At 36.5% G+C, this 144,179-nt stretch overlaps 3 protein-coding genes and 1 non-coding gene across 4 annotated transcripts; 1 reads left to right on the top strand and 3 right to left on the bottom strand.

The window, feature by feature from the left end:
- Nucleotides 1-19,108: 19,108 nt before the first annotated feature.
- On the bottom strand, nucleotides 19,109-19,206 carry LOC131156886 (small nucleolar RNA snoR109). Its single transcript, XR_009137150.1, has one exon. It is a non-coding gene; the product is annotated as a small nucleolar RNA snoR109 (small nucleolar RNA).
- A 34,974-nt stretch (nucleotides 19,207-54,180) lies between these two features.
- On the top strand, nucleotides 54,181-67,895 carry LOC131154958 (ABC transporter E family member 2). The gene is made up of 11 exons (XM_058107815.1): nucleotides 54,181-54,509; nucleotides 54,852-54,937; nucleotides 55,060-55,157; nucleotides 55,243-55,360; nucleotides 55,445-55,534; nucleotides 60,718-61,022; nucleotides 61,386-61,581; nucleotides 61,671-61,856; nucleotides 61,963-62,232; nucleotides 66,896-67,141; nucleotides 67,323-67,895. The coding sequence occupies exons 1-11, from the start codon at nucleotides 54,407-54,409 to the stop codon at nucleotides 67,440-67,442; spliced, it is 1,818 nt and encodes a 605-aa protein (XP_057963798.1). The 5' UTR covers nucleotides 54,181-54,406; the 3' UTR covers nucleotides 67,443-67,895.
- Nucleotides 67,896-73,939: 6,044 nt separating this feature from the next.
- LOC131154957 (pentatricopeptide repeat-containing protein At4g19220, mitochondrial) lies at nucleotides 73,940-77,164 on the bottom strand. The gene has a single exon (XM_058107814.1). The coding sequence runs from the start codon at nucleotides 77,111-77,113 to the stop codon at nucleotides 74,156-74,158; it is 2,958 nt and encodes a 985-aa protein (XP_057963797.1). The 5' UTR covers nucleotides 77,114-77,164; the 3' UTR covers nucleotides 73,940-74,155.
- Nucleotides 77,165-78,781: 1,617 nt separating this feature from the next.
- Nucleotides 78,782-109,265, bottom strand: LOC131154956 (arabinosyltransferase XEG113). The gene is made up of 13 exons (XM_058107812.1): nucleotides 108,725-109,265; nucleotides 106,945-107,241; nucleotides 106,622-106,827; nucleotides 105,082-105,187; nucleotides 102,215-102,471; nucleotides 101,905-102,040; nucleotides 99,757-99,851; nucleotides 99,334-99,387; nucleotides 98,854-98,967; nucleotides 97,152-97,250; nucleotides 96,335-96,454; nucleotides 79,417-79,503; nucleotides 78,782-79,326 (listed from the first exon to the last, which is right to left on the bottom strand). The coding sequence occupies exons 1-13, from the start codon at nucleotides 108,933-108,935 to the stop codon at nucleotides 79,159-79,161; spliced, it is 1,950 nt and encodes a 649-aa protein (XP_057963795.1). The 5' UTR covers nucleotides 108,936-109,265; the 3' UTR covers nucleotides 78,782-79,158.
- Between the last annotated feature and the right edge of the window lie 34,914 nt (nucleotides 109,266-144,179).

Here is a 144,179-nt window from a genome sequence, read left to right as displayed (position 1 = left end):
AAAACTAGGGAAAAATATTTTATTTACTAGCAGGTTGTTTTAGGGCTGACCTCAGCCTTTACACTCAATCCTTACCGAGCTGGATTACCGCCTCCTCAAGCCACGCTTGGAAATACAACAGTATGTTCACAATAACGAAAATGGTATAGTGATTATGCTTTCATGTAAAGCAGATATGTACCCAATATAAACGATCACATACACCAAATGATATAATGAAGTAAGCTTAATGTGGTCTAAGATGTCTACTCTCAAATATTTATGCAAGCGTTGCAATCAGTGCGTGAGAGTGCAAACGATATGTTCTTTGTGTCAAAATAATATTTCAATCACAATGCTCAAAACAAAGATACTAACCATACTTCAGATATCTCAACAAATATTTTTTCTCAAAATATATACCTCAAGAGATATATAGATTTTGTTTGCAAAAATGATTTGATCTTTATGTTCAAAAGATAATGCTAATCAAAAATATTGCAACAAAGATCTTTAGAACATAAGCAAATATCTTTCCAAGAATTTTTCTCAAAATGAAACACAAGATATATTTGAAAATGATTTGAAAATATTTTAAGCAACCAAAATCGAATAAGAACTTCTTAAGATATTGCAATGATAGCGCAATATTCAGATGCTCAAGTGAAGTCTTCTTAGGATAGACTTATTATTAAAATCTCCTAAGAGAGCTTGAGGTCTTGCTCTCAAACAAAATAATTTCAATCAATCACAAATTTGAGAGAGCAATCCTATAAGACAAGAACACTTAATTCACACTTACAAACGAATTTTTGGCAATGTGGCAAGGTAAGTATGAGTGTAAGAAGCTTAGAAGTGAGTAAAAAAGATTTTGGAATTCAGAGAATTTTCACTAATCAAGTTTGCTAATCTTGTACTAATCATTTCAAATGAGGGGGTATATATTGACTACCCCTTGATTATAGTCGTCCAGGACACATAGGGGATTATTAACTTTGTTTTAAAACATTTTAATCCAATTAACCCTATTTAAATATTTTAACCACGATAAAAATAATATGGCAACCTAAGAGCACCGGTCGACCGAAGGTGAGGTTCGGTTGACCGAGTGTCCCAGTTCGGTCGACCAGGTAAGATTTGAACTAGAAGTTCGGTCGACCAGACACCAGGGTTCCAAGGCAATTTTTCCATTTTTGCGCGGTTCAGTTGACAGTGTGAATTTGACCTAAGTGATTCGATCGACCGGGCGGTTAGCCAAACACACATGGGAATTCAGTTGACCAGGTGGTTGGTTTAAGGTTTTAGGTGCGATCGACCGTATGGTCAAATGTTTGACCTGGAGGGAGTTTAGTTGACCGGGTGACTTGAACTAGGCAAGGTTCGGTCAACCGTGCAGTGATCAAACTATTGACCCAGTGACCGATTCGATCGACCGATAGATTTATACTTGTGAAGTACCGTCGACCGAACATGCATTTTAAGTGCATTTCGGTTCTATTTCCATATGCAATCATCCTATCCATATAAGCATATATGTTTGTGCATGTATGAGTGTCCTAGGGTCATTCTAGGTCTTTTTCGTTTTGAGCTTACCTATCATATCATGCATGTGATGCATTTGATTATTACAGGTCAGATCCTATTTACTATTATAGACCCATAATGAATATTGAATTTAAATACATCACAAATAAAGTCTTCAGGGCCTTCAACTTCTACTTCTTGTGTCATCATTTTGTTTTGCCAACTGTATACCTGCACATATCCTCAGACAAATATTAAACACAACAAGTATTTGTCATTATCAAAACAGAATGTGACCTATAAGGTCAACATTCTCCTCATTTTTTATGATAACAAATACATCATGCAAAAAATGGGTGTAGCCTTAGAAGGCTCCCCCTAACAAAGTGCATGATGTAAAAATTTAAATAATTTGTCATGTAAGTTTTCAAGTCAATCCAATTTTCAATAAGTTAACCCAATTTTTTTGCCCTCTTTTATCCATCTCCCCCTTTTGGCAACAGAAAAAAGGGCCATGAAAATTATAGCTTTAGGCAATAGGTAATAATCATTTGTATACAAGAGAAGTTTGGGAATTTTTAAAAATTTCAGCAGCATTTCATTTGAAAATAAGACATTTCCCAAAAATTCCTGTATAAAAATGACATGTTTTGAGTTTATAAGACCTAACAATTTATCCACAACTAGGCAACTCAAATAGTTCCAATATTATCAAGATATAAAACATAAGTGTAATCATCATCATGCAGTAAATATGAGAAGTATGCATTGCAAACCATAATCAATTTTCACAAAGTCTAAGCCAATAAAAGATATCAACAGTTATATTAGATGTTAGACTTTTAAAATTTATTTGAATGCTCCCCCTGAATTTATACAAACTATGAAATATCTAGGAAGCATCTCTACTATGCATGAGACCTAATTCACGTCTAATTTGTATAAACATATCTTCTGGAAGTGGTTTAGTGAAAATGTTCGCCCACTGCTCATTAGTGCATATAAACTCAAGAATCACATCCCCTTTATGCATATGATCACGAAGGAAGTGATGTCTAATTTCAATGTGTTTAGTTCGTGAATGTGAGATAGGATTTTTAAAGATGTTGATTGTGCTAGTATTATCACATTTAATCGGTACTGTATCATAGTGCAATCCAAAATCCATAAGTTGTTGTTTCATATAAAGAATTTGAGCACAACAACTTCTAGTTGCAATATATTCTGCTTCGGCTATGGATAAGGAAACTGAGTTTTATTTCTTGGAGAACCAAGAAACGAGAGATTGTCCTAAATAGTGACAAGTGCCACTGGTACTCTTTCTATCAACCTTACTACCGGCAAAGTCAGCATCAGTATAACTCACAATCTCAAAGGTAGTATGCTTAGGGTACCACAAGCTTAACTCTATAGTTCCAACTAGATACCTAAGGATTCGTTTGACCGCTATTAGATGAGATTCCTTAGGAGCAGCCTGAAACCTAGCACACATACACACACTAAACATAATATCAAACCTACTAACAATGAGATATAGAAGACTCCCAATCATGCCACGATACAATTTTATGTCAACAGGGATCCCTTGCTTATCTTTGTCAAGTTTAATGGAATAACTGATAGGGGGACCAAGAATTCTACAAACTTCCATATTAAATTTCTTTAGCAAGTCCTTGACATATTTAGATTGGCATATGAAAGTTTCATATTCTGCTTGTTTAATTTGCAGTCCTAAGAAGAAACTAAGTTCACCCATCATGCTTATTTCAAATTCACTTTGCATGTATTTGGCAAACTCATCATTAGTTGCTCCAAAAATGATATCGTCGACATAAATTTAAACAATGAGCATATCATCATTTTTGGATTTGATGAAAAGTGTAGTGTCAATCTTGCCACGGGTAAACCCATTTTCTAACAGAAAACCACTAAGTCTCTCATACCAAGCTGTAGGAGCTTGTTTCAATCCATATAAGGCCTTAGACAACTGGTAAACATGATCTAGATATTTATGATTTTCAAAACCGGGTGGTTATTCTACATATACTTCTTTATTAATATAGTCATTTAGAAAACCGCTTTTAACATCCATTTGAAACAATTTAAAATTTTTAAAAGCGGCATAAGCAAGTAGCATACGAATGGCTTCTAACCTAGCAACAGGAGCATATGTTTCATCAAAGTCTATCCCCTCTTCCTGATTATAACCTTGAGCAACAAGTCTGGCCATATTCCTAGTTATTACCCCATTCTCATCTTTCTTATTTCTATATACCCATTTAGTTCCAATAATGGTATGATTATTAGGCCTACGAACTAGGGTCCACACTCTACTTCTTTCAAATTGATTAAGTTCTTCTTGCATGGACATCACCCAAGACTCATCCTCTACGGCTTCTTTAATATTTTTAAGTTCTTCTTAGGATAAGAAAGCAGAATGACTCACTAGGTTCTTCAAGGAAGATCTTGTGGCTACACCACGGGATGGTTCACCTATGATTTGATCTATAGGATACTTCCTAATAAATTTCCAATCTCTAGGCAACTCTTGAACTTCATTTTCATTATCATTATCTTCAGATGATTTATCATTTACTTCTGAATTTTCACTAGTATTGTTTTCAATAGATAACTTGTCTAAACATTTTCTAATATCAATATCATCTTCATCATCTTTCTTAGAAAATGGATTAGATTCATCAAATACAACATGGATAGATTCAATGATAGTCAATGTTCTTTTATTGAAAATCCTATATGCTTTACTATTAAAAGCATAGCCTAAGAAAATACCTTCATCAGATTTAGAGTCAAATTTCCCTAGGTGTTCATTATCCCTAAGCACAAAGCATTTACAACCAAACACATAAAAATAGGAAATATTAGGTTTATGGTTGTTCCACAATTCATAAGGGGTTTATTAAGTGACGGTCTAATCAACACCCTATTCATGACATAACAAGCAGTATTTATAACATTGGACCAAAAATATTTAGGTAAGTTATGTTCATTCAGCATAGTTCTACCCATTTCTTGTAATGGCATATTCTTTCTTTCAACCACACCATTTTGTTGAGGGGTCCTAGGTGCATAAAAGTTATGTGATATGCCCTCTAGGTCACAATAATTTTCTGTGCCTTCATTTTTAAATTCAGTGCCTCTATCACTTCTTATATGAGTTATCTTGTAGCCTTTTTCATTTTGAACTCTCCTACAAAGCTTGGTAAACTGCTCACATGATTCATTTTTATGTGAAAGAAATAACACCTATGTGAATCTAGAAAAGTCATCAACAATGACAAAAGCATATCATTTACCACCAAGACTTTGTACAGAATTAGGACCAAACAAATCCAAGTGAAACATTTCAAGTGGTCTAGTGGTAGATATAAATTTCTTTTTCTTAAAATTTGATTTTTTTTTTGCTTACCCATTTGACATGCATCACAAATTTTATCTTTTACAAACGACATTTTAGGCAAGCATTTTACTAATTCTTTTCTCACTAGTTTTGACAATAAGTCCATGCTAGCGTGTCCTAAGCGCCTATGTCATAACCAATTAGCTTCATTTGTTGTAGAAAAACAAGTTACTTGTTGTGAAGCTAAGTTATTAAAAGTGGTAGTGTAAACATTTTCATGGCGATCTACAATAAAGAGCACTTTATGATCTATTTTACTTTCAACTATGCATTTATCATTTTCAAATGATACCTTATATCCTTTATCACACAATTGACTTATGTTCAACAAATTATGCTTCAACCCATCAACTAATAAAACATTATCAATTACAAGGGAAAGATCCTTACCAACCTTACCTATGCCGATGATGCACCCCATTGCATTGTCGCCGAACGTCACATATCCTCCATCCTTGGGAATGATTGACGCAAATTTTTCCTTGTCACCGGTCATGTGCCGTATCCAAGTACCACCTGTCCTTGGAGAAGGACAATCTTAAACATAGCTACAAAATAGACTAAGTAACTGATGATGGTCCCCAAATTTTGTTGGGTCCATGGGGGTTACTAGCTGGATCACCCTTAACTACCCATACTTTTCTAATTTTTGCATGCTTATTCCTAAGTGGAAACTAAAATTGAATATGGCCAATTTGTTTGCATTTAAAACATTTCATTCTACACTTAGGATTTTTAGGAGGGACTTGAGATTTCGATAAATGTGTGAAATGTCCCAAGTAAAGATTAGGTCGTCTAATATTTTCAATACCATTAAAACCTTGACCCTCTTTACTTAAAGAATTTCTTTAGACACCAAGTAGTTTTTCAAAATTGTATTTGCCCTCGGTGAATTTAAAAACAACTTTGGAGTTATCCTCCAATTTCCTCTCAAGTTCAGCAATAGTCACATCTTTTTCTTTCAAAATAGAAGCATAAGAGGTTTTTGCAATTCTAAACAATTTTAACCAATTTTCAAATTTCTTTTTCAAATCATCATTTTCTTTGGTCACTTTATTCAATAGTTTAGATACATGAATATATTCAAATTTTAATTCTCTAAACATAGGCATGCAGTTAGAATCACAATCATCAGATGAATAATACAAAGATAAAACGGAAGAGGACAATACCTCATCACCGTGCACCATCAAGCACAGATTAGCAACCTCTGAGCCACTGTAATCTGATTCTGAGTCACTGCTGCTTAATTTATCCCACGAAATGCCTGCTTTCATGGCTTTCTTCTTTTTCTTAGCCTCTTTTTTCAGTAGTGGGCAATTCGACTTGATGTGCCCAACTTTGTTGCAATTGTAACATGTGGGAGCATTTGATTTTTCTTTTATTTTGCTAGACTCTCCTTTCTCAGATGCAGACTCCCTATATCTTTTGTATGGTTTTCTATTCTTCCTGAAGAATCTGCTAAATTTTCTAGTTAGCATGGCCATATCATCATTAGTGTTAAGTAAGCTGCATTCACTAGATGTGTTAGTGGAGGTTTTAAATGCAGTCACTTTCTTCACCCTATTATGTTCATTAACTCTCTCATTTATGGCTAATTCATAGGTGATCAGGGAACCTATCAATTCATCTAGAGTCATGCCCTTAAGGTCTCTACCCTCAGAAATGGTCGTAGCCTTGGCTTCCTAAACAGGAGGTAAGCCTCTAAGGATCTTCCTAATCATCTCATATGTGGGATAGGTTTTACCTAATGCATGCAGTGAGTTTATAATGTGTGTGAATCTAGTGTACATGCTCTGAATAGACTCACATACATTCATCCTAAAGGCCTCATATTCACTAGTCGGCATATATTTTGACCTTATAGGTCACGCCCGGTTTTGATAATGACAAATACTCATGTATTTAATTCATATCTAGTTCATGTGCAGGTCTATATTAGTAGATACATTGATGGCACGAGAAAACCTAAAGTGGGAAGATCCAATTCATACTGTACTTTATTTCATGTTGTATTTAATTCATATGCAAAAGGTCTATAATAGTAAATAGGTCTTTGGTTTATAATAAACTCACACACATCACGTGCATGATAATACGTAAGCTCAAACCAACCATAATGAAAAATGACCTTAGAATGACCTTAGAGTTTACCCTTCGGTCGACCAACGCCGGATTCTTTCGGTGTCTTTTAATTGGACAAAAATGACCCTAGGACACACACCATTGCAACTATGATTGTTAGGCTCTTGAATAGGGTTTGTGTGTTTCAAAGATAGGACCGAAATGCACACATTGTGCACTTTCGGTCGACTAGCCAAGGCAGTTCATTCTGCCCCGATCGACCGAAACAAGTTTGGGTCAACAGTTGACCAAGGTCCTGGTCGACCGAACCAGTGTAGTTCAAAACTCTTGGTCGACTGAAACACCCTAAGGTCAACAATTTGACCATCTAGTTGACCGAGCCAAATTTGTATTGCAACTACCTGATCGACCGAGGGTCCTCGGGAGAAATCCCAACTGTCTGGTCGACTGAACCATTCAGTTCAAAATGACCTAGTCGATCGAACCTCGGTAAAGTGGAAAATTGCCCACTTTCGGTCAACCGAGTCTTTAGTTCAAAAACCTCTTAGTTGACTGAACCATATGAATTCTAGTTGACCAAAACGGTTCTGGTCGACCAGACCTCTCGGGTTGCCCTGATTTTTACTGCGGTTAAATAGTTTTTAAACAGGGTTAAAATATTTGAAATGTCATTAAACTTTTCTAATAATTTCTAATAGGTCCCCAACGGTCAAAAATCATGAGGTGTCCATATATACCCCTTCATTTGGGAAAATTAGCAAATTGATTAGCCAACTAAAACCCAAAATTCTCTCTCAAGAAAAATATATCCTACTGCTCATACTTTTTCTAAAACCACTCAAACTTACATTCTTCACTTCTCCATATCTTTTGTAAGTATATTGAGTGTTGATATTTAGAGATTTGCTATCTCCTTTATTGAGTGTTTGAATCGATTTTTTACGAGAGCATAACCTAAGTATTCTTAGGAGGCTTTGCCAATAAGCCTACCCTAAGAAGACTTGTGTTGAACTTCCGAGTATTGCATTCTTATTGCAATATCTTAGGAAGTTTGTATTTGTTTTTGGCTTGCAAAAATATTTTCAAACTTACTCAAATATCTTGTGGAATCTGTATTGATATATTTGTGAAAAGTTATTTGTGTTTGTTGCATTAATCTTTGTGGCAATATTTGTTCAAGTATATATCATTTACTGAATACAAAGATTGCATAACTTTTGCAAACCAAGCATATACACTATATTCGTGATTGAGACATCCTATTGATTGACATACTTGAAGCTAGCTTGATATTCTGTGTGAACACGTTTGATTGATATTTTGAGATACGTAGATTGTTATTGACACTCTCACGTACTCACTACACTGATAGAAAACACATTTGAGAGTTGAACTATTTAGACCACACTGAGCTTACATATTAAATCATTGTGGTGTATGCGATTGAACGCATTTGGTTACATATCTGCTTTACTTGAAAGCACTTTTATCTGTACCATTTAATTGTAATATCTGAGTGATTCCAGGTGTGACCTGAGGGGGCGGTAATCCAGCCCGGTAAGGATTGTTGTAAAGGTTGAGGTCAGCCCTGTGCAAATTGACCTGGTTTGTATAGGTGCCGCTCCACTCGTTTAAGTGAGCAAGTTATTGTGGTAATCCTTGTGCTAGTTAGCCAAGGCGGGGATGTAGGCAGTTGGCCAAACCTCGATAACATATTTGCATATCACCCTCTTTTTACTGCTTTCTGGTGCTTGTGTGATTGATTAAACTGCTTTATTTACTTTCTGATATACATTTACTTTACTTACACTAGATTGACCATAGGGTTGTGAATATACTGGTGTTAGGAGATTGACCTAGGGATTAAATTCTAAAAATACCAATTCATCCTCCCTCTTGGGATCACGGTAAAGCTAACAATATCTATCCTACTGTCTTTCACATCCCTAGTACCCTCATATGTGACTTCTAACTTATCCCAGATTTTCTTTACAGTAGCACATGTCATTATTCTATTAAATTCATTCACATAAAGACTACAATACAAAATGTTCATAGCAGTGGCATTCAAATTAACAGCTTTCATATCATCATTATCATATTCTTCCTCAGTTTTAGGAATTCTAGTTGTACCCTCTACTTTCATAGGAACATAATTTCCCTTAGAGATGATCCTCCACACCTTCCAATTTGTATTTTGAAGGTAGATGTGCATCCTCTATTTCTAGAAAGTGCAATTAACACCACTGAAAATTAGAGGTCGTGTGGAAAATGGTCCCTTAGGGAAAGGGGTCACGGAGCTATGAGTCATATAAGATCTTTTGCAAAATAACTATTAGTCTATGCTACGTGGCTCTGATACCAATTGTTAGCTTTACCGTGATCCCAAGAAAGGGGGTGAATTGGTATTTTTAAAATTAATGTCCTAGGTCAATATCCTAACAGCAGTATATTCACAACCCTAAGGTCAATCTAGTGCAAGTAAAGTAAATCAATTATAATATGTACCAAAAATTAAATAATGCAATTTAATTAACTACGCCTACACCAGAAAGCAGCAAAGAGAAGTGACATGCAGAAGTGTTTTCGAGGTTTGGCAAATTGCCTACGTCCCCACCTTGGCTAACAAGCACAAGGATTACCACTATAATGCTCACTTAAATGGGTGGAGCAGCACCTAAACAACCAGGTCAATTAGCACAGAGCTGACCTCAACCTTTAGACTCAAACCTTACTGGACTGGATTACCGCCCCTTAGGCCACGCCTGTAAATACAACAGTATGTTCACAATAATGAAACTGGTACAGTGATTATGCTTTCATGTAAAGCAGATATGTACCCAATATAAACAATCACATACACCACCAAATGATATCATAAAGTAAGCTCAATGTGGTCTAAGATGTCTACTCTCTGCTATGCAAAGATCCCAAAGCTTGCTAGTCTATCCCAACAAAGATTTATAATATGAAATTAGTGGGATAAAACTAAGCCAAAATCCCCAAAAAATAATATCAATAATCACACAAGGAAATGGAAGTTTTAGCCCAATCTAACAATCACAAGCGCACTATATACGCTCTCACAATCTCATAATGTATCAAGGGAATGGAAATTTGAGAGTATTTGGACAATAAAAGTATTTGCAAAAGAGAGGATTCTCGGCTAATGATTTTGCTAATTGATTACTAATCCTCACAAATGAGCCTATATTTATAGGCAAGGTAAAAATTATAACCGTTTGGGACTTGTTGGGTATTCTTAGAAAAGTTTCAAAGTGTTTAGGAAGTATTAACCCTCATTAACCCGTATTTACCTCAGTTAAAATATTTTTAACCCGGCAGGGTTCGGGTGGCTGAACCGAGGTTCGGTTGCCCGAATAGAGACACATTTTTAAAAATCCTTAAAAATGGTTCGGTCGTCCAAGTTTTGGTACGATAGCCTAAACAAAAGTCAGTAGCATTTTTTTCATAGGTTCAGGTGCCTAGTCATAGGTTCGGTAGCCCAAAGTTGGATATTCAACCGCCTAGGTCATTTTTGAACTTAATCACTCGGTAGCCCGAGTTGGTGAGGAGTCCCTTTCAAAGGGTTTAGGCGCCAGTGGAAGGTATGCATAAAATGGTTCGGTCACCCTAGAGCTTACGTCATCTGTTAACTTCTCAACAATTTGGGGGCCTGAGAATTTTTGAACTCCTGGGGTTCGGTCACCCGAGCTCTCTCAAACTCTCTAATAATAATCAATTAAGTGCATTTTTAACACTCCTGAATTCTGTAAGATATATGTGCATGAGTGTTGGGACCTAGAGTCATACTAGGGTCTTACTGAGCTTACCATATATCTCATATGCATGACATGCAGATAATTATTACAAACCATATCCCTAGTTACTATTACAGACCCATATTACATAAATTGAATTTACAATATGAAATAGAATCTTCAAGGTCTTCATGTTTTGCTTCAAGTGTCATTCCTTGAGATGCTCATCTAAGCCTGCACATACACTTGAAAACCATCAAATACCTAAGTATTTGGCATTATCAAAACCGAGTGTGACCTATAAGGTCAACAGCTAGTACTTCCTCAACCAATATACATGAACATACTACTTGCTACATGTGCAAGAATAAAGGACATGTGATGTTTAGCTGCCCACTCAAAAAGAAATATGTTAAAGTTCAAAATGAATGGAAAGTAAACAATGGAACTAGAAATAATTCAAAGAAAGTAAAGAAAATTTGGGTTCCAAAAAGTAACACCATGAATCCTTCATTGTAGGTGTGCTTTAGGATAACACCATCAAGGCAAAAGTGGTACTTGGATAGCAGGTGTTCAAGACACATGACCGAAGATAGGACCAAGTTCACCACACTAAAACAAAAAGATGGGGGATACGTGACCTTCGGTGACAATTCCAAAGGTAAAATTGTTGGCATTGGTAAAATAGGTAAAGAACCCTCTTTTACAATTGATGATGTGTTGTTGGTAGAAGGTTTAAAACATAATCTTTTGAGTATTAGTCAATTAAGTGACAAAGGTTTTAAAATAATTTTAAAAAAAAGACAAATGCATTATTCAAAATCCTAAGAATGATGAAACCTTATTCACAACTCATAGGGTAAATAACGTATATTGTATAAATCCTGATAACCTAGTTAATCAAAATGTGACATGTTGGGCTGCCATGAATGAAACTAGTTGGCTTTGGCATAGGAAACTATGACATACAAGCATGGACCTATTATCTAAACTATCCAAGAAAAAATTAGTAAAAGAATTACCAAATACAAAATTTATAAAAGATAAGATTTGTGGTGCATGCCAAAAAGGAAAACAAATCAAGACAAGTTTCAAAAAGAAGTACATATCAACTAGTAAACCCTTAGAACTCTTGCACTTAAACTTATTTGGTCCTACTAGAACACAAAGCTTAGGATGCAAATAATATGCCTTTATGATTGTAGATGATTATTCAAGATATACTTGGGTATTGTTCTTAGAAAATAATGATGAAGCTTGTAACATGTTAAAAACTCTATGCAAGAAACTACAAAATAAAAAACGCTATAACATAACTAACTTTAGGAGTGATCAAGGTAGAGAGTTCAAAAACAAAGATGTTGATAAATTTTTTGATGATCATGGTATAAACCATAACTTCTTAGCACCTAAGATTCCACAACAAAATGAAGTTGTTGAGAGGAAAAATAGAACTCTTCAAGAAATGGCAAGAACCATGTTAAATGAAAATAATTTACCTAAGTACTTTTGGACTGAAGCTGTAAATACAACTTGTTATGTTATAAATAGGGTGTCGATTAGATTAACTCTAGATAAAACACCTTATGAACTATGGAAAGGTAGCAGACCCAACATAACTTACTTCCATGTATTTTGATGTAAATGATTTGTTCTCAATAATAAAGATGATTTAGGTAAATTTGATGCAAAATCAGATGAATGCATTTTCTTAGGATATTCTACAAACAATAAAGACTATAGAGTTTATAATAAAAGAACACTTACTATCGTTGAATCCATGCATATAACTTTTGATGAATCAAATCACTCTACAAAAGAAATTAAGAATGATGAAAGAGAAGATATCTCACAAAAAGAAGAAAATCTTGAAATAAAAGAAGAAAATAATGATGAAACTTCAAATGAAAACCCCACAAAAAACTAAGAACTACCAAAAGAGTGGAAATATGTTAAAAGTCATCCAAAAGATCAAATTCTTGGAGAACCATCAAAAGGAGTAACCACTAGAGCATCATTAAAAAATATATGCAGCCACTATGCATTTTTATCTCAAGATGAACCCACGAACATTGAAGAAGCCTTAAATAACGATTCTTGGATTATGGTTATGCAAGAAGAACTAAATTAGTTTGAAAGAAGTCAAGTATGGCAACTAGTACCTAAACCCAAAGAACATTGAATCATAGGAACCAAATGGGTCTATAAAAATAAGAAAGATGAAAATGGGGTAGTTGTTAGAAACAAAGTTAGGCTAGTAGCACAAGTTTATAATCAAGAAGAAGGTATTGACTATGATGAAACCTTTGCCCTCGTAGTAAGAATGGAAGCAATAAGGATGCTCCTAACCTATGCAGCCCATAAGGATTTTAAACTATATCAAATGGATGTAAAAAGTGTGTTCTTAAATGGATATATAAATGAAGAAGTTTATGTTAAACAACCTCCAAGTTTTGATGACACGAAAATCCCAATCATGTATTCAAGTTAACAAAAACTTTGTATGGTTTGAAACAAGCTCCTAGAGCTTAGTATGAAATACTACGTAATATTTTACTCAAAAATGAATTTTCAAGAGGAAAGGTAGATAGCGCTCTATTCATAAAAATTAAAAATTAAAATATGCTAATAGTACAAATCTATGTTGATGATATCATATTTGGTGCAACACATGAAGAATTATGTAAAGAATTTGTTGCATGTATGCAAAAAGAATTTGAAATGAGTATAATGGGAGAGTTGAATTACTTCCTAGGGTTACAAATTAAACAAGTTAAGAATGGAACATTCATAAATCAAACTAAATACATTAAGGATATGTTGAAAAAGTTTGATATGGAAGAAAGCAAACCTATAAGAACCCCTATGAGCATCTCAACAAGCCTTGACAAAGATGAAAAAGGAAAACAAGTTGACTCAAAACATTACCGAGGAATGATAGGAAACCTATTATATCCGACAGCAAGTAGACCCAACATTATGTTTAGTGTGTGCATGTGTGCTAGGTTTCAATCAGCACCTAAGGAATCACATCAAATAGCAGTTAAACGAATACTCAAGTACTTGCTAGGCACACTTGATCTAGGCTTGTGGTATTCAAAGGGAACTGATTTTGAAATGATAAGTTATTCAGAAAATGTCAACATAATAAATTAAATTAACAAAATTGACCAATATAATATCTTGAAAGCCAAATAAATAAGTCGATGACCAAACCAATTCTCAAATTAAACAATTTAATGGTCCAATCACTTTGGGTCAACTAATTGATATCAACATAACAAATAATGCTATTATTCTTTTAAAATTTAAATATATATATATATATATATATAAAATAAAAATGACTAATAAATCATAAATTTCTAGTAATTATAATGCTACAAAATGTTTATTAGACATAATTTTCATCAAAATTTAATGTCTAAACACTTCATAAAACAAATAAACATAGTTCAATATTTTTAAATTCAAGTAGCCTATTAAACATAGTGTGTAAAAAAAACATAAACTAAAATTTTAAAATTCATACTTCATAAATCAAAATTATGAAGTTGAATGTTAGTTCTTCTGTGTGTGAAACATGAATGCTAAATGGATAAAAAAAAAACTCAAATTTATATTAATTTGTTGACATTTGATCAAGCCAACTCATTTATTCTTTCTAATTTTATCCAAGTTGTTATGTTAATAAATATGTGATTCAATTAGACTCAGAAAGAAAGTCGCATTTCAATCAATAAGCCGATTTTTAAACTATATTTTATTTTTAAAGATGTATTTAGTCATTTAATTTGCATGAAAATTTTATATAACAAATATTTTGGAATAATATAATTATCTAAGCTTTTTCTAAATTAAAATTTTTAAAATAATAATTTAATTATGTTTTCCTCCTTATGTCACCTAGTTGACTTCAACTAGTTAGGTCAGTTAGACTAGTTAACCCAAAAATTAGGTGTCCAATTTAGTTACAAGTTTCATTTTGAAAGCATATTCTACTTAATTGAACAATTTTTCCATTAATGTATTACATAAATGTCATTTTCTTAAGTAATCTTATCACCATTAAACTACTTTTAAAAGACTAAAGGTAAAAATTCGGTAGTACTTATGGTGACAAAATTTGTAATGACAATTTTACCTTTCATTGGCCATTTATGAAAATAAAAATTTCACATGTGTCCTAAGCCCCAAAATTTAACATCCAACCCTTCCATCTTAACCCAATTTTTGTTCAATTCTCGACTATTCAACTTTCTCCTCCTCTTTGATTCCCTAAATACCCTAATTATATTTATTATTCCATGAACTTGACTCGTCACCTTTCCAAATTGATCTTTTTCACCTCTTATGAGCCAGCTTATCTTTCCATTCCTATATAATGCTTTGCTCCCCCTCCCCCTAGTATTCCTCCTCAATCACTATTTCTTTCTTACATTTTAGATTTCTCTCTCTCTCTCTCAAGAAATCCTAAGTCTTAATGATTTACATCTCCACTATCTCAAAATGTTGTCGTCATTAGAATGGTAGCATCATCTCTCACGAACTTTATGCTTTAGAGATGTTGCGGCAATAGCCTACAATTAATATAGGATGATGCTCTGAATGCTGTGGGTATGCAAACTGGCAATATTAGTGGTGTCATGAGTGCCCAAGCAATCATCAATGGGAAAGGCATATATATTTTGGGGTATAGGAAAGTAAGATGTCAGAGTAGTCAATAATTAGTTCAATAGCTCACAAGTTGAAAAATAACTATAAAAATCTAACACACACGTAGATAAAGTGCAATGAAAGAAACAAAAGAATTAGTGCAAAGAAAAAATGATTATGTTAATATGCATTAGGCTTTGGGCTGAAGTCCACTTACTTGTACTACACTTTTATTACTTATATTGCACTTGTACTGCTTGTACTACACTCTTATTACTTGTACTGCACTCCTATTTACTTGTACAACACTTTGTGCCTCCTATATAAATAGGCACCTATGTATACTCTTAGACTCAAGAAATATAATAATACTTGTTTAGTATTTCTATCATGGTATCAGAGCCATTGCTCTAACCTTTTCTTAGTAGTCTTGTTTTCTTGGTGTTGCTCCTTCCCTATCACGCTTCTGCCACCGTTAAGGAATCACACCACAAACCACTGCATCCTTTATCGCCACCGTGCTCATCACTCCGATCAAGCTTCTACAAGTACCATCAAGATTGTCATTCACCAATCTACTCATTGGTACAAATGAGGACATCATCGGAGCTCACACACACCCGAATGCACTGCCGCCGTGTTCTGCTTCAGAGTCTACACGTCTCACACACCTCATGCACGAATCACCTATTGCCTACACACGCGCCCATGCGCCTGTTTCATCCTGCCACGTCAGTCCTAGCTGATGTCATCACGCCACATCAACTTGCCATGTCAGCCTACCACGTCATCCTACCACGTTAGCACTATTGACCGTTGACCTGACTATTGATTGTTGACTTTGATCATTGATTTTTCTTAGGTTGACTTTTTCAAGCCAAGTTCTCCTTACCTAGATTTTCACGCAGATTTCATTTTTGCAGTCTATTTTTGCATATTATGTCTCTAAATGGATAAAAGGGACTTTTTTCTTCCTCGCCCCATCAATACTACATTGCAGGGGACTAGGAATTATTTATCTTTGTCTCAAGCTATGCGCAGTTTTCTTAAGGGTGGCATGCTTTGGCAATGTTGTGCTGGTGCAATCATTATTCCTGTCAATGGGGCAGCTGAAGAAGCTACTGTATTCACTGATCGCATAGTTGAATGGGATAGTCATAACCATATGATCCTTACTTGGCTCCGGAACACTTCCCTTCCTTTCATCTCCAATCTGTTGGGTAGCTTTGATGATGCAAAATCTGCATGGGATATGTTGGCCAAACGATATTCCATTTCTCATAGATCCATGAAATATTATTTAATGGTTGAGTTGCATCAGCTCCAACAAGAACCATGGCAATCTATCAATGACTACTATGATCAACTTCGCTTCCTTTGGGACCAAATTGACTTTTCTAATCCAACTTGGGCATGCTCAAAAGATTCTCAACAATATGCTATTGTTCGAGATGAATTTCGTATCTGTGAGTTCTTGATGTCACTTGACAAAGCCTATGAGCTCATTCGAGGTCATCTTCTTAATCGCAGTCCTCCTCCCTCTCTTGTACTATCGTAAATGAGTTGGCTAGAGAAGAAGCTCGTCTTGCAACCCTTCAAGCCTAGAATAAGTTGAATGTTCTGGAAACTGCTCCATGTGCTCCCATAGAATAACCTTCGCAATCAGGGTTTGATGCCTATAGCTCTAGCAATTGTCGCAAGGAGTCCAACAAAAAGTTCTGCAACTATTGTAAGCGTCATAGCCACACTATTGAAACTTGTTACCATTGCAACAAATTTACTACAGTTGTTGCCAATTCTGAGTCTACTCCGCCAATGCCTTCCATATCAGCTGAGTCTCAATCTACTAGATCTTCTATCCACCTCTCCTCAACTGAACTACAAAACATTATAGCTCAGGCTATTCGTATGGCTAGTAATGCATTTCTTTCCACTGGTCTCTCAGTCTTTCCTGGTAAGTCTCAATCTTGGCTCTTTGATTCTGCCTGTTGCAACGACATGAAACCTCATTCATCCTTATTTTCTAAACTTGACCCTACACCACACCCTCTAAATATTCATATAACTGATGGTTCCACTTTACATGGCAATAGTCTAGGGTCTATTTCAACCTCCAACCTTTCAATTCCTAGGGTCTTCCATGTACCTGACCTATCCTATAATTTATTCTCTATGGGACAATTAGCTAAACTAGGTTATCGCCTTACCTTCAACTATTCTAAATGTATTGTGTAGGATCCAAGGATGAGGCAAAAGCTTGGGATAGGTCCTAGAGTTAGGCGTTTGTTTCTTATGGACAACCTTCATCTTCCACCTGTTGTTCATTTATTTGTTACTTCTGCAGCTGTTGTGGTTTCTTCTTTACCTTCTCTCGCACTTTGGCATTATTGTCTTGGTCATGCACCCTCTTCTCGAGAACAACAATTAGCTTCTAGGGGTCTGTTAGGTTCTATGTCCAAAGACAATTTCGATTGTACTTCATGCCAATTAGGAAAAAGACCAGCTTTACCTTTCAATAATAGTGAATCTGTCACTAATAGCATTTTTAAGTTAATTCATTCTGATGTTTGGGGACCTTCTCCTGTTACTAGTGTTGCGACATTTCCAGGAACGAGGGTGCCCCAAGGTAGGCGAAATAAAAAGTGGTTTTAATTTTCATGAAAAATGGAAGGTGGAGTCGTCACTAACCTTTTGGAGTGTCGTTAAAACACATGATTACTACCCAATTAAGGGTATAATCGGTCTGCATTACCAAAGTAGGGATTGGGAGTTCGGTTATGCGAGGGGAAGGTATGAGCACCCCCTACACACCCGTTCTTATGAACGTTACCTAATTAATCAATAACTATCCCAAATTTAATTCCAACGACCTTTTAATTTACTCCTTCTTTAATGAACAACTTGCCTTGATATACAATTGAATAAGAAAACATGACACTAAATCAAATCCTAAAAGTTAAGTGTGCTATAAATAAACATGGAAATAAATACAACCGTAACAGTCAGTATACAATGATATGGGAATAAAATAAATACTAAAAGGTTATATGCAATAACATGAAAATCAATAAAACTTTAAGAATAATATACAATATAAACAATAAAGATATGAAAAATCTAAAACCTCAAAAGTAATATAAACAATGGTAATATGAGGACAATACAATAATAAAAAAATAATAATAAATATGCAAAAGCTATGAATACAATAGTATAACAATAATAATATGATAACAACAATACAACTATAATGTAAAAACTAAATAATTAAAGCTACATGAACCCTAAAAATAATGATACATCTAGGATAAAAATTAAATAATTTAACAACAATGATTTAAATAATACAACAACATAAATACAAGACAATAATAAAACTTTAACAATAATATACAACAAAAATGAATAATATAGTGACAATAGTAATAACATAAAAGTTCCATATAACAATAATATAAATAAAAGCATTAGAAACAAAACGATTTTTAAACACAAAAAATGATGCAGGTGTGCGTGTGGTGGGTGTACTGTGAGAGTGTTCACAGATGTGCCTGCTGTGATGTTGTAAGGAAGATGGCCATTATTAATATAGCTTACAATCATGTCTTGTGCCGATGGAACGTTTAATCAGCACCAGAACATTCATAAGCGCAAATATAAGTAAAAAGAAAATGATAAATAAAAGTGTAAGAGGCTCTAGAGGCAGATTCAGTGACAAAGATCATAAGATCTCACGACAAACAACTAATTAACCTCTCGGTGTTAATTTAGCTACGACCGTTTCAGTGAGCCAAGATCAAGAGCATTGATCACCCTAATTTGTGTGTGTTTAGTGTCTATTAAAGTGTGTATGTGTGTGTAACAGTATGTGTAAAAGTGTGTGCATGAATGCGTGTAAAAGTGGGTGCATGAGTGTGTGTTAAAGTGTGTGTATGTGTTTATAAATGTGTATGTAAAAGCATGTGCATGAGTGTGTGTAAAAAGTGTGTCCATACGTGTGTAAGTGTGTGTGCGCGTGTTAACAGTGTGTGTAAGTATATGTATTAAGTGTATTCAACGGTGTTTGTAAAAGCGTGTGCAAGAGTTAGTGATTGAGTTAGTATGTGAGTTAGGGTGTGCGCAGGTGCGTCAGTTAGTGGTGTATGAGTAATGTACACAGTTGATGTCATTCCCAATGTCGAGGACCATATACGTCGGTGTGGGCGGACTTTTGATAGCAAGTCAGGTGAAGTACTCACTGCTACCCTGACGGGTGCCGGAGATGACCGGAGCTTGCAGATCCTAGAGCAAAGCTTCTGGAAAGAAGCAACAGGTGGTTCAGAAGCACACTCCACCCTCTTAACCATGCAGAATGTAAAACCAGCTTGAACCCCTTTGTTTTGCTCGTTCATTGCCTCAAACATAGGCTTAACAAACAATGAAACAACAGAACCAAGACCACTATGATCACCAGCCTTCAAGTACTGCGCCGAGAGTGCACCAATGTCGTCGTGACAAGCATCCCCGACCGTCGAGTCGGAGTCCTTGAATCGTTTCAAGATGTGGGCATGACCTTTGTGAGGTGGATCACCAGCGGCTTCATAGAGGCAGTTGAAGAGCATGGGGACACCATCAGGGGAGAGGACTTGGATGATCTTCTCGAGGTTGTCAATGGCGATCTGGTGGGTGTCTCTATAGGAGAGTTTGGAAAGGGAGGTAAGGATTCGGTGCTTGAGTTCAATCATGGTCAGGTGGGAAGGGGAGAGAGGCAGAGGAAGTCCTTGAAGGAGGTGCATTTGAAGATTGGTTTAGAGGTTTTGGGAAGAAAGAGAGGAGGAGACAGAGAGCTGACCAAGCCGGCGGAGTTAGGCAGGCAGGTGCCAAGGGAAAGAAAGGTGACGCGGCGGAGAGAGCAGACGATACCGAAGAAGGAGGAGCAAGGGTTGGGAGAAGCAAAGTCCCATGAGGAGAAGAAGTTGATTTTGGGGAGGTCGGTGAGGCTGCTCTTGGTGACGAGCAGGGCGGCGAGATCGATGGCGCTAATTTGTTTTTGCTGTTAAAGTAAGGCTGAGTGAGGTAGTAGTAGGTGGAGAAGTGGGAGGAGGAGAAGGAGCAGGTGAGGCAGAACCGCCATGGGTGATGCGAGAGAAGTGGTATTCGTTTCGGGCAGATGGGTGGAGAAGAAGGTCGATGGGATCAATGCTTGTTTGGGTGGCATTGAGGATGGAGTGGTGCATGAGGGAGGATGTTGAGGTGAACAGCTGTGACAGAAGGTGGTGATGGTTGTGACGTTGGAGCTAGGATCCGAAGATGGTGATAGCAGTGGTGATACCGCTGGCACAAAGAGAGATTGACGGAGGAGAGAGATTCAGAGAAAGAGAGAGTGAAGAGATTGAGAAAGTAAGGGAGATAGAGGTGAACAGCTCTCTGGTATTGCAGAGCGTAAGCCATAGATGAGAAGAGAGAGTGGGAGCAAAAACCTGGCGTGGAGTGAGAATCTTAGAGAGAAAGTGAGAGCCTCTGCCAGGGGCCCTGCCGTGCACACCCCCCGCTGTGCCCTTTTAAATAAAATGGAAAATACGTTAATGAAATAAAAATGGGAAGGAATCCCTAGAGGACAGTCTCCCAAACGGAGTTTTTTCCCATTTTAACTTTTTTTAAAAAATATATATTAAATAATACCTCATTCTGGGAGAATGCCTCTGACGTAATCTCGCTACTCCAAGTAGCGATATTTAACCAAATCTCGTTACTTTGAGTAGCGAGATTTACTTTTGCCTGAAGGGCTCGTGCTAACACGTGGCAAATCTCGCTACTCCAAGTAGCGAGATTTAATTAGGAGAAATAATGCTCTGCCAGCCGCCTTTCGACTCGTGGTAAATCTCTGCCAACCACCATTTGACGCGTGGTAAATCTCGCTACTCCAAGTAGCTAGATTTTATTGGGATCATTAATGCTCTGCCAATCGCCTTTTGAATTACCTCCACCCCGCTCTCGACACGTGGCAAATCTCGCTACTTGGAGTAGTGAGATTTGCTTCAGAATAATCTCGCCCGTTCTTCCTCCTTTCTTGCGCGAACAGAGTACCTGTTGCAGAGCCGAGCAGGTGACCGTTGAGGGAAGACTCCGAAGCAGGTGACCGTTGCGGGCTTCATCAAATCGAAGGTTATATAAGGAGATGGGGTAAGTTATGTTTTCCATGTTCAGTGCTTAGATTTTTACATTATTTTTATTTCATCGAAAGTTTTGATAATCCGATAGAGAGTTTGTGATTTGTGTTAAAAGATTCGTGGACAAACATTACTTTTAAGGTTTGTATTTCATTGTTTTGGTATTTAAATTTACTTTTTTGCTGATAATATTTTATTTGTATTTCATTGTTTGGGTATTTGAATTTAATTTTTTGCTGATAATATTTTATTTTTTCCATTCAAACTGTTGTTCAATATTTATTTTTTTATTTTTTGGATTGTTGTTTCATTGTAAAATGCATTATCTTTCCTGCCCTAAAAATTGTTGAAGTTTCCTCCACTCACTAAATTTGTTGAATTTCCTTCTACTCTTTTAAATATAATTGTGCAATTATAATTAGATCATATGGTTTACTTTCAAAATGGGAAATTTTGTTATTCAATTCTTGAATTTTCTTATACTGTTTTTAATATAATTTGGCACATCCACTAAAGTTGTGAACATAACATGTAAATTGTATGGTTTTAACTGATGCTTTGAGTTAATATGAGTGCACATTGTAATTATAAATTGAATTGTCATATGTATAAGATCCTAGGATCTTATACCTTATTTTCCGGGTTATTAATAATTATGTTGAAAATTTAAAAAAAAAAAATTCTGACTCTTATATTAATGCTAAAGAACTAAAAAAAAAAAATGTGATATTTTTATAATCTACAAAAGAAGAATCTGAAAATTGAGAATTATTTTCTAAACATTGAACACATTCTTAGGTTTTTCTTTTCCCTTTATTCTTTTCTTTTCTCCATTTAATTTAGGGCTATTTGAAAATTTAAAATTTGACAATATGTTTGGTTAATATTTATGAAAATTAATATAACTTAAATTTTTTAATTAAAAAAAATTTAAGTATTATTTTTAAATCAATTGATATTTTAAATATATAATTAAAAAATAAATTTACAAATAATATATAATAAAAATATTATAAAAATAAAAATACAATTTATTATAATTATTTTAATTAATTGTTGTACTATCCAAATTTATTTTATAATAAAATCTTTTTTTTACATGACAATTGAAAAATTGTGAAAAATATTATATTATTGCTTTTATAATTATATATATATATATATATATATATATATCTTAATTTGAATTCTATTTCAATTTTTTTCATAAATAGTTAAAAAATGCGTCCTTTGTCATTAATATGCTTGCTCACGGTAATCGCGGCCTCTCGGGAGAATCGATGACTGCATCTTTATTTATCATTTTTTGGGCTGTCCACCCGAGACGATCCATCCAACGAACCAAAAAACACCACAGCACAAGGAACCGAGTTTTTTCCTTATTTATCATTTTTTAAAATATAGATATTAAATAATATTTTTTTACAAAACTAATTCTTAAATTGACACGTGGAAAATCTCGCTACTCCAAGTAGCGAGATTTGTTTTTAGAAAAATAATTCTCTGGTTGACACGTGGTAAATCTCGCTACTCCAAGTAGCGAGATTTAGTTAAATATCGCTACTTAGAGTAGCGAGATTACGTCAGGGTCATTCTGGGAAATACTTCCCAGAATGAGGTATTTTTTAATATATTCTTTTAAAAAAAGGTTAAAACGGGAAAAAAACTCCTCCCAAACGGCCTCAACAAACCCACGAAAAAGCGGCAACAATCAGTGGGGGAAAAATAATAGCCACTTGAGCATCTCCCTTGCTATCCAATTTTTATCTTCCTAAAAAAGAGGCTCAAATTTAAAAAAATAAATAAATAAACTTGATTCCCAAAAATAGAAGGACCATACTCAAAATAAAAATGACTCACATAAAATAAAAGAACTCAATTAGAATTTAGAAGAACTCAATTTTAAAATTAAAATTAAAAGGACTCAATCAATTTTTTTTAAAATACTAGGACTTATTTCAAAATATCGGGACTTATTTTAAAAATAAAGAAAATCAATTTTGAAACTAAAGGAGCCAATTAAAAGTAACCGATACTTGGATTTGAAATAAAAGGACTCAATTTTGAAACTCGGGACTCAAAGACTTAATTTTGAAAAAGGACTCCCTTTTGAAATAAAATCAACACTCACTTATCAAGACTCAGGACTCGATCAGATTTTTCAAAAGGGATCCTCCAATTCCCAAGATTCAAAGTCAACTTTTACTACACCGGGTCTTCTCAAAAAAGCCGAGTTAAAATTGGAGTGTTTACAATTGGTATTGTTGGATCTTGATATATTTTTATCTTTATTGATGATTATTCTCGTTATAGTTGGATTTTTCACATGAAATCTTGTTCTGAATTACTACCAATCTATAGTAACTTTGCAAAAATGGTTGAAACAAAATTTTCCAAACGTATCAAGATTTTTTGATCTGATAATGCTCTTGAATATACTCAATATGCTTTTCAAGCCATTTTGCATTCTTATGACACTGTACATCACCTAACTTGTCCAGGTACCTCTCAGAAAAATGGTAGAGCCAAATGAAAAACTTCGTCATATTCTAGACACTGTTCGTGCTCTCCTTCTCTCTACCAAAGTTCCTGCTCCTTTTTGGGGTGAAGCTGCTCTTCATGTTGTTCATACTATCAATTGCATTTCCAATTCTGTCATCCAAAATCAAACTCCATATGAGCGTCTTTTTGGGTCACCTCCAGACTATCATTACCTTTGCTCCTTCGATTCTGCATGTTTCGTTCTTCTTCAGCTACATGAGCACAACAAACTTGAGCCTCGATCCAGATTTTGTTGTTTCCTTGGCTATGGCGAAACTCAAAAAGGGTATTAGTGTTATGATCCTGTCTCTCATCACCTTCGTGTCTCACTTAATGTTAACTTTTGGGAACACGGATCTTTTGTTGAGCTCGATCACTTTCATTTTTCTCTGTCTACCTCCTCTATGTCAGAAATCTTTCCAAATGAGTGCCTATTTCCTCTATAGTTTCTCATAATCCTCCTATAAACTTCTCTGTCCAACCACCAGATACTTTTGATCCCTTTCCCAGTTCACCCTTCAATGAACAGGTCAACGACGAGCAACCCAACCCTAAGCTTGCGTCTCTTGCTCCAGCTCCACCTGAACATCTTGTAGAAGACATTCCACCTTAATAATTCAAGTGTAATCCCAAGAGGGCGGGTGAATTGGGTTTATTTAACTTCTTTAAGATTATTTACCACTTAATCCCTATATTATATATCTCATAAATTAATTGCAGGGATTTGAACTTGATTCAAATTATTATCTCAATAAATTCGATTTTACCCAATTAATTATCAAGTGCGTGTGGGGTTATTCAATATACACACATGCGAGATAGGTAATGAAATATGTTACGGAAATTAAAAGGAGTAAGGGAAGAGAGAAGGCAAACACAATTTTTACGAGGTTCAGCCAACCCGACCTATGTCCTTGCCTTGAGCAACCCACTCAAAGAGTCTACTAAATCCCGGCTCCTTTAACAAGGACGGAGCTTCCCTTACATCTGCTGCTTACAAGAGGAGCAGCTTCCTTCTCACCCGGTTCACAACCCGAATCATGATTACAATATAGAATTTCAAATCTAAAAAATAACTCAATATTGCTTCTAACAAAGTCAGTAAGTACAATGGAAAACCTAACACATATCCATATGATAAAACTTGAAACTCAGTATGTATATAACAATGTAATCGTTATATGAATGATATACTTCACAAAATTTCCTTTTGATCATATCTCCCAAAATAATTATATAAGTGTTTTGGAGAATTTAGGGTTTTGAATAATCTTTGGTTTAAAAGAATATGACTATTCCGTTTCAAATATTGAATCTAACCAAATGAGCTCAATACAAATATGTAATCCAATTTTTCTCCAAAAATCTAGATCGATAAGTTTTATTCCAAATATCCAAAACACAATATGATCTTTGTATATGTATATGTATATATATATATATATATATATATATATATATATATATATATGATATGTGTTCTAAAGATCAAAAACCTAATATAATACTTTTTAGAAAATATCCCTCAATAATATATATAGTTATGAGCTCTAAGGATATTTAATCAAGTGGTTTCGTAATATCGAAAATATTGAGTCTTTAAATGAATACACACTTGAATAAAAAATATTTAACCATTGGCAAAACTTTTCTCAAGTAGTGATCTTTTCAAAACAATCTATATGTATATAAGTACACTCAAGATCAATCTCTCAAATAATATTCAATGATAGATTTTGAGATGAAAAACTCTTTGAGAATAAGTAGTAACAAACAAATCGATTTACCAAACCTTGTTGGCCCGGTTGAGCATTTAGAGGGGGGTGAATAGACGTTCTTCGCAGATATGAAAATTTTCTACAAACACAGAAATCTTACTAAGAGCAAGTGCATAAAATCACAGTGTAAAGATGTTAGAAATCACAATAATAGTATAAGAGAGATATGAGAGACAAAAAGCTTAACACAAAGATATTTACGTGGTTCGGCACCCTGCCTACATCCATGCCTTGAGACCAACTCAAGGATTCCCAAAATCCACTATGATCCTCCTTCGGGTGGAGAAGCCAACACACGGTTGCCCACAAAGAGTTTCAACAAGGTGCTCACCTAGAGACACCCAACAAATAGCTCACAAAGAGCCTTTCTTTACAATAAGTAGATGAGAAATAAATGTAAACTTGAATGCTCCCTTTGAGCTAAGTGTTACAATGAAATCCTTACTCAATGTCCTCTTGTCAATAGAGTAGAAGCAAAACTAATAGCAGCAAAAAGAGGGCAAGTGAGTGTATGAGCAAACCCTAGAAATGAAAGCACCAATAAATGATTTTTGAACAATATTATCTTTCTTGGTGAGGAATAGTGCTATTACTCCTATTTAAATACCAAATGAGCGAGGGGAATGCTGGAGAGCCATTGGGCATTTATGAATGTAAGACAATGGTCAAACTAACCATTCTGTAGCATTCAATGAACACTGCTGCCCGACTTTCGTTGATGAAATCTGAGATTCGTCGACGAGCTCTTCAGTTAATTCGTCGATGAAGCCCTGTGTTCGTCGACAAGTTGCTGGTTCTGAATTCAAGTACCTCTTGATATATTTTCGTTGATGAGAACCCTGTGTTCGTCGACGAGCTCTTCATAATATTCGTCGACGACGCCCTGTGTTCGTCGACAAGTTATGATTCTGAATTCAGATGCCTCTCGGTATATTTTCTTCAACGAGAACCCTGTGTTCGTCGACAAAGGTAAGTGTTGTACTCGTCGATGAAGCCCTATGTTCGTCGACGAATCCTTTCTTCTCAAGAATTGTTCTTTTAAGTTCTAAGGTCTTTGTTCATTTGGGGTTTCTTTACACACCTTTAAATATCTTTACTTGTTTTGTTGTGTGTGTGTGATATGCCCATTTCTTGCTCTTAGTTTTGAGTTTACTTCTATATACAAGATATTTACAAAATAGTCTCTCTCTCATTCTCACACTTATCCTTCAGATGACTTTTTATATTGTGTATCTTCCATGAATGCGTTGAGAGGCTGAGCTTTTGGTCATGGCATGAGTTGCTTTGACTGTTTTGGGACTTGTTGGTTCAGGTGCCATTATGTATGGCTAAACATGACTTAGAGAGAAACGTTAGTAGGCTTAAGTAAGATATTTTCCATTTAATCCTGCATAAACCATGACAATCCAGTATATCAATCATTCAAGCATGCTTGTACACAGATAGGGCATTTATATTCAAAAGATTCAATGCTTGCTAAGTTTCAATACTAAGTTTGTGTAGTGATTACAAGCAGTGATTACAAGGCTATATAATCAACTAGAAATATATTCAAAATACATCCGAATACAACTGAATAGAGACCTAAATCTATTTCTCCCCCTTTGCTATAATCAAAATTGGGGGACAGCGGAGAAAGTGCGCTACTCGCGTGGGCGACTCTGACGATCAAAGAGTGCAGCAAATGAGGTATCGAGGGAGTCAAAGTGAGCGCAGGTAGCATTTTCTTGCCAAGTAAGAGGCGCTTCTAAGGAGTCAAAATGATGTCGGTGTCAAATTTTTGATTGTGTCATGGCATTTTGATGCCCGTCCAGGCACTCCAGGATGTGGCCATACACAGTGTCCTCATGCTCGCCTTCCTTTGTTTCGGCCTCCAAGATGGCCTCAATCTCATCAACGAGAATATGACCTTGCTCGTAGGCTTTGACTCACGTGTTCGTTTCTTCGCCCTTTTCAAAGTGCATGCGACGAAGGGTCGCCTCAGTGTAGATATCTTCTGGCGCAGGACGAATGCAAGGCAGGCTGGCACGAATGAGGTCGTAGTGATCAAAGAAGGTCGTGAGAAGACGACTGTAAGGGAGGCAACCGCGCTGCCTTTTGAGACCTTCTTCCATGTTCTGAACAATAATAAAGGGAAGGAATATACCACAGCCAACCCATAGGCAGTACATGCTGAATATGTCGCCGAGGGTGACCCGATCCCTACCACCAATGCAAGGGCACAAGTTATACATGATCATATGGTGGAGGACCCGAAATTCTACAGTGAGGTCCTCGGATTTCGGGTGAGCCATTGCGAGAATGCAAGGATTACCAATAATTAGCTTGAGAGCGATGTGTGAGTCGAACCAGTTGAATCATGTCGACCAAGATGACTTAGGGAGGTCTCAAAGGTGATAGGAGGTGCAACCGAGTATCGTGGAGAATGTATCCTCTGAAAGCCGAAAAACGGTGCCTCGAACAGTGGAGTAAACAGCAATGCCGCGGATGTGAAGGAACGAAATTTGTGTAGAACGAAATGAACAAGGTCTTCATAAATGAGCTTATCAAGATTGAAGAGGGCATCCCACCCGAGGGCTTTAATCTTGGTGAGAATAGTGGGGAAATAAAGCTGGAGGAAATCTGAGGGCACGATTTTGCCATAGATGATATGTCGCTTGAGAATGTCATTTTGATAGCAGTAGGCTACTTCGGGAGAGATGAACTGGGGGTCGGGATTGGCGGGGGCTGGTGTGGGAGGACCGGAGGTAGGACGAGATGAACCTTCACCGGCTTCGGTTTGAAGGTTGCGGTGTTTTGGACGGGGAGCCATTTAGGGATGAAGGAATGGAGGGAGGGGGTATGGCCGAGGAGATGAGGGAGCGGAGAAAAATGGGAGAGCCGAGGGAGGAAGTGAACCGAGGGAATGCGAGAGAGAGAGAGAGAGAGAGAGAGAGAGAGAGATGGCGCAAGAAGGGTGGAAGGCGGGACAGAGAGCTGAGAGGAAGGAGAGGGTCAGAAGGGGCTAGGGTTTTGGCTGGTCGAACATTAAAAAATAAGTATCCCAATAGTTTTCATCAATGAGTCCCTGTGTTTATCGACGAAATAAAGGCAATTTCAACGACGAGCCCCCTGTGTTCATCGACGAAATTAAAGCAAATTGAACGACGAGACCCCTGTGTTCATCGAAAAATTTAGTGGACTTATCGGTGACGAATACCCTATGTTCGTTGATGAGAATAGGAAGAATGGGAAAAATTAAGTTTACGAGTATAGTGAGCAAGATAAAGGAGTAGGAGCTGACATGAGGATCCTATAGTATGTCTGAAGGAGTGCACATCCCTAAGGCATGTCGGATTTTGTGGAATCTTTATTCATTGAGAGGCTTAGTTAGAATGTCGGCAAGTTGGTTTTCGGTGGGAACATAAACCAACTCAATGTCTCCTTTTTGGACATGATCTCGAATGAAGTGGTGCCTAATTTCAATATGCTTGGTTCTAGAATGAAGGCACGGATTCTTTGATATGTTAATGGTACTTGTATTGTCACAATGAATTGGAGTACCTTTAACTAAAATTCGAAAGTCCTCAAGTTGTTGTTTCATGTATAGTGCTTGAGCACAGCAGCTACCGGCTGCTATACTCAGCCTCGTTGGTGGAGAGAGCTACGGAGGTTTGTTTTTTTGCAAAACCAGAACACAAGAGAGTATCCAAGGAAATGACATGTTCCACTAGTGCTTTTTCTATCGGTTTTACAACCACCATAGTCAGCATCAGAGTAGCATGTGAGGTCAAAGGGAGCATTTTTAGGAAAGAAGAGTCCTAAGTCATGAGTGCCTACTAAGTATCTAAAGATTCGTTTGACTGCATGATGATGAGATTCTATGGGACAAGCTTGAAATCTAGCGCATAGACAAACTCTAAACATTATATCAGGCCTGCTGAAAGTGAGATACAATAAGCTACCTATCATGCCACGATAGAGTTTTTGGTCAATGTTTTTCCCTTTTTCATCAGCATCAAGCTTTGTTGTGATGCTCATAGGAGTTACTTTAGATTCTCCCATTTCAAGATTGAATTTCTTTAACATGTCCCTAACGTATTTGGCCTGATTTATGAAAATTTCATGCTTCATTTGTTTAATTTGTCAACCTAGGAAGAAGGTTAGCTCACCCATCATACTCATTTCAAATGTTTCTTGCATAATTTGAGCAAAATCTTGACACAAGGTTTCATTTGTGGCGCCGAAAATGATATCATCCACATAAATTTGTATAACAAGCATATCATTTCCTTTATGTTTTAAGAAGAGGGTAGTATCGAATTTTCCTCTTGTGAGCCCATTTTCTAGAAGAAATTTGCTTAAGCGCTCATACCATGCTCTTGGTGCTTGCTTAAGTCCGTAAAGAGCTTTTGAGAGTTTGTATACGTAATCGGGATGAGTGTGACTCTCAAAGCTAGGAGGTTGCTTGACAAATACCTCTTCATTTATGTATCCATTTAAAAAGGCGCTTTTAACATCCATTTGAAATAATTTGAAGTTTTTGTAACAAGCAAAAGCAAGGAGCATCCTAATGGCTAGTCTAGCTACCGGGGCATAAGTTTCATCGTAGTCAATACCCTCTTGTTGGTTATATCCTTGGGCAACTAGTCTAACTTTATTTCTAACAATGTTTCCATCTTCATCTTTCTTATTCCTAAATACCCATTTAGTGCCAATTATTGTAGTATTTTTGGGCTTAGGAACTAAGTGTCATACTTTGTTTCTTTCAAATTGATCTAATTCTTCTTGCATGGCATTTATCCAATTTTCATCATTTTCAGCTTCTTCAATTTTGGGTTCTAGATGAGATACGAAAGCAATGTTACATCCACTCCTAAGGTGAGATCGAGTGCCGACTCCTTGAGATGGACTACCTATGATAAGATCAGTTGGATGATTTTTTACAAACTTCCAAGCTCTAGGTAGTTCATGATCTTCCTTTTCTTCTGGTTGGTTAGACTCTTGAGGAGAAGATCCTAGGTGATCAATATTTGTATCTTGACACTTTGTGTCTTGATCATTATTTAATTTGAGTTGTTCTAATTCTCTTTCGATTCTAAAGGTAGTGACTTGGTTTTCATCATCTATCTCAATAGATGTTTTGGATGCGTGAGGATTTGTTTCATCAAATACAACATGGGTTGATTCTTGAACAGTTTGAATTCTCTTATTGGATACCCTATATGCTTTTCTATTTATGGAATATCCTATGAATATTCCCTCATCGGATTTTGAATCAAACTTAGCTAAATGATCCCTATCATTTAATAAAGCACTTACATCCAAAAACCTTGAAATGTGAGATGTTAGGTTTTCTACCCTTCCATATTTCATATGGCGTTTTTCCTAACTTGGATCCAATGATGACTAGGTTACTAACATAGCATGTTGTGCTAACGGCCTCTGCCCAGAAGTATTTTGGCAAGTTATGTTTGTTGAGCATGGTCCTAGCCATTTCTTGGAGTATTCGATTTTTTCTTTCAACAACTCCGTTTTGTTGTGGAGTTTTTGGTGTGGAGAAGTTGTGTGAATAACTATTTTCATTGCAAAAGTCTTCAAGTTCTTTATTTCTAAACTCTCTCCCTCTATCACTCCTAATGTGTATAATTGACATTCCTTTTTCATTTAGGATTTTTCCACAAAAGTGAATAAATGCATTACAGGTGTCACTTTTGTTAGCAAGAAAAATTACCCATGAAAATCTAGAGAAGTCATCAACTATGACAAATGCATACAACTTTCCACTAATGCTAGCTATTTCATTAGGTCCAAATAAATCAAGATGGATTAACTCTAAGGGTCTTGAGGTAGAAATTACTTTCTTAGTTTTGAAAGAGGTCTTAACTTGTTTTCCATATTGACATGCATCACATATTTTGTCTTTCACATAATTGTCTTTTGGTAGGCCATTTACTAGTTCTTTGGAAGAAAGTTTATGAAGAAAATCCATGCTTGCATGACCTAATCTCCTATGCCATAACCAACAATTTTCATTTGTAATAGCTAAACATTTAATGTTGCAATTTGTGATATCATCAAACTCAATTGTATATATGTTGGATTCACGTTTTCCTACAAGGATGGTATTTCCATGTAAATCATTTATTAAGCATTTTGTGGATTGGAAAGTAATGTTTAAACCTTTATCACATAGTTGACTAACGCTTAACAAATTATGTTTGAGAGTATCTACTAGAACAACATTTTCAGTAGCCAAGGATGAGTTACCTATTTTACCTTTATCGATGATTCTTCCCTTGGCGTTATCTCCAAACGTGACTAGCCCTTCCTTCTTGTAGGTTAGGGAGAGGAATTTGCTTACGTCTCCCGTCATGTGCCTTAAACATCCATTATCAAGAAACCATTTGTTCTTTATGGAGTCGCTCTTGAAACATACCTGCACACAACATCAAGTGATTTGTTTTGGTACCCACATTTTCTTGGGTCCTATTGGGTTAGTGTTCTTGATCACCCATTTGTAGTTCATATTTTTTTCCTCTATTTCCCCTGAACGGGCAAGTAAATCGTACGTGACCTTTTCTCTCACAATATAAGTAGACTTTATTAATGTGTGAGGGGTTTAGTTTAGGTGCATGACTTTTCTTTGATGCAGAGCTCCTTTTGGCATAGAGGTTTGCAAATCCTATTGATTCTGAAGACGATAGGTCGTATCCTAATCTTTCTTTAAAAATTCCAAACCTTTGAGCTCCGAGTAACCTATCAAAATTTTCCTTACCATTTGTAAATTTATGTATAATATTGCTTTGATCTTCCACCTTCTTTTTCAATGAAGAGTTTTCTTTAAGAAATTCGATTAATTGACTTTTCAAGCTTTCAATTTCCTTTTGAGAGGACTCTTTGTAGTTTGTGTATTCCTTAGAAAGCTTTTCTTTTTTAAGATGAAGAGATGCATTTTCAGCTTTCAAGGTGTCACACGAGCAAATCTATTTTTGTTTGCATTTTGAATAATTTTCTTCTAGAAGTTTGAGTTTCTTTTTAGATGCTCTTAGTTCAACATAGAGTTTTCTACAATTTTCCTCTAATTCTTCATAGGAAGGGATATATTCGTCATCATAACTTACCTCACTTTGTTCGTCCGCCATAAGGCAGAAATGAGCAGCTTCTTCCTCGACTCCTTCGTCGGTTGAGGTTCCATCCAGTTCGTCCCATTCAGTTGCGTTCATTGCTTTGAACCTCTTCTTGTCTCCCTGTTGATTGTTGCCTTTGTTTTTGAAGAAAGGACAGTAAGCCATACAGTGCCCGATCTTTTTGCAATTATAGCATCTGATGCTCGATTCTCCTTTCTCCTTTTGTTTGCCATTTCGTTTGTTCATCAAAAAATTTTTGAATCTTCTCGTAAGGAGGGAAACTTCATCATCTTCATCATTTTCCTCCTCTTCAATGGTCTCTTTTTGCTTCCCGGCTTTTAGAGCAATTCCGGTGGCCTTCTTGGGTACTTCAGCTTATGCAGCAACATTTTTCTTCTTGATCTCATAAGTCATGAGAGACCCAATTAGTTCGTCAAGTGTGACCTTTGAGAGGTCCTTTGCTTCCTCAATTGCAGTGGACTTGGTGTGCCAAGATGTCGATAGTGAACGAAAGACTTTCTGCACATTATCTTCCATAGAGTACTCTCTATCGAGAGCTTTTAGTCCATTAGTAATGTGTGTGAATCGAGTAAACATAGCTGTAATTGTCTCACCTTCTTCCATTTTGAACATTTCATATTCTTTTACTAGCATATAGATTTTTGATCTTTTTACCTGGGTAGTGCCTTCATATGTTACCTAAAGCTTTTCCCACATTTCCTTGGTCGTGTTGCAACCGCATATTCGGTTGTACTCTTCATCACTTACGACGCAATATAGGAAGTTCTTGGTCTTAAAGTTGAGCTGTGCCAGCCTTGCATCTGCCTCGGGAAGTTTTCCAATGGGTATGTCTTTGTTTTTGAAGGTGTAGTCTCCTTTAGTGATGACATTCCACATACGGTAGTCGTAGGCCTAGATGAAGATCGACATTCGATCTTTCCATGTTGGGTAGTTAGTTCCACAAAATTTGGGTGGACGGTCCACGGATTGACCTTGGGCAAACATATCCGCCATGATGATCTTTTTGCCTAGGTGTTACTCTGAATTTCAGCAACTGGTGCTCTAATACCACTTATTGGCCCGAGTGAGGGTCTAGAGGGGGGGTGAATATACGTTCTTCGCGGATGTGAAAATTTTCTATAAACACAGAAATCTTACCAAGAGCAAGTGCATAAAATCACAATGTAAAGATGCTAAAAATCACAATAATAGTATAAGAGAGATATGAGAGAGGAAAAGCTTAACACAAAGATATTTATGTGGTTCAGCACCCCACCTACGTCCACACCTTGAGACCAACTCAAGGATTCCCAAAATCCACTATGATCCTCCTTCGGATGGAGAAGCCAATACACGGTTGCCCACAAAGAGTTTCAACAAGGTGCTCACTTAGAGACACCCAACAAATAGCTCACAAAGAGCCTTTCTTTACAATAAGTAGATGAGAAATAAATGTAAACTTGAATGCTCCCTTTGAGCTAAGTGTTACAATGAAATCCTTACTCAATGTCCTCTTGTCAATAGAGTAGAAGCAAAACTAATAGCAGCAAGAAGAGGGCAAGTGAGTGTATGAGCAAACCCTAAAAATGAAAGCACCAATAAATGATTTTTGAACAATATTATCTTTCTTGGTGAGGAATAAATGCTATTACTCTTATTTAAACACCAAATGGGCGAGGGGAATGCTGGAGAGCCGTTAGGCATTTATGAATGTAAGACAAGGGTCAAACTAACCGTTCTGCAGCATTTAATGAACACTGCTGCCCAACGTTTGTCGACGAAATTTGAGATTCGTCGATGAGCTCTTCAGTCAATTCGTCGACAAAGCCCTATGTTCGTCGACGAGTTGCTGGTTCTGAATTCAGGTACCTCTCAGTATATTTTTGTCGACGAAAACCTTGTGTTCGTCGACGAGCTCTTCATAATATTCGTTGACGACACCCTTTGTTCTTCGACAAGTTATGGTTCTGAATTCAGATGCCTCTCGGTATTATGAAGAGCTCGTCGACGAACACAGGGCTTACCCTGTGTTCATCAACAAAGGTAAGTGTTGTACTCGTCGACAAAGCCCTGTGTTCATCGACAAATCCTTTCTTCTCAAGAATTGTTCTTTTAAGTTCTAAGGTCTTTGTTCGTTTGGGGGTTTCTTTACACACCTTTAAATATCTTTACTTGTTTTTGTTGTGTGTGTGTGATATGCCCATTTCTTGCTCTTAGTTTTGAGTTTACTTTTATATACAAGATATTTACAAAATAGTCTCTCTCTCATTCTCACACTTATCCTTCAGATGACTTTGTATATTGTGTAGCTTCCATGAATGCGTTGAGAGGCTAAGCTTTTGGTCATGGCATGAGCTGCTTTGACTGTTTTGGGACTTGTTGGTTCAAGTGCCATTCTGTATGGCTAAACATGACTTAGAGAGAAACGTTAGTAGCCTTAAGAACTGCTAATGGGTTGTCATCAAAATACAGTAGGAATGAAAGACCCTTAACTACTTGGTCTAACAAACCTCAATACCAAGTTGAATGCACAACAATCGCTAGAATGCCTTTTGAAGATCAATGTAACCTTAACTCAGATTTAACGTATAAGCTTTAAAATCCCAAGCAAGAATTCAGCAGTGTGTTCAATGCTATCCCAAGTTGTGCTAAACATTCAATACACTCAATCTTATGCCAAAAGTTGGGGCACTAGGGTTTAGAGGTTGATTATATAGATAAACTTGGTCTTAAGATAAGTCCTAACCGTTCGATCAACTTGATTAAAAAATAACTCGCATGTTCTTTCACTAAAGATTAAATTTTTTATCTTCCTGCAGGTTCAAACGACTGAAGAGTAAGGCTCAGATGACTGAAGTTCCTTAAAGTTTTGAAAAATTGAACTGGACACAGGGTCAAATGTCTGAAGTTGGGGTTCAGACTTCTGAAGTTGCGGGTTCAGACGACTGAAGTCAAGGATCAGTCTTCTTATGTGCTTCTTCCTGTTTCTGTGTTTCTCCAATAAATTTTCAGACGACTGAACTTAATCTTCAGAAGAAATTCTTCAGACGACTGAGCTTAAACTTCAGTCTTTTGAAGTTGAATCTTCAAACGACTGAGCGTACACTTCAGTCTTCTAAAGTTGACATTTCAGACTTCTAGGCAGGAACTTTGGTCTTCTAAATAGAACACTTTATGGTTTTTTTCATTTTAGTTTCAAAAATCTATTTTGCTCTCTTTCTTTGCTCTTTTATAAAATATTTTTCAGGGTTTTAAAAATGGTCTCTAAGTCCATAAATATCTCCTAAAGATTTTCATGAGATGCATGAGTCCAAAGGTCAGTTTAAGGTATATTTTGAGCTTCGAATTAAATCATATGAAATATGTAAATACATTCAGTTCTAAATACCCATTCCCATGACGATCTTGAACTTGCCACTTGCATCTTCATTCTTCTACTCTTTTAGTTCCATGGATTGTGCCAAGATGAATATACTTTAATAGTCATGGCTTCCATGACTTTCTAGCCTTCCGTGCATGTTAAATATTGTTCATGTTCACAATTTCAATGCACAGATCAAATACCAAGTGACTTGCCATTATCATAACAGGATTGAACTCATAGAGTCAATACACCTCATCACTCAACTCGGGTAAGATCCATTCTTGCTCACTTACTTGACTATCATTGTTACACCGCCCTTGCTACACTACACGAGCCTCACACCTATCGTGAGGCCTCCACTAACCCTTTATTGACCTTATAGGTCATGCCCGGTTTTGATAATGACAAATACTCCTGTATTTAATAAATATCTAGTTCATGTGCAGATCTATATTAGCAAATACATTGATGGCACGTCAAAGCTCAAAGCTTGAAGACAAATTTATGTTCTCAATTGTAATATATATTTAGTGGTCAAATTGGTCTGTAATAGTAATTAAGATATTTGGTTTGTAATAAGCTCACACACATCACATGCATGATTTATTACGTAAGCTCAAACAAACCGTAAATGAGAAATGACCTTAGGGTTTCGGTCGACCGACACCGGACTTTTTCAATGTCTTCAAAATTGGACCCCAAATGACCCTAGGATACACACATTTGCACATATGTTTGTTAGGCACTTGAATAGGGTTTATATGTTTCGAAACGGGATCGAAATGCACACTTGGAGCACTTTCGGTCAACCAGCCTACATAGTTCATTTTGGCCTGGTCGACCAAACCAGACCTAGGTCAACAGTTGACCAAGGTCCTGGTCGACCGAACTAGGTAGTTCAAAAAGCCCCGGTCAACCGAAACTTCCCTGAGTCAACATTTTGACCATATGGTCGACCGAGCCACTTTTGTACTCCAACTACCTGGTCGACCGAGGGTCCTCGGGAGAAATCCCAACGGTCTAGTCGACCGAACCAACTAGTTCAAAATGGCCAGGTCGATCGAACCTCGGAGATTTGAAAAATTACCTTCTCCTGGTCGATCGAGACTTTAGTTCAAAATCCCCCTGGTCGACCAAACCATATGAGACCTGGTCGACCGAAACATTTCTGGTCGACCGGACCTCTCGGGTTGCACCTAAATTTTTACCGCAGTTAATATTTTTAAATATGGTTAAAATCTTTTAAACGTCATTAAACTTTTCTAACAATCCCTAATAGGTCTCCAACGGTCAAAAATTTTGGTATGTCTATATATACCCTTTCATTTGGGAAAATTAAGTATTGATTAGCAAAAACAAAAATCCAATTTCTCTCTCAAGTTAAATACTTCCTACTGCTCATACTATTTCCAAATCCACTCAAACTTACCTTCTTCACTTCTTTCATCATTTGTAAGTGTATTGAGTATGTCCATGTAGAGGTTTGCTCTCTTATTTTGTGAGTGCTTGAAATCAATTTTTACGAGAGCATAACCTAAGCATTCTTAGGAGGCTTTTCTAATAAGCCTACCCTAAGAAGGATTGTGGTGAACTTCCGAGCATTGCATTCTCATTGCAATATCTTTGGAAGTTTGTTTTTGTTTTTGGTTTGCAAAAACATTTTCAAACTTACTCAAATATCTTGTGGAATCTTTATTGAACTATTTGTGAAAAGATATTTGTGTATGTTACCTTAATCTTTGTGACAATATTTATTCAAGTATATATCATTTGCTAAACACAAAGATTATCTATTTTGCAATCCAAGCATATACATATTCATGTGATTGAGATATTCTACTGATTGATATTCTTGAGGCTTGCTTAATATTCTGTGTGAACACATTTGATTGAAACATTTTGAAATATACAGATTGTTATTGATAATCTCACGTACTCACTACAAAGATAGAAAACATATTTGAGAGTTGAAATATTTTGACCACATTGAACTTACATTTTAAATCATCTATGGTGTTTGTGATTGTGCGCATTTGGGGTACAAATCTGCTTTACGTGAAAGCACCCTTATATTCTACCTTTTGATTGTATATCTGAGAGATTCCAAGCGTGGCCTAAGGGGGCGGTAATCCAACCTGGTAAGGATTGGTGTAAAGGTTGAGGTCAGCCCTGTGCTAATTGACCTAGTTTGTATAGGTGCCGCTCCACCTGTTTAAGTGAGCAAGTTATTGTGATAATCTTTGTGCTAGTTAGCCAAGGCGGGGACGTAGGCAGTTGGCCGAACCTCGATAACATATCTGTGTGTCACCCTTCTCTTTACTGCTTTCTGGTGTTTATGTAATTGATTAAACTGCTTTATTTAATTTCTGAGACTACTTGCACTAGATTGACCATAGGATTGTGAACATACTGCTATTAGGAGGAATACCTAGGGGATAGAATTTAAAAATACTAATTCACCCCCCCCCCCTCTTGGGATCACTGTAAAGCTAACAGTTGGACTCTCTTTCAACTTTTTCAATTTGATTTGTGTGCCGAGCTGCCTTCTTTCGAGCCGACACCATGAGGGTTCGGTTGGTTCGAGCCGATTAGGCTCTCATTCAGCTCTACAGAGCTGGTTCCCGTGCCGAGCTGCTTTTTGTAGAGCCAATGACACAGGGATTCAACTAATCTAAGCCAATTCCTACTGAGCCAATGTCCAAGTGGTTCGGCTGAGATACTCTTACCGAGCTGTTCTTCACGGTAGCTTGTGCCAAGCAATTTTCTACTGAACTGTGTTCCTAGGCATTTATTACCCAGCTGTTTGTGTCAAGCTGCTTCCCATAGCATTTCTTGCCAAGATGTTTTGGTCGAACTACTCTTGGTGGCAATTCTTGCCGAGTTGTTTGTGCCGAACTGCTCTTGATGGCATTTCTTACTAAACTGTTTCGGCTGAACCGCCCTTCGTGGCATTTCTTGCCGAGTTGTTTGTGCCGAGATGCTCCCTATAGCATTTCTTGTAGAGCTGTTTCAGCCGAGATGCTCTTCGTGGCATTTTTTGCCGAGCTGTTTCTGCTGAGCTACTCTTCATGACATTTTTTGTCGAGTTGTTTGTGCCAAGATGCTCCCTATAGCATTTCTTGTCGAGCTGTTTCGGCCAAACTACTCTTCGTGGCATTTTTTGCCAAGCTGTTTCTGTCGAGCTGCTCCCCATAGCATTTTTTGCTGAGCTGGTCTTAGTGGCATTTTTGCCAAGTTGTTTCTGCCAAGCTGTTGTTAGTGGCATTTTTTGCTGAGCTGCTCTACGTGGCTTTTTTTTGGTGTAGTTTGTGGCCTCACGAGCTGTGATCCTCAGTTAGGCCCTCTCTGCCTATTTGAGTGGTGCTCATTTGTTGAGCCTTCTTTTGGCCTTATTTGCCTAATGAGCTGTGCTTATTTATTGGGCTGTTGCGTGGCCTCACGAGCTATGCTCGCTGTTGGGCCTTGTTTGCCTAATGATTTGTGCTCATTTATTGGGCTGTTGCGTGGCCTCACAAGTTGTGCTCGTCAGTCAGGCCTTGTTTTCCTAATGAGTTGTGCTCATTTATTGGGCTCCCTTCTTATCCTCTAATAGGGATCCATCACGAAGGTATTGCATCAGAGGAGCTCTCTAATCCCCTTTGCCGACTTTAGCTACCACCAGGTTGACACTGACCTCCTCGTATGACAATTTTCCGACTCACTCCAAGTAGATGGCATTCTTTTAGTCTGGTTTCGTAGTTGAGGCTAATCTTGCCAGCGCATCAGCCTTCGCGTTCTCTGCCCGTGGCACATGCTCTATATCAAAATGAGCAAATTCTTTGATGTGTTATTGGGCTTTGGCTAGGTATTTCTTCATTTTCAGATCCCTAGCCTCAAACTTTCCCTTCACCTGCTCCACCACAAATTGGGAATCACTTGCTACCTGAATTCGTGCTAACCCCAGTGCTTCTACCAAGCGCAGCTTTGCTAGCAGGGCTTCATATTCAGCATCATTGTTTGTTGTTGAGAACTCTAATTTCAGTGTGTATAGCATCTCCGAACCATCCGGTGCCGTGAGGATTAGCCCTGCTCCCCTTTTGGATGCATTAGATGACCCGTTCACATGCAATGTCCACATTTCTGATTTCTCTGCTATTTCATAGGATTGTTTGGCTGTGAAGTTAGCCCATATCTAAGCTTTGATGGTGAGCTTTGGCTGGTGTTGTATGTCGAACTCTCCTAACTCAATCGACCACCTCATCATTCTTCCTGAGCTCTTTGGCCGCTGAAGAACTTGTCTCAACGGTACGTTTGTCTGCACAATTATTTTGTGCGCCTAAAAGTAGGGTCTCAACTTTTGAGTGGCACAAATAATGGAGAAGGCTGCCTTTTCTACTATGCTGTAATTCATCTCGGCTCTACTCAGCACTTTTTTTGGTATAGTATATGGGTTTGTGTTGCCTTTCTTCTTCTTTAACTAAAACCGAGCTAACCGCATGTGGAGTTGATGCCATGTATAGGTAAAGGTCTTCTCCTGCTTTCGCCTTTGTTAGTAGTGGGGGGGGGGAGCCAAGGTACTGCTTAAGCTGATCAAAGGCTTTACTTTGCTCCTCCCCCATTCAAATCCCATTTTCTTTCTCAGCACCTTGAAAAAGGGCAGACCTTTGTCTCCCAAACAAGATACAAACCTACTGAGGAAGGCTATCCTTCCTATCAAGATTTGGATCTCCTTCTTTGTTCAAGAGGTCTTCATCTCCAACAACACCCTTATCTTATTAGGGTTGGCTTCTATCCCTCTGTGCATCACCATGAAGCCTAGGAACTTCCCTACAGAGACACCAAACACGTAGTTTGAAGGATTCAATTTCATTTGATACTTGCACAACAGTTCGAATGTTTCCTTCAGATCCTTGTAGTGCTCCCCTACTTTTATGCTCTTTACCAGCATGTCATCTACATACGCCTCCATCATTTTTCCGAGTTGGTCTTTGAATATCTTGTTCACCAAACTCTGATATGTTGCCTCCACGTTCTTCAACCCGAAGGGCATTACTCAGTAGCAATAAAGCCCTCTTTTTGTGATAAAAGATGTTTTCTCCTCATCCGCTCAGTGCATTGGGATTTGATTATATCCCGAGTATGCATCCATAAAGCTCACGAGCTCATGCCCTGACGTCAAGTCCACCAACTGATCGATTCGAGGAAGGGGAAAGCTATCTTTCGGACATGCCTTTTTCAGGTCCATGAAATCAATACACGTCTACCACTTTCCATTCGGTTTCTTTACCAGAACTACATTGCCTAACCACTTAGTTTACCTCCCTGATGAATTTGGCCTACACCAGTTTTGTCACTTCTTCATCTATCACCTTGACATGCTCCAACACAAAGCTTCTCTTCCTTTACTTTACGGGCTTATGGTTGGGGTCTACCTGCAACTTGTGCTCCATGATTGCAGGGTTGATCCCTGGCATATCTTCGGCCGACTAGGAAAACACATCTACAAATTCATTCAGTAGCTCATTTAGTTCTACTCTCAAAGTATCGAGCAAGTGACTCCCGATCTGCACACTCTTCTACTAACTACAATTTATGGGTATACATGTGAGGTCATCATCCAATGTGCTAATTTGGGGGTACCCTCCCCTGACCTCCGAATCTTCAATGGTCAAGGTATCCCTTGCTTCCATCTTACCTTTTAACGCCATTATGTAGCAATTCCAAGTTGTTGCTTGATCTCCCTTGACCATCCCTGTCCCATGCGGGGTAGGGAATTTTATTTTTAGGTGATACGTGGATGTTATGGCTCAGGCTGCATTGAGCGAGGGGCTGCTTAGTATAATGTTGTATACTAATGGTTGATCGACCACCAGGAAGTCCATTAATGAAGTGATTTGCTATGGGGTTGTCCCCATTATTACCGAGAGTGTAATTGTTCCCATGGGATGTACTATGTCTCCTCCAAATACGACCAAGGGAGTGGAGATCGATTTGAGGCGTTCCCTACCGATCTTCATTCCCTCGAGCACCGACCAAAATATTATGTTAGCTGAGCTCCTATTGTCTATCAGCACGCGCCTCACTTTGTAATTAGCCACCAGAAGGGAGACTACTAAAGCGTCATTGTGGGGTTGTTGTACTCTTTCTTCATCTTCATTATCAAAGGTGATAGCATCATGTTGTTTTTGTCTTTCACTGCTTGGTTCCCTTTTCTCTGCTAAGAGTACCTGCTTAGCATACCTCTTTCAAGAACCTCCACTATCTCTGCCACTTCCTCAAAAGATCACAACGATTTCTCCTATGATATGTTCCTCTTTTTAGTCCCTATTTGGCTTTTTCTGCTCACGAGCTTCCCCTTGACAATCCCCTTTCTTTATGAACCTCGATAGGTGGCCTTTTTTTTTTTTTTTTTTATCAAGGCTTCAATTTCATTCTTCAGTTGAATACACTCTTCTGTGTCGTGCCCATGATCCCTATGGAACTGATAGAACTTTGACATGTTCCATTTATATGAGGGCGTTTGCATAGGTTCGAGCCACAAGACGTACTCTTTCTTTCTTATGTGCATCAACACATCGGTTTGTGGTGCGTTCAGGGGTGTATAAGTGGGAACTTACTAGTGTGCCCTCTTGCTTTAGAGCTAGCATGCGGCGTGCTATTCTCTTACCACTTCACAAGTCTGGAAGATTTGCCAACCTCTCTGCTACTCTTCCTTTTCAACTCGATCTGATTTCCTCTTGTATCCATTATCTCTTCTAGGTTGACATACTTCTGTTCTCTGGCCATCAGTTCTCCCATGTTAGCTAGTAGCTTCTTCCCCAATAAGTACAAGAAATTTCCTGACTAAAAGATCGTGGTTAGAGCTGCCAAAGCCACCCCCATGTCTAGGTTGCAGGTCTCCATGGTCACGGTGAGGAAACAGTGTATGAACTTTTTTAGTGTTTCTCGTTCCCCCTGAACCATGCTCATCAGATAACCTGACGTTTTGAAGATTCTTCGATTGCTGAGGAAATGAACGGTGAACAGCTGCTCCATCTCAAAGAAGGAGCTGATTAATCCAGGCCAATGGGTTCAGTACCAATCCCTAACACTACCTTTAAGGGTGGCTGCAAATGCTCGGCACATGATTGCATCAGGTATGCCCTACAATTGCATCAACACCTTGAAGGTGTCCAAATGATCAATCGAGTCCTTCAAATCCTTGTACCTTTCAAAGGTCGGCATTTTGAACTTACCAGGCAACGACACCTCCATCACTTCTTTGGTGAACAGCGACTCTGAGGATCTTAGAGAGGCCTCCCCGTAGAAGGGGTTGGTTTGACCCTCTTTCATCATCTTCTCAATTTGATCTATCTTTTTAATCCTCTTCTCTAGCTCGGTCGATCTTTGCTCATTGACTCATATGCTGTTCGCATCTTCCACCTTCTTAGTGAGGTCAATTTTTTCCTCACTCTCCTTCAGTTTCTCTACTTTCTTAGGCGAGTTGGGGCTAACTAGTTGTTGGCGGGGGACATGCTCTTCTTGACTCTTTTGCTACAAGAGTAGGTTGAACATATCTTCCATCTTCTTCTAGGAAACTTTCATTCTCCTTTGGAAGGTGAGAAATTCTTCCCTGGTGACCCCTGAGTGTTCTACAAGTGTGGAGTGAATGGACTGGGGTGATTCTTTTCCAGCTGTAGGGCCGAAGCTTGAACCATAAGTGGTTGTCTTTATTTGAGTGTCGGAGGTCGAGAGTAAGATGAGCACCTCTCAGAAGTTAGTTCCCACAGACGGCGCCAACTATTGCAAAATAAAAATGGCGATGACCTGCAAGACTACTCTCTGAGGTGAAAGCAAAATAGACTTGGAGGACCCAAGGTGTACTCTGGGGGATCACTTCAATGCCTACACAAAGGGAATGCTTCAAAGAGGTTGAATGCAATAGTAAAGGTGAGTTAAGAATGAGATACCTTCATCTATTTGCGTCCCCTTTTTTATAGTGGCGAGGGTTGACCCTTAAGGTGATTTATCATTATAACGCAGGGGCGTGGATTGCTCCAAGGTCATAAAGCGTCAATATGTATCACTTTGGGCGTTTAAGGCGCCAGCGTGGATCTCTCCCCTCTTTATTGTGTTGGAGCTGATTACTCTCACCAAAAGGTTTGACTTGGAGAGTGATTGTTAGATGTTGGCTTTCTTTTATCAGCTGATATATTTTGGACACATCAACAACATCCAATAATCATGTTATTTTTTATAGGCTAGTGCTTGTAGTTGATGAAAGTCATCTTGATTCTATATATAGTTTAATTCAAAATCTTTAAAAAAAAAAAAAAAACTTTTAACAAGTCAAATACTATGGGCTTCAAATTTTGGAAAAAAAAAAAAAAAAGATATTATTTTCATTTGCAAATGTTGATCCTTGTAGGCAGCCAAGCAATTGATTTTATTCAATCTTGAAAGTTTCACTTAAAAAATTGTTTTCAATTTTTTTTTTGTTTCACAATTCTAAGTTATGCAAATTTATTTTTTTTTTCTACATTTTAATCTTCTACATGTTTAAGCTTATAAATAGTTGTCGATTGTGTCCAAAGCATATGGAGATTGCATGTTGCTTTAGAAGCATATTTGCCAAAAAGATTAAGTAATTGTCAATAATTCTAATTCTGTTTGGTATTCTTTTATCTGACTTCCTTTTTTTTTTTTTTAATTTGACTAAACTTGCGATATTTGTTTCTCTCACTTGTAATCTTATAAGTATTATCTTACAAAATTTTTTTAATATGATGCTCACTTGTTGCAACCATCACTAACTTCTTTTTATTAACTTTTATTGGAAAAAGGAAAATTATGAATTTTTTACATGTGTTTGAATTGATTTTGTATGCATAAATCTAACCAAAAAGCATTTTATAAAGAAGGAGATAAAATCTAAGATGTACAAATAAAATGTGGCTCCAAGTGCACTGCACGTGCCCCACACTAGTTGAATAAAAAAGACAAAATAGTCATTTTATTAAGGATAAAATTTATTTTTTAATATATACTTAACAGTGGATTAATGGTTAGTTAGTGGAAGATTCATTTTGTCAATAAATTTAAATGTCAAGGGGTTATTTGATAGTTTCTAAACTCAAAAGGTGTTGCTGAATTAACCCTAATTATAATTCCAAGTTTGAGTTAGAATGGACATAAATAGGTACATGCCTTATTTTGTAAAGACATCTCAATCAATTACATATATAATACAACGAGCCCAGAGCTAAGCATGCTCCGGTATCTTATATCCATCTCCTTACCTCTCTTTCTCTCACTATTTTCTCTCGTTACCTCTTCTAATCTAAATTCTTTTTCCTCCCTCTTTTCTCCCTACTTCTACAATTCTCACCATCCCTATCTTTGCAATTTTTTTTTTTTTATGAAGATTAGTATAATGTGTCCATCTTCACGTCCACATTTACAAATTCTTTAATTCCCACTCTACAAACTAATTATTTCAAAAAAACATACAAGTATGCAGCTAGTTATAAAATAATACATTTTTCAAATATTAGATACCAAAATATCATGTACTTTATTATTTGAATTCATTTATTTGTTCAAGTTAAAGTTTGGAATTTATTCATTTAATCTAATTTGCATTCACTATTCAATTACTTCTAAAAGGGAGAGCGCCAATTTTTGGTAGTCCTCAAGTGACAACCTTTAAAATTTCCAAGATATCCATGAGTGCTCTTTTTTTAAATATTAATTAATTCATATTGTGTACTAATAAATTTCATAATGTCATAATACCCCTATTCAATCTTTGTCATATCAAATAATTCCCATCCACACCCTAAATATTCAAATGGCATAACCATCCTTTCTGCGAGGTTCTCCTCGATTCATCTCCCTTACCCAATATTCGAATAAGAACATCATAAATTAATTTGATGGTTGTTTTTCTCCTTGGGCATTATTATTTTCATCCCCAACTCCAATGCCTTTGACATTCTAATTCCAAGAAATGATTAATGCTTCCATGTAGAACAACCATATTCACAAATCGCTCCAACTCCTAGTATACATCTACTCCATCCAACTATAAATTATTTATTAATATAAGAAAATTTGTTATTCTACAAGCTATTAAATTGCTAATTGGTTACAATCCCCTTGATTTTCCTCTCAACATTGCATGATTGGTATGAAATCTTTGATTCTTAATCTTGAAATTGAAATTTATTTATGCACTTATATATTACTATACATGTGTGTGTGTCTGTACGTGCATTTTTTTTCCAACTAATCACGTGAAACTCAACTAAGATAGATATAGAACGTATCCAAGTATAAATCCCTCATGCCGTTATCTATTTTTATTTGTTTATAACTTCTTTGGACACATTCATGAGAGAGAGAGAGAGAGAGAGAGAGAGAGAGAGAGAGAGACCTAGGCAATAAAAGATTAGTGCTAGTATGCATTGCCCTAAGTTCATATCCCCACCAACAAATTTTGTACTTTTTTTTCTTGCTACGTGGTTGTAGGAAGTTACGCATATCTATAGTTATTTTCAAATTTGTTGGGCTTATGTTTAATTTTCGTAATATGGGTGTGCTTGACATGCTTTCGAACATATATACCAAGTAAATCCTTGGGTTTTCTACTTATATTTTTAAAGTAAATTATATTTCCTGTTGGTTTAAGATTTGTCAAAGTTTACCATTTAACATTATTAAATTTTCTTATATGTCCTATTTTTGTTCGGGATACTCACTCTTTTAGAATTTTAATACATGAAAATTTTTACCTTAAGCATTATTTTATTTTATTTTAATCGAGTTATAGTTCTAGACATGGTACATTGAAATTGAAGTAGTGAGTTACTATCATTTAAATTGAAATGAGGTCATGATTGATTGTTAACAAAGTACATACATTAATTCATTGTTGTTGCATTATCAATGTATTATTCATTTCAATTGAGCTATTTGTCACATTTACCTTTGCCCATTTAAGCTAACATATATTAATGCTCATAGTCAATTGTAATTTCAATGAAAATTTTGGGAGAAAGTTCTAACTATGTTTCATCTCATTCTTTAGTCAAGTTAGTTCAATATCTTATTTATATTTTATAAATCTATCATTAATTCTAGAAAAAGGAAATTGCTTTTGTCACAACATAAAGTCTCTTTCTACGTTAATGTTAGATAAGTAGATTCTATTTTTATAATCCTTCTATTTAATGATATACTTTTTTTTTCACTTCATGGCTTTTGCATGGAAAGTAATTCACATATGATTTTTGTTGGCTTTCTTCATTAATTTCAACTTGAGTCTTGATCTTTGATCTTACAAGGTATAAAAAGTGAGTTAAATACTTTTTTTCATTAATTTTATTATATTTAAATATAAGTAATATGCTCTAGGATCTATTATGTACAGTAATAACTTATTATAGCTAATGTATGGATTAGGTTATTTCCCTTTGTCTCACGTGAAATAAGCATCAATGATCATTGATTAGAACAAGATTCTTTTTTGGAAAGGAGTAGGCAATAGTTGATTGTCAGTTTTAAATACTTAATGAGCCTAAAATGTCATGTTTCACAAAGTACTTATAAATGCTAATAATCATACTACTTCCATAATCAATAGAAGGTATTTTGATTTTTATTTAATGAAATCATGTCATCGTTATTTTATGTTGCCCTAATAGGAATCCAAGTGTTATTACATTCAATTGTTCATAAGTTATAAATTTAATATTTTTATTATATTTTATTTTATTCTACTAAAAATGTTATTTATAATTATATTAATTTATATATATATATATATATATATTATTTTCATAATATAAAGACACAGAATTTTTTTTTCGAAATTTTACATTTTTCTTTATAAGGCAGGGATAGAGATATAGATAATTTTTTTAGGTGAATTCGAGGTGCTAAGTTAGACAAATAATTCTCAGTGGATGGATTCAGGTTCTATCCCATTTGTTTCAAATCTGTTCCTTTTACATCCCTAACCGTAGGGACTTTAGAGGATGAAAACTAATTATTTTTTAACCTTGATTTAGGTAAATTTCTATTCATACTACATGTTACTGATAGTTGATACTTTTTATTGTATAAGACATTATATGTGTTAGATTTTCCCATCATCCGTTGTTCTCTAGTTGCCCTCATCCTCAATATTGCATCAATTGGGATGTGGCTTATCTGACAAAACAATACATATAAATATATGACGGATCAAGATCTTCAGCCAAAATTACAGTACATTTTACATTTGTTCTAATTTCATTGATTAGTAGAATAATAATATAATTGTATATTCATTACTTTTTTTTTTAAATGTATTTTCCTATTTATATTGATAATATTAGAGCAAACAAGAAATGAGAGGGAAATAAAGAACAAAAGAGAGCAAAATATGAATTGTTATTGATATTTTTTGACAAGCTCTATACAACCCCTATTTATACAAGTAAATCAGGAACATAAAATTGAATGTAATTAATTTACACGCTCTTGTCCATATTTAGATTATTCGCTGACTTCTCTTAAATAGGAAGTTCATGTAATATCAGTCTCCAATTTTCTTAATACTTGTTGTGATGTTAGGCAAGATTGTTGTTATGAAGTACAACCTTCCTCAATAGTCCCCCTCAAGTTGGCATGGATATTTATGACACCCAACTTGTTGAGTAAGTAATTAAATTGTGTGAATCCAAGAGTTTTGGTAAAAAGATCAACGTGTTGCTGGCTTGTATGCATAAAGACTGTTTGAATGATGTCATTCTATAGTTTTTCTTGAACTACATGACAGTCTATCTCGATATGCTTGGTTCGTTCATGGAACACTAGATTTGAGGTTATGTGTATAGCAACCTTATTATCACAGTACGGCCTGACTGGTTAAAAATGCATTACTTCAAGATCTCAGAGTAAATCTTTTTTCCAAGTAACCTCACATGTAGAGGTCATAGACCTATATTCTGCTTCAGATTAGGAGCATAAAATTGTTGTTTGTTTCTTGGTCTACCAGGAACTGGGTGATTTTTCGAGTAGGATGCAATACCTAGGGACCAATCGTCTGGTGTCCCTGTAGCATGCCCAATCCCATCACAATATGCATGGACTTGAATTTCACTAGAAGTAGACAAGAAAATCCCTTGACCTGCAGATTTCTTAAGGTACTATAGAACCTTGTATACTACATCCAAGTGTGGTATTCGTGGCTTGTCCATAACCTGACGTAGTACATGCACTGAATAGGCTAAGTCTGGTCTTGTGATGGCTAGTTAAATTAGTCTTCCAACAAGTTGCCTATATAATGAAGAACTTGAGATGAGTACGCCCTCACTCTCGTTGAGTGCAAGATTTTGATCCATGGGAAAGTTTCTAGGCTTAGTTCCAAGGAAGCATGTATCTTCTAATATCTCGAGTGCATACTTCCTTTGAGATAGAAATATTGCTTTGGCTGAACGAGCAGCTTCGATCCCTAGAATGTACTTGAGGATTCCTAAATCTTTGAGTTTGAAATGATCGCCTACGTATTTCTTGACTTTATTGACTTGTACCAAACTGTTACCTGCAACAATAATATCATCCACATAGACTAATTAAAATGGCAATGAAATTGCCCTTATGGGATCGGATGAAGAGTGAATAATCTGCCATGGATTGTTTGTATCCTGCATCAATGAGAGTGGATGAAAGTTTGGCATATCATTGCCTCAAAGCTTGTTTGAGACCATACAGAGACTTAAGGAGCTTGCAAACTCTAGTCTCCCCCTTTTGTCTAAACCCCAGAGGAAGCTGCATATATACTTCTTCATCAAGATCGCCATAGAGAAAAGCATTGTTGACATTGAGTTGATGAAGGTGTCAATTGTGAGCAGAATCAAGAGGCAAAATGGTACGAACAGTGATCATTTTAGCAATTGGAGCAAATTTCTTGGTGTAGTCAATACCTTCTTGTTGGCTATAGCCCTTGGCAACTAGTGAGCCTTGTACCATTCAATGGATCCATCAGGGTTGTATTTGATCTTTTAGACCCATTTGCAGCCAATGAGTTTCTTACCAAGAGGGAGAGAAGTAAGATGCCAGATTTTTTTGAACTCGGGGGCATTAATTTCAGCATGCATGGCAGTACACCAGTTAGGATTTGTCATGGCCTGAAAAACTAACTGGGTTCTGTGGCAAGAGAGAGGGTTGTGGTGAACGCACGATTAGAAGGAGATAAGCGAGAATAGAATAGAAAATTAGTGAGAGAATAAGGAGTACCTAATGAACGGACTTTTGCAGAGTTAGATGATTGAGCAGGCCTTGATGGCAAAGCTTGTTCCACATGAAAATCTTACGAGAGTGTCGGTGGCTGAGTAGGATGACTAGATCGTCGAGGTTGTGGAGAAGAGGGTAAAGAAGTGGATGGGGATGGAGGAGAGGTAGGGGGTGAGGAAAAAGATGGTGAAGAAGATGGATTTTCTGTGATGTGGTCAAGAGAGGGAATATGACAAGGTAAATGATGCAAAAGGGAAGAAATCTTCATGAAAGAGAACATCTTAAGACACAAAGACTTTATGTGTTGCAAGGTTATAAAATCGGTATCCCTTTTGACCATATGGATAACCAATAAAAATACACCGAGTTGCTCTTAGATTGAACTTAGATGGGTTTTGCGAGTTAGTGAAAGCAAAGCATAAGCATCCAAAAACTCACAGGTGACTGTATGCAAGTTTGACATTATGCAATCTCTTATAAGGAGACAAACCACCTAAAACATGAGAAGGGGTTCGATTAAAGAGATAAGTTGCGATAAGAATGGCATCCCCCCAAAAGTGTTTAGGCATATGGGCTTGAAAAGTTAATGCATAAGCAACATTAAGAAGGTGATGGTGTTTGCGTTCAGCTACTCCATTTTTTTGGGGAGTGTTGATTCAACTGATTTGATGTACGATGTCTTTGGGGGCATAGAATAAGGGCATGTCAAACTCATGCTCATTATCATTTCAGATTATTTTTATGGTGGTGGAGAATTGGTTTTCAACAAGGTGAATGAAGGATTGCAAGAGAGAACGGGTGTCAGATTTGTGGCACATTAAGTAAACTCAGGTACAACGGGTATAATAATCAACAATGGTGAGAAAATAGTGTGCACCAATATTGGAAGGGACACGATGGCTCCCCCAAATATAAACATGCAATAGGTCAAAAGGTTTAAAAGAAGAAATGGAACTAGATGGAAAATGTGCACGAGTTTGTTTAGCCAATAAACAAATTAAACATAATTTTGAATTGGAACTACAAATTTCTAGGAATTTATTGGAAATAAAATACAAATTTTTATTTGATAGATGACCCAAATGACGGTTTCAAAGTTGGGAAGTGGATGTGAATGTAGCCACCTAACAACAAGCATTCTTGGTGTTGGTGAATTGGTATAAGTTGTCCCACTCAGTTCCCATCCCAATCATATTCATCAAGTGTAAGTCCTAAATGAAACAAAAATTAGAAAAAATAATAATAATAGAGGGTTTCGCACAATTTATGGATAGAAATTAAGTTGAAATGAAAAGTCAGGACGCAAAGGACATTGTCTAAAATAAAATTGGAAAAAAAGTGAACTAATCCAATATGAATAACGGTGGCATGAAAGACATCCAATAATTGAATAGTACAACCATGTACTGGGAAAGATTGAGTTAGAGCAAGGGGTGAGCAAACTATATGATCGGTTGCTCCACTATCAAGAATCCATAAAAGATCATTATTGGACTTACCTAACAATGAAGATTCAACACTACCTACTTTATATGCCATGGATTGAGGGGGAACGAAGTTGTTAAGAATGACCAAAAGTTGTTGGCACTGTTCAAGGGTGAAAGGAAGGCTTATGCTTCAAACCCTAATTGGGCCTAAAGTTACGAGGTCTTAGAGGGAATCCATAGATGCAGTAGCATCAATCCATAGTATGATCCTCTTTGCCATAGTGAGTACATTTGAGAGACTTCCTAGGTGGACCAGGGTGTCCTTCCTTTCGTGGCTGATAGTTGGTGGCGGCCAGAGCAATACCTTCAATGGATGGTGGAGACAAAATGCTGCGATGGCGTTCTTCTTGAAGCACAAGGGCATAGGTACGGTTGAGAGTGAGAAGTGGATCAATCAAAAGTATCTGCCCATAGATCGTAGTGTAGGAGCCCAATAAAAAAACTTCAAGACATGATCTAGTTCTTACTATGTGAGAGTCTCTTTGCGTGCGCTGCAAGTGTAGGTAGACGTTGCTTGAACTGTGTGTAACTTGTCCCACAAACTCTTTAATTTGAAAAAATATGCACTAATTGATAAAGATCCTTGAAAAAGATTATTAATATCTTGTTGAAGCTTGTTTAAGTGAGGACCATTGACTTGGGAGTATTGATCTTTCAGATCATCCCATATGGCGTGGGCAGTTTCACAATAGATCACACTATTAGAATTCTCTTTCGAAATGGAATTAAAAAGCTAAGAAATTACTATAAACATTGCATTGTCTCCATTGTGAGTGTTTCAAAGATTCAGAACATGGTTAAGGTAGTGTGCCATCAATGAAGCATATTTTGTTCTTCACTTGGAGTGTGAGAATCATCGCATGACTCCTTCGTGAGCGGTGGAGAAACCAAATTAGTCCACGAGGGTGATTTGATAGTTGGAGGCATAAGTGATGATTAGGATTATCATATTTTTTCCACCTTGGTTTCCTTTTCAGACATGAGAGTGAACCTTTTTTTTTTTTGAAAATACGGACAAGATCAAACTAGACTAGGGTGCGATTTGAACTGGTGCGTGATCTGGACTTGTTATGTGGGTCGGATTTGGGGCGCAGGTCAGTTCTATGGCACGGGCTAGGCTCAAATGAGAGTATGTTGGCTAAAATAAAATGTGTGGCCCAAAGAGATATGGAATGGAGTGACTATATGTGTGGACTGTGCTTTAGCCTAGGAAAAATAGCCCAAAACCCACCTTCTTCAACCTTGAACAAAAAGGTAATATGCAAGTTGTGCAACCCCAACTGTTCAACAAAATGCTTTATGAAAACAGAAACCAAATTGAATTGATTAATCGAACTAAGTAAAAAAATAAAGAGCTTTAGAATAATCTCACAATCAAGAGTAGTGGAATTCTGAAAAATAAAACTCACACTCAACGTTTGATAGTAACGTTGACGTGAGAAGATATGAGAAATACAACCTTAGTTTTGTGGTATTCAAATATAGAGGAATGAAACCGAGGAGAATTATCCTCAAACAAAAGTTTTACCTCTTAAGGATCGATTTGCTCTGATACCATAGTAAAATTAGAGCTAAAAAGAAACGAGAGGGAAATAAAGAACAAAAGAGAGCAAGAAATGAATTGCTATTGATATTTTTTTAGAAACTCTATACAACCCCTATTTATATATGTAAATAAGTAACATAAAAATAAATGCAATTAATTTACATGCTTTTATCCATATTTAGATAATTCGCTGACTTCTCTTAAATAAGAAGTTCATGTAATATCAGTCCTCAATTTACTTGATACTTGTCATGACCTTTCTCAGCATATGCTTTATTCTACATATTTCTAAGTATTTTATTTATGTAATTTATATTAAGTTAACAAAGAGTGGTATGCAACATCACATGAACTATGTGAATCAAAGATTAATAAGAGAAGACAAAATCTTATTACAACACGATATTTTCTTTACTAAATGTACCCCAAAGGAATGGGCCGAAGAGGGGGAGGGGCGTTAAGCCATGCGGTTCGGCCCAAGAAATTAGTTGGGCTTCGGCAGTTCGGGTAAGCACTTGGGTCGGGGGGATGGACCCAGATTCTGAACCCGAAGAACAAACCCTAGGCAAAAGGCAACCCTGCGGAGGCTTATTCCCAGCACACGTCTCTCTCCTCTCTCTCTTTTTCCTTCTTTATTTTCGTTGTTCACTCCCTGCTGTTGTGACTGAGATCGAGATTTGCGTCTTCTTTACCCTGCAGAGGAGAGGACGGGGCTAGGGTTTCTTCAGGTAGCCTCTGTACGACGACTTCTGCTGGGAGTACAGAGAGATGGCGGATCGATTAACGCGTATAGCCATCGTCAGCCAGGACCGATGCAAGCCCAAGAAGTGCCGCCAGGAATGCAAGAAGAGTTGCCCCGTCGTCAAAACTGGTGCTCTATCTTCATCTCTGTTTGCTGTCGATATTTGTCTTTCTTCGATAATCACACACGTGTTCTATTTATTTCATTTCGTTTTTTGGATTATCGCCTATAGAATTTAATTGATTCTTTTGATCGATTTCATTGTTATAGAGAACAGACTTCGCTCAGTAAGTGCAAGTTTTGTGTAATTCAATTAAGATTTTGATGCTATCACGTATAGCAAGCATTGCAGTTAAAAACCATAATTAAATCTGTGGGTGTATACATGATGGAACCTTTTTAGGTGCTCTTTGAAAAGTAAAAAGGGGAGATTTTGGTTTCGTACTTATATGCTTTGTACTCAATATCTAGGTAAACTCTGTATTGAAGTGGCTTCTTCATCAAAGATTGCATATATTTCTGAGGAGCTGTGCATTGGATGTGGTATTTGTGTTAAGGTTTGTAAATCAAATGTTATGTTCTATCTCTTCTCCTTTCATTCTTTTCGATTTTGTTTTTCTAGTTTAGTAGCCGGTCACCGGTGTGTCGCTTTTGACCATTTTATCTGCTAACAACGCAGAAATGCCCTTTTGAAGCCATTCAGATTATCAATCTGCCTAAAGATTTGGACAAAGATACCACCCATCGCTATGGCCCTAATACCTTCAAACTGCACAGGTTAGTTTTACAACTGCAGTTCCTGAAATAATGGTTTTTCTCAGTTTGTTTCTGTAATTAAGGTGGCAAGCATTTAAATTGACAGGTTACCAGTGCCAAGGCCTGGCCAAGTGCTCGGCTTGGTTGGAACAAATGGTATTGGAAAATCAACTGCCCTCAAAGTTTTGGCTGGCAAATTGAAACCAAATTTGGGGCGTTTCAAAGTAATGTTCTTTTGTGTCATTTAACTAATCCTTCCTTCAAAGCATGTGTGCATTTCATTTACCATTTAGATGCTTCATTTGCAGAATCCCCCAGATTGGCAGGAAATATTGACATACTTTCGAGGGTCTGAGCTTCAGAATTACTTTACCCGCATATTGGAAGATAATCTGAAGGTGACATTATACTTTTTTGTCATAGAAGATGGTTATGTATAATTGGATTAATTTTTAAAGCTCTTTGGGAATTTTTTTTTTTTTTAACACTGTTTTGTAGTTAGTGGTCTAGAACACATTAACACCTAAGCTAAAAAGTAAGCGAAGAGAGCAAAATGGGTCTTGATGTCTTGGAGTATTCAAATATGTGTCTCTTTACACTATGCGTGGTTCACGTAATAGGAAGGAGGAATGAAATTAAGGTAGGAATGTGGTAACTACTTGCACTGAATGGCTGATGAAATTGAAATTTTGATTTTTTTTGCAATGTTTGGTATTGATGAATAGTGGTTGCGAAGGGATGAAAACTTCATCACTTTTTGAAAATATTCATGCTTATAGTCTTTGTAGTTTGTAGAATATGACTTTAATTTAGTCCCATTTCTTAAACAGCCAAAAAAAATTCTAATGATTATCTAATTTAGACCTTCACCACAAACCTTTGAGATGCCAATTGCCTTTTTTTGGGGGGGCGGGGGGCAGTGTGAGATTTTATTTTAGTTTCTTGCATCTTCTAATATTTTGCTTTTCATCGGCACACCTGCGTGTAAATGGATGTCATGGGGCAGAGAAGGGATGAACAAAGGGCATTGACGGCGATGATGATGCTCTGTGGCTTTTACAAGCTTTAATTCTTATATCTATTTGTCTTTGCTTAGTTGCTTAGACTTCTGTTCTTGATTTTTGTTGGCATCGATGGTGCATATGCATGGCGATATCTCAAATCTCTACAAGGATCCCTTCATGATGAAATTTGATGGGATTTATGCAGGTTGTGCAATAATCTGATACAATTTTGTTAGTGTGTTGATGTGTGTGCATCGACATGGGTAGGATAGCTGGTTGATGATCAAACTGTTGCTGGTGAGGGTGGGGGCTGTGGGGCTACGGGACATGAAGATGGTGGTGAGAGCAGCACAAGGTCTATGGTCATTGGGGTGGGGATGGGTGTATTTAGAATAAGAAAGCCTTTTGTTTTGTGGGGCATGGGCATATCTGGAACACTGTTTTAATGGTGCGTATATTGGTCTTTATGAGAATGATGCAGGAATGGAATGCTTATTTTTGTGGGTGAGAAGAGGAATCATCATCTTGTTAAACGGAGGGAATAAGCATTCTGCGCCGATTGTGTTCAACCTTCATTTACAAAAATAAAAGGATAGAATGGTAATCAATGTGTGAATTCTAGGTTCATTTTGGCCCTAATTTGGTGAACTGAATGCCATATTTAGGTGCTCCTATGTGGTGTTATACTATTATTATTAGTTCTCGTGGACTTGAGCGACTAGATGTGGAATTTAGCTTTTGCAATGAAACTTGTATATGCTCATCTTGCCTTTGCATCTCATGAATTTAGAACTTGGACCAAATTGGTCAATCTTACTCAGCTAGATCGGAAATGGACACCAATCCGGTCCAATCAAGCCCTTCAAATCAGATATGAACTGGTATTGACCCAGTTGACTTGGTTAAAACTAGCTTAAATCAAACCAAACTTGTGTCAACCATGGGCTAGGAAAGAAAGGCACTTCAAAAGGGTAAGAGTGTCAGTATTTAACACGTATCAGACACAGCCACGCCCTCAATAAGGCGGATGCATGTTCGTCATGTGTCGGAATTTTTTTAGATTTTTTATTGTTTGGACATGGAAGGATATGCTCAGACGCATTGAGAATATGTTGAGGACACGTTCTAAGACCAAAAAAAAAAAACATTGTTTGGGCCACTTTATACAAAACACAAATAAAAGAAAAAGCTGAGGCAGAGAGGACAGTATATGAGTAGGTCCTTGAGTTTTGTTGAACAATTTGATGTTTGGAATGCTAGCTCCTGTGACCCATACTCCTAGCTTTCTTACCTCCCTCCCAGCCTCTAGTTGCTAGACATTAGCCTCATTGACATCCAGCAATTGCTTCTTCAAGGGCTCGAAGCCTCTTGTCTGCTGGAGGATTGAACTCTTGAACTCAAAGCCTCTTTTCTCTTGAAGGCTTGCAATGTGAGTCCCTCCTTCTTCCTCATATCCTTACCAGTTTTCTACTAGTTTGCATAATATGATTGAACCTTAGTTTTCAAACCGAGACTGGTTTGGCCAGTTCAACCAGGTTCAACAGGCCCGTTCTGGTCAGCCTCCTGAAATTGGATCTGATATGAACTAGTGTTGACCTGGGCGACCTACTCCAAACCAAATGAAACCAGTTCGAACCAGAGTTGCAGCTGGGTCAAACCTACCTCTTGCTCTTAAAGAGAAAAATAATCTGCTGTAAAGTAAGGTCTCTGTGAGTTGAACCCAGGACCTACCGTTGGCATGTCTCAAAGCAGGTATCACCAAATATTTATATACACTAATAACAGCACCTCCACAAATCACTACAATTTTCAAATATTATTGTGTTTTTGACTAAAAAATAGAAATTATAAATAAAATTCTTATATAAAAATAAGAAAAATAGTTGCAAACAAACAAACAAACAAAACCAAGCCTTAGTCCTACTAGGTAGGGTTGGCTATATGAATCATTTTCTGCCAATTTATGTGATCATGGACAATTTCTTTTGGTATATTCAAGAATATTAAATCCTTACTATCTCTTCCCAAGTTATTTTAGGTCTACCCCTACCTTCTTCTACTACCTCCACAGTAACTAAGTCAAAAATAAATAAATAAATAGTTGAAAGTTGAAATTATTTTTAGATGGCTGTTAGGATTTATTTGCCATTTTTTCTTTAGCCTGTTTATATATGTAATTTAAAAAAAACATTTTTATAAAATATTTATATCAAATTATTGTAATTTTATTTTAATAATAATATTATAAGTACAATATTTTTATATATGCACAAAATATATATTAATATATATTTATATCATGCTGGCGTCACTAGTTTGACCATTAGGTTGACCTTCTGGTCGACTGGCCTGACCAATCTGGGGGCTGTATTGGGTTGTTTACCGTTCTGGGTTTTAAAACCATGGATTGAACTATTGAAGTGCCAACCAGTGCTGGGCAAGCACAAAATTGATGTTTGGCATGTTAGGGATGGTGTCGAGCAAGCCAACTTTTAGGCATTAGAGATCTGATTTAAGGCTGAGCCAATTGCTTGTTAAGGCATTAGAGATCTGATTGAGTTTCAGACATCAAATTGTTAGAGCCTTAAAAATGCCGAGCTACTGACTTCTGATTGAGTCCAAATTGTCAAAGGCTCTCTTTCTTCTCATTGGTCAACTGCTTGTGTGGTGTTTGAGACTTTTGAGTGTTTGATGGTTAAATGAAAAATAGATGTTCATGTTTCAGTGTTTTAAAAATCAAAGTTAAAAGGGGAACTGCTAGTTCTATTAGGAGGGTAAATGCAGAACAGTAGGAACATGCTTTTGCCACTCTGCTTATTGCTTATGAAACTTTTCCTTCAGAGTGCACTTGCAACCCCATGAATGTGCTTATTACCTCAATCTTTTTCACTTAAAAGGAAAAACATGCCTAAATATATATATATATATATATATATATATATATTTGTATTAGTTAATATCGTATCCTGGCCATGTCATATCCCTGTTTTTATAAATCACCATATCCGTACCATTTAGTATCCTTATCTCATATTGGTACAGGTTCTCTCAAGGCCGCAGGTCAACCCAACTCCTTACCACTTAGTTAACCTTAAAAAAAAAAAAAAAAAAGGAAGGGGTGAAGTGCAGTTGTGGGCATTCGAATGCACCTCCCCTAGCACACTACCGCATAGGTTGCTGCAACTCCACCAATTTTGTTGTTGTGTCATTATCCAAGAATCATAAAACAAAGAGGAAACTCAGGCCAAATTAAAAATAAAATTTCATTGAATTAAGTTATATTATCTTAATTTAAATAAAAAAAAATCACACCAAAATACCAAATATATTTCAATATTTTCTCTACTACTAATAATAGTAAGTTTTAAAATATATATATATTTTTTCTAAAGTACGAATTTTATCTAACTCACACCAAATTAAATCATAGTATTTTAATTTAAATAAAAAATTGCACCAAATATATTTTAATGCTGTTTGAATTCTGATACTAATAAGTTTAAGAATTTATTTTTGAGTACAAATTTTACCTAGAATGTGTTAGTAATTATTTATTTATTTTAAATGGCTAATAAATGATATGATCACCATTTTTGTATTATCTCATATTGGTTTATAATTAAATTATTTAATTATTTATTTATTTTAAATGGCTAATAAATGATATGATCACCGTTTTTGTATTATCTCATATTGTTTTATAATTAAATTATTATTTGTCACACACACACACACACACCAGTCCCCACTAGTTTGACTTGCCCATCTGACCGTGACCCATTGCCTTTTCTACGTTGGACACTGGTCCAGCTGTCCGGGTTTTAAAACCATGTTTCATATAACATCAAGAGAGGAACTATAGATGCTTTTATCTTGGTAAATTGTGATAGTATGATTTTCATATTGGTTGGTGAGGATATTTTTGTTATATTTGTAGTTAAATGTTTCTCCTTTACATAGCAAGCAAGGGTGCCGTTACTTGAATTTTTTAGATGGAATTACTCTCTTGTACAGGGCTCTGTTTGCTAATGCTCTTAGTGGAAGCAAACTTGCTTTAAACAACAGTGTGTGGTGAAAACAGATGTGCCTTGAAACAGAATTGTGGTCCTAAAACAGAATATGAGAAGCAGCGTAGGATGCTTTTCGTTCTGCTTGCAGGAGTAGGCTGAATTTTAAATCAGCAGGTCTTTTTTTTTTTATATATGTTTTTTTTATACTCAGCACTTCTGCAATAGTATAGCCAAGCACAAAGCTAAGCATTTTAGTTTTCATGGATATATCTCTGCAGAAATTTAAACATAGATAATCTTACCTTACCAAAAATAGCTTTAGAGTTGGTCCATGACCATGATGGATGGGAAAACTGCATCATGGGCTCTGCACAAGAGCGCAAGTCCTCCTAATAAGGAAACCAAGATTCATCAGGGGAAGCCTATCATCAATATGCTATCATTTACGAATTTCATGCACATAGTTACTGCAATATTAAGTGTGAGGATGGATTTTGTCTAGTATCCTTTTTGTTCTAAAATAATGTACATACATTGATCATATCAACAACATATTTTATTCAACAGGCAATAATCAAGCCCCAATATGTTGATCACATTCCAAAAGCAGTGCAAGGCAATGTCGGCCAAGTGCTTGACCAAAAGGATGAGAGAGACATGAAGGAAGAACTTTGTCTTGATCTGGAGCTGAATCAGGTTATAGATCGTAATGTAGGGGATTTATCAGGTGGAGAGCTGCAGAGATTTGCCATTGCTGTTGTAGCCATACAAAATGCAGAGATATATATGTTTGATGAACCTTCTAGTTATCTTGATGTGAAACAGAGGCTGAAAGCCGCCCAAGTTGTCCGTTCTTTGCTCAGACCTAATAGGTTTACTTTGTTCTTGCTTATTCTTGTACTTAGTCCCTGTTTGGAACGTTTTAAAAAATAAGTACTTATTATGAGAAGTACTTAAATAAGCAGTGTTTGGCTTACACTTAAATAAGTTATTTCAAAAATTATTTTTTCCAAACTATTTTTTTAGAAAATTAAGTATTTTTTTTTGAAAATTGTACTTATCTGAAAATGTATTTATAATAAGTAATCCCATCTTGCTTTTTCAGATAAGTACTTCCAAAAAAGCACTTTTCTATAAGTGGTTCCAAAAACAATCCCTTAGTCATAAAATATTTTATTCACTTCATTGTGGGTATTAAGATTAATGAATTGCATTGTTTGCACATTCTGTTTCAGCTATGTAATTGTGGTGGAGCACGACCTTAGTGTCCTAGATTACTTGTCGGACTTCATCTGCTGCTTATATGGGAAGCCTGGTGCATATGGAGTTGTCACCCTACCATTCTCTGTCAGAGAAGGAATTAACATATTCTTGGCTGGATTTGTCCCTACAGAAAATCTACGATTCCGGGATGATTCTCTGACATTCAAGGTAAGTGTCTTATATTTCTGTGCATAAAGTGGCTTCCTTGTGTTAGCTGCTGTTGGAATTACTATTTTTAGTTCTTTGTTGCCACCTAGGTTGCTGAGACGCCACAGGAAAGTGCTGAGGAAATTGAGACATATGCACGGTACAGATATCCAACCATGGTTAAAACTCAGGGTAATTTCAGGCTTCGTGTGGTCGAGGGTGAATTTACTGATTCTCAGATTATTGTGATGCTGGGTGAGAATGGAACTGGGAAGACAACGTTTATACGCATGCTGGTACTATTTCCTTTTAGTTCTGTTATATATGCTATTTCAGTTATTATACGGCACATGTCTATTGCCTATTGGACTGTCTGAGTTATTTTATGGGTTGAAACTGCAGGCTGGTTTATTGAAGCCCGATACTGTAGAAGATTCTGATGTGGAGATACCTGAGTTCAATGTTTCTTACAAGCCCCAGAAGATTAGTCCGAAATTTCAGTCTACAGTTAGGCACTTGTTGCATCAAAAAATACGTGATTCATATATGCATCCTCAGTTTGTCTCAGATGTGATGAAGCCTCTCTTAATTGAGCAATTAATGGATCAAGAAGTTGTGAACCTTTCTGGTGGAGAGTTGCAAAGAGTTGCACTATGCCTCTGCCTTGGAAAGGTAAATGATTCTTGTGCTGGTGTCTCTCTGCTATCTTGTTGAACATGATTGTCTACTCAATTAAACTGATTTGCATATACATGTTAACCCTGCCATGGTTGAGTTGACAGGATTTTTTTTTCCATATAATTGAGTTTTTATCCCCAAATTACTTAAATTTTTTTCCCCTTGCACTATATGGGAATAGAGGATGGAAGAGAAATTTACACTTCATAAATTTTGCCATCTCATTATTTGTGTCCAAAGATATAGAATAATCTAATAAGTAGGAGGTGATGTTCCAGATCCTGCGACTGTGTCTGAATCTGTACATCATTCGTACTGAAAATTAATGATCCATTCATGTGGCCATGGGATTTGTGTATAATGTAGTGTTAACCAAGCTCAGGAATATACAAGGCTTTATCTAGTAATAACATGAAGTGGGGCGATGGTAGGAATAGGGTCAAAACCAAAGATGCACCAATGGCAGGCCTGAAATGACATGATGCATTACAATAGTACAACTTTCAAAAAGATAGGATACCTTGTGTGTGTGTGTGTGTGTGTGTGGGGGGGGGGGGGGGGGGTTTATATACCAATTTATTAATTTTTAAAAAAGTATATATTGAAGCATCGTTGGATATTGGTTTCTTTGTTCTGTTTGTAAAATAAAATATCAAGGTAAAACATATTTAAGATTAATTATAGCCATTATTCTCTTGTACGTTTTACAAATAGATTTCAGATTTCATGTGTCAATTGGCATCATTCATAGTTCATAATTTCACACCATTTTATAAAATTGCCATACAATTTACAATATAATCACAAAAGCACCATCAACAATAAAAAAATCCAAGTACGGTGCCTATACTTGCCATTGATTTAATAGCAAATACCTGGGAACATGAAAAACATTGACCCAAGAGCAAATATTATTCCAGCAACTAAAAAAGAAAACAAAAACAAGACAATACTCATCAACAGCATATCATATTCACTAGTGCCATCTCTGGAAAGCATAGCTTCCTTATTCAGCTTCACAGTTGATAAATTGTATGATTCTCCATGAATCATTCAATTCATATTAAGACTCAAATCTACTGGAATCTAATGGATGAATCACAAGATGCTCTGAATTGTGTAGTTGGATGGATACAACTGCTTTAAAACCCAACCAAAAGCCTTTTAAGCTTTTCTCTTTTGCATGACAACATTAATGCCCTGTTTACCTAAGTTCTGTCCTGCTCAAGAGAAGAAAAGAGTCTCTTGGCCTTCTCTTTTCCTTTTTGCTTTCTCTCCCTTCTCTCTCTCTGTTTCTGTTTGTATACCTGCTCCTTAATCAATTTGATATCAGAGTGAATCACGATCATCCCTATCATATCCATCTCCATTGAAGAATCATCCCAAACCCAACAATCACAGTATCTTCATTGCTGTCAGCAGTGATTTAAATCAGAGAAATCTTATGATTTTAAAAGGCTATTGAAGCACTGACAGACACATCATCATTTTTCATCATCTTAAAACTTTCAGCTGAAACTGCACACTACACTTTTGAGCACAACTTTTCCGAGATCATCTTGCGACACCATCACCATCAGAGATATACACTTCCGAAAAGTAGCTTCCCCAAATTTCTTCTCCATTTAACAGCATGTGGCCAGATGCGCCACCTGCGAAAGAAATTCTTGCCACCAACTGCTTCATTCCCCACTTCCCCCACTTTTTGAGTTATTTAGGCACTGCTACCACCAATAGACTCACAACCCCTTGATCTATCATCAACTGTAAGTCCATTGCTGGAGGACTTGTGCTGGTGCTCCACATGTCAGCCAATTGCTGCATCTTGTGGGTGGTTTGTGAGAATTTGAGAATTGTGGAGTAAGTTAGAGAAAATTGCATAAGCTCAGACAAATTGCAAGCTTGTGCTTATAGTCTCTATTGAGGTAACAATATTCTCCTATTCATCTTGATTAATGTTTAAATGATTATGCCTAGCAAAAAAAATGTTTAAATGATTAGGAAAATTAGTCATTTGCATAATTCCAAGTTTCTTAATTCTATCTTAAAAGAAGCTGCCCTTTTTTCACATGAATTCCTTTGGTTCATTAATTGCTTGCATGGTTCACATTTGGTTCGCAGATTGCCTATTTTTAGGTATAAATTGTTATGTTAGAAGAATTTAATAGTTTGTATAAAAATAAAATGTTATTATCATAAAGCTAATGACAATCTAAAACTTTTTTATGAATCCATCAATAGGGGGAAATGTCTATTCCTTTCCTATTCCATGCTGGATGGAATAATAAGGAATAGACAAGGAACAACTATTACGACTACTACATTTCTCATTGTATTCTATCTTATTCCTAGGAATAACTATTCTGAGAACCAGTCCTTGTCATATCATGCACATTATATTCAGTAGCCAAATGTGCATTCACTGTTGTAATTTTAGTATTCATGTCATTTGTAGTCAAGTTAATCTTCCGGAGCATAATTGTACCATATTGCATTATCCTGTGGACACTAACAAAAGAATTGGAATCATTGCAACCAAACCCTGCTCCAATCAATACCAAGCTTTATCTGTTTTCTTAGAAACTATCATGTACTCTGTAAACCAGAAATTTGATCTTCTTAGTGAACAATTTGCACAAGTTGTTGGATAAACACCCTGTAGTAGGCGGCCAAGATCAGTTAGTTAGGCAGTTAGGGAACCTAATGGGGTCTCCATATTAGTAGGGTCAGCCTCAGGCATTCTTCCCACCCTTAAGTTCCTTCCAATGGTCCCCAATAGGGTGAGTCCAATCCCAAGACCACCTAACAGACCAGTTCAGCCCTTTCAGCCTAAGGTTAGCTTGGAGTCCATGTTTGAGGAGGGTAGTTTTGATGAGGTTGACAATGTGGATTACCAACCTAGCCCTGGGCATATCCCACATTCACTTAGGCATGGCCAGAGGAGGACTTGGGAGACAATACTAAGATGGTCAAGGTAGATGTGTGTACCTATGATGGCAAACTAGATCTGGTAAGGAGATGGAGGACGACTATGAATGGTATTGCATGAGTGACGAGGACAATGTTAGTATGTCAATGAAATTTGTAGGACCACCCAAGAAGTACTGACGAATTGTTTGACAAAGCAGTCAGATGAACCTCCAACTACCTAGTGGGAAGTGACGAGACAAAGATTGAAAGAGAAGTATCTCCCTTCTTGGTACAAGAACCAACTGTTTAGTGAGATCTTGAACCATGGACAAATGAGAACTGAACCATTTATATGTAAAGCAAGTTGAGGAGCTTTTGCGTAAACGTGGTATTGTTGATGGCGCACACAGTAAACACTGGGTTCCTTGGTCACTTCAAGGAGGACGAGGGTGTTAGGGGGGGAGGTTGAATTATATTCTCCTTAGTCTTTAAAAGGCAGCCTATCAAAATGCTGTTGCCTTTTAGAAGTACCTCAAGATTCCTTGAAGGTCATCGTCTCAGGTGAGTGAATCTAGTTAGTCTAAATCCTTTCCTTGATATAGGTTTATCATTCCATAATCTACCATGTAGAGAGTACTGTGAGGATGGTAAGAGTCCCATGATTTCATTTGTTTAGTGGGTATAGTTTTCCTCGAGCTAGTAGCTCATCTGTGCAGCATCATCATTGCCACAGTAGAGGTCACATAGCTGCTCTTTGTCCCCAAGGAGCCTTAGCTTTGGACATGATTTATTGTGAGGATCAGGTTGTGAATGCTGAGATGAGGTGAACTAGTAGATGATTTCGAGAATCATGTTAGCATGGTGAGGCATGAATTTTCCATTACTATTTTTCACCTTTTTATTAGATGTGGGTGTAAGACATGTAAGCTGGTTATTCATGGGGGTTAAATGTAATCTCCAAAGCTGCCCTTGGTAGATTGAACCTTAAGGTAGACTTTGAAGACCTGTCCTGCATCACTATCTCATTTGCTTAAGGGATGTGGAGTAGATTGTTTGGTTTATTTGGTGAGGACCCACCCCACCCCACCCCCGCCCCGGGTGTCTGAAGACTCTGGAAAACCTATTTGGTATTTCTATTAATAGGATTATAGATGTTTGGATGTGTGTTTTTGTTGCTGTTAGGTGAGGCATTTGGTTGAAATGGAGAACACGCTTTTTCATGAGAAAGAAATTGTCTGTATATGTGTTTGGCATCTCATTGGTTTTTCAGTGCTTCCTGTTTTTAAGGGTCAATGCTTTTGAGGACTTTCGGTTGGATTGGAAGGCTTTATTAAATTAATTGTTATTTATTTTTGCACTTCTCTTTTCAGTAAGCAGATTTCTTGTCTGCTTTTTTGTATTTTCTTTTTCATTTACAAATCTACTTCCTTTTCTATCTAGAAAAAGATACTGAATAGTGGAAAATTTGTCCACGAGGTTAAAAAAGGTTTTTGTCAGAGGCTACATCTCTGGAAAGAATTGGATGTTCCTCTGGGCGTGTTCCTCTTTGTTTTGTTGATCAGCAGTCATGGAGACTGAATTTCATATTATATTTGTTAAGTCTCATTGAAACTATGGATATTGCTTTATTTATTTATAGATTTTGTCATTTTAGCATCACATTTGTTGTTTTGACCTCCTTATGATGAAAAAATAATTACTTGTTGGAAAGATAAACATTAATGAGTTATTTGTTGGTTTTATGCAGCCTGCAGACATTTATTTGATTGATGAACCGAGTGCATATCTTGACTCAGAGCAGCGTATTGTTGCTTCAAAAGTAATAAAAAGGTTTATCCTCCATGCAAAGAAGACTGCCTTTGTGGTTGAGCATGATTTTATAATGGCAACTTATCTGGCGGATAGGGTTATTGTGTATGAAGGGAAGCCATCTGTGGACTGTACTGCAAATGCACCGCAGTCATTGTTGACTGGAATGAATCTTTTCTTATCGGTAAGCCTCAACAACCTCTGTAGAATAGTGGCGGTGAATTCCCACTCTGGTATTTTGATTACTTTCCCTTTTGCAAGCCCTGATGTGCTTCTTTTGTTCTTTGACAAACTTTGGTAACTCATGTAATTTTTTAATAAACCATAATATTTTGAACGTCACTTCCTTATTGCACTTCATGCAGCATCTGGATATCACATTTCGGCGGGATCCAACTAATTTCCGGCCAAGAATCAACAAGCTGGAGTCGACCAAGGACAGGGAGCAGAAGTCTGCTGGCTCCTATTACTACTTAGATGATTGAGATGGTTATAAGCAGGTTTTGTTTTTCACACCACCTATTGTTTCAGATATGCCCTCTCCTTTTGGCATATGCAGTTGGGGCTGGAGCTTTTTATCTTCTATTACAGTTGGTTATGCAAGATTAAAGGGCGACATATGTGTTAGCTAGGGGGGGAGGGGAGGGGAGGGCTTAGAAGAGGCATTCAGATCTCGACAAATGAGAGGCCTTTGCTTGGTGAAGGGTTCATCTTTACTGTGTTTCCTAAATTATTATGCGCTTGCAGGTTATTTGTATCATTCGAATTCACCGGTTTTGGTCATAATATGAAGTGGGTGGATTTTTAGAGTTATTTGATTGTATTTTATCTCTTTACATTAAGTGCTGTATTTTTCACTAGTGTGAAAAATACATGGCAAGGAAAAATGAATAATAATGGCAACTAATTTATTATGGCTTGTATTTTGTGGCTGGTAATACTTTTGCTGATTATAATCTTTTTGGAATTCTTGATTTAAATATGGAAAGAATATTTAGATCTTTTCTCTTTTTAAAATTTTTTTTCCCCTTTGGGCTCCTTTGATTTAAGTATTTTATTTGAAGGAAAGAAAAGAAGACGCAAGCTTCATGGAGCTTTTGATGTTGACAATCCTTCGGCAATCAGTTTGGGTTTCCGTTCAGCTACCACCCTCATTTCTAGAAGGGATAAGAATTATGGACATAAGATTTGAGTAAAATATTATAGAGAAGTTATGGGAAAAGGAGGCTGATCATCTTTTCTGGGGAGGACCACGTTAGGCGTCCTCTTCAACCAAGCTGATCGGAAATGTAAAGTAAGGTCTAGTTGAAGAAAACTTAAAATCCAGACGGTGGCGGATGCCCCCATTATTCCACTCAATGAGAGTTGCTATTCGGTCCCTAAATGTGTTAGCTGAAAGGAGTTGGCCTCGTGTTAGGTACAAATTCTCTTCCCATTTTATTATTATTTTATAATAAAATATAAAAAAATACTTTGTTTTGGAAAAATTTTCCCGTTTTCGCAGCTTGGGGCTGCGAACACTTCTCTCCTTTTTTTTTTCTTCTTCATGTGCTGCCTGTGCCTGCTTCTCTCCAAGCTTTCCTCTTCCAGTTAGAAAAGGTTTAGCTTCCCCTTTCTGCCCACCCGTCACCGTCCATGACCACCACAATGCGAAGCAAGAGGCGCTGGATTGCCCCCAGGGCTGAGCTCAGTTGGCAAGGGCGGACTCCGGGATTTCCTTTCACGAGGTGAGCCTATTCCTGGCATCCTGGGTTCGATTCTTGCAGCGGGCGCCTGAATTACTTCTCTGTGGTGGGTGGGGCTCCTGCTACAGGGCGTGGGATTAGTCACATGCCGGTGCGTGCGGACCGTAAAATGGACGCCCGTTGACGGCTGTGGATACCCGGCGTTACCCAAAAAAAGAGGCGCTGGATTTGACGGAGATCGATGGGGTTAGCGTAGAAGCCTCAATGGAGAGAAGGATTGTCAAAAGGTATAGGATTGTCGAAAGTAGTAGGTGAGAAATGGTGGGAAAGGTGATGGATGTGTGGTAAAAGCCTATAAGGTTCAAATGAGGGGATATGGAGTTTTGATAAAAAAGTAGTTTTTTTTTTTAAAAAAACAATGAAGTGTCATTTTGCGAGTTGGGCACTACCTGCATGCACATATTTTTTTCTATTCTAAAAGAATAATAAAAAAAAATAGTGTCATTTGATTTGAGGTCATGTATGTGAGCAGTCTTGCACCAATTAATTAATCATTTTCAAAAAAATTTAATTAATTAATTGATTTTTAAAAATTTTAATTTATCAAAATAGAAAAAATCACAGGTGGGGCCCAAAAATCCAAAATTTACAAATAAAAATTCAGAGAACCTAAAAATAACGAGAAAATGAAAAAAAAAATCCTAAAAAATAAGAATTTTGTTATGAAAACCATAAGGGTTTAATGAAGGGGTTTAATTTTGTTTGATTACTTTAATATATATTTAAATGCTTAAATACTAAATTTTGAATTTGATTTTCTAAATTTAATAGAATATAATATAAAATTGCACTCGATTTTACCTAAATTTATTAAAATTTAAAACAAAATTTGTGTGCCTAACTGGGACCTAACTAGTAAAAATAAGGAATGGGACATCATAAAAACAAAGACAAAAATTTCTTCCAAATACCTTGCCCAAAATTGGGAAAATGGATAAAGATTCAAAAGTATAAAAAACTGGTGAGTGTAAGTATTTTTAAAAATAATTTATTGCATTAAATTGAAAAATATGCATTATTATTACATTTAAAAATATGATAAAAAATTGCATTATATTATCACAATGTACAACGACACTTCTTTTTCCATGGAATACTATATACAACTTAACAGCGCAAGGTGTGAATTCTTAATTGCACATGTTAATTTGAAAAAATAAATAAATAGTGGCACTATAGGTAAAGTGTAAATTTTAATATTTTATTAGATTTTTATCTAACTTATAAAGTTTTATAAATATTATCGGGTAACATTTAAGCATTAAACCCTTATGGTTTTCATAAAAAGATTCTTATTTTTTATTTTTTTCATTTTTTCGTTATTTTTAGGTTCTTTGAATTTTATTTTTTTTGTAAATTTTGGATTTTTGGGCCCCACCTATGATTTCTTCTACTTTGATAAATTAAAATTTTAAAAAATTAATTAATTAATTAAATTTTTTTGAAAATGATTAATTTATTGGTGCAAGACTGCTCAAATGCATGGCCTCAATCAAGTGACATTATTTTTTTATTATTATTTTAGAATAGAAAAGAAGTATGTGCATGCAGACAGTGCCCACCTTGCAAAATGACACTTCATTGTTTTAAAATAAAAAAAAATTAATTAGGGTCAAAATGACATTGTTTTGGGGTCTAATATGCTACCTCCTTTCCTACATGCACCTCTCCCAAATTAATGAGTTTTCCACCATTTTATTTTTGAATGACATTGTTTTTGAATCTTCTAGGCTTCTACCACCATTTTATCAAGCAGCACGCGAAGAAGAAAAAGAAAAGGAGGAGAGAAGTGATCCATGCAAATCTCGCAGGACCAACCTGCGAGATTTGTTTACTGCGAGATTATTCCCAAACAAAGTATTTTTTTTATTTTATTACAAAATAATAATAAAATGAGAAAAAACTCTATTATAAAAGCTTAAAACCTTTTAGACAAAGGTGTGGTGAGGAAAATTGGGACCACGTTTGAAGAACTCGCATATACGTTTCTTGAGATAGTTGACAAGGTGTGGGGTCCTCAAGACATAGATATTAATATTTGAGAGGGACGGAAGGGGAGGGCCTCCCACCCTAATGAACAAACCTCCTCTTTGGTATAAACTGAGGTGGAAGTGTGCAATCCCCAATCTTCCCTAAAAGGTAGTGGGAAATCTTAAAAACAAGAGGGCAGAATGGATTGGACAACCAGCAAACAATAAAGGGGAATATTTCCTATGGTAAGGTTTGGGCCAAGTCTTTCGCATAGTCTAGGGTCAAGTTTATTATATCTGAGATCATACTCATGATTTATCCGAATTGCTAGTTGTGATGCTGGTTAATGTTTCGTGGATTTGGTGCCGTATCGGGAGTTCAATGTGGCTCGTCAGTGCCTGCGTCATAAAAGAAATAAAAAAAAAATAAAACCAAGCAAGAATAAAGGAAGAATAACATAGAATAAACGAGTATGAAATGAAAAACAAAAAAAAAAAATCTTACCCGTAACAAAGGATACAAACATGAGCTGCTCATGAAAAGAAATAGGAAAGAAAATGGTTTTATAAATAGGGAATGTCCAAGATTAGATGGACAAAGGGTGTTGAGGGCCACGAGAAATGATAAAGGCGTCAAACATGAAGAGGCACTTAGGGAAATTGCTCAAGAGAAGAAATTGCCTTGGTCCACAAAAGCCAAAGAGGTGACCTTGGGAAAATGCCCATGGAAGGAGGTCATCTTGGTTCACACAGCTAAGAAGGTATCCTTAGGAAAATGCCCAAAAAAAAAAAAAAAAAACACAATCAAGGGACCACCTCATTCTTTCACCCAAGGTGGAACTCCTCCCAAGGGAGAAGACCCAAGGCCAAAATAAAATAGGAGGGCACCATGGTTCCTTAATGGGGAATGGACAACAAAGACAAGGAGAGGTTCCAGGACCCAAGTTGGACCTCCTTAGCTCAATAAAGGCAAATGCTTAAAGAAAATTTAATGGAAGTACCTTGGTCTAAATGGCTGAGGAAAAGCTCCTTAGCTCCGCAGTCTAAGAATCGTCTTAAAAAATATTCAAAAGAGGAAGGCAGACAAAAATCTCTAGGACCACCTTGACGAAAATATTAAGATAGCCTGGGGAAGCGACAACAAGAAATGATTTTCTTACAAGCCAAGTTACAAAAGCTTACTCCTAAACTTGATAGTCTCCTTCCAAGCTAAGTAGGGCCGTAGGGGTCATCTGACAAGGTAAAATTTAGCCCATGTATTGCAAGGGACTTGTCGGCTGCCTAAGGAGACCTGAAGGGGCTATAACCTACATAACCCCCTCATCATGGGTGAATAATCCCCTAATGATGGACCTTTAATCTCTAAAAATAAATTTATATAAAGAAATGTGAAAGGTGGAGGTAAGACACATTTCTTGTCATTACTATTGCTCATTACATCTCCATTATCTTTGTGGCCTACTTAATTCTCTTAGACATTGGAGCTATCCCCTAGTGGCCACTGTTAAATGTCCCACCCGGGAGTATATAGTCCAAGAGGGGGGTGAATTGACTCTTTTTGCGTATTTGAGTTTTCTCTACAAAATAAAACTCTTGACAAGATTGCAAGCAAATATATCACAATGTATAAAGTAAATCAAGCACAAGACGTAAAATAAAGAGTATAGGGAAAGAAAGTTTAACACTGGTATTTTAACGTGGTTCGGCACCAAACCTACGTCCACGCCTTAGCACCAAGTCAAGGATTCCACAATCCACTAAGGATACTCTTTCACCAGCGGAGAAGCCTTATAACTCGAGAACAAATCCCTACCGTGCTCACCAAGAGCTTTCGGTTCACAAAGAACCTCACCAAACGGTTCACAAAGAACCTTTTATAAGATGATGGAATTACAAAGAAATACTCCAAAAATGAGCTAATATCAATTACAAACCAAACCTCACTCTATTCTCTCAATGAATGATTCACACAAGATTAAAGAGTAAGAGAGAATGAGCACTTGTGAATGATAAACAAAGATGCAAAGTGCCTATGTTTTGTATTCAAAGATATTTTTCACTATGAACTTGTATAAATCACCAAAACCATATTAAATAAGTCTAAGGACTTGTATTTATAGCCAAAACCACGAACTAGCCATTATTGGACTGTTGGGAGAAAATTCCAAAAGAAATTAGCTGTTTTTTAGCCGTTGGTGCATTGTTCACGAGACCAGTCGTCGACGAGTCACTGCCATTCGTCAACATGACGTGCCCTCTCATCGATGAGTCTCCTGGACAAAGAACTCGTGTTGGCTATTGGATTCTTTAGTCAACGAGTGCACTGTTTTTCTCAACCAAAAAGTCTTTTAACCACTTAAAACATTCTTGGACAAAAGTATATAAAAGATATTAAGTCTAATGAAGGTTAAAACTTGTCCAAGTGAGTTTTCCTTTGAATATAAGATTTCTTGAATAATGAAAACACATTTGAAGCTTGTTTTGATATCTTATATGCTAACTATGTCCTTTTATAAAAATATACTTAACTTTCTTTGAGGCTTTAAGACATAAAACTCGTTTTGACACAATCGGGACCAAGTATGAAAATGTTTTATAAAACCAAGATGTTGAAAACTTGTCCCTTTGAAAACATATTTTGAGTTTAGGATTCTTTTGACAAACTCTTAAATTTAACTTTGAAAACTATGAAAGTTGAGTTTGACTTAAGTGAAATCTTATAAACTCATGTGTCCCAATATGCAAGTGCAAATTGCTTAACTCTTACTCAGAAATCAAATAAATATTTAAGAAAGATTGATATTAGGGCAAAGATGAACTATATGTGTGTATGTGCGTGTACACACACACAGGGGAAACAGGTGTGTCTGAATGAAAGAATAAACATGTAAGGGATAATGATGGAAATAAGTGCATGTCCTAACATAGTACCTTTTTTATATTCGTAAGATTTCCAAAACTACAATATAAAAAAGGGGGGGTGGGGTGGTGGAGTTTGAGTGGAGAAAGGCTTGAAATGGATGATCCTTTCACATAGGATTTGGAATCATCAATTGCAAAATACCATATTAACATTTAAACCAGTACAAGTGACAGATACCATTACTTTTGTGGATCTAACTATTACATTTGTCTTTTGAACATATTTGTTTGAGAGTTGAGACCAGCTGGTTATTGTGAAGGTCTTAAAAGGTTACGGATTTTGGCCGTTGACCACCTACTAAATGGATTTATCATACAAATATAATAATGTGTAAATACCAACAATGCAAAATGAGATTCTACTTACAAAATATATAGTTAAAATCAATTGACAAAACAAACAATGATAATGTTCACAAAATAATTCATAAGATAAGAGGGTATTAACTGAAAAAATTCAAATGAAAGAAAAATATGAAACTATAATTGTATTCTGGATTCACTTTCTTCTACACCAGTAGGACAAAACATTGTCAAGAGTAATTTCTCTGAAGTTCTGACTCATCTCAAATCCACATCAATGCGACTGTAACCTGCTGGCTTCTTTAGTTGTTTATCCTGAGTTTTTTTCCTCAACTCTACTGCATCATCCCATCTCCCTGCAGCAACATACGCATTTGACAATGAAATATAATATCCAACATTGTCAGGCTCCAACCCAAAGAGAATTTTCACAACCTTAATCCCCATCTCAATATCTCCATGATAGTTGCAAGCACTTAGCAGTGCTCCCCATACACCTGGTTTGGGCTGGATCGGCATTCGCTCAATAAATTCCCAAGCTTCATGAAGCCTTCCAGATCGGCCCAGCATATCAACAATGCACACCTGATGCTCAGTGACAGGTTCCACGCCAAATACCTCCCACATACATTTGTAGTACCATAAACCTTCCTTGATGAGCCCTGAGTGGCTACAAGCTGATAAAAGACTAATGAAAGTACTTTTCGTTGGTTTAGTCCCAGAATCACACATGTCATGGAAGAGTTTAATTGCTTTGCTAGCATTACCATGTAATCCATATGCAGATATCATACAATTCCAAGCTGCAACAGATCTTTCTGGAGAATTCTGAAATATTTGTACAGCAGCGTCCAATTTTCCACAACTACTATACATATCAATAAGGGCTGCAGTGATGAAAGCATTTCTATGGAATCCAAGCCTGAACACACGGCCTTGGATTTGCTTCCCATGTCTTATAACTCCAAGCTGAGAACAAGCTGACAGAATGCCAACAATGGTTATCTCGTTAGGTTCAAAGTCGAGACAATGAAATAGCTCTAGCACTCTTCTTCCATCTTTATTCTGAGAAAAAACAGAGATCATGCAATTCCATGAACACAAAGTACGGTTCTGGCTGAAACCAAACACTGATCTTGCACTTTCAATATCCCCACATCTGCCATACATAGTAATGAGTGCATTCTGCACATGGGTGTGTGAAATTATTGAAGTTTTGAGAGCAAGCCCATGAAGAAATTTGCCTTCAAACAACAACTTGAGATTTCCACAAGCTAATACAACATTAAAAAGGGTAATAGAATCATAAATGAGATGCGACTCCAGCCTCATTAAGTTGAAAGTTTCTAAAGTTTCCCAAAAATGGCAATTCTGTGCACAGCCTGCTATTACAGTGTTCCAGGAAGCAATATCTGCAACATGTAAAATTCTCTGAAGCAAAGAGAAAGAAGCTATTACGTCTCCACAGTTAATATACATAAGCATGAGAGAATTGACCACACAAATATTATATGAAAATCCCAATTTTAACTGCCAACCATGAATTGATCTACCAAACTCCAGAGAGTCAGCTGAATTACATGAAGAAAGAATTGCCAAAACTGTTGATAAGCTGTAATGTAAGCTACAAATGAGAAGCTCTTTAAATAAATACTGAGCTTCGCCACAGCGCCCATTTTGGGAATATCCAGAAAGCATTGTATTCCATGAGATCAAGTCTCTCTCTGGGGTGGATTTGAACAAGAGTTCAGCACTATTCATGTCATAGCATTTTGAGTACATATCCATTAGGCTGTTCATCACTGACAAAGCTGGTCTCATTGCTCTCCGAATTGCAAGTCCATGAATGGTTCGTCCTTCTCTCAACAGCATTGACTCTGCACAAAGAGGAATTATTGTTATTACAGTCACTGAATCCGGTTGAACAGACGCCTTTGACTGCATTTCATGTAAAAGGTCAAATGCTTCCAACATTTTTCCACTTGAGGCAAATCCATCAATCATTGCATTCCATGAAACCACATCCCTAGTTATCATACACCTAAACACAGTCTCTGCAGCATTACAGTCTCCACAATGTGAATATAATGAAATGAGGGAGTTTGAAACCAAAACCTTCGAGCTCTCGTCAAAACCCAATTTAATCCCCCGGCTGTGAATTAGCTCACCCAAATCCATATTCCCCAAACATGCTGAAGCTGAAATAGCACAGGACAGAGTCACATCATCTGGAACTTCTCCAAGATAAGACATCTCTCTGAAGTACCACATTAACTTCTCAGGACAATTATTATAAAGGCATCCACTCATTATTGAATTCCAAGTTACAATATCTCTGCATTCCATCATTTCAAAAACACACTCAGCGGAGTTCAAGTCACTGCATTTTGCATACATGTCTACAAGTGCATTGCAAAGAAAAGAATCCCAGAACATTCCCGTCGTTAAGCTTAAACCATGAAGAATGCGACCATTTCTCGAGTCATTCATGTGGGACAAGGCTGATGCAACGAGCAACAAAGTCGTAGAATCAAACCCATTTCCCTCTCTTATCATTTTCGCAAACAAATTAACTGCTGTGCCAAAACACCGATTGTCCAGGGAGGCAGTAATCATTGCATTCCAAATGATCACATCTCCGTCAAGAATTTCATTGAACAAAGCCCATGAAGAACCAAAATCTCTGGCTCTGGAATATGCAGTTAGAAGAGAGGTGGAAACGGGCAAATGAGCAAGAACTCCAATCTTGAGGGCTAAGCAGTGGCCAATGCCGATACTTAAAAAGCTGGACCTTATAGTGTCGGATTTGATGACGCCAAGAACAGCACGCAAATGGGAGTCTTCCAACCGCCCTTCTCTCTGCGGCAATTCGTCGAACTGTTGGAGGACAGTGCAAAAACGAGAGCAAAACAGAAGGGAACGAGCACATGGTGCAGAGGGAAGCCAGTTGGCGGGTAAGAAGACATGGTTGTATTTGTTCTTGTGGTGAGCACTGAAAGAAAGAAAGCGAGGAAGCAGCAGAAGTTGAGAAACTCTGTTTGGACATATTTGGTAGGGAGAAGATGAAGGTGAAGGTGATTTTCTGAGAAAGGTATCGCTTAGGACTGGGAAGCAGCAGAAGCAGCTCGACGTCCGTTTAGCAGCTTCTGTTATTCTTGCGTCAACAGCCCAACCTAACTGCCCATGCACTCTGGCGATGTCTTTTGTTGCGAGCATACTGCATCTTCATGGTTTCAGTTTTATGATCAACTCCGAAGTCCCGACCCAAACCATGAAAAATTAATATAAATGAGGAGGTTAATATTGTACATAGACATTAAGTCATCTTTTATTTTTAAAACTCGGGTACTCCGGCCAACACGCCACTTTGGATACTATGGTGTGGCACAAACTCGGAGGGTGAAAGTCGTCTGTCCATTGATGCACCCCTAGTAATTTATCGGGATAAACTCTAAAGGGGGGCAATTACGTCCTCTTTAGTCCTACAAACTTTTGAGTTATAAAGATATTTTAAGATATTTAAAGTTAAAATTATTTTATTAATTCTATATATTTTAAGAAAAATGAAAAATTATAAATATATTTTAAATTTTTAAAATTAAGATTAGTTAGTGATGTGAAATTACGCCCTAAGATTGTGCTTGCACACTCAACAGATATGAAAAGTAAAAAAAATAAAATATAAAAATAAAAACACGAGAAAAAAAATATAAATTTACGTGATTCAACAATTTGTCTACGTTCAGTTCATAGCGTACTTGTATAACTTTCACTATCAAATGAAAAAGTGTCTTAAAAGTTTCAACCATCGACTATAAAGTGTTTATACAGCGAAATTATAATGTCTCATTAAGAGGACACATGTTATCATGTAAGAGGTTAAGTAGGCAATAAAGAAAATTTATTAAAGAATGAACAAACTTACTATGATGATTTATATAATTAAATTTTCTTTTTACAATAAAAAAGGGATATGTATTTCATTATTCGATAGAGTCCGAGCCACCAACCCACTCATGTGTCATTTTTTTTTATTTTATTGTAATTATTAATTTTCATTTATGTAAATCATATTAGCTTTTATATGTATTTATTATTATTATTATTATTATTATTATTATTATTATTATGTTTCTAGCAATTATAAATTAACTAAAACTTTACAATTTATATTGAGTGCATTATCTACTAATATGTAAGAAATGGTGAAAAAATTGAACTCTCTCTCTCTCTCTTTTCGATTAAATAAATTAATCAAACGAAACATATTGATGAATGAGGAGCGAGGGGGGAACTAGGAATGCAAATAATGTGCAGCGATGAATATGTGAAAAAATGATTCATGGAAAAATTAAATTTGTAGTTAGTGTGAAATCAAGTCAAGATTAAATAATTTTAAAAATTATGTAGAACCCTGCAGATTATAACACCCTGAACTTATTTTGAGTAATAATTTTAACTGCAGATATTTAATTATATCTATTATAAGTATAGGGACCAAAATAATAAATTTTTTTAATACTGCAGAGAGTGGCAAATAGATGAAGCATAACTATTAAAAAATATTCATAAAATGAATAATTAAATTTTAAAAATATGTACTAAATAAATTATTTAATCTAAAAAACTTTAATTATGAATATTAAAATATTTTATTAACAAGTTATCAAAATAACTGAAAACTAAAAAATTTTAATTTTCGGTTTTTTCCAAAACTTCAAACACTGAAAACCGAAACAAAAAATTGATAACGTAAACAAATATGTTTTTTCATTCTATGTTTCTTCACCGTGTAGAAATAAAAACAAAAAACAAAAAACAAAAGTAATACTAAACAGGCCCTACCCATTTATGAGTAGACCAAACAAAATCTTACCCAGCTAATTGGAGAATATCCTTTCACTCTTAAACCACAATAATTTCTGAAGCAGAATTTTCCAAATTCATATCCGTAACCAAATGCACAAAACCAAATATTTCAAGGGTGAATAAAGTTTCAATTTTGCCTTTAAAATAGCTCACAACATCTCAAAATTTCTTCACTGGTCTACATAAATGATACATTGGCTCTTTCTCTGTACTAAGATGGCACTCTGATTGCCATCTATTTGCAAGGGATACAACCTCGTCAGAAAAACATGGGAGCAGCACACTAGGTTCCACAAATTTGAGTTGGGGCTGGAACAGCTCTGGACATTTCCTCGCCAACGGTCCAGTAAAATTTTTATAAACATAACCTTAATGTCAAGGTTAGACAGGCATCACCATGGTTGATGATCATCTTCCCGAGTTTGGGGTGGGATTGGCTTCCAATCTGGCTTTTCGTCCCAGTAAATGTCATAATAGATGTGCCCAGGAGTGTGATTGGCTACGCAGCACCATATACCTAGGTATCGCTTCACCCGATTCCTGAATCTCTTTTCCCTAGCCTGATCATATATTGCAGATGCTGAGCATAATTGACAAACAAACTTGATATACTAGATAAGCTATAAAAATAAAAACCAGGAAAAGCTTGCCTTGTCAGTGAAGCCGAGGAAAGCATCTTGCATCGAGGAGAATTCAATGACTTTGACATCCTTGAATGCAGAGAATACCGATTTGAACTGCTCATTGCAAGTTCAGTAACAGTCTGTCAGTTCTTCAGCAACATCAATATCTTCTGCTATGAATAACTATGAATGTGTCGAAGATCCATCATGTGGATTCAGGAAAATTTACATAAATGTTGTGTTTAGGAGTATGGAGTTCAAGTTTAAAATTTGTATTTGTGTTGATTTGGAGAAACATAACACAATATATTTAATTTTTGTCAAATTCGATACAATCTCAATTCCAAAGCTCAAACTCCATCATCCCAAACACAAAAAATAATGATAATTAATTAGTTCAAGAACTCATGTTTGAATAGTAAAACAACTCGGGCAAAACACACATGCCACCATCAGTAGCTTACTAAGTGATGCCCTAGCAATATAGTATGTTCATTTGACTATGTTTAAGCAGCCAAGTAGCCAACACACTCAACTCAATTGAATCAGTATATGGATTTATGTATTCCTATATGCAACAGGAAAGCTATTTAACATATCCTTTAAAATAAAATAAAAAAGAATGAAAGCTATTTGAAAGGAAGATTTCAATTGAATCAGTATATGGATCTATGAATTCATTTCTGAACTTTATGAATTTTAATTGGAATTGTAATAAAAAGCACAATTTTTTTTTATTTGTTAGTAAGATTTCAATTCATTGATTTGCATGCTTTTAAAGGAAGGAAGCTATAGATGTGTAAATGGATTTCACAACTTCTATGAAATTAATTTATTTCAAATAGATTTTAAAGTTATGTTTTGAAAGTTGATATCAAGTTTTCGTTTTTCCTTTGCTAGAAAAGGAAATTCATTAGATAAAGGAAGAATGTAAATAAACAGTAGAGAAGACATCTCCTTAATGAAATCTGAGAATCTGGAGAAGAACAAAACCAAAAAAAAAAAAAATGCAAAACACAAAAATTACAGCAAACTCAATTCAGAACGCCCTTAGAAGGGACTTCCAATCCCACTGAACGTCTGTCAAACACATCCCCTTAAAATTTCCATTGCCCACACACCACAAAGAAGCCATAAAAATCACTTTCTCCCACACCAACCAATATGGAATCTTCTTCCCTGAAAAAATACATGGACTATGTTCCTTCCACAAGCCCCATAGCACTGCAAATAAAGCCCAATTCCATAAAGCAATACCTTCCTCCTTCCAAACCCCATAAAAGATATTGCCAAGAACTCCTCCACTGTTCTCAGACAACCCAGCTTTCTCCAAAATAATTAAATAATTTATTCCAAACCTTCCATGCAAAATTGAAATGCAAGAAAAGATGAGAAACAGATTCTAAACAATCAAAACAAAGCATGCATATATCAGGGGATAAAGCCTTTAAAGGCCTCCTCATCTGCAGCAAGTCATTAGTATTTATCCTATTAAGCACAACCAACCAAAGAAAGGCTTTGATTTTATAGGGGATTTTGACCTTCCAGATTACTTTATAGAGTGGAAAGGAGTGATTGGTACCAACCAAGAAATCAAAGAAAGATTTACACGAAAAAACACCTAAGGAATCCAACAACCAAGATCAAGTATCATCCTTGGAAGACATCCTACAATTGTTCAACGTAACCATCCTCTGAAGACATCCTACAATTGTTCAGCATAACCAACAAAGATGATAATTCAATGGTTTCCCTAGCATTCAAGGCTCTCCTAAAATGAAAATCCCAAGATGGTAGAGGACCACTCGAATCTACAATAAAAGAAGAAATGAGATCATTTTGCCCTAAGCTCAAACTAAATAAGCAAGGAAAAGAGGTGGCCAAAACAACATTCCCCAACCATATATCTTTCCAAAAATGAATGTTGCAACCCTAACCCATCACAAATTTGGTATGGGGAATAAATAGAGTGTAAATCTGGGAAATTACTTTCCACAGGCTTTCCAAAGTACATCTAGAGCCTAAATTAGTATCCCACCCATTCCCATCAAGTCCAAATTTTTACTTTTGGTAACTTTATGTCACAAGGAGGAAACTTCTAATCAGGGCCAGCTCTTCATTAAGGCCACTGAGGTGCTTGCGTAGGGCCTCAAAAATTTTGGGGCTCCCAAATTTTTTTTTTTTAATATAATAATGTTAACATTATTTATGGAATTTACATGTTTGGTGGATGGAGGGCACGTTCAATGCAGCTAAAATTATTTGAAGTACCTAGAAAAATTAATTTTAAATAAAAATAAAAATTAAATAAAATATTAAGGGCCCCTAATTAAATTATTCGCCTAGGGCCCCATATTGTGAAGAGCCGCTCCTGCTTCTAATGAAAACTACCAAAGCCATTTAGCCAAAAGAGTCGTGTTCTTGGACACCAAATTTTCAAGACACAAACCACCCTCTCTCTTAGTCCTTACTGCTACCCAATTCACTAAGTGATCCTTAAAACCCCTACCCCTGACCACAAAAAAAAATCTCTCATGATTCTCTCAATCTTACTAGCGACTCATTGGGATTTTAAAAATAGACAGAAAATACAATAGAATACTAGAAAGACAAGCCTGAATTAGATTAATCATCCCTCCTAGAGAAAAAAGGGATCCCTTCCACCCGGCTAACTGCTTGGACACTCTCCACCACCGCATCCCAAAAACTAGCTACTCTAGGATATCAAGTTTTTGTTGTTTCCTCTATCTATGTAATTATTTGATTGAACTTCTAAACTACTGATTTGGTGTAAAAATTCTTTCCACCTTAAATCTGAACATATTTGAAAATATGACATTAAATTGTCTTCTTGCTTTTATTTTATCTTGAGCAAGCTATTGAACATAACTTATATGTTGCAAAATCTATCTTGAGCAAGCTGTTTACGTCAAACAACTGAAGTCAATAGATTTTTGCATATATCATGTAAGAAATTGTTTGGGCTCCGCACTCTCTATTGCATATGTTTTTCCTTTAGCAGAAAGGTTCCACCATCCATACAAGCATCGACTCATGATGCCTACAGTTGATTTTGAGAATTGAATGAGCAGTCATACTTAATTATATTGCCATCAATGTATAGTATAAATTTATGAATACATGCTTTAATATAGTGTAAGGAAAACATCATAATACTATTTTTAAAAATTCATAAAAATAACATCAGTGTGTGTGTGTACATATTTTGAGATAATGAAAAATTACCATAATGAAACTCACTTTAAAAGAACATACATCATTTCTTTCTTTTATTTTATTTTTCTTTCTTTTTTTCAGTTTTAGTTTGGTTTTTTTTTTTTTTTTTTTTTTTTTGTCCTACTACCACTTTACCTAAAAGCTCAAGCTATATTAGGTTGAAGGCCAACAATGTATATCAAGCCTTAACACTCCCCCACACTTGCTGCCTGACAGCATGTGGATACAAACAATGAGTAACACCCATAGTGGGACACAATTATTATTATTATTATTTAAAAAAAAAAATTTAACATTAAGCATGGGCAACAAGATTAGAACCCAAGACCTTCTGGCAACCCGCTCTAATACCATGTTAGACTACCACTTTACCTAAAAGCTTAAGCTATTAGGTTATGGGTCAACAGTGTATATCAAGCCTTAACACCTATAAAACAAGTTTGGTTGCAATCTTAAGCACCACTATTATAGTTTTAATAGAATTTATTCATTAATTATAATGGAAATAGGCCATGTGCTCACAGTTTATGACAACTTACAAACACATAATACACTTTGTTTGATCACTACTGTCATCACCTACTAAATTGTGAATATCATTATCATGTGATATTGCCATAGTCCCAAGCTCCTCATGCCCACCATCTCCTAACTGCAAACTTTCTAACGGAACATTAGAAATTCATTATGTACGATTATATTTCCCTCCTTTGGTAGGCAAAAGTTCTCAAAATTCATGCATTCATCATCCCTTGCACAATACATTTGTCAAAAGTTTCATTATTGACCAACTTCTTTATATTGCAATTGTAAAAGGAATCTGAACATGTTTATTGCAAGAGATTTTAAAACACTCATTACCAAAAAAATAAAAAAGGAATGCCTTTCATTAAGCTACTTATTTATGACTTTTTCAAAATAAATTGAAAATTATTCTTCAAAAAAAAAAAAAAAAAATTTCAAAAAATGAAGAGTGAAAATTTTGATCTTTAAACATTTCAATAATTTTATGTTTATTTCAATTTTTAAAAAATTAAGAAATATGAAAAAAAATTAAGAAATACGTACATTTTCATTTAAAATTTTGAATAATTTAAAAAAATCTTGGCACTTAGATTTTGATAATACAATCTAATTTTTTATTTCCAAAATTATTTTTCAAACTACAAAATCAATATATATATTTTTTAAATCATTTAAACCAGAAAATAAAACACAATACCATGAAAGAATAAAAATTTATTTTTCATTTAAATTTTTTAAAAAAAATAAAAAATTGTGATTTGGATTTTGAAAATCCAAATCTAACATGTATCAAATTCATATTTTCAAACCTTGAATCTTATATTTTCAATTTTCAATTTTTTTTACATAGAAAAATATATTTTTATTATTTAAAATAAAAAATTTAATTTCTGCTATGATTTGCTTCAAAAAAACAAATCAAATGTAGCACTTTCCAAGAGTCGAGTTCTTTCTAATATGAATTAAGAATGATTTTTTAACAAAAATATTATTCTTAAAAATAAAAATAAATAAAAAATAATAATAATAAAAAACTGTAACATGAAGATTTTTAAAAACCATCAAGGGATCCTGATTTCTCAAATGCTAACCTAGCAAAGTTAGCCAAAATTTGACATTTTGATATTAGAAAGATACAATTTGAAAATGTGAAACCTAAATTTGTTGTACCCCTTACTGGTTTTTTAGTATTATTGCTGTGTTAGCAAGCATAAGGGTATGATGGTCAATTGGTCATCGTGATGTACATGACACATTATAAAGAGAGGGTAAATATCAATGTGATTGGGTTTTCTAATTTATAAATATTCTCAATGTAGTATTAGAGCATGATCGCAAGACAAACCCTAAGGAGGCATTTGGTTTGCAGCATCTTTCAAACATTCCCAGGAATGTGATGTCCATGGCATCCCATTCCCATGCTTGATTTGAGGCTGGAATCTGACATGACTGGAATCTCTCTCTCCCTAGGAATTATGGGAATCCTATTCCCATCCTCCACCATGGGTAAGTATTCCCATGGGAATCCTATTTTTAGGACCAAAATTGCCCTCAGTACTTTGGTTAGTTGGATATTAATGCCCCCATAATATAGTATTATTACACGCTATTATTTAAATTGATAAAATATTGCAATAACAAAAATAGAAATTAATAAAACTGATAGTAATGTTATTATTATGTTATAGTAAGATTAATGATTGAAATTTTGAAAACATATTGCTCCCCAATTATTACAGTTAATTGGATTATTAAGTGTTGAATTGCTTAAGTTTACGATGGTTGAAAATTTTGGGACATGGATTAATTAGGTATAAATTCTTAGTAGGTTTTTATGCTGAAAGTATGATTATTCTTCAGGTCAACAGTATAATGGTCATCTTTCTTGAATGCATGATAGGATTCCATGTTGAACCAAACACTAACAAGGGCATCTTGTGTACATTCCTAAGTCTTATGATATGAAACAAACAAAAATAGTTCCATGAGGCAAGCATCCCAGTCCCAAGAGTGCCATTCATCGCAAACCAAACACCCCCCAAGTGCAGCAACTACCGCCAATCAAAGCCCTAAACCTCATAACACTATGCATGTTTACAAGTGTAATAGGGTTCTCCACACCACCATAGGCCTGAAATAGCTCCAGCATTTGCTGGTATACACAGCAAACCTAGGAAAAATCCTAGACAAACTACCAGAGTTCAAAAGCATGAGAACCCCCTAGCCTCAATAACCCATAAACATCATTGATCTTTAGCGGTGTAGCCTCTTAAAATCTCATCACAGGAGGTCCACCCACACACCCTCATGTGCCAGTTCAAGGCTGAGTGCACCAATTCTATGCACCAGAACGTGAAGCTTTGTTAAGTCTTGTTTTTGGCCTGATTTGTTCCCACATGGCTTCACTCCGTCTATAAGCCATAATATCAAGTTGTCAGTCATGTTTTTTGGTTCAAAATCCAACTTTTTTAATTGTTCACTTGAGCACTTCATTCATGATTGTGGCAAGGCTATTTTATTCCCTGATTCATTCTAGTTGTTCACCTTGTTCGTGGTTGTTCCAGTTGTTCACCCTGTCTGTTGTTTGTCTTGCTTGCAATTACTAGGGTGGAGTGCATGAATCCCCAAAGTATCTTCCCTTTGTCACTACCATAGATAACAATCAACCAGTAGATAAAAATAATTATGTACAGTGGTCTAAGATTGTCAAGATCTACTTGACAAGCTTCGGGAAACTTGAATAATTATTTCAATCTCCGTAGTGTACTTTTAGTTACAACAAGGAGTCAAGAGTGTCACACAGTGCTTCGTAGACGTGAAGAGCATCCACAGGGAAATCAGCATCGTGCAACCCATGACAGCTGATGTCTGCAAGATGCAAAAGCAAAGGGAGTAAAGGTCCTAGCATGTTTGAAACTCAAGTTCAAAGAAGCCTGATCCGAGGTTCTTTGGTAGTGCAAGATTCCATCCTATCTCATGTTTATTCTCATGTTCATGCTTCCTCCAGCATCCATTCCTCAACCCCTAGTTTGGTTTTCGACCTCTAGTGTACTTATTGTGGACGAGTTCATACTGTTCAGCAGTGTTGGGATTATATCACCAATGCAGCCACCACAGATTCCATTCTTCTCAGTTCAACATATGGGGGCTCATATGTGTTTCATAGGAAGAATGTTTAAAGTTCCTGTACGATCAAGCATCCCAACAAACTTCTCTTCAATAGCATATCTTGCTCAGGTAGGTAACTTTACAACTTGCTTGTCGTCCAATATTTCTTCCACTAGCACTTGATTAATAGATTTAACCACTACTAACAGGTATAACAAATTTCTTTTCCACATTCCAAAATTTTCTGAAACTTAATTCACACTTACACTTGCTGATGGCTTCACTATTACCATTAAGAGGATAAGGACAGTAAAACCAGTTCTCGTTTATCCCTCTTTAGTTTTGTACACTCTTTAGTTTCCCCTTAATCTTATGTCAATTAGCAAGATTACAAACTCCATGAATTACTGCAACATTCTTTCCTCACTCTGTTGTCATTCCAAATTTGAAGATGAGGAAGACGGTGGGGGACATGAGGCTGGCAGACTTCACTGCTTGGAGTGGCTATTTGCTACTACTGCCTACACACTGCTGCTATAACAATTCAAATCCAACGTTGTGTTGGTCATCCTAAGCTGAACAAGTTCAAATAGGTAATTCCTTGACTTCACACACACCCTATCATATGAATGTTTTCAAAGTATTTTGGAGTGATGTTCTGCTCACTACTTGCTCAATTAACAAAATCCATCCTCTGTGCTGGTCAAGGTCTTAAATTTCGATTTCGACTCAAATTTCGAAGCTCCAAAAGTATGGAAATTTTGACGGAAATTTCGATTTCGATGTCAATTTCGATTTCGATTTGAAAAAATAACGGAAATTAGTAGTGAAGCATGGAATTCTTTGTGAAACTTTAGAAATGGTTAACAAACATAATAATATAAGTTTTAGGACTAATATATTATAAATTAAATACATCTATGTTTTGTATGAGGTGGAAAAGTTGTAAAATAGTACGTGCATTAAACATATTTGTAAGATAATATACATTAAACATATTTAGTTAATACAAATGAAATTCATAAATCATTTTAATATTATTTATTATACAAATAATGATAATTTAGACATGAATGGTTAAATAAAATGTTACCGTAAGTTTATTTTTTCATATAATTTCAAAAGAACTTATACTAATCTTGTTTCAATAAAATAAATAAAATAAATTAAGATAGAAATTTCAATTCACTCTTAAATTTCTCATTTGAATTTTGACGAAATTTTAGTGTATAGTTAAAAATTTCGACAAGTTTCGCTAAAATTTCGAGATTTCGATAAATTTCGGATGATTCGTTGAGATTTCGACGGAAATTATGCAATACGGAAATTGATTGCCATTTCGATTTCGAGGGTGATGGAAATCGGAAATTTCAACAATTTCGTGGAAATTTAAGACCATGGTGCTGGTAAAATACCCGATCAGATTTTTTTTCCAAAAGCCCCGTTATTCTCACTACCTCCTCGCGTATTTGGGTGTGTGTAACTTTGTTCATCAGTTAACTCCAAAATTGGATAAGTTGGACCCTCAGGCTATCTATGTATTTTTCTAAGCCCCTCTCGCACTCAAAAGAAGTATTGTCATTATTTCCCTACTTTGCATCATTTCTTTGTTTCTACTCATGTTACCTTATTTGAGTCCACACATTAATATTATGATTCCTTGAGCCCTTCTAACCATGATGAGTCCCTTCCTCTACCTAACTTTCTATATTATGGCAAATATCTCTGCCCAGTCATCCTCATACATCTTCATCGAATTTGAGTCTTTCTAGCTGCCTGGATTATCCTAATTTGCAGGTATACACACAACATTGACACCAGGGAGAAGGGCCTCCACTAGCTTCTACAACTACGCCATGGTTTCCTCGCCTAATCCAACTCTCCAAGCTATGATCTTGCTATGCTGCCTAGAAAGGTAAAAGCACATGTTCCCTGCAATGACTAAAACGACGCAAGTGTCATAAGATAATGACACTTGGGAACTAGTATCTCTTTGTTCTCATAAGTCTATGGCAGGTTGTCACTAGGCATGTACCATGAAAATCAATCATGATAGTTCAGTGGCGCATCTCAAGTATCATCTTGCTATCAAAGGATATATAATCAGGTGTATTGTTTGGATTATTCTCAAAGTCCCCCACCCCCCCGGCGCGGGGGGGATGGAAAATTTTTCCTTGGTTTGTTTGCTAATCTCCTTAGTTGTCGTGTATTATTGGTCTTTAGCATTAGTTAGATGTAAAGAATGCCTTCCTATACAGTAATTTTCTGGAGGTCTACATGGAGCAACCACGTGGGTTCATAGCTAAAGGGCAGTTAGCATTGATGCTGTCTAAAAAAATACTTATATTGTCAGAAGCAATCTCCAAGAGAATGGTTTGGTAGATTCAATGCAGTTGTGCTTAAGTTTGACCTTCAGTGATGTGCAATATATCACTCTTCTATCGTAACACTGCCACCAGTAGGATTTTGCTTATTGTGTAAGTAGATGACATTGTGATCAGTTTGTGATGATTAATGATTACGTGTATCCGCCCTATCTGAAGTCTAAAGTGATTTCACCAAACAAAGTTTCTGACTAAAGATTTGGGTCCATTAAGATACTTCTTGAGTATATATTTATCCAAATCTCATATAGGGGCATCTTGGCGTAGAGGAAGTATCTTCTAGATCTTTTAGTAAGACTGGACTATTGGGATCCAAACCAATTAATACACCTAAAAATCCTAAGAGCAAATTACTATCATATGTGGGTTATTTGTTGACTTACCCATAGTTGTTATAATCTTATGATTCGTGATTCAATTCATACAAGTCATCTCAATTTCACACAAAATCAATTTGAATCTTACTAAAGATTGTTGCCAAATCTATTTGTAGACACCCTATTTTTGCACTAGCCAAATAAAACACGGGGTCCCCTCTTATTATTATTATTATTATTATTATTATTATTATTATTATTATTTTCCCATATTATTAGTACTTTACTATTTTTTTGCTAGTACTTTTATTATCTTTATTTTATTTTTACTTTACTATAATTATTTTTATTTTTCATATATTATTATTATTATTATTATTATTAGCATTAGTATCTTATTTTGGCTATTATTATTTTTATTATTTTTGGTAATGTTATCATTATTATTATTATTATTTATTACTTTTAATATTTGTATTATTACTTTATTTTTATTATTATTATTATTATTATTATTATTATTTTACTAATCATATCTTTATTATTTTTATTTTTACTATAATTATTTATTATTGTTTACTATTAGTAGTAGTATTATTATTATTATTATTACCTTATGGATACTTATATTATTATGATAATTATTATTATTATTATTTCTATTTTCATTATTACCATAAGAATAAAAGCATAAAAAATAAAAAATCAAAAAAAATAAAATCAAAAAGGAAGTTTTTGTAGGGTTTTCACAAATTTTTTTTTATAAAAGGAGGGGGCGCACAGCATAGGGGCAGCGGGGGGGCACAGCCGGCGCAGCACAGAAGACCAAAAAAAAAAAAAGCATTCTTCTTCTTCCTCCTCTTCGTCTTCTTCTTCTTCGTTTGCTTCTTTCTTCACTCAACCCCATAGCCCCTCCTCCATATCATTCTCCAGCTGCGGCCACACCAGGACGCTGCAACCCTCCAGCCATCCGGCCATCACACAGTCATCCTCCAGGTCCTCTGCAACTCAAACCGGCCACCACAGCCGAGAGTTCCCTCGGCAACTCTCCCATTGTCTACCACCACTCCAGGACCCGAATACCTCGCGGCCAGCCTTCTCCGGTCATCCTTGGCCAGCCCCTGCAACCGCACCACCTCTACAACTCCGGCCAGGCACCACAGCTGCAGCCAAGCTCCACGGCCAGCACAGCAGAACCGCCAGAGCACCCAAGCTCTCCGGCCAACTTCTCCAGTCCCGGCGACACCTACACCAGCCCCCAGGACCTCAGAACCATCCCACGGTGAGTCCCTGCCTCCCTATATCTGCGCACACGCACACACACGCTGTACACGGACAGAGCACACACGTACTCACACTGTCACACACATGCATTTTATTTTATTTTTATTTACTTATTTATTCATTTATTTATTTTACATCTTTGTTTGTTTTGGTATATTTGAGACACTAAAATTGTTGTTTATTTTTGCAGGCATACATGTATGTATATATATATGTAAATAGGTTTATTCAAGTTTGGATTTTTATTGTGTTTGTCATATATTTTAAATACTGAATATTATTATTATTATTTTTTATAGTATTTAATGATTGTTGTTCATGTGTGTTCAGGACCTTTCTTATTTTTATCGTATTTTATTTTTAATGTTTTTACTTTATTTTGTTATTATTTGTAGAAGTCTTATTAACTTGTCTCAATATTTAAAGTTTAAATTTTTTTTTGACATATAATATTGTTTGGGAATATCTTTATATAATATTTGTTAATATTTAGGCTCATATCTTTTTGTAGAGTTTTCATTATTAATGTGTGTTCAAGTTTAATTACTTTGAGTTTTTTGTATTTATTGGTGTTGCATGTAAACATATATGTGTGCATATTTAAAACAGTCATTGTTGTTGTATATACAAGAATTCATGATTAAGGTTTTTGTTATTATATTCATATGGTGAGTTTTTATTATTGTTATGGCTATCTTAATTGTTCGATTTTCATATTTAGGGTTATTTTTGTTATTATTGAATGTTTAAATGTTTGTGCATTTAGGGTAGTCTTCATCTTTGTATTTATTTAATTAAGGGCATTGTTGTTTGATATTTACATACTTAGGGTTTTTGTTATTGTACGTCATACTTAATGTTTATATGTAGTGTTATTATTATTGGACATATTTAATGTTTATTTCACATTTGGCATATTAATATTTAGGGTTGTAATTATGTTAGGTTATTATTTAAGCATATTTTAAGATTTTTATTAGATTCCATATTAAGGCTCATTGTTTCATATTGTTTTATTATCATATATACATATTCATATCTATTATGGTTTGTCATTGTACATATCTATATAATATTATGATTTATTATTTTGTGTTGTATATACTATCGTTCATTATCATGTAGTAGTATCGTTAGGGTCTTGATTATTTAATGCTTATATTTAATAGGATTTTAAGTATTTCACATTATCACGGTTTAGGTATTTTTTTTAGAGTTTGGATTATGTCATGTTCATATTTATTAGGGTTTTGATCATTTCATAGTATCTTTGTGTACTTTTAGGGTTGAAATTGCTTCCATATAAATTATGTACTTAGAATTTTTGGTCATTATTGTACTCACTTTATATTTAATATTTGTATAGTTAAGGTTGTGTGTTAATTTTGGCAGTCATATTGAACAGGTACGGATTAATTTTAGAGATAACTCGTTTCCATAAATTCAATCATTTTCTTGCCCTTTTCATTAGTTTACATATTTTAATCCTAAGTTCGGTTGGTTTCCTTAATTAAGTGTTTACATATGTGTGTCTTGTGCATATCTTATTGCTATTATTATTATTATTATTATTATTATTATTATTATTATTATTATTATTATGTGCTGAATCATTATGGTATCATTACTATTATATTATTGATGTGTTATTATTGTTAATATGAGATTACCATCAGGGCAGTGTTATTGTGATTATGTGTTGTTAGTGCGTGTTATATAATTATTATAATATTATTATTTATGCAGTAGTGTTGTGATATTATTATGTACATGCTATTATAGTATCCGGTTGTATTATTAATGTAATATTATTAATATAGGGTTGTTATTATAGTAGTATGTCTCTATTATTGTTACCATTGTTATCATTTCCTATTAATATCCATAGTAGATATTCTAAGTATTTTTGTTTCTATGGTATATTTATATTTTTGTATTATGTATTATTGTATTTATTATTTTATAATATTATATTATTTTCATGATTTTCTATCCCTATGATTTTATTGCGGGGGTATGAGCCTTCGGGCATCACGTACTTTAAGCTCTGAGGGAATATATGTATATATATTGTATTACATTTATTTATTTATGTATATTTATAAATTCATAAAAAGGAGAAATTTAAAGACTTATTAGATTAACTTAGGGATAATTTCAAATTAATTAGGTACCGTTCATAAGAACGGGCGCATAGGGGGTGCTTGTACCTTCCCCTCGTGTAACCGAACTCCCGAGCCTAACTCTGGTAACATAGACCCATTCTACCCCTAACGGGGTAGTAACCATGTGTTCTAACCACACAAAAAGGTTAATGGTGACTCCGACATTCCATATTTTCCTTGAAAACTAAAATTGATTTTTAATTTCGCCGCCCAGGGCACACGCGCTCCGGGACGTCGCGACAGCCATTCACCACCTGAATAATCTATTAGTTCACACAATTCAGAACCTAGTAGGATTTTTTTGTTTTATTGCTTGTTTTTTACACAATTGCCCTCCATTCTTTGTCTATGTTAGTTATGTGCTGAAAAAGAGGAGCAAATAGAACTCTAGGTCTTATGCTGCCTTCACAAAACCATTCTTCACTCTGCTAGGAATGAAGTTGTTTTGTCATAGAGAAGAGGCAAAACACTCATCAATGGAGGTGGTACTCACTAAGATTCATAGGTTGGTTTTCTTTTAGTAGTTTGTTCTCTCTTTTTTTTTTTTAGCTTTTTAATTATAGAAAGAGTGTGTATGAAATATGATTTTTTTAAATTGTTGTAAACACCAAAAATTCAGTTTTTCATTAATTTTTCTTCATTCCTTCCCTAAAACATTAAGTTTATTTTTTTTGTTAATTTTTCTTGACTCCTTCCCCTACTTTTTATTGTTTGGGGAAAGCATACACATGAAATATCATTTTTTTTACACTTAAAATTTAAATTTCTTTTACTATTTTGTTTGTTGTTTGTATATTAGTAAATTGTCATCATTTTTTGTGCTAAATCTTACAATGATTCAATTCTTGAATCCCAAAATTGGGATTTTAATTCACAATTCGAATCTCAATTTGGCAACTATAGGTTGACCCTAGACAATATCAAAGAGTTGTTGGGAAGTTAAACTACCTCATGGTTGCAAGACCAAATATTTCTTTTGCACAGATCAATAGGGATGCTGTCATTTGTATCTTGTGAAACATGAAACTGAAAGGTGCACTGGAAAGAGGCCTCTTATATCAAGACCAGGGTCACACTCAATATTCATGGTTATGTTGATGCAAATTGAGCAGGGCCGCCCTCTAATAAAAGATCCACAACCGAGTAGTGTGTTTGTTGGTCGTAAACTAGTATCCTAGAAGAGTAAGAAACAAACTGCTGAGGCCTAATCGAGTGCTGAGTCCAAATATAGGGCTGTGGCAAATGAGATAATCACAGCCTTTAAGTCATGGTAAATTTAAATTAATTTCATTTGCTTTTCCATTTGAGTTGAATGACTTTATGCTACACATATTGTGCATTAATTAAGGGAGGGTTAATTGTGTACTCTTTTAAGTTAATAGGTATAGGAATTTTATTAAAATTATTGATGGTAAGAGGGGCTTGGACGAAGTGAAACTAAAAGAGTGCATGAGATAATAGAAATAACAAAGGAGTTTAGGGAAAAAATAGAAAAAGAAAAAGAGGAGGCAGTACTGAAGCCAGGAAGAGACACCATACAGACACTTGGTGGCACACTCAAAACAGCTTGCAGCAATCTGCTGCTGTCCTAATATGTTTCCAGCTATAATAACACCACTAACAAAATACTGTTACCATTTATTGTAAACCCTAGTTCTATAGAAAGAGGAAGGAAAGAAAACTCAGCAAGAAATCAAGAAAAATCAGGAAAAATATAGAAAATTCAGAGCATCAAAAAAAATTGGAGAAGTTGATAAACACCATAAGTCTCCTAAATCTTCATTAAATTTTCATTTATTCATCTAGGGATTTTGTGTAAATTGAGATTCTCAAGGAAAAAGAAAAAAGAACAAAGCGGAAATATGTCTGTAATTGAATCCTAGTTTTTTTTTTTCAATTTGTTAAATATGATAAATTGCAGCACATGTGTTCTCATTGGTTTCATAGCTGCTGCATATTTTTCCAATAGTTAGGAAATTTATTTTTCTATGGGGTATTGGTCTTTGAAGGAAGAGAATTGTTTGTTGCCATGGCATAACATATGTGTGTGCATCTATTGAATTCCTATTATGTGAAAGAGCTATATGTGTTGTAGCTCTATGTTGCTTGAGATGATGTGAAAATTTGAGCAAGTAGGAATTGTTTCTCCCTTGGATGAAATGCCCAAAACCTCCTGGGGGTATTCCCTCTAAAGAGGGAGTTGGCCAAGCTGAAAATTGCATTTGTTCAGATGGTACTGCTATGTTGAGAAAATGTTGAAATGTGTGCTTTTGGATGGTTTGTGATGGTAGCTCTAAGTAAACATTTTACTTAAAATAAGTCAACAAAGAATATATTCACGACAATAAGATCAAACATGTCTATTCAGCCCATAACTGCTCACCCTATTTCCTTCAAAATTTACTTCCAGTTGAATTGAAGGAAAGCCAGACTTGCTTAGTTTTCCAATAGACTGTTACCTAAAGAGACGTAGTACAAGTTGGCAGGAAAAGACAAAGCATGTGTTTTGTTGGTGACGAGATGGGACTAGTTAGACATGTGGAAGAAATGCTGTACATATGGCAAAGCCCACTGTAAAGAGCCCGGTGAATGTAAAATCTTCTTGAGATTGTATGATAGAATGTACATATCTCGCATTAACAAATTATTTTTTTACTTAAACATGATTTTAGCAAAATTATTTCTTTCCTAGGCCTAGTGCCTCCATCAAATTTTGGATGGAGTCACAGCCAATCACATACCATAACACAACATGTGAACCGGTTTGACTAAAGAACATGTTAGAAAAAATTTGTTTGCTACATTCTCAGCCTATGCAGTTGATGTGTGATAATCAAGCTGCCATTTACATTGCCTTCAACCCAGTCTTACATGAGCAGACAGAACACATTGAAGTTGATTGTCACTTTGTTCGAGAGAAAATTGTGCAGAAGCTCATCACAACCACTCACATGAAGTTCATATTCCAACTTATTGATTTATTCACTAAACCTCAGGTGGTGCTCATGTTAAATCCATTTGTAAAAACGAGGAGCATATGATATCTATGCTCCTGCTTGAGGGAGAGTGTTACTGCTGTGTTAGTTATTTCATCTTAGTCATTTAGGATTACTGTTGTATGTTGGTTAAGTAAGAGAAAGGGTACAACAATCATTGTAATGAACACCCAACATAAAGGGAGACCTGTCCCCATGATCAGGTTCTCTAGTTTATTAACATTCTCAACAGGATTTATCCCCACATGTTTGAAATCATGTAGTTTGATATAGCATTAGCAAAGACTGATCCTCATATTTTCTTGAGCTGACTGGCAACTAGGAGTTTGTGGAACAGATTGTTTGATTTGTTTGGTGAGAACTAGATGTGCCCAGACTTGTTGGAGACATTCCTGTTTGTTTCTTTTAGAGGTTTTGGGTGGATTTCTGATGCTTAGACGTGGAATTGTGCTGTTTTTGCTGGTATGGTCGGGAGGGAATGCCTGTACCCTCACTGACCTTGCTGTTGCTTTGGCATAGAGGTAAGGAAGCTACGAGGTTGTTGTGTTGTGCTGTTTTCGCTGTTTTTTTTGGGGTTTATGGTTGGAAAAGAATGCCCATATTTTAATGGTCACTCAATGACTTTGCTCTCACTTTTGAATAGAATTGGATTTCTTGCATCACCATAAGCTTTCTCTTCTGGTTGCTTCAAATGGATTTTTTTTTCCAGATAGATTCGATGGCACAGCTGACTTGAAGATTTTCCCCTACTTTTACTTTTCTCTAAGATTAATTTTTTTTTGCTTTGATGATTTAGGAGAATATATTATCCCCTGCTTTGCTTCTCTTATTGAAATTTTTTTTTTCAATCAAAATATACTCCAAAGGAATCTCAGATCATTAACATATATTAAACAATAAAATACAGCCTTTATAGTAATCTAGGATACCGTTTCTTCGTTGCTGTGCTTTGGAAACCGGAGTACTCCTGCTGGACTTGTATCATTTGGCACATGACAATTCTGAGATCTTTCTTGACAAAGTTGAACTTCAAGCCATGATTCTTTAACCTGAAACAAGCATTAGCATGGAAGAAGTGCCTAAGTTAAGGAAATCAAGAAAATTGAGGGCCTGTTTAGTTGTAAACAGTTTTTATTCTCTTCTAGTTTTTCAAAGAATTACAAAATAACAGCTTATTTTTCAATTTTTCAAGATTTGTTAAAAAGGAATAACCAAATAAAATAAAGGATTTGTTTAGTTGTGGAAAATAGTTTTCATTTTTCATTTCTGGACCTTGAGATGATTACATAAAAGACACCTTGTTGTTTAGTTGTGGAAAATAATTTCATTTTTCATTTCTTGATCTCGAGATGATTACATAAAAGACACCCTGTTTTTCAATTTCCAAGAATTATATAAGAAATTAGAAATTTAGAAAACAATAAAAAATGTTTTCCTGCTTTCCTATACAAATTTAGAAAACTGGAAAGCAAGGTGACATTTTTGTAATTATTTGAAACATTGGAAATGGAAAATAAGATGATCCTCCAAAAGTGATAGTGCCAAAAAATTTTATTGGTTTTCAATTTTTTTATACAAATATTGCAAAACTGAAAAATAAGCCAACCTTTTTTTTCTTGCAATTCTTTGGAAAACTAAAAATGCTAAACAAAAACTATTTTCCACATCTAAACAGGCCATGAGGATCAGTGGGCTCTTTTCGCAGCAATAGCTCTGCAATCTCGGTATGCAGCCCTTATAATGTACCTTTTGGGAAACTGATGGATTGTCAAAGAAAGAATACTCCCTAATATTGATCCCAGGACCAAATTCCTCCTCAGGAAGTTTTTTCAACAAGACATTCACCTACAACATGACACATTCCTTGATATGTGAAGCCAGTAAGATTGGGCGGGGGGAAAAAATCAACAACAACAACAACAAAAAATAATTAAAATACTAAAATTATTTCCCAAATTTTTTTCAAAATAAAAAAAAAAAAAAATTTAATAAGAAAAGAAGATGTATGAAGAAACAAAGAAGTGATTTATGTGCCTGCGGCTTTTTCTATTAATTAAAAAAAAAAAAAGGCAAGGTCACAACCTAAATGACAACCAGAAATTCTCAAAAATAAATAAATAAAAATAAAAATAAGAAAATAAAAACCTAACAAGGATTCACATTTGGTTTTAACATTCAAATAGTTTTATGCAACATTTGGTAGTGTTCTTCAAAATCAAAAATGAAATAAGTTTTAGGCTGTTCAAAATGTAAACAGGATATAAGGAGCATTGGCACAGGGGCGTCGCAAGCCTCTCATCCATCTGTTAGATGAGGAGAGAGAAAATACTAAGAGAAAAAAGGAAGAATAAGAGAGAGAGAGAGAGAGAGAGAGAGAGAGAGAGTTTAATAATTTTGGGCAAATAATGGCCATGGTGTGGTGCACTTGCTTAGAGAGAAATTAGAGAATTTTTCAGGGTAAATCCCTCCCCGGTTGTTTGCTTTGGGAAGGGATGGCCTCCCACACCTCCTTCTTTGGGTGTCAGTGGCTGGCGCTTTTCCAGGAGTCCATTGTCTCATATTCAGTGACTAGCAATCTTAGTTGGATTGATTTTGTTATGACTATTGTTGGGTTCTTTGTATTTTTGTTTTTTCTTTTATCCATGGACTTCTGGCCCTCTGCTTTGTATAATCTTCTCCATAAGAAAATTTTGTTTTCTTATCATAGAAGGCAGAGAGAGAGAGGAAACCTGCCCTTCAAATATGAAAGCTCTTTCACCCAGTGACAATTCTGAAACTACTTCAACTCCAAGTAGATTTTCCTTTTCCACAAGGAGGCATATCCTTGGGCTGTGGAAAACCCTGACCCCATGTTTGGGAGCTTGGGGATTTGAATTTATATGGATTTGGAAAAAATGCAACATAAAATTATACAGCATCCAAAGCCAACAGCTGAAATCCATCCTCCCAAACACATAAAAGTATGCAAGATAATCCAAAACTGAGCATACTCAAACTAGTAAAATATCAGAACCTTAATTTATCAACAACTACCCCCACCCCAATAAATAAATAAACGCAGTTGAGAGCCATAAAGTCAGTAGATCATAGGGTAATAATTGCACTGCTTTCTGTGCAGATAAAGGCAACACTTGGCAGGTGGAAAGAATAGAATGAAAGAGTATGCTGGTTTGGAAAGCTCAGCAATCATTAACATTCAACACAACAATCTCAAACTTAATACTTTGATCCTTACTTAGAATTCACCAACTAATCAGTCAATTACTCTAATAAAATGAAATTCTGGTTCCAAGCGCTACAGCTCACATTCTTTTATTTCAAGGAATGCATATAGACAAAAAGGCTACATCAATAGGTGCTCAAAGGGAAAGGACTTCAACAGTATAACAAGCACAGACTAGGAAAACAATTACATTAGAATAAATCAGTTTAAACTGAATGTAAGTACCTCAAATATATGGTCCAAAGGGCAAAGAAAAGGTTGTCTTGTCATAGACCCTTGCAGAACTCCAGGATGTGGAAACCATAGCCTATCCAACCTGCACCATATGGGAGGCATGACCTAAAAACTCACAAGTAAAGGGAAAAAAAAAGGAGATCAAAATATGAACATAAATATTTTAGAAAGCAATTGCAGATAGATGAACTAAATCACCCTGTACAATTGAAAACTAATATATATAAAAGCCTATCTGAAAACTGAAAAAGCAATTTTGGGAAATTTGGTAATTTTTTTACAGATAAAAAACTAGTCATACAAGCATAGCTTCAGGTGAAAATATATTTTATAGGAGTGGATATAATCCTATACTATTGCTGCTGCTGCTGCTAGCCTGCTACTTCAAGCAAACAACAGAGAAATAGTCTCAGACTAGTTAATATTACCCTAAAGTAATATAAGCATGTCAAAAGCTTGAACTGTTCTCACCAGTGTACGATTCAATAGTGAAGCTATTGCAAGCGCTGTCCTTATTTGCTTTATCTGAAAAGCATTATTTGAAACATAATTAACAAGCTGCAACATGATAGTGCTCACAAGCTAAGGATTCTCTCCATTATGGGGGTGCAAAGGACCATCCTCTGCATTCACATCTGACACATGTCCATTACAGGTGATCTAATCATTCATAATTAACCACATCATTACTACATCAACATAATAAATAAATAAAAGTAGTATTTTAGAATAAGTTGATGATCTGGCCTATCATTGATCATTAGATTACCCATGCTAGAAACATGGTAGATGAGTGTGACTGCAGAGGGCAATCTCCTGTAATGGAGAGGATCCATGACCAGTGTAAACACAGTCGTAACAAGAATTAACAAGATTGGGTTGACACATGCATACTTGGTAATTAACGAGTGAAAAGTGTGACTCAAGATTATGCTCCCCATCTAGTAACAAGTTCTTTGGAATGGAAGGCTTAAATGACAAGAACCCTCCTGCATATGTTCTCTAAAGCAGTTAAATACTGTAATATAATCTTTAAAACATTAAATAACAGCAGATGCTACAATACCCCTTCCCATGTTCATGGGCAAAGCATTTCTAATGATAATAGTCCAAAACTTGGCTCAATGAAAGAGAATTTTCAAGGAAGATGAGGCTTCCTCTAATTGTAGTGAGAATAATTAAAGAGTAAAGGAACAAAAATTCTAGTTTAAGTTTTGGTGCAATACACCAGACAGATTTACATGGCAGATGCAGAAACATGTGTCTTGATGATCTTGGATGTTCAAAGGAAAGTTGAACAGAGATGGTAGATGAATAATTTAACAGAAAAGTTGCTGCTTCCTCCACTGTCTTCTTATCCCAAAATAGAGCTTAAAGGAACTATAAAGAGGTTTATTAAATTGAGAGGTGATGAGCTGCGAGAAAAATCTTACAATACTGAAAGCTGTGGAAGGAAATGTCAACATTGGAATAAAATCAAACTTGGGATCCAGTTCCTATACATCAGGTAATTCAGCTATATTGTGAAAGTTAGCTCTGATGGTCCCAGCTGTTCGTTATTCACTTATGCCTGGTGTTGACTACCTTGATATATCGTCTCCACTAGCCAAACTTGCATCTGTCTGGTTACCTATTTATCTTGTTTCATCTCGTAACTGGGCAACATCATCATTCCAAAAAGCCATACTAAGGAATCTGCAAGAAGAGGAATACATGGACCAGCCAACCATTATGTTTCTTTGTGGAGCTTGAAATGGCATGTCAATTAAAGAAATTTTAGTATTGAATAAACAATCTCCACAAAAGTTACGAGGTGATTCTTGAGTTTGGTTTGGTGAGATGTACTATATCACTGCGTTCAATCGAGACTCAAAGGTAGGTAGAATACAATTGATTGCTTATGTTGATTGTGCTACTACAGCTGATTATAGTTGAGGAATTGGTAAGTGTGAAGGGCGTGACAACAACAGAGATTCTACATCAAAGATTTGGGAAAGTTGAGATATTTGTTCGGATATTGACCAGCTCAATCTCATTAGAGCATTTGTCTAACCCCATGAAAGTATGAGCTTGACTTGCTAGCCGAGACAGGGAGCTTAGGATCCAAAACATCGGAAACACCAATGGATCCAAAAGCTGAACTTGCAACATGAGGAGAGCTATTAAGTGACCTAAAAGGGTATAAGCATCCGGTTGGGGAGCATAATTACTTAGCAGTTACTTGTCATGACATTGCCTTTCCTGTGAGCCTGTGATTCAGTCTTTATATGCTCCTCAATCAACTCAACATGATGATGTTAGTCTGCTACATAATATACTCTTATCTCAAGACCTGTCCAGAGTTTGGTATATTGTATGACAACCATGGGCATAACCGAGTAGAGGGATTCAGATGCTGATTGGGCAGGTTCTCTGCTAGACGGATGATTCATCAACAGCAGGTTATCATATCACCTTGTATCTTGGCGAAGCAATAAATTTAAGACTATTGCCAAGTGCAGAGCCCAAATATCAAGCTCTGGCTCAACACTACTCACGAGTTGATGTGAATGCAACAAGTCCTTCCTGGTCTTGAGCTTGATGCCCTTCTCCTATGAGGCTACTGTGAAATAACCAGGTTGCTCTTCAAATTGCATCAAAATCTCCCAGAGTAGACTTGAAAGATGAAGTAGATTGCCATTTTATTCGTGAGAAACTTTTAACACAAGATTATTGCAACTGGTACGTTAAGAAGTCCAAATATCAACATGCTGGCCTATTCACTAGTTTTCTTGAAGGTTATTGGATTGATCACACTTGTAACAAGCTGGGGAGTCTAATGTTTACGCTCGCTCTCTCTCTCTCTTTCTCTCATCTAAACAGATACAGATTAATGGACTCAAATGACATATATAAAATGAAGATAAATGCACAAAATGCCCTAAAAACTGAGCCACAACAACCCAGAACACCTTCTAAAGATAAAGTGCATAGAAGAGAAGTTCAGGATGAAATGCATCCAAAGAAAACCTCCAAGATATATAACAACCGGCACAAAATTACCTGGTGAATCATAATATTCTGGCGGATCATAGAAAACCATGGCCTCCCGTAATCGATGACGCTTTCCTTCTGTACCAGCATACTGGAATGTGGTATGCACTGCATAAGGCTCCAATCTGAGTTGTTGGTACATGGCCTGATAAGTTCAGTAAGGTTTAGAAATTGAATGTAAAAATTTATTCATCCACATGTACTAGGAGCAAGCAAGGCATGCTAAAGTTCAATGCATAACCCAAATCACAGAATGATATCCATAAAGAAATCACTGTGAGCAATATAAGACCAATTTACTACTATCCTAAGGTCTTACCTGGACAAAATAAGTATGCCCACTACAAAATATACTTGCTGGCAAAAGTCCCAGTTTGAGGTTTCCATCAAAAGCATATACAAGCCCACTTTCATCATCAACTGATGGTCCGAACTGCCTGCGTACAAGGTCATTGAAACCATTCTGATCCCATATCTTTTCATCAGCCAAAAGCAACTCTTTCCACTCTTCAGCCAATTTCTTTGCAGAATCTGTTGGCCGCCAATGGAAAATCCCTATATTGAATGCAGCACCAACTGTCGCAATTTGAAGATAAAAGTTATTTAGTAGAACATTTTTAACTAAAAATCATACTTAAAAAGTAAATTATAAATTTTATATTTATCCATTCGACTGGAAGAATGATTATTATTTTTTTATTTTATAAATAAAGAAGTTTATTGAAGGAAAAAAGATAGATACATAGCAATGGACAAGGTATCCTCCATGCGCCGGAGGGGAAAGCAAAATAGAACAGAAAAGGTAAAAAAAAAACAAAAATAAAAACACCACAAAACACAACTAATTACTCATAAAAAAATTAGAAAAACAAAAAACTAATGAAGCAAACAACCAATCTCGTTGCAACTCAGTCAAAGGGATTCCTCCAAAGAAACCATTCACAGAGCACCAAAGTGCACAAAAACAGCCCCCACACTTAGCAGGAAGAGTAACAATACCCTTAAGGATTCAAGCACTAGCACCAACCAGATTCCCCAAATAATCACAAAGATTTTACTTCTCCAAAGCACCTTCCTCTCCTTTATCTTCCCAAAACCCCCAAAATGAATGACACAGTCACACAAATGCTATCCAAAGAAAATGGACTAAGCCAACTCTCGCCGAAAACGCCAAATATTCCGCAAACTCCATGAAAATGAACAATGATTAAAAAATAAATAAAGTGAGAACAAGTCCCCCAACTATGATAACACACTACATGCATATCAGGAGAGAGTGCTTTACATGGCCGTCTCCTCTCAAGCAAATCATTAGTATTAAAAAAATGATTTGAAACATGAACATATCATCAAGAAAAAGCAACTAGAACAACTGCTAAAAAAATTGGGAAAAACAGAAAAGTCAATTGAATGCGTGTCAAGGTACAGTTAGCAAAAGTAAATGGAATGCAAGTCAAGCCACAGTTAGCAACAGCATGGAAGTGAACCGTGACATGTGAATGGACATGAGTATCCCATTACAAAAAGGACACAAGCAGTCAAACACGACAATTCCTGACAACCAACACAAGGACACATGGCTCTGTCAACCTTCATGAATATACTGCATCGAACAAAATCATTTATGATTTCCTGGTATGCATATGGTAAAGAACCTTGAGAAAACAACAGTCAACAAAGAAATGACATAAATAGTTTCCAAAATAAAAGTCATTCTTTTGCTATGTTTTGGAATATAAAAATTTAACACTTGTGCCGAAGTCAAGATGGTAGGGAACACATCCAATGAGATAGGATGGTATGTTTACATTCATGCTATTCACCCACAAAGAGGCTGATGGACGACTACAAATAAGCAATAAAAGGTGCATGGTAACTTTCCATCACCCTTGAAATCGAAATGGCAGTCAATTTCCATTTTGCATAATTTCTTTTAAATTTCAATGAATCATCCAAAATTTATCGAAATCTCTAAATTTTAGCGTAACTTGTTGAAATTTTAGCTTTGGAATGAAATTTCCTTGGAATTCAAATGTGAGATTTAATTGCAAAGAAAAATTTCTCTCTTGTTTTATCATATGTTTTGATCAAAACCAAAGATTATTACAAAGGCTTTTAGAATTATATGAAAAATAAAAATTACAACATTTTATTTAACCATTTATATCTAAATTATCTTTATTTGTATAATAAATAATATCTAATTGATTTAGGAATTTCATTTATACTCACTAAACATATTTAATGCACATATTATATGACAACTATTGCATCTCATACACAACATAAATGTATTTAATTTATAATATATTAGTCCTAAATCTTACATTATAATGTCTATTAACCATTTCTAAAGTTTCGTAAAAGAATTCCATGTTTTACTACTAATTTCCATTGTTTTTTCAAATTGAAATCAAAATTTCCATCAAAATTCCTGTACTTTTGGACCTTCAAAATTTAGTTGAAATCGAAATTTTAAACCTTTAATAGGTGTGGACACAGTGAGATGTTGGCAAGTGCCTAAGATGCTGATTGCTGTTAGGCAATACTGTCGTACATAATATAGGCCAATGAATCTAATATTTCAATCCACTAGAGGATTAGCTTCTAAAAAACCTTAAGGAACAGCAACTACATTCATAAAAGGTTTTAAGCAGCACCAACGTCCCAGAAGTTAAATTAGTTGTAGCTAATTTAGTAACTTTATAATAAATATAACAGCTCAATCACACTTCAAGCAGAATCATTAATGAAAAATTAAATATCTTATTTGAGCCTTATTACCAAAAGTATTTATTGGACAGCATCCCAGTATATACATCCATGACACTAGCATTAGCTAACAAAACCCACGTTAGTGTCTTTGTTACATTAGTGAGAACTTAGAAACAATGAATACCAATTGTTGAATAATAAATTTAGAAAAGAAAATCATCATAACAAAGTCATGTATTGCAATTTCTCTCAGAGATGGAACCAAAAGCACATAAATGCATCTTAAAGATAAGCTAGTGCAAGTTATTAAGGTTAAAGAACCAGTGTCAGTTGTCAAACAACTTTTTAAAGCCTCAAATTAATACAGGGTAGCTAAATAGAATTGTGGCTAATGGGAGCCTTAAAATGGGATTGTGGGGGTGGGGTGGGGGGTGGAATGAGCAACTAAAATCTGTCTCATATGATCTTCACCTTGTTGCCAAATGTCCAACCTGTCATCAACAACTGTTGGCACAACTTGATCACTTGAAGTTAAGACATCTGCTCCAGGAAAGCGAGCAAAATATGGAAGTGGATTCTGTTCCATGAACACAGCAGACACAAAAAGCAAAATTTCACCAACAATAATCTTGAAAAGACACTATAAGACACAATACAGCACAAAACAGAAGCCTCCCTTGTAGATATTTTGACAACATAAGCTACAGAACCATACAGCTCATTAACATAAGCATATAAATAAATAAAAGAAGCGAAATAGAAAACAACGGATGGGCTAGAAATGTGAACAAATAATATAAAAGAAAGTCTGCTTGTGCTGATGTAACTTGGCCTCTTCTGCCAAAACTGCTAAAACTAGTAGTTCAGACACCTTAACTAATATGATTTGAGCTGGAAATATTCAAAATAAGAATAGAAACAATAATATTAAGTTTAACGCTCAAGGAATAAGAAAAAGGGAAGGAGGAGAAAAGAGAAAGAAGTGAGCTTAAAAGTTACCCAAACTCAAAAATCATTTGTGTGTGTGCGAGAGAGAGAGAGAGAGAGAGAGCAAAGATCTTCCAAAAATTTATTCTAAACTATTTATTTCCATCTGATCTATTTTTCCACAAACAAACCCATACATGCATTATAAACCACCAAAATGTGCAATATCCTTTCCAAAATCATCCTACAAAACATGGAAACCCAATAAAACTTTCATTTCTTAAACCTCTACAATTTTCTTAGTAAACTCACCAATATTTCAAATAAAATTCTTAATAACACTTTAAAAAAATTATGGTGCCTTTGAAGATCCTGTTGCTTTGGTGATGTCCTCTCCATTGATTGTATTCGCAAAAGTCAATGCTATATTGTGTTATATAAGGTACATAATATACAAACAAAATTTATTTTAAAAATAAAAACTTTTTTTAATCAGCAGAATACCTTATTCATGAGCAGAGAACTCTACAAAGGCATATATCCATACAGGACAAACAATTCAACCAAACCTCAAAAATAAAAAACAAAAGATAATTAACAAACAAATCACAAAACCTCCCTTCCTAATCCTGCCATGTACAAAGAACACATCATTAATCATATATTAAAGAACTGAGAAGTGAAATTTTGAAATTTCTATGGCGTTCAAGGCCTCTCAAGTTCATCAAAATAGCTACTTAGCCACAGGTTTCTGTTTACTATGTTATAGCGAAACCCCAGATCCAGAGCCAATGCATACCGCTCCTCCAGCTCTTAAAATAAAGAGATGTTTTATTATATGAAAAGAATCAGAGTATCATATTAAGAACAAATTCCTAATGCCTATTGAATTGAGGATGTGACTCCCACCAAGCCTTAGACTGCCCACACTAAAAATAAATAAATAAATAATAAAAAATGAAAACAGAACTCAGTTATTTAACAGAAAAAATATGAATTCACAAAGTTAATGCAGCATCAATATAGCACATCAAGAAGAACTTGATGGTAAAAGAACAATCAGTTAGCAAACAGAGAAGGGTACCTTTAACCAAACCATGTCTGTATCACACATTAGTAGCTCAAAGCCAAAAGGCAGGATAGCATTTATCAGAATAACCTTTTCTCTTCCCATTTTATGAAATGTTGGTGAGCCCCATCCAACATCTATTGTACTCATATGGCTGCCCATATCAAAAGCTGGGACACCTCTCCAATACAAAGCCTTCAATAATTTGGTGTCCATTGCACCTATTTACACAATAATATAGATTACATGGAAAATGTTTCTTCAGGAAAAAACTATTGAGCCCTTTAGGAAACTAATTATAAACTGAAACAAGATAAGCAAAGTTATAAGGAACTTACCAACTAGAAGATTGGAAACACCAAGATCTGTCAAGTGTTTAACCCAAGTCAGGATAAAATCCATGAAGGCATAGTTACCAAAAGTCACTACTATGATATTATCTTTCACCCTTCGCTGCACTAGTTCTTTTGTCAAACGGAAGGTCTCCAATGGTGGCATCTTTGTGCCAGGAGGAGGAACCTCCCAAATAGGTTTCATCCCTGTCCTTTGAGGCATGGGTGTAGGTGCTGGCACGACACCCACTGCTGTTGGTAAAGAAGACTGGTCGGTTTGATCCAATGGAGCAGAATTAACATCTGAAGCACAATATATGCAGAGATAAGCCATACAAAAGAATTGGGAGGGGAAGGGGAACAAGAAAGTAGACAAAGTGTGATGTGTTAATGCATGCAACGACAAACATCATAACATAGGTTACTGTAACAATTTTTGACCCAACTCCAGTGAAGCATTGTCCGCTTTGGCCCACCAGCCTCATGAATTTGTCCTATAAAAGGCGCCTCACATAGTTGGAGCTCAAACCATCCTCATAAGCCTAAGATTTCCCTAGTACACATCCGAAGTGGAACCATGACATGCTCTCTCATCCGATCTGTCACGTCCTCACCAGAGTGGCTTAAACCTCTATATAGGATCTACCCACATGATAGTACCCCAAGGGTGATGCTGATACCAAATTTAACAATTTTGAGCTCAACTCCGGCGAGGTATTGTGCGTGTTGGCCCACCAGTTTCACGGATTTGTCCAATAAAAGGCACCTCATATAGTTGGAGCACAAACCATCCTTATAAACACAAGATTTCCCTATTACACATCTGATGTGAGACCATGACAAGTACCTTCGATAGATATGTGACGGGGATTGTTGGGAAAATACAATTTAAATTTTAGAGCAGAAATTTACCTTTTTCCCTCTTTAGGACTCATGAGTACTCAATAAAGATAAAAAACTCTTGAATAGAGTGTAGAAATAATATCATGCTATTTAGGAAAGCAGTGAACGCTCCACTATGTAAGAAATCAAGAAGATTTCTAGGAAACCCTCAAATAAAGATAAGCAACTAAACAGACATGTTAAAACTAAATCATTCGCTCATAAACACACAGTGCACTCCACATGTTATCAATGGTATGCCTGTCCTTTCCAATCCAATGACCTCTCATCTTAAGACCACAGAGTTTAACAACCAATATGAGCCCCAAGTGAGATATACAGCAGAGAGAAATTCAGATTTCTGGCTCAGCAGCCAAGCAGTACACAGAAAATGACCACACATCCCATGTTTATGAGCTGTGAGGATATGAATGATAAAATCTCCAGTGTTGCCTTCCAGGCCAAAAAAAATTATTGATGGATCTCTAAGGACTAGAGTGATCTCATTCCTAACAGAAAGTCTACCACCGAATAGAAAAGATGACCCCACATTTAAAAGGGCTATCGTAATGCCGCCCAGGGAAATATTTGAATTTGAACTACTGCAAAACAATTTCTATGATCTTCGAATGCAATTCTGCTCTTCAAACGTACAACATAACCATCCTTAAATGTTAGTTCAAAGCATCATAAACAGGGGTTTTGCACCCACCGGAAAAATAAACATTTTACATCCAACATCTCATTTCAGAGTTTAATTGGGTTCATCAATTGCTAAATGCTACATAACCAGTCATCATGTCAGCTTTACAGTGCCAAAAAGCGAACAAAAAGAATAATAGAATTGAGGTCGAAGAAATGTATTCTCTTTAAACAGAGATGAACGATGACAAGGAGAACGTACGCGAAACAGGAGCGGAATGCAAAGGCGAGAACCAGGAGGAGGAGGCGGAGGAGGTGGCAGAGTCGGGTGGCTTGGCGGAGTAAATGGCGGAGAAGACATAGAATGAGGAGAAGATGACACCAAAGATAACAGTGGCGTAGATCGTCAAGAACAGAGGCTTGGAGTTCGCCACCTCCTGAAACGGACTCCTCCAACCCATTCGATTCAACATCTTCTTCCCCTTCCACTGCTCCAATTTCAAATTCGGAAAGCTGGGGTCAGAATTCTGGGCATCAACATGGGCTCCCTCTAGAATTTATGCGAAGAAAAAACAACAGAGGAAACCCTACAATCTGCAGCTTCTGATCATTGGACTGGGGAGTTTGAAACCCCCTCTGGTTTGCAAATTTGCAATGGATTGGATCAGTGAATGCTCGGCAGGTCAAACCCAACCATGCCTGTGTGACTGAGACTCAATCTGATCCTGCAATTTTATATTTTCCCGTTGCAATTTGTTACAATTGAAAAAAGTAGATGAACAGGGACCTCTAATTTTAAATATATTTTTACCATACGGCAGGGCATTGTTTTATATATTTTAATTAATTTTTTTACCAAAAAATTTCATTTAATTATTTTCTGGGATGGTGTCATTATTTAAATAAATTAATATTAGTTTTATTATTATTATTACCATTCTTTTGAAACACAAGGAAGCTTCCTCAAGTGAGCGGCGTAGTACTACTAGTGCAAAAAAATTATGTACAATTACCCAAAAATTTTCTTTCAAAATTAAGTAGATGGATAATAATTGAGACTAAAAATAGCATTCATAGACTGCTTTTTTATTTTAAATAAAAAAAAGGTCAGCAAAATTCGAGTAACATAGATTGAAGTTTGAAAGAAGAGATTATTCATAAAATAGACACTTATTTTTGTGTTTGCATTACAAAACATGCAATCAAACGATTAGAGTTAGATGAAATTGGGGTGAATCTTTTAATGAAAAGAAGAAACAAAAGCTTTGATTAAAAAAATTAAATTATTACAAAAAAGATGTCAACTATAGGTATATAGGATAGAATATGAACAACTTTTTACTTTGTTTGGGATAGAAAAACTTATTGTTTTCATGGAAAGTTTTTAAATTTGCATTAATTGCTTTATATGTTGTTTAAAATATTTATTTATAAGTAAAACTCATTTTAATTTAGGCATAAGTTGAGTCTATCTTTTTTTTTTATTTATTACATAGGAACTCCAGCCACCAATGAGCCCTTCAGACCCCCTAGTGCTACACCAAACCTACAGATCAGCGTCCTCCACCCCCAGGTCTCGCTGAGTAAGGTAAAGTCTGGATGCGGACACGACTTCTGTGTATCAATTGGACGTTTGGTCAACCCAACTCTCGGGACACATCTCTATTACCATCTACAATCCCCGCTGGCTCATAGAGAACTCTCACCATCCACGGCCCTCGTTGGCTCACAAAGCGAACTCTCACCATCCACAGTCCCTGCTAGCTCACAAAGTAAACTCTCACCATCCACAGTCCCTGCTAGCTCACAAAGTAAACTCTCACCATCCATAGGTACCGCTAGTTCCGTGAGTGTATCTACTTGGAATTGAACTCTCAATGCTCCTTAGTAATTAAAGTGCTTATATGAGGACAAGACTTTGGATTATTTAGCCTTTAGGGATCATTCCATTTATAGCATCTTTCAACATTTTTCACATGAGAGAGATGTCATGGGCATCCCATTTGCATGTTTATTTATGATGTAGGACGGGATTGGTCAACCTATGTCCTACGGTTTCAATCCTCAAACAACACATATGCTCAATACACTTTAAATTAAGAATTCAATTGTCCAAATATAAATATAATAAATCATGATATATTTCATGTGTTCAAGGATTTTGAAAAGGCGTATGATGTTATTCAAAAATAAGTCTCAAAAATTCTATCACAAAGGAATCAAGTTAAACGTGGAAAAGATGATATTTCAATATTTCAAGAGGGAAAAATCTATGTTTAGCACATACTCCCATAATTGATTTAAAGCTAGCAAGTATCAATATTGTAATCTTATGGCTCTAATGTGCTTATTCAAACATAAAAGTTCATATTTTCATATAAAGGCTTACTCAAGATTAAGCAAGGATTCAAACGATGTGAATTAATAGTGAAAACTAAAAATTCAGGGTGACTTCAGTCGTTTGGACTTTAGGGTCAGTCACCTGAAGAATTTAAGAACATAATTCCATATTGGCAGTAGTGAGTCAGTCGACTGAGCTAGTGACCTCACTCGCCTGATGAATTATAAAACAGAATTCTTGGGAGGTAGTAGCTGGTCAGTCGACTGAACTGTCAAGGTCAGTCGCCTGAACTCCCATAGATTGTGAATAAAATGTAGGAATTCAAGCGCTATTTCTTAACTGTGATGATGGGGCTTCAAGTAGGAGTTCATAACCAGTTTAAAGGTTGAGAAAGGAACAATCTTACTAAAGGAAATCGTTTGATGAATTGATATGTTCACCATAAACATAGATCCTGCCAGAAAATCTTGGAACAAGCTTCGAAATGCAATGATGGAAGTGGAGCTATTTTGTGTATATGAAATGGTTCAAACGAATGCTAAATTTACCAATAGACACGAAGGATGACTTGACGATATTCTACACAAGTTAGATCTCGTCTGAAGTCCTTCTCGCAAGCTTTGAAATGTAATATGTATGCAACAATGGAATAGTGGATTGGTGGCAATGGGGTGTATCTTAGTGGAGATGGTTATGTGATAAGTGTGGGATATTTGGAGATAAAGTTGCTGGATAGAATAGTGGTCTCTCACCACCTGATCTCTGGGTCGAATGATGTAGCCTCTCACTACACAATCACAAGGATTGGACAAAGATTAACTAGCTTCAGCAAAGAAAAAACCTTTTTAATTCAATATCAATACTTTCTCTCCACTCTTTTCTTACAGTGATACAAGACATACATAAACTTAGTAAGGGGAAGGGGGAGACAAAGATTTAATTAGCATGGGGGGGGGGGGGAGACAATACAATAATTAGCTAACAATTCCCATACAAGCATGGGAGACAAAGAAAAGTAAACACAACTTTCTTACACACAACTTACTAAACACTTCAACTTACTAGACACATTAAACACTAAGCACAACTTACTAAGAACAATTTTCTAGGAGCAAACACATGCAAGCAAGCTAGTTGTCTTGCAATGTTATACATTAAATACAAGACAAAAGTCAAAAGGACAAAAGGGAGGCCCTATCTGTGTGGGGCCCAATGGAGCCGTGTGGGGCCCACATGGATCTTGAACTCGAACTTGCCTCGACATCTCAATTGGGTCTTTCTAACTAGAAAGTCTTCGAGCATCTACAAAATAATCATGAACTGATGTGGACATTTAAAGGTCGTCCATGTGTCAGTACATCAACAAAGTAGTGGACATCGGGAGATCGTTCACGTATCACAACATCTGAAAATGAGATAGGTAGGGCACACTAATCCCCATCATCTCTCCAGAGCCCAAAAGAATTCTTCTCCGAAGAATTAGAGGTGAAGTACTAGGAGTAACATTCTAGGTTAAGATGAAGGATATCTTCTTTAAAATTCCAGCTCCTCTCAGGAAGTGGCTTACTTCTCCACTTGACCAAGAACTTCCAATATGATCCTACTTGTGTGAACTTTGCCTTGTCATCCAAGATTACATCAAGGTTCTTGGGCACGGGTAAGGGTAGAGGCGAAGACAATTTCTGATTTTCAGGTTCAAAAGGAGTGGAAAATGGAGTGGGGTCACCAACAGGGTTAGAATTTGAAGGTTCTACAAAAGAAGATGCTACAAGAAATGGGGTTAGATTTTTAACATTAAAAACACTACTTATGCTAAAATCAACAAGAATATTAAGCATGTAAGCATCAAAACCAGTTTTCTTTAAAATTTTGAAATGATCCATCTTGTTAGCATGTAACTTCCTCACTTTTCCTACAAGAATCTGCTTAGGATGAATACGGAATATAACCATATCACCCTTTGAAAATTCTTTCAACCTGTAATGTATATCAGCAGTAGATTTATAATGTTCATGATTCAAATTAATCTTCATTCTTATTTCAGAGTGTAGATTGTGTATATGCTTTGCAAAAACATCAGTCAGCTCACTCACTCTAGACTTAAGTGGTAGTGGAATAAGGTCTACAGGCTTCCTAGGACTATATCATGTGATAACCTAAAATGAGCTAAGTCATGTGGTCCTATCCACTAAACTACTGAATGCAAAATTGACCACAGGAAGGTATAAATCCCAAGCTATGATGTTTTCAACTACCAAACATCTCAATAGGTCCCTAAGGCTCCTATTTACTACTTTAACTTGCCAATTAGTTTGGGGGTAATAAGCACTAAAAGACTGATTGGCACTAAAATACAAGCCTAGCATAGTCCATAAGGCTTTCAAGAAGTAACCTATGAGTTGTACATCTCTATTAGAAATAATGGTTTTGAGAAACCTATTCTCGATGACAATCTTGTTGGTTGCTTTATTATTGATGCATGTGCTCAGAGTGTTATCTTTCTTGGGATTAGGGAAAGTAAGGCAGGCAAGTCGATCTAAACTCTTCTAAACAAATTCACGTTCCTTTAATTCATTCACTTGTTTCAACTCCTCATGTTCTATCAGGTTCACTCTATGATGTGGTAAATGAGGCAGATTTGAATAAGGAACAAGGTTAGTGACATGATGATTGTCTCTTATGGGAAATGACTCACTAGGTGACTCGGAGATGACATCCTTAAAATCACAAGGTAGGGATGATACTTCTAGGGGTGTTTCTTTCTCAGGAAGGGGTATTTCAGTCTCCTTAATAACAACCACATTCACTTCCTGTATATCTTGACTTTCTTGCTCACACATCTTTTTACTTATGGTGTTAAAGGGTTCTCCACTAATTTCTTTATTTTCCTTCTTATTTTTCCCACCATCTTCCCTATCAAGCTCCAAGTTCCTAGTGGGACATTGTTTGGAAAAATTTCCTTGTTTATGGCAACTGAAGTACACTGCACTGCAAGAATCTGGTGAGAAGATCTAGTCGTGGTTGCTTTTCCTTTGTCCATAGGTTGTTGGACTATGGAATTGCTCCCTCAGGAGAAAACTTGACCTAATTGCGCTGGTTGGGACTTGTCATAACTCTGTATCTTTTGAGAGTATGACTCATTTGAAGTGGTATCAAACCGTTTTCCCATGGGCCCTTTAGTCCTTTGCTCAAAGTCATAAGCTAAATTATAGGTCTGTTTAAGGGACTCAATATGATGGGGAAATAGTTTTCTCCTCAGTTCAGGCCTTAGTCCTAGGCAAAATCAGGAGATATGCTAACTAACAGTCTCATAGACACCACATCTTATAGACAACTCATCAAATTGACTCATGTATTCTGTAATAGTCATGCTACCTTGATGCAAGTTGTAAAGCCGATCTATAAGGTTCTCTCTATAATTAAGGGTTAGGTACATACTTCTCCCTTAACCTATCCTTCATTAGATCTCATGCTCAATGGGTCGATATTCTAACCTTACTTCCTGCCTCTCGAAATTCATCCAGTAGAGCTTGGCTTGCCTCATTGACTTCATTTTTGTAAACTAAACCCGATGAAGGTCAGTCATCTTATACCAATCAAAATAGGAATCCATCCTAGTCAACCAATCTTGGAAGACTTTAGGGTTTATCTACCCATCATAGGTAGGGGCTTCTATCCTTATTACATCCTTGTAAGGATCACGATGGTCTCTACAGTAAGGTTTCCTAATGTGAAAGTCATCAACATCATAGTCTTCATCATTCCAATATTGGGCATAGGGCTCATGACGTGGGGGTCTCTTAGTAAAGTCTTCTTGATGATTCATTCACCTTTTTGGAAGGAAGGGAGGTCTTTCTCTAGGAGGCATTGGTGGTTCTCTTTCATCATTAATCCTATGACCTTAGTAAGGATTCCTGACTTGAGTAGACATCCTAGGGGTTGGGAAAGGATTCAAACACACTAGGGAAGCCTTGGGAATGGTGTTTGGTTACACAAAGTAGGGTCAAGTGTAAACCTAACCAAACTAAGTTCCAAATATCCAAAATTTAGTATATAGGTGGGTTGTTCTAGGCAAAATCTTGTGGCTATTTCAATCTGAAACTAAAATCCCGCGAGCTAAGAAAATGGGACTTTTAGGATTTAGCCTATTCTAACCTAGGCTCTGATACCAAGATAATGTAGGATGGGAATGGTTGACCTATGTCCTATGGTTTCAACTCTCACAGAAGCACATACACTCAATGCACTTTAAATTAAGAATTCAATTATCCGAACATAAACACCATAAATCATGTTATAGCTCACATGTTGTTGAATTTTTAAATGGTGTATGATGTTGTCCAAAAAATAAGTCCCGAGAGTTCTTTCACAAAGGAATCAAGTTAAATGCGGAAAAGATGCTATTCCAATATTTCAAGAATGAAAGTTCTATGTTTAGCACAGCAATATTCCTAGAATTGATTTTAAGCTAGCAAGTTTCAATATTGTAATATTTTGGCTCAAATGTGCTATTCAAACATAGAAGTTCAGATTTTCAAGCAAAGGCTTGCACAAGATTAAACAACGATTCAAACAAGGTGAAATAATATTGAAAACTAAAGGTTCTAGGTGACTTTAGTCGCCTGGACTTAAGGTTTAGTTGCCTGAAGAATTTAGAAATAAAATTCTAGAGGAACAGTAGTAGTTCAGTTGACTGAGCCAATGACCTCAGTCACCTGATGAGTTATAAAACAAAATTCCTGAGTGGCAATAGCAGTTCAGTCCCCTGAACTCCCATGGATTATGAATAAAATGCAGGAATTCAAGGGCTATTTCTCAACTGGGATGATAGGCTTCAAATAGGAGTTCACAACTAGTTTAAGGGTTAAGAAAAGAACAATCTTACCAAAGGAAATCGTTAGATGAATTGATATGTTCACCATAAACTCAGATCCTGCTAGAAAATCCTTAGAACAAGCTTCGAAATGCAATGATGGAAGTGGAACTGTTGTGTGTATATTAAATTGTTCAAACGAATGCTAAATTTACCAATAACTATGAAGGATGGCTTGACGACATTCTACACAAGTTAGATCTTGTCTGAAGTCCTTCGTGCAAGCTGTGAAATATCAATATGTATGCAGCAATGGAATGGTGGATTGGTGGTTGTGGGGTGTATCTTGGTAGAGATGGTTGTGTGATGAGTGTGGGATATCTAGAGATGGAATCGCTGGATAGAATAGTGGTCTCTTACCACCTAATCTCCGAAGAGAACAACGTAGTCTCTCACTACACAATCACAAGGATTGGACAAAGCTTAACAAACTTCAGCGAAGGAAAAAACTTTTTAATTCAATATCAATACTTTCTCTTTGCTTTTTTCTTACAATGATACAAGACATATATAGACTTAGCAAGGCGAAGGGGGAGACAAAGCTTTAACTAGCATTTGGGGGGGGGGGGACAATACAATAATTAGCTAAAAATCACATACAAGCATGGGATACAAAGAAAAGCAAACACATATAGAGACCTGAAGAAATTATAATGATTAAATAATAAAGAGAGAGAAAAAGGAAATTGTAAAGGGGGTCACAGTAGGTCCTCGTCGACGAAGTGGCTTATTGGGATCGTTGACGGGGACATGTGTCTCGTCGATGAGAAGATACCGAGAGGCTATTTTCAGCTCTAAATTTCGTCAACAGGGAATAAGTATTCGTCGACGAATTTCCTTCATGGCCTCGTCAACAAAGTGACGTGGCTCGTCGATGAGTGCAGGTGTATAAATAGCCTAAACTTGATTTTCTCTACAAAAATCACATGAAAACCTTCCTCTCTCTTTCTCTCTCTCTCTCTCTCTCTCTCTCTCTCTCTCTCTCTCTCTCTCTCTATTTCTATCTCTCTCCCATGTTTGTCCCCTCCCCCTTCTCTCTAAAATTTTAGGTCGGATTCTTGCCGATTCGACAATCCGAGGCCACCACGAAACTCTTGGGAAAGTTCTCTTCAAGTTTGCTGGAGTGGATCATTGGTGGGGCTAACTTAAACTCCATTCCAAATTCAGGGTAAGGCTTTTTATTTAGTATTTGGCTTTCCTATAGTTGTAAAAAATGTAGTACTCGAAGAAATACTGAAGTTTTGTTCAGGGAGGTATTGTTTTCAAGATGTTGAATGGGGAACCTTGCGGGTGTAGGAGTAGGCACTGTAGGTAGGGCTGTACACGGTTCGGTGCGGTTCGGTTTTGGCCAAAACCAAGAATTGAACCAAATTTGTCGGTTTTGGGATTTTCGAACTGAAACCGAAACCGAACCGAAAATATGCTCCAATTGAAAATCGAAAATGTGGCTGTTCGGTTGCGATTTTTCGGTTCTAAACTGATTTTTTTTACAAAAAAAAAAAAAACCCTTTTCTCAGCTCTGAACTCTGAAAGTGAGGTAGAGCTGGACAGCCGGGAGTGAAGACTAGGGATGGCCAGACGAGACCACGGGAGCCAAGAGGGAGGCAGAGCCGGATGAGTGAGTCTTGGCCGGAGTGACGACGAACGCACGACAGAACTGAGTCACAGAGAGTTGAGAAAAAAGGAAGAAAAATGAGGAAGGAGGAGGAGGAGGAGGAGGAGGCGGAGACGGGAGGCACGCTGGTCGCTGGCCGCTGCAACGCACGACTTAACAGAGTGTAGATTGTAGAGTCAGTGTAGAGAGATCAGAGATGACTTGTGAGTTGTGAGTCGTGACTCGTGAGGAACAGCCAAACAGAGTTGAGGAAGTGAGGAACCGAGGCGGCGACTGGCGAAGCTTGTGGAAGAAGGAAGAGGAGGAGGCGGGTGGGGAAATTGGGAACTGCGATTGCCTTTGGGAACTAGGAACTGGGAAGGGTGAAGCCCGAAGTTAAAAGTTAAAACTTAAAAGTTAAAACCCTATATATATATATATATTATATTATATTATTCAATTTTTCGATTTTTCGGTTCGGTTGTACATAAAAACTGAAACCGACACCGAAACCAAAATCGAATTTTTTTATTTTTGTAAACCGAAACCAATAAACCAAACTATTTATGATTTCGGTCCGGTTTCGGTCTGATTTTTGATTTTTCGGTAATTTTTGTGCACCCCTAACTGTAGGGGCTTTTCAGTAGTGAGGTAAGGGAGCAAACAATAGCAGTGATTTTCTGTGAAAATCATTATTATTTAATAGTAGATTAATTTTCAGGAAAGCATGTATTATATATGAGTATATTTGTGAAAATGTATATTTGGGAAAATACTGCTGTTACACAGGAATATATATTTTTAAGTATGTGTCAGGAAATGTGATTTTAGAATAGAATTCATGATTTTATTCAGTATTGTGTGGCATGAATATTATTTTACGCATATTGTATTATGTTAAGCCAATTTTATAGAAAAAACATGTTTCAGTTATTTTCAAGAATAACATGATAATACAGTAAACTATAATTTCAGAATATATGATAAACAGTACATTTATTCCGATCAGCATGTATGATATGTTTGGCGCAAGGTCGTGAATGATAGCCGGCACAAGGCCGCAGTTATGCATGTTATTCGACGCAAGGCCGTAATTATTAATGTTATTACAGAATTCAGAAAAATGTTATCAATCTATTTACGTTAAATAGTATATTATCATGTACTAGATGTTATCAGAATCCGGATGATAGTTCAGATCAGTTTCAGGAGCACGGTACCGTAGCTATACAGTTCAGTTCAGTTCAAACTTGTGTTAACTGCCTCTGCTAGTAGAGGGGGTGAGAGATGGATAGTCGATGTGGCTTTCAACGTAGAGTTGTAGACGTCCACCTGGTAATCTGGACCAGGGTGTGGTGGGCCCATCGTACTTACAGATATTTTTAACTCGGCAGTGGCCAGCCAGCCATTGTCGGGTCCCGCCTTTGGACTGCATAACCCGTCATGGGGGGTAATACATGACATCAACTAACTATACATCCTGGGTAAATTTCAGAACTACTATTTATAGTAGACGATTTAACGAACATTGAGATACAATATGTTTCAGTATAACTATGTAATGTATGATTATTTAGTTATGATATCATTAGCGTTTTTCAAGTATGTGACATGTACTCTATATTTATATAGCACGCAAATATTCATATTGCCACACAACTATATTTAGTTTATTTCCTTTATAGAGAGGTGTCTCACCCCAACTTAAACCATTTCAGGGAACCCAGAAAGACAGGTCGACCGAGCCCCACGCCGTTGAGGCGGTTGTACTATCCTGCTAGGAGGGTGAGTCTTTTGAACTAGGGTTGGTAGGTTTGATGTAAGATCCTAGTTTTATCTTTTGGTGTTTTTGAGGATTGTATATATACATTTACAATACATAGTGAAAATGTAGGCAACTCTGGTATATTGTGCTATATGGTTGGGTGGATGAAATTTATGTTTACTACTGCTTAGGTTTCCGCTGTGTATGAGATGTGTGTCCCTGTTACCCACGGGTTCGGATTGACTTTGTTATGTTTTTAAGTTAATGATAATTAATATGGCTAATTATGTGGTAAGTTAAGCAGGTCATTACAGTTTGGTATCAGAGCCTAGGATGTTAGGTTCTATAGACTCTAAAATGCAGCAGCAACAATACCAGAGTATAGGATAAGGGAATTTGAGGTTTGGTTTTGTAGTATAGATGTAGGACTTCCGTGATGGTTTGTGTGTCTTTCTTGGGATGATGATTTTACAAAAGACATGGTAAACTATTGATGGGTTGGGTATCTAGGTTGCAGGATTGAACTTTGAATCAAGATCAGGGGTGATGAATTAGTTAAGGATGTAATATACTAGTTAGATGTTATGTTATGGTAATAAGGTCCTAAGTTAAGTTTATTGTCTTTTCAAGATGGACCCTAGAGGTAGTACCGCCCATGCTAGTGGTAATGAGGGAGTTGGATCGTCTAGCGCTGCGAGTGGCGATTTAGATGCAGTACTGCACAGCGTGGCCAACAAGTTATGGCTAAAATTGCAAGGAACTCCAAAAGAGCAAGGTGGTCCGTCTTCAGGTCACGGTTGTTCAATTGAGAGATTTATTAAGATGAATCCTCCTGCTTTCTCAAGAGAAACTGATCTTGCAGTCGCTGGAAACTGGATACGGGAGATTGAAAAAGTATTTGCAGTGCTACAATGTACTGAGGAGCAAAGGGTGTTGTTCGCTACGTATAAACTGACTGGAGAGGCTAAAATATGGTGAATGGCAGTGAAACTTATGGAGCAGTAGAGACCAGTGCCTATAGAAATGACATGGGATTGGTTTAAGGAGATATTTTTCAATTGATATTTTTTAGCCTCGTCGAGAGAAGCCAAGATAGAAGAGTTCCTGAATCTAAAGCAGGGACCGCTGACAATGCAGCAATATGCGGCGAGGTTTATTGAATTGTCTCGCTTCGCCCCGTATACTATTCCAGATGAGACAAAAAGGAAATTTGAAAGAGGTTTGAGGAGAGAATTACATAAGCAAGTGTCGATACTGAAATTGCAAGATTTTGCCAAGTTGGTAGACAGGGCAACTATGATAGAAACTAGAGAGCGGTTGGAGGCTAAGGAGCAGAGATAAGAGAAGAGATCCACGCCTTCTGGTTCCCATTAAGGGTTCAGTTGTGGTTCGTGGAAGAGAGGTGGCTACTACAGGGATTGGAGGTAGGATTCAGGGAATCGTGGTTTTCAAGGTATGCAGTCTTTTCCAGCATGCCCGATTTGTGGGAAGAGACACCTGGGTGAGTGTCGTGTCGGGCGAGGTATCTATTATCGGTGTGGGGAGCCAGGACATATGATAAGGGACTTTCAAGCTCAGATTGGAGCTGCTCCCATTCCTAGACATGCTCGGGGAGGCTATCAAGCACCACGTGGAGGCCAGTAGAGGAATATGGCTCCAACTAGAGTTTTTGCTTTAACGTAGGGTGATGCTGAGACAACCGGTAATGTGGTGATAGGTATGGTTAGCATGCTTTCGTTTAAAGTTATTGTATTATTTGATTCAAGAGCCACACACTCGTTTGCGTCTATGGAGTGCATTAGACTATGTGGGGCAGAAACATAGTTATTAGATACCAAACTATTAATAACTATACTGACTGGGTCAGCAGTGAGGTATAGTATGGTGCTCCGAGGCTATCCAGTCAATATCTAGGGGAGAATTTTGTCTGCTAATTTGATAGTGTTGAACATGCACAGGGTTTGATGTCATATTCGGCATGGATTGGCTAACAGCTAACTTTTTCAGTATAGATTCTCATTCAAGAGAAGTGATTTTTAAACCTCCGGGAAGACCAGAATTCCGGTTTATAGGGTTGCGAGTGCAATCCCACCTTAGTTGGTTTCACCTATTCAGGTGAGGAGATTGCTCCTGAGTGGTTGTTAGGGATTCGTGGCCTTTATGAAGGAAATGTTAGGGAATGAATTGAAGCCAGTAGTAAAAGAGTTTACAGATGTTTTTCTAGATGAGCTACTAGGCTTCCCACTAGATTATAAGGTAGATTTTCCTATTGATCTGCTTCCAGGTACAACACTGATCTCCAAAGCAGCTTATCGAATGGCGCCAGCATAGTTGGTAGAATTAAAGAATCAGTTGCAAGATTTGCTTGATAAGGGTTTTATACGCCCCAATGTATCTCCATGAGGAGCTCTAGTGCTATTTATGAATAAGAAAGATGGGTCTATGAGGATGTGTATAGATTATAGGGAAATTAATAAGGTGACAATCAAGAACAAGTATCTTTTACCCCGTATAGATGATTTATTTGATAAGCTCCAGGGTACACGGGTGTATTCTAAGATTGATCTCAGATCAAGCTACCATCAAGTAAAGGTAAGTGCAGAAGATGTGTCGAAGACAGCATTTCGGACCAAGTATGGGCATTATGAATTTCTTGTTATGCCTTTTGGTCTAACGAATGCTCCTGAAATATTCATGGATTTGATGAATAGAATCTTCCACCAATATTTAAACCAGTTTGTTATTATTTTTATTGATGATGTACTGGTCTATTCAAGGAGCTATAAGGAGCATGAGACGCATTTGAGGCAGGTCCTACAGATGCTCAGGGAAAAGAAGTTGTATGCCAAGTTCAGAAAAAGTGAATTATGGCTCGAGAAGGTTATGTTTTTGGGGCACTTCATCTTAGGGGATGGAATTTCTATGGATCCTAGTAAAATTGATACGATAGTAAATTAGGCTAGACCGAGGAACGTCTAGGAGATCAGGAGTTTCTTGGGGCTGACTGGTTATTACTGTCGTTTTGTTGAAGGATTCTCAGCATTATCAGGGTCTCTAACGCGACTGACTAGGAAGAACGTCATATTTGAATGGGACGAGAACTGTGAGCAGAGTTTCTAGGAATTGAAGCAAAGGTTTGTCATGACACCAGTGCCGATCATCTCGTCAGGGGGTGAGAATTATGTTATCTATAATGATGCATCCTTAAAGAGACTTGGCTGTGTATTGATGCAGCATGGTAGGGTGGCAGCGTATGCTTCCAGACAATTGAAAGAGAATGAAAAGAACTACCCTACCCATGATCTTGAATTGGCTGCAATAGTACATGCATTGAAGATTTGGAGGCATTACCTGTATGGCGAGCGATGTGAAATCTTCTCCGACCATAAGAGTTTAAAGTACTTTTTCACTTAGAAGGAACTGAACATGAGGCAAAGAAGGTGGTTGGAGCTTATTAAAGATTTTGACCACACTATCAGTTACCACCTAGGGAAAGCAAACATGGTAGCTAATGCATTGAGCAGGAAGTCCGTGGGACCCGCGTCGGCAGTTATGGATGTTGACCTTATTGGTCACGCCCGGTTTTGATTATGATAAATACTCATTGTATCTAATGAGTGTTTGAGTTTTTGTGCAGGAATCAAGAATGTTAAAATAAAGATGTGCACAAAGTCAAGTAAAGCCCGAAGACCAAAGTTTTATTCCATATTATAATATATTTAATTGGTCTGTAATAGTAAGTAGGTACTTGGTTTGTAATAAGCTCACACACATCACATGTATGATTTACTACGTAAGCTCAAACAAACCATGAATAAGAAAGGACCTTAGAAAGACCTTAGGGTGTACCCTTGGTCGACCAACACCAGACTTTTTCGGTGTCTCTATTTTGGACCCAAGTGCCCCTAGGACACTCACACTTTCACATATATTTGTTAGGCACTTAAATAGGGCTTGATTGTGTCAAGACGAGACCGAAATGCACACTTAGTGCACTTTCGGTCGACCGGCCAAATCAGTTCATTTTTGGCTTGGTTGACCGAACCATAACTTAGTCAACCGTTGACCAAGGTCCCGATTGACTGAGACCTTGTAGTTCATTTGACCCCGGTCGACCGAACCACCTAGGAGTCAACATTTTGACCTCCCGGTCAATCGACCACTTTTTGTACTCCAACTACCTAGTCGACCGGAGGGTCTTGGGAGAATTCCCAGTGGTCTGGTTGACCGAGCCTTTCAGTTCAAAAGTCCCCTGGTCGACCAAACCTCGGAAGTTTGGGAAATTTTCCTCTCCGGTTGACCGAGCATTTCAGTTCAAAAGTCCCCTGGTCGACCGAGCCAGTTGAGTCCTGGTCGACCGAACCACTTCTAGTCGACCGGACCTCTCAGGTTGCTCCTATTTTTTTACCGTGGTTAAATGTTTTAAACAAGGTTAAATTGTTTTAAGTGTCATTAAACTTTTCCAACAATACCAAATAGGTCCCCAACGGTCATATTTCCTTTCATGGCTATATATATGTGATCATTTGCAAAGATTAAAATGAGATTAGTAGATTGGATTAGGGTGAAATTCTCTGAAAAATAAAAACCCTATACTACTCATTTTCTTACCAAAAATCACTCATACTTGCCTTCTATCATTGCCTACATCATTTGTAAGTGGATTGAGTGTGCTTGAATAGGTTTGCTCTCCTTGTTGTATTTGCTTAGCACGATTTTATTGGAGAGCAAAACCTAAGGATTCTTAGGGGACTTTGTTGATAAGTCTATCCTAAGAAGATCTTATTAGATCTTCTAAGCTTGCATCTTCATTGCAATATCTTGAGAAGATCGTTTAGTATTTTGTTTGCAAAAGCTTTTCAAAATTTATCTTCAAATATCTAATGTGCTTTGTATTGATAAATATATTTGAATAGATATTTGTTTGTGAGATAGTGGTCTTTGTTGCAATATTCTTTCACTCATATATTATTTGCTGAATATAAAGATTACGCATCTTTTGCAAACTGAGCTTATACTTCATTTAATACTCACATGCTTGAACTATCCTACTGATTGAAATACTTGAGACTAGACATCTTTGTGTGAGCTTATTTATTGAACATATCTAGTGATACAAAGACTGTTAGTTTGTCACTCTCACATACGCATTACACTGATAGAAAATACCTTTGAGAGCTGAACCATTTAGACCACATTGAGCTTACATATTGAATCATACTGTGGTGTTTGTGATTGCGCGTATTTGGGTACACATCTGCTTTACTTGAAAGCTTATTCATTATACCATTTGATTGTATTTCAAATACTATTGTATTTCCAGGCACGGGCCTGAAGAGGGAGACTAGCCTTGGAATAGTCCCAGATTGGCTTTGACCCGGTTAGGAAAGCTAAGTGCGTCGTCCTGTTAAGGCATGTAGGTTGAGGTCAGCCCCGCTAATTGACCTAGTTAAGGTTGAGGTCAGCCCTGTGTTAATTTGAACTGGTTGTAAAAGGTGTCGCTCCACCCTTAAGTGAGCCCTTAGTTAATTCCTTTGGCTTGCGAGCTAAAGGTGGGGACGTAGGCACAGTTGGCCGAACCCTGATAACATATCGTGTGTTCTTTTATATTTCCACACTTTATATTTACAGCACATGTATGTTATGGGTGAATGATGTGTATGGCTTAATTTCCACATTATATTTATCTACGCATTTGGAAATTGAATAGATTGACCCTAGGTTGTGTATATACTGCTGTTAGATAGATTAACCTAGGAGAAAAAGTTTTAAATTCCAATTCACCCCCCCTCTTGGGAATACACCAATTCTAACAATAGAGATTTAGTATTCGATCATTATGGATTTGGAAAGAATCGACATAGAGTTGGTCGATAATGATTCTCAGGCATGTATTTCTAGTTTAGTGGTGCAACCTACTCTATATGAGAGGATTAAAGCTGCTTAGAAGGAGGACTCAGAATTAGCAGGGGTGATGGTCAGAGTACAGGGTGGTCTGGGAGAGGAATTTAGTATCATAGATGATGGGCACAATGTTTGACGTGCCAATAGGTAAAAGCCGAGCACTAGAGACCGGCAGGTCAGTTGCAGTCACTTTTTATCCCAGAGTGAAAATGGGATCACATATCTATGGATTTTGTTTCAGGGCTGCCGTCGACATTGCATGGCCAGAATGCAATCTGGGTAATTGTAGATCGTTTGACTAAGACCGCCCATTTCCTTCCTATCAAGATCAGCTACTCCCTTAACCGACTAGTAGAGATTTATGTTTAGGAGATAGTCCGGTCTCACGGTGTGCCAGTGTCTATAGTGTTAGATCGAGACCCGTGTTTCACGTCACGATTTTGGAGAAGCTTGTAGGAAGCTCTAAGGTCTTAGTTATCTTTTAGCACGACATTCCATCCTCAGTCAGATGGGCAGATTGAGAGAACGATTCAGATATTAGAAGATATGCTTCGAGCATGCATGCTGGACTTTGGGGATAGTTGGACACAGTTCATGCCGCTGGTGAAGTTTGCGTACAATAATAGTTATCAGGCCAGCATTGACATGGCACCGTTTGAGGCACTTTATGGTAGAAGATGTTGTTATCCTTTATATTGGGATGAGATGGGTGAACGGAAAATTGCAGGACCAGAATTAGTGCAACAAGCATGTGATAAGGTTCGGCTTATTAGAGATAAAATCAGTGCAACTTAGAGTCGACAGAAAAGTTACGGCGATAACCACCGCAGGAAATTGGAATTTGATATTGGTGATTATGTGTTTTTGAAAATAACTCCATTAAAAGGGGTTATGAGATTTGGAAGGAAAGGTAAACTTAGCCCTAGGTTTATTGGCTCGTTTGAGATTCTAGAGAAAGTGGGGCCGGTTGCCTACAGGTTAGCTTTACCACCTGTATTGTCCAGGATACACGATGTATTCCATGTCTCCATGTTGAGGAAATACATCCTAGACTCTTCTCACGTAATAAGTTATGGTGAATTAAAGTTCAGTAATTCATTAGTTTATGAGGAGGTACCGGTACAGATTCTGGATAGGAAAGAACAAGAATTACGTAATAAGAAGATTCCTCTAGTAAAAGTCCTTTGGAGAAATCACGCAATAGAAGAAACTTCTTGGGAGCTCGAGGAACAAATGAGGCAGAAATATCCGCAATTGTTCAATGAAGTTCAGTTGTAATAAGGAAGTATAAATGGTTATGAACTGTTTCTTTTGAAGGTTAGTAAGTGTATGTATTAGTTTAGTTAGTAAGTAGTATTTTAGTTTTGGGAGAAATTTATTTTATGTATGTAATCTCCCAGAACTCTGAATGTAACCACAGTATTTCTTCGTCATAAGTAAGGGTAAGTAATAAAATAAGTAGACTGTTTGCTTTTAAGGAATAGTGAATCATATGGATAATAAATTTCGAGGACGAAATTTTATGAAGGGAGAATGTAGTGACCTGAAGAAATTATAATGATTAAATAATAAAGAGGGAGAAAAAGGAAATTGTAAAGGGGGTCACAGCAGGTCCTCGTCGATGAAGTGGCTTATTAGGATCGTTGACGGGGGCACGTGTCTCGTCGACGAGAAGATACCGAGAGGCTATTTTCAGCTCTGAATTTCGTCGACGGAGAATAAGTGTTTGTCTACAAACTTCTTTCGTGGCCTCATTGACAAAGTGACGTGGCTCGTCGATGAGTGCAGGTGTATAAATAGCCTAAACTTGATTTTCTCTACAGAAATCACGCGAAAACCTCTCTCTCTCTCTCTCTCTCTCTCTCTTTTGTTCGTCCCCTCCCCTTCTCTCTAAGATTTTGGGCTGGATTCTTACTGGTTCGAAGATCCGAGGCCACCACGACACTCTTGGGAAAGTTGTCTTTAAGTCTGCTGGAGTGGATCGTTGGTGGGGTTAACTTGAACTTCATTCTAAATTCAGGGTAAGGCTTTTTATTTAGAATTTGGCTTTTCTATAGTTGTAGAAAATGTAGTACTCGAAGAAAATTCTGAAGTTTTGTTCAGGGAGGTATTGTTTTCAGGGTGTTGAATGGGGAACCCTATCGGTGTAGGACTAGGCACTGTAGGAGCTTTTCAGTTGTTAGGTAAGGGAGTAAACTAAAGCGGTGATTTTCCATGAAAATTATTATTATTTAATAGCAAATTAATTTTCAGGAAAGCGTGTATTATATATGAGTATATTTGTGAAAATGTATATTTGGAAAAATATTGTTGTTACACAAGAATATATATTTTTAAGTATAAAATGTCAGGAAATGTGATTTCAGAACAAAATTTATGATTTTATTCAGTATTGTGTGGCATGAATATTATTTTATGCATATTGTGTTATGTTAAGCCAATTTTATAGAAAAAACATGTTTCAGTTATTTTCAAGAATAACATGATAATACAGTAAACTATAATTTCAGAATATATGATAAACAATACATTTATTCAGATCAGTATTTATGATATGTTCGGCGCAAGGCCGTGAATGATAGCCGACACAGTGCCACAGTTATGCATGTTATGTAGCACAAGGCCTTAATTATTAATGTTATTACAGAATTCAGAAAAATGCTATCAATCTATTTACGTTAAACAATATATTATCATATACTATATGTTATCAGAACCCGGATGATAGTTCAGATCAGTTTCAGGAGCACGATACTGTAGCTATACAGTTCAATTCAGTTCAAACTTGTGCTAACTGCCCTTGCCAGTAGAGGGGGTGGGAGATGAATAGTCGATATGGCTTTCAGTGTGGAGTTGTAGACGTCCACCTGACAGTCCGGACCAGGTGTGGTGGGCCCATCGTACTTATAGACATTTTGGCTTGGCAGTGATCGACTAGCCATTGTCAGGTCCCGCCTTTGGGCTGTACAACTCGTCATGGGGGGTAATAAATGACATCAGTTAGCTATACATCCTGGGTAAATTTCAAAACTACTATTTATAGTAGACGATTTAACGAACATTGAGATACAGTATGTTTTAGTATAACTATGTAATGTATGATTATTCAGTTATGATATCATCAACGTTTTTCAAGTATGTGACATGTACTCTATATTTATATATAGCACGCAAATATTCATGTTGTCACACAACTGTATTTAGTTTATTTCCCTTACAGAGAGGTGTCTCACCCCAGCTTAAACCATTTCAGGGAACCCAGAAAGACAGGTGGACTGAGCCCTGCGCCGTTGAGGCGATTGTACTACCCTGTTAGGAGGGTGAGTCTTTTGAACTAAGGTCAGTAGGTTTGATGTAAGATCCTAATTTTATCTTTTGGTGTTTTTGAGGATTGTATATATACATTTACAGTACATGGTGAAAATATAGGCAACTCTGGTATATTTTGTTATATGGTTGGGTGGATGAAATTTATGTTTACTGCTGCTTAGGTTTTTACTATGTATGACAGGTGTGTCTCCATTACCCACAGATTCAGGTTGACTTTGTTATATTTTTAAGTTAATGATAATTAATATGATTGATTATGTGATAAGCTAAGCAGGTCATTACAACACAACTTTCTAACACACAACTTACTAAACACTCAAACTTACTAGATACATTAAACACTAAGCACAACTTACTAAGAACAATTTTCTAGGAGCAAACACATGCAAGCAAGCAAGTTGTCTTGTAATGTCATACATTAAATACAATACAAAAGTCAAAGGGACAAAAGGGAGGCCCTATCCATGTAAGGCCCAATGGAGCTGTATGGGGCCCACAAGATGGTGTGGGGGCCCACATGGATCTTGAACTAGGACTTGTTTCGGCATCTCAATTGGGGTCTTTCTTACTGAAAAGTCTTCGAGCATATACAAAATAATCATGAACTGATGTGGACATCTGGAGGTCATCCACGTGTCAGCATATTAGCAAAGTAGTGGACATCGTGAGGTCATCCACGTGTGACATCATCTGAAAATAAGATAGGTAAGGCACACTGATCCCTATCAATTTGAGTATGTAAATTTAAAGTGGTGTGAATGTTCACATTCCTAAAAATGAAAGAATTCTAGGAAATGAAAAAGTTCTCATAAAATATAAATATTCTATTACCACTTACTTTCATGAGCAAGTTTAATGTGATTCCCCTATTACCACCTCCTCTCATGAGCAAGTTTCATGTGATTCCCATTTCCATGGAAATTATACTTGTTGATTTGAATGTGTAGCGGAAACACTTACAACTCGAATCAAAACAAGCAATGCAAGCACTCAATGATGAATATATGGAACAAGCAATCACAATGAGAATAAAGGAAAGCAATAAAATTAATGACACAAGAAAATTACATGGTTTGACAATGTGCCTATGTCCACTAGAGCAAACGACTAATTTTCACTATCAGATTGTCAAGCTTACATTAAGGGTTACAAATATAGTTTATGTATCTAATTCTATGTGCACAAATGACTTAGAATACATCTAAAACACTTCTATAACAAATCCCAAAGAAAAAACCTCTGAATCCCCTAATCTATTGATCACCAAATTCAAAAATTCGTAACCTACGTCGAACAAAATTGTCGACGGTTTCAGGTAAACTATTGACGGTTAAATACCGAGAGTTGTTCCTGCTACAAACTAAAATTGTTGACGATTTGATACCGAGAGAAAATCGTCACTCATACTGTCGATGGTTTGATCTTGCAACTAACTTCCTTGTTCTTTGCATCACCATGCTTTCCTAGCACATGCGTACCACTCAATATGAATCACATCTTTAACCGTCTTTACCTTGGCGAATATTCACCACTTAGGAGAAATAGGAAAGCGTAACCCATTGCTCCACTTGGGACAGTAGATTAAGACCGCCTCCCGTCTAGCACCTGGAGACGTTAACCAAGTCCAAGCAATGCTTGAACTTGTCCATTGTGACAGGCTTTGTCAACATATTAGCAACATTGTCAGATGTGTGAACCTTCTCAAGTAGACGTTCACTTGAAGCAATTAGTTCCCTGATCCTGTGAAACCGCACACCAATGTTCTTTGTCCTCACATGATACACTTGATTCTTCACAAAATAGATGACACTCTGACTATTACATTGTAGTCGAACTCCACCTTGCTAAACACCCAACTCCCTAACCAATCCTGTGAGCCACAATGCTTCCTTGGCAGCCTCAACGACTATCATGTACTTCGATTCAGTAGTAGATAAGGCAATGAGTGACTATACCATAGACCTTCAACAAATAGATCCTCCCACAAGGGTGAATACGTACCCTATGGTAGACCTCCTATCATCCAAGTCTCATGTGTAGTTAGCATCCACATACCCTACCACTTATGGATCACTTTGTTATCTGTTGAACATAATGTCATATCCAGTTGTACCCCTCAAGTACCTTAGAATCCACTTGGCTGCATCCCAATGATGTTGACCCAGATTCAAAAAGAACTTGCTCACCACGTAGACAGCATGTGCTAGGTCTGGCCTTGTACACATCATGACATGTATCAAACACCCCACTACACTGGCATAGGGGACCTTCGATATGTCACAAACCTCATTGTCCGTCTTTGGGCACTAGGCGGTAGACAACCTAAAATGACTCACTAACGGTGTACTCATTGGTTTAGCATTAGCCATGTTAAACCTCTCCAACACCTTTTCCACAAAGTCGCCCTGAGATAACGACAATTTCTCTACAGCTCTATCCCTGTGAATTTCCATGCCAAGAATCCTTTTGGCTGTACCCAAGTCTTTCATGTTGAACTCTTTACCCAATAGAGTCTTCAAATGATTCACCTCATTCATGTCTTTCACAACAATCAGCATGTCATCGACATAAAGCAACAAATATATGAGAAAACCGTCCTCTAGACTCTTCACATAGACACAACAATCGTGCTCACACCTTCTCTAGATGATACAGATCATTTAGGCGTTAAATCGTTTGTACCACTGCCTGAGAGACTGCTTCAACCTATAAATTGACTTATTTAGTTTACAAACTAAGTGCTCCTGTCCAGGTTGGAAAAACCCTTCTAGTTATATCATGTAAATCAGTTTCTCCATATCACCATGGAGGAACATCATCTTTACATCCATCTGCTCTAGATACATGTCATGTTGCACCACCAATCCCAACACTACCCTGATGGAAGTGTGCCTAACCACAGGGGAGAAGATCTCATCATAATCAATTCCCTTCCTCTATCAATATCCCTTTGCTACCAATCGAGCCTTGAACTTTTCTCTTTCTTTTTCTGAAATTGTTTCTTTTTCCTGTACAGCCACTTGCATCCAATCACCCTCTTCCCAGCAGGAAGCTCCACCAAGTCCCACGTCTAGTTCTTATACAATAATTTCATCTCCTCCACCATAGCACCCATTTAAGTATCTTTCTCCTGATTGTGCATAGCCTCCTGAAAGGTAGTAGAGTCTCCGCTACTAGTGATAAGTGCATAAGACACCAGATTGAAAATTCGTACTTGGGGGGTGGTTTGACGATGCGTCTGGGTATGACTATAGCTATACTGTGATGCGGTTACTAGTCATTCGAGTTAGAACTTCGTGTTCTGAACATCATCATCTCCGCCCTGAGTTTCTAACTCCACCTACATCGCCTGCTGATCTTTTGAGTTAGAAATCCCTGCATTTATGCCCTGAGTCCCCAACTCCACCTGCACAATATGCTCATTATTGCTACTATTTTCTGGCACCTGTTTCTTTTCTTCTTCCTAAGTATGCCGCAACATGGTTTTCTCATCGAAAACCACATCTCTACTGATCATCACCTTGTTTGCCACCAGATCCACAACTTGAACCCTTTCACACCTTTCTGATATCCCAGAAAGATGCATTATCACAACCCCAAAAATTATGCTATATATATATATATATATTTTCACATAATAATAATAATAATAATAATAATAATAATAATAATAATAATAATAATAATAATAATAATAACAATAACTCTGATACCGTAAAACATATAGAAAATCAACCCAGATCCCAAGGGAATCGGGGATACAACTGTTTATACATACATGTCAACTATGTAGTGGAAACCATAATATACATAATCTTATATACAATACCAGAGTTCTACTATATCCATAAATACACATATACATCCCCAAACAGGACCATAATAACCTAAGGATTACACAAAATCCCTCCTAAACTCGTTTCGACTACTTACCCTTCAGCCAAGGTAGCACTATCAACCTCCTCTATCTCGGAGCTCGGTCTGATCATCTATCTGAGTTTCCTGAAATGTTTGTATTTCTAGGATGAGACACCTCTCAGTAAGGGAGATAGACTAATATTAGTGTGTGGTAATGTGAGTATTATTGTATTATAACATATACTGTATATATTAAACTATATCTGATAAGTAAGGAAAATCTAAACATAATTTAATTGCATTTAATAAATCAGACAAAACTATTCTGTATAAATTTGAATAAATCATATTTCAATATAACATACTGTGTCATACTAGATTTCTATATACATATAAATCATCTGCTATATCTGTATAATATTGAAATCATACCTTGGATGGATAGCTAGCTGATGTCATGTATTAACCCCACATGACTGGGTTGTGCGGCCCATAGGCAGGACCTAGCAATGATTGGCCTACCACACTAAGTCAAAACTGATAAGTCTGTAAGTACGATTGGCCTGCCCAGCCTGGTCCAGACTTCCAGGGGGGCACACTACTCTTCCCTCATGCTTAATCGACTATCCAACTCCCACACTTTATCTGAGATGTGTGGTAGCACTACCTGAACTAATAGCTACGGTACCTTGCTCTGAATCTAAACTAAGTCATCCGGGTTCTGCTATTATATAATATATTTCATAATATTGTTATATAACTGTTTCATAATTCTGTATTGATAATATTCCTAAATAATTGTTATAACATATCTAGTCATGGCATCTGGGCTGGCTGAAATATCACGGCATCTGCACTGGCTGAATATCACGGCATCTGTGCCGGCTAAATATCACGACATTTGCGCCAGCTGAATATCACAATATACTGAAAATATAATTTCTATTTTGTTTATAGTTTTTCTAAAAACTGTCGTCGAATCATGTTTGTTCTGTAAAATCATAAATATTCTGACATATCATTATTTACAGTAAAATTTAGACTCACGCCACACATAAGTGAGTACTACACTATGATATATTATCTGGTCGGAGAAAACATATTTTACTAAAAAAATTATATTAAATCTATTTTCAAGGTTTCCTCAATTCAACATCAGTATTCCCAAAAACTATACTAAACCATATATAAATTTCTGAATCCAATATTGTATATTCAATAATTTAATTTTTCTTAAAATACCTAACTTAATCTATCCCCTTACTTGTTTCCTGAGAAGCCTACTATACCCTAAACCACGCCCACGATGTTCAGAACTCCAAACCTTGAAATCGCATTATCCCCAGTTCAATCAACTCAGCCCCAATATATTTATAATCTAACAAATTTCCTAGGTCTACATATCCCAAATAATCATTTAAACTATAAAATTATTCACTTATCCTAATTTTGGAGTGGTGTCTAAGAGCTCCAAATCAACAATCCGCTCCGATCAACTTGTAGAGAATCGCCCCTAAATCATTGCGGTTACTTTTGATCATCAATTCGGGCGAGAAACGGGCCAAAATTGAAGAGAGAAGGGAGAGGAAACTGAAAGTTAGAGAGGGAGAGAGAGAGAGAGTGAAAAGAAACGAAACCCTTGCTGAAAAATTTGATTTGAACCTTTATATAGACGACTGTCCATATGGCCTTGTCGACGAGATGCGTGTACTCGTTGACGAGTTATAGAAGGGCATTCTGTTGACCTAACTGGTCATATCCCGATTTTGATAATGACAAATACTCTTTGTATTTGATGGTTTTCAAGTTTGTGAGCAGGATCATACTAACTGGATCATATTGATAGCATACGACACACAATGGCTTGAAGCAAAAGAAGACCTAGAAGATTCATTGTTGTAATTTTATAAGTTTAATATTAAGTCTGTAATAGTAATATAGGAACAGTCTGTAATAATTAATGCATGACATGCATGTAAGAATTAAAGCTCAAGACTGTAGTTTGACCTTAGGGATCACCCTCCAGTCGACCTTCGGTTGACCGACGCCAGATTTTTTTGATATTCTAAAAAAGACCTATACTGACCTTAGGACTCCCTATACTTCATAAAAATATGTCCTATAGTCTTAACATTAATCATTATATGAATAGGGTTAATGTATAACGAGATTAGAACCTAAATGCATTAAAAATGCATGTTCGATTGACTAAACTGGAATGTATAAAAGCATTCGGTCAATCGAACTGGTCAAAGGTCAACAGTTTGACCATAGCTCAATCAACTGTACATTGCCAAGTTCACCCAACTTGGTCGACCAAACTCCCATACGGGTCAACGTTTTGACTCCTTGATCGACCGACCAGATTTATACGGGCAACGCTCTGGTTGATCGAACCCCCACGTGAGAGAATCCAACTTCCCGGTTGACCGAACTATCTCGTTCAAAATCACCTGGTCGACCGAACCATGCAGATTTGGGAAAATCGCCTTTAAGTCCCTTAGTCCGGTCGACCGAACTCTTAGTTCATTTTTTGCACGGTAGACCGAACTTTATCTTTCAGTCAACAGAACCTTAAGTTCGGTCAACCGATGCTCTTGGGTTGGACAAATATTTTTACAATGGTTAAATTTTTGAAACAGGGTTAACTTTGCTAAAAGGTTTTTAAACAATCCTAATAATACCCTACATGTCCTAAATGATCATAATTTGCCCAACTTCTATATATAGGGGCTCATTTGTGAAAATTAACAAGAAGATTAATAAGATCATTAACAAAAAATCCTCTCAAATTTAAAAAGCCTATTTTGCCAAATACTATCCCAAAATACTCCTCTACTTCATTTTCTTTGATCATCCAAGCCTAGAGAGAGTGTTTAGATTATTAGTGTTTCATTTTAAATAGCCCTATACTCTTATTGATATTTACATTTTTTGATTAAGGTGTAATCCCAAGAGGGGGGGGGGTGAATTGGATATTAAAAAAAATTAAGCCACTTAATTTTCTTTCACACACTTCTTATAAGTTTACCAACTACTTCTAGTTGCTCAATTACGTGTGAATGTGACAATCCTATCTATGTATGCAATATACTTGATTTTAAATATAATGCGGAAAATAAAGAGTAAAAGGAAGAGAGAAGACAAATGCGATTTTACGAGGTTCAGCCAACCCGCCCTACGTCGCCTTGAGCAACCACTCAAGGATTCACTAAAAACCCTGCTCCTTAAAGTGGGACGGAGCTTTCCGTACAAACCGCTGCTTACAAGAGGTACAGCTTCCTCCTACTCTGCTGCTTACAAGAGATACAGCTCTCTCCTCACACACCGGTTCACACACCGAACCGTGTATACAATAGAATCTGTAAAATAACACTCAAAACAATGCTTCTAACAAAAGCTTGTGAGTACAATTCAAATTCCTAACACATTAACATATGATATAACTTGAAACTCGTGAATGTATGAAAACGATACAATCGTTTTATGAATGATTATGCATCAACACACAAATCCCGATTTATTCAAAACTCCCAAGTTAAAATATATTTGAAATGTCTCGGAGTTAACTAGGGTTCTTGGTTCACTTTTGTAAAGATGCAAAAGTATGTTTGAAGTGAACTAGTTAACAAAATCTTTGTCTTGAAAACAAGCTTAATCAAAATTACAAAGCTTTATTTCATGTATTCTATCACAAACTGAGAATATTAATTTTCAGAAAATATCCCTCAATTTAGAAATATAGTTATAAGTACCAAGGATATTTAATCAAGCTTTAATATATCAAAATATAAATTCTTTGAAGAACACCCACTTGAATCAAAAATCAATCAACCACGTTAAATAAGTTTTCTCAAGTAATGATCTTATCAAAAATATATTTTATATGAATTGATACACTCAAGATCAAAACTTTTCAATACTTAGTCAATAACAAGCAATGAGATGAGAATTTCTTAAGAATATAAACTTGAAAGATCAAACCTCAATACAAATTTAAGTACAGTAGAGTAAGCAAGTTCCCTTTGAGAATCTGAGTTGATTTGCTTAAGCTTGAAGATTAGAGATTGAGAAGTAAGCAATCGTATAGCACTAAGAGTAGATTTTCAACGTTCTCTCAACAAGGTGTGTTCTTTTCTTTCTTGTGTGTCTCAGCCTCGTTCTAGCGTTTAGACATTTAATATATACCCGTAGGATTGATCTCAGACGTTGGATCAATCAGATAGCTCGCGTGTTTTTAATAAAAATATGATTTTTTAGGCTTTCCCACAAGTTCAGGCAACCGAACTGGGGTTTAGGCTCCTGAAGTGACAACTTCAGGCGCCTGAGGTTCTAGGGTCAGGCGACCGAAGTACCTTTGCCAGGTTCTGTCTTTCCCATTTAATTCTTCAGGTGCCTGCACTTAATCTTCAGGCTACCAAACTTATTCTTTAGGCTACTGAAGTAAAGTTCAGGCGACCGAACTCCCCTTTTTCTCACATTTTCTTTTCTAAGTTAAAAATCTGCTTTGATTCTCTTCTTGGGTCTTTTATAAAACATATTTTTCAATGATTTGAAAACATTTCTAAGTTCATACAAGTTCCCTAATGATATACATGAAATGCATGAAACCTAAAATCACTCTAAGTTATGTTTGAGCTTCAAAATAAATCATATGACAATGTAAATACATAAGCTCTAAATACCCATTCCCAAGAAATTCTTGAACTTTGCCGCTTGTATCTTGATTCTTGTACTCTTTGAGTTCCATGGTACTTGCCAAGATGTGTAAGCTTTACTTGAAGGCTTCCATGACTCATTATCTTTTCGTGCATGCTTAATATAGTTCCTGTTCACAAACTCGATGCACAGATCAAATACCAAGTGATTTGTCATTATCAAAACAGGATTGGACTCGTAGAGTCAACAACATTGTTTGATTTTTGTTGAGAGTTTGGCTAGGGTTCTTCCCACGGATTTAACTTGATAAATCTTGTGCTGGGAAAACTCTTTAGCTTGAGGATCTTTGCATTGTCATTGCAAGATTCCTTAAGTAATTATTTTTTGTGTGCAAAATATTTTACAAAGCTTGTTTTTCAAACAACTCTTGTGCTTGATACAATTTGAGAAAATATTTTTGAGTTTGTTTGAATAATATTGCTAGCATTTCTGAAACACTAATGTGATATTGAGATTTGATATACTTTGCTTTCAAAGATTAGTTTGTTTAAACACTCTTATGCTTGATTGAGTATAATCATTATATTGAGTGAAGATTGCACATATACACCACTGAGCTTATAGTTCTTACATGTTTGATGTGGATTGATTATTACTTGAGCATATTGGTACTTATCTACTTAGTGTAACAAGAATTTGTTTGTACACAAAATTTCATATTTTTTGTATTTCAGGTGTGGACTTGAAGAGGGATACTAGCCCTATTTAATAGTCCCGAATCGGCTTAGACCCAGTTAGGAAAGTTAGGTGCACCATCCTGGTAAGGTGTAGGTTGAGGCGAACCCCATTAATTGACCTAGTTGTAACCGGTGCCACTCCACCCGTTAAGTGTGCATTAGTGGAATCCTCAGGCTTCGTGTGTGCACTTTACTTTTTCGTAATTTATTTTCTACACGTGTATGCTATTTTATGAATGTTACGCATGATTTAATTTTCGCATATTATCTGCGCATTTGGGTTTATGTGTATATAGAAAGACCCTAAGTTGAGAAATACTGTTGTTGGATTAGCTAAACCTAGGACAAAGTTTTAAATACCCAATTTACCCTCCCTCTTAGGAATACACCAATTCCAACACGTTTGTCGACGAAGAATGGGTTTGTAGACGAGTCACAGAAGACCGTTCGTCGACGAAAATAATGGGTTCATCCACAAACCATTAATGGTGTAAAATTCTCTACTCTCAATATCCTCTCATCGACGAGACACGTGTACTCGTCGACGAAACCAAGAAGGACGTTCGTCGACGAAGATAATGGGTTCATCGACGAGTCCCTACTGATGCCCCTTTTAAATTCCTTTTCCCTTTATTTTCTTTCTCTTTCCTTTCCTTTATTATTTTCATGAATTAAAATTTTCGGTTCTCTACATGCATCGCCTAGACTTCGCCTCAAGCTTTGATCTCTCCTTACCAGGAATGTGCACATAGGCTAGACACCCAAATACTCTCAATCGCGAGTAGTCTACCTCATTGCCTATCCTTACCTCCTCAGCAACTTTCCCATCTTGTGATGCCCATGGTGATCTGTTAACCAAGAAACAAGTCATACTCATCGCCTCGGTCTAGAAATTCATGGCGAGCCTAGCATTCAACCTGAGACACCGAGCCCTTTCAGCTAGGGTTCGGTTCATCTTTTCCACCACACCATTTTGTTGTGGTGTCCGATGTATTATAAAATGTCTTCTTATGCCATGCTACTCGCAAAACTCTCTAAAACTCAAATTCGTGTACTCATTTTCATCGTATGTTTAGAGGAACTTAATCTTTCTCCCGGTCTGCTTTTTCACCTCACCTTTCCACAATTTAAACTCGGCAAACATCTCCAACTTGTGTCGTATGAAGTACACCTAGACCTTTTGTGAGTAATCATCGATGAAACTTATGAAGTAAACATATCCCCCTTGTGATGCCACTCTCGTCAGCCCCCAAACGTCTGAATGAATGTAGTCTAGTATTCCCTCTGTCTTGTGTGTGGCTATCATGAACTGAACCCTATTTTGCTTCCCAAGCACATAGTATTTGTAGAAATCTAGTTTACATGATTTGACCCCCTACAAAAGATTTCTCTTGTGAATTTCCTTCATTCCACACTCACCCATATGCCTTAACTGCATATGCCACAAAACGGTACTGTCAGACTCAGACTCTGCGGCTATAGCTCCACCTATAACCGTAGTACCCAATAGTGTATAAATATTCCCCTATACTCTTAGTCCCTTCATTATGATCAGAACACCCTTGCTCACTTTCATTACCCCACCTTCAGACTTGTAATGTAACGTCCTCAAAATTCTCACCATTTATATATATAACCATACCTATGTAGCAGAAACATAAGTCATACAATCATATATACTAAACAATATCAGAATTCAGTACATTCAGACCATAGTCATATACAATAACTCCCTCTAGTATCATCTACCCCAAAAATACAAAACCCTGTCACAAACTTATCCTACAACCAGGGTAACAAAGTCAACTCTCTATCCACGAGCCTGATTTGCTCGCCTAGCTGGCTCACCTGAAAAGTGCTAAAGTAATGGGGTAAGACGACGCTCAGTAAGTGGAAATAAACTATTATTAGTGTGTGGCAACCGAGTCATAAAACTATAATAATAATATTTAAAACTGCATGATCTGGAAAATCTATAAAACAAATGTATAATAGCTTAAAAACATTTGTATCATCTGAATTTTCTATCGTTCATACTGCTAATATCATACTATATACAATAAAAACTGTAAAACTATATACAATAAAAACTGTAAAACTATATACATATACATATACATAACTGTGCTCTTTCCCTAGGACTCTGTATGTCATGATGTGACCCCTTATGATAGGGTTGTGCGGCCCATAGGCGGGACTTAACCTGGTCGGCCCTCCAGGTATGTCATTATGCTCTACACTACCTCAGCCCGGCCAAACTGCATCCACTCCTAAGCTCGGGACTGGCTGCTACCTCATCAAACTGGCCCCCTCAACCTAGTGAACTGGGGAGCCGCATCCTCTCCGAGCACAGTTTGACGGTACCCTCACACTATCTGAGATATGTAGTTGCACTCTATTCTATATATAGCAACGGTACCATGCTTTGTAATTGTATCTGTCTATAATCTTTCCACAGGGGTCTGATACTATATACATATATACTATACTCTTTTTACTATTTTCATTATGTTTCCAAGATAACCATAACACAATTAATCTGAACTGTAAATACTATAATATCTGTAGCATCTTGTTGCTATAACTGTAAAATCTATTTGTACTTTCTATCTGTGTAATCTGTCTGTATACTTTGAGTGTTATGGCATTTAGGAAAACATAACATTCTATAAATAATATGTATACTGATCTAAATAAATATCTATGTATGTATATATATACATATACATATATATATATATATATTTATCTGTGAAACTATTTGAATAAAAACTGTATATGAACTTATATCCGTCTGTATAATATCATATACTGGAAAAACAGTATAAAATTCTACATTAAATAATATCTACTCAGGCCACACATACTTTAGAATCTCATATATTGTAAAAGCTACATAATAATTGGTATACATACACATATGTAAAATTTCTATTAATATAATCAAATCTCTTAGCATAGCATATTTCATTTACCTAGTTTCTGAAAAGCCCTCGCTGAACTCTGGCCCCACACCCGCAGGGTTCTCCACTCAACACCCTAAAAACGACATCCCCCAGAATAAAATATTAGTATTTTCCTACATACAACATTTCCTATAATTGCAGAGAAAGCAGATTCTGAATAAAACACCTTACTCTGAATTTGGGATGAATTCCAAACTAATTCCACCAATGATCAACTCCAGCAATCTTGTAGAGAACTTCACCAGGAGCGTCGTGGTGGCCTCGGATTTTCAATTCGGCGAGAAATGAGGCCAAAATCGAAAAGAGAATGAGGGAGAGGTGTTGAGAGAGAGAGAGAGAGAGAGAGAGAGAGAGAGAGGAAGATTTACGCCACTTTTTTGCAAATTAACCCAGGTTTTCACTATTTATAGGCCCGGATTCATCGACGAGTTCTTAAGTGATTTCGTCAACGAACCTTACTTCCTCGTCGACGAATTTCAGACTGCCCAAAACTCCTCTCGGTATCTTCTTACTGAAGAGACATGGCTTCGTCGACGAGGTCTCCTTATGCGCTTGTCGATGAACTCCCTGTGTTCGTCGACAAGGCCCTGTGTAAATCTTCGGAGTTATTACATCCAAAGTGCAACGTCATCGATGAACGCTTCCTCCTTCTATTTTTGTTTCCATTTCCCTCCCTCTTTATTATTTAAATATCATTATTCTTTGGGTTATTACATGTAACTACAATCTAAGGTGCCTAATGAAATTAGATTCTTCCTCAACTCCGGTAAGTGCCTAACATCACCTAACGTCCTAAAGATTTGGAGGCATTATCTGTGTGGTGAGAAGTGTGAGATCTTCACCGAGTATAAAAGTTTAAAGTATTTCTTCACCCAGAAAGAATTGAATATGAGGCAAATGAGATGATTAGAGCTCATTAAAGACTATGATTGCACTATCAGCTACCACCCAAGGAAAGCAAACGTGGTGGCTGATGCTCTAAGCCGAAAATCAGTGGGAGCAGCATTGTTAGTAGTGACGATCCAACATCTGATCTAGATGGATTTGGAGAGACTTGGTGTGGAATTGGTAGAGGGTAATCACCAGGCATTCATTGCCAACTTGGTACTACAACCTACCCTGCTAAAAGATTAAAGCTACTCAGATGAATGATGCAGAATTAGTAGAGCTAATGGATAAAGTGCAGGACTGACAAGGAGAGGACTTTGGTATTTCAGTTGATGGAGCTCTAAGGTTCCGTACAAGATTGTGCGTACTTGCAGATGTTGGGATTAAGAAGGCTATCTTAGAGGAGGCGGACAAATCCCTTTACACAGTGCATCCTAGTAGGACTAAGACGTATTGGGACCTCCGAGAGTCATTTTGGTGGAGCGACATGAAGAGGGAGATAGCTAAGTTTGTGGAGCACTGTTTGAGGTGCCAGCAGGTAAAGACTGAGCACCAGAAACCGGCAGGACAGTTGCAACCACTCCACATGATTGAATGGAAGTGGGATCATATATCATGGATATCGTTATGAGGTTACCACCGGAGTTGCATGGATAGAATTCCATTTGGGTAGTTTTAGACTGACTGATGAAGACTGCCCACTTTATCCTTATTAAAGTCAACTACTCTATGAACAGGCTAATAGAGTCATACATTTAGGAGGTAGTTCGACTCTATGGAGTGCCAGTATCTATAGTTTCAAACCGAGACCCATGATTTACGACACAATTTTGGAAGAGTTTGCTGGAAGTTTTGGGGTCTCAGTTATCATTCCGCACAATCTTTCATCCTTAGACTGATGGGTAGATGGAGAGGATGATCCATATACTAGAGGATATGCTACGAGCACATGTGCTAAACTTCGGGGGTAATTCGACCTAGTTTATGCCGCTGGTTAAATTCGCGTATAATAATAGCTACCAGGCCAGCATTGGGATAGCACCTTACGAGGCATTATTTGGTAGAAGATGCCGCTTTAGGCTATACTAAGATGAAATGAGTGAAAGGTGAGTTCTAGGGCCAAAGTTGGTGCAGCAGGCATATGATAAAGTCTGACTTATTAGAGACAAAATCAGTGCAGTCCAGAGTAGGCAAAAAAGTTACGTAGACACTTGCCGCCGAAAGTTGGAGTTTGAAGTAGGAGACCATGTGTTTTTAAGAGTAACACCAATGATAGGAGTTATGAGGTTCGGGAGGAAGGGTAAGTTGAGCCCAAGGTATATTGGCCCATTCAAAATACTTGAGAGAGTGGGTCCAGTTGCCTACAGATTAGCTTTACCACAAGCATTATCTAGGACTCATAACGTATTCCATATTTCTATGTTGAGAAAAATTCGTCCCAAATCCCTCCCACGTGATCAGTTATGAGGAGTTAGAGCTTAGAGATACTTTAGTATATGAAGAAATACCAGTGTAGATTCTAGATAGTAAAGAACAGAAGTTGCGCACCAAGAAAATACCACTAGTAAAAGTCCTGTGGAGGAATCACATAGTGGAGGAAATTTTGTGGGAGCTTGAGGAGGAGATGCGACAGAAGTACCCACATCTGTTCAGTGGGGATCAGTATTAGTCAAAAAAGAAAAGTAATACTTCAAATAAGGTAAGTTTTGTTTCAATTTCGTTTTATACAATGCAAGGTAATTGATGTATTAAGTTGTGTTTTGGGTTTATAGGATATAGTTGGTTTGGGGCAAATTTTGGTTAGTTATTGTAATCTCTCAGAACCGTAAATGTAACCACGGTATTCCTTTGCCATAAGTGAGGGTAATTAATAAAATAAGTAGTGAATTTTTCCTTAGGGGATGGTGTATAACATAGATAGCAAATTTCGTGGACAAAATTTTTATAAGAAGGGGAGAATGTAAAGACACGGAAAAATAATAGGAATTAAATACTAATAAGGAAAAAGGAGTTAAATGGGAGAAAATAAATTCAAAAGAAGGGCAAAATTAGGGTTCGTCGACGAACATACTTGTATGGTTTGTGGACGAGTACCTGAGTTTCGTTGACGAAGAGATACCGAGAGGGGAATTTCAGACCTTAATGGTTCGTCGACGATCTTGCTACCTTTGTTGATGAAATCCCCTTTTGGGTTTGTCAACGAGGCCATGTGTCTCGTCGGCGAAGCCACGTGGCCAGTCATCTATATATACGTGAAAATCAATTTTTGGCGAGAGAAAAACAGTCCCTCTCTCATTCTCTCTCTAAAATTCGGCTTGGACACCTTCTCTCTATGATCCTCGCTTCATTAGAGCCTGGTTTAATGATCGAGAACTGTCACAAGGTTTGTGGAGAGATTCTCTGTAAGATTGTCGGAGCAGATTATTGGTTTGGAGTTCTTAGGCACCATCCCAAAATCAGGGTAAGTGGGTTATTTTAGAGCTTGCATGGTTATTAGGCATATCTAGGCCCAGGAAATGTATTAGATGTTAATATACTGGAGTTTGAGTTGATTAAACTAGGGTTGATGTGGTTTCATGGTTTTGAGTTCTAAACATTGCAAGCATGGGTTGAGGATCCCTGCGGGTGTTTCCTTATGAACTCAGGTAAGTTGATAAATAGTTAATGGTTTAGAATTTCATGGATAAAATGAGATATGTGAGCCTGGGGAAAATGCGAGTATAATTATTATTCTGAGTTCAGGTTGATTGAATTAAGAAATATACATCATTTCAGGATTCTGAGTTTGATACACTATGGGCG

The sequence above is a fragment of the Malania oleifera genome, chromosome 5, assembly GCF_029873635.1.
Source record: "Malania oleifera isolate guangnan ecotype guangnan chromosome 5, ASM2987363v1, whole genome shotgun sequence".
Classification (NCBI taxonomy): domain Eukaryota; kingdom Viridiplantae; phylum Streptophyta; class Magnoliopsida; order Santalales; family Ximeniaceae; genus Malania; species Malania oleifera.
This window is presented reverse-complemented; position numbering and strand designations above follow the sequence as displayed.

Excerpts from the sequence above, each read along its gene's own strand:
- LOC131154958 (XM_058107815.1), top strand. The coding sequence starts at position 54,407 with ATGGCGGATCGATTAACGCGTATAGCCATCGTCAGCCAGGACCGATGC. Across the intron at positions 55,535-60,717 it reads TATTGGAAGATAATCTGAAG|GCAATAATCAAGCCCCAATA; the intron begins GTGACATTATAC and ends TTTATTCAACAG. Across the intron at positions 62,233-66,895 it reads TATGCCTCTGCCTTGGAAAG|CCTGCAGACATTTATTTGAT; the intron begins GTAAATGATTCT and ends GGTTTTATGCAG.
- LOC131154957 (XM_058107814.1), bottom strand. The coding sequence starts at position 77,113 with ATGCTCGCAACAAAAGACATCGCCAGAGTGCATGGGCAGTTAGGTTGG.
- LOC131154956 (XM_058107812.1), bottom strand. The coding sequence starts at position 108,935 with ATGTTGAATCGAATGGGTTGGAGGAGTCCGTTTCAGGAGGTGGCGAAC. Across the intron at positions 106,828-106,944 it reads TGTTTCCAATCTTCTAGTTG|GTGCAATGGACACCAAATTA; the intron begins GTAAGTTCCTTA and ends TTGTGTAAATAG. Across the intron at positions 97,251-98,853 it reads CTTTGGACCATATATTTGAG|GTGAATGTCTTGTTGAAAAA; the intron begins GTACTTACATTC and ends GTCATGTTGTAG.